Here is a 144,179-nt window from a genome sequence, read left to right as displayed (position 1 = left end):
GCAAAACGTTTTACTGTTTATTTCTCTAGTTTGTAGAGAGAATGATGGGAGTGACGTGGAAGCCAGGCTGGGAAGAACAACTCCTGGCATCACTGGAACCCTCATGGGCTTCACAGGAGGTTGTGTCAGTGACCAACTAGGAAATTGCTACCTTTATTTCTCTCTACCAGCTCAAGGACATAGGAAGATGTCCTGCGTTGGCAGGTGGATTCTTTACCACTGAGCCACCCGGGAAGCCCAAAGCACCTAGAACCCTGGGCCAATCTCTGGAGCCCTGTATGTACTGCTTACATGAGTGAAAGGTACCAGTCAACTTGTTTCTCATATTTACTGAGTTGAAGTTCAAGACTGAGTTCTGGCTTCAAGAGCACTATAAAGACCATCACACTGATGCCTCTAACCCTTCTCAGCTGATTTGGCCAGTGGTTAAAAGTCTGGACCTGAGGTGGCCTGCCTAGGTACGAATCTTAGGGCTACCAGTCATTAGGTGTGGAGTCTTGGGCAGATTGCTTAACCGCTCTGTACTTCTATTTCTTTTTAAGAAATATTTAATTGAAGTATAGTTGATTTACAATGTTTATGTAAATTTACAATGCCTTAATTTCTGCTGTACAGCAAAGTGATTCAGTTAAACATATACATATATATATGTATACTCTTTTTCATATTCTTTTCCATCATGGTTTATCAGAGGATATTGAATATAGTTTATTGGTATACAGTAGGATCTTGTTGATTACCCATTCTACATAAATAGTTTGCTTCTCATAATCCCCAACTCCCAATCCCTCCTTCCCCCACCCGTCTTCTCCTTGGCAGCCATGAATCTGTTCTTTATATCTGTGAATCTATTTCTGTTTCGTATGTGTGTTCATATGTGTCGTATTTTAGATTCCACATGTAAGTGATACCATATGGTATTTTTTTTCTTTCTGACTTACTTCGCTTAGTATGATAATCTCTACTGCAAATGATAATGTTGCTGCAAATTGTGTCTCAAATTCTAATATTAGTAAAACAGGATTGGTGATGATTGTGGCACATACTTCACAGGGCTGTTTCAAGGATTAAAGTGAGTTAACCTCTGTTAAGAATCCAGAATAAAACCTGGTGCAGCCTTGGCCTCCAGGCACGTTCCATTCAAAAACATCCTCTATAAGCAGCTGGAGTAATGGCTCCGGGGTTCTGCTGGCCAAATCCAGCCTCTGCTTAAATCTCATCATGATGACTAGAAGCCTTCGTCATCTACAAGATAAACTCCAAGTGCCTTACCAATACAGACAAGGTCCTCCTCTCCAGCTTCAAAAGGAGAGGGATTTGGGGGTAGAGGATGAATTGGAAGATTGGGATTGACATATATATACCATTGATTCTATGTGAAAAATAGATAATTAGTGAGAACCTACTGTATAGCATGGGGAACTCTGCTCAATACTCTGTGGTGACCTAAATGGGAAGGAAATCAAAAAAAGAGAGGATATATGTACATGTACAGCTGATTCACTTTGCTATACAGTAGAAACTAACACAACATTGTAAAGCAACTATACTCCAATAAAAACTTAGAAAAAAAGAAAGAGGGATTTGCTTGCACTTTGGAAAGCGATAGAAGTTCTCCTTTTCAACAAGTGTGGCTTTGTGGTTTTCTGACCAGCTTCGGCCTCCGGTTGACGCCCTGGGAACACGGAATGACTGGTAGTTTCTTGCACAATTTGTGTTCTACCTAACCTCCAAGCAATGACTAGAATGCTGTCCTCCAAACTTTCACCTTGTTAAAAACAAACAAACAAAAGCTCTGCTTTTAAAGGAGCATCATTTTAAGAACCCACAGGAATGTTACTTTAAAATATCACATCATACAGAAAACCCTCCAGATTCTTTATTGTAGCCCTCATCTGTGTGCAACTATCTCTAAGACTTGACCCAGGTTTAGTCTGCTCTGACGCCTCTGCTGTTGACAATAATGCACATTTTAACCATCCATCTAAAATCCTACATGTGCTAGTACTGCAATGGGGACACATTACAGAGGTCCCAGGGCTGCTTCATACAGTTGTGCAGGTGGTAGGTACCCTATGGTTCAATTTATCATATGGATTACATATGGTGTTTTTTTAAAAAATTAATTTAGTTATTATAGTTGGAGGCTAATTACTTTACAATATTGTGGTGGTTTTTGCCATACATTGACATGAATCGGCCATGGGTGTACATGTGTCCCCCTGTCCTGAAATCCCTCCCACCTCCCTCCCTATTCCATCCCTCTGGATTGTTCCAGTGCATCAGCTTTGAATGTCCTGTTTCATGCATCACACTGGGACTGGTCATCTATTTCACATATGGTAATATACATGTTTCAATGTTATTCTCTCAAATCATCCCACCCTCGCCTTCTCCCACAGAGTCCAAAAGTCTGTTCTTTACATCTATGTCTCTTTCACTGTCTTGCATATAGGGTAGTTGTTACCATCTTTCTAAATTCCATATATATGCATTAATATACTGTATTGGTGTTTTTATTTCTGATTTACTTCACTTTGTATAATAGGCTCCAGTTTCATCCACCTCGTTAGAACTGATTCAAATGCATTCTTTTTAATAGCTGAGTAATATTCCATTGTGTATATGTACCACAACTTTCTTATCCATTTGTCTGCCAACGGACATCTAGGTTGTTTCCATGTCCTGGCTATTGTAAACAGTGCTGTGATGAACATTGGGGTACACATGTCTCTTTCAATTCTTGTTTCCTCGGTGTTATATATGGTTTTATGAGTATTTTTACTTCTCTGTCTCCAACTTCAATGCTCTCAGTAACACAAAGACAAAAGCTTTTTAACTTAATTTTCTGTCCTCAGCACCCAGCACAGTACTTGGCCTGTAGTATGTATCAAACAAAAACCCATAGGCTAATCTGCTATCCCTTCTTAGCTCCTATTCCATGCTGAGACCTACTAAGGAATCAAAACATAATTGGGGTAGTAAGTCAGACATGTGACTAGATAACCAGAACATCAGGCAGTTAAGTATTAGCAGCAAATAACTGGGGCCAAAGCTTTGTACTGTCTATCAATTAGAGAAGGGACACATTCTAATAACTGAGACACACGGGAGAAGCTTCTGGGCAGGAATGGGACTCGAGCAAAGTCTTGCATCTTGTAGGTGTTCCCAGGGATTACACTGCACAGATGACTGCTTCTGGGAGGCAGTGTGTGTAGAGGAAGGAGTCTGGGACTTGGCATTCATGTACTCAGGTTGCATCCTGCCTTTTTTATCCTCTGTGTTTGCTGAATCCCTTTCTGAACATGGGCTTACCAGGTGGCGCTAGTGGTTAAAGAACCCACCCGCCATTGCTCAAGACATAAGAGACACAGCTTCAAATCCTGGGTCAGGAAAATCCCCTGGAGGAGGAAATGGCAACCCACTTCAGTATTCTTGCCTGGAGAATCCCATGGACAGAGGATCCTGGCAGGCTACAGTCCATAGGGTTACAAAGAGACTTAGCACGCTTTCTGAACACAGGATTCCTCATCTTTAGAGTGTAGTTTATAACCTCTACCCTACAGAATTGCTGTGAAAATTAAGATGAACCAGTGAATCTTAAAACAAAAATAAAATAGATGAGTCTGATTCTCTGCACACGGCAGGAATTCAAGAGTAACTCTCATGTTAATTAGACTCCAGCTTAGACTTTTTGGTTACTGACAAGATTCTTATCTGTCAAAGGCTTTTCTGCAGCATCTTAAGGGGTTGCATAGCTTGGAAGAAAAGCTATGACCAACCTAGACAGCATATTAAAAAGCAGAGACATTATCTTGCCAACAAAGGTCCATCTAGTCAAAGCTATGGTTTTTTCAGTAGTCGTGTATGGATGTGAGAGTTGAACCATAAAGAAAGGTGAGCACTGAAGAATTGATGTTTTTGAACTGTGGTGTTGGAAAAGACTTTGAGAGTCCATTGGACTGCAAGGAGATCCAACCAGTCCATCCTAAAGGAGATCAGTCCTGAATATTCATTGGAAGGACTGATGCTGAAGCTAAAACTCCAATACTTTGGCCACCTGATGTAAAGAACTGAGTCATTGGAAAAGACCCTGATGCTGGGAAATATTGAAGGCAGGAGCAAAAAGGGATGACAGAGGATGAGACGGTTGGATGACATGAGTTTGAGCAGGCTCCAGGAACTGGTGAAGGACAGGGAAGCCTAGCGTGCTGCAGTCCATGGGGTCGCAAAGAGTCAGATACAACTGAGAGACTGAACTGATACTGATACTGATACTGAAGGGATTACAATCCATCCGACCCTCTCTCTGCCTTGAGCAAATGGCCCACACAGACTGCCCCATGTGTATAGAGATCCAGGATGCCCCTCAAAGGTCTGGTGAAAGCACAGTTTCTCAGGAGATAGGCTTTAAAGCACCATCATCCATGCTCACTTATATGCTCTTAGGGAGCATGGGCTTCCCTGGTGGCTCAGCGGTGAAGAATCCACCTGTCATGCAGGAGAGGTGAGATCGATTCCTGGGTCAGAAAGATCCCCTGCAGAAGGAAATGGCACCCTACTCCAGTATTCTTGCCTGGAAAATCCCGTGGATAGAGGAGCCTGGTGAGCTACAGTCCATGGGTCCCAAAAGAGTCAGACATGACTTAGCGACTAAACAATTGAACATGGCAACATTGATTTTATTGTTGAAGTAGTTATTTTTGGAAATATCGTATCTCTATAGCCCTTTTATACTTTCCAAAGGCAATCTTCAGTTTTCAGTCTTCTTAACATGCTAGCAACAAGGTATGTGTGCTGTGCTGTGCTAAGTCGCTTCAGTCGTGTCCGACTCTTTGTGACCCTATGGACAATAACCTGCCAGGCTTCTCTATCTATAGGAGTCTCCAGCCCATAATACTGAAATGGGTTGCCGTGCCCTTCTACAGGGGATCTTCCCAATCCAGGATCTTCCCAACCCACATATCTTATGTTCTCCTGCTTTGGCTAGCGGAACTAGTGCCACCTGGGAAGCCCTCAAAAATGTATATAGGATGGTCTAAATCTTCACATGGTAAAGGCAAGGTCCATAAACGAATGAGTCACTCAACGTTCCACAGCAAAGACAGTCAGAACGAGGACTAGGGCTCAGGTGTCCTGGGTCACGGTTCCAAACTGCTGGGCTGTTTAAAGTTCTCTTTGGCAGTGGTGGCACCAGGGATGGGGTGGTGGTGGAAGTGGGCCACACCAGCAAGGAGTAGTCATTTTATTATTGTCATTGTTTGCAACCACCACTATATAGCAATAGTAAAGCACAGATCAACTGTTTCTAAGTTATCTCATCTCTGTTTCTAAATTATCTGTAGGTAATGCATTCCCGGAGAAGGCAATGGCACCCCACTCCAGTACTGTTGCCCGGAAAATCCCATGGATGGAGGAGTCTGGTAGGCTGCAGTCCATGGGGTCGCTAAGAGTCGGACACGACTGAGCGACTTCACTTTCACTTTCCACTTTCATGCATTGGAGAAGGAAATGGCAACCCACTCCAGTGTTCTTGCCTGGAGAATCCCAGGGATGGAGAAGCCTGGTAGGCTGCAGTCTATGGGGTCGCACAGAGTCAGACACGACTGAAGCAACTTGGCAGGCAGGCAGTGAATGCATTCCTTTATTGTCTGCACTGGAGGCAGATAACTCCAACTACTCCCCTTGGGTAACCACTGTTCTTTGGTAAAGCGTGTGCATGCTCAGTTGTTAAGTCGTGTCTCTGCAACCCCATGGACTGTAGCCCGATAGGCTCCTCTGTCCATGGGATTTTCCCAGCAAGAGTACTAGAGTGGTTTGCTATTTCCTCCTCCAGGTGATCTTCCCAACCCAGGGATGGGACCCATGTCTCCTGTATTGCAGGAGGATTCTTTACCCACTGAGACACCCTGGGAAGCCCTCTTTGATAAAGAACTCTGTCTAAATTGGTTTCACTGAAAATATCTATCTGGTTGCGTTTGAAAGGAGGGAATTTTGATTTCTAAGCAGAGGTGACTTGAGGTCAAAGAAAATGGAAGAGATGCATTTGGGACTACATGTATTGTGGCTCCAACTTCTTTTGACTCAGGGAATCAAGAAGTGATTGAGCACAGTTTGTCAGTAAACTTACACCATACCATGTGTAGACCTGATGAAAAAGTAGACCTCCCTCTATGAGGTCAGTATTAGTATTTCAGTTGTACAGACAAAAGCTGAAGCTAAGACAGATGCATTAACATGTCCAAGGTCATAATGACTCAGGAGCCAGTGTAAGATTTGTCCAATTCTGAATGGCTGCATTATTATACTACTACCACATTCCATCTGTCCACCAGTGTCTGAACAGCAAACAATTTAGTACTGAGAAGGCTAATATAGCAAAAGAGACACATCACAAGAACCACCATTTGCAGGGGCTATACAGAGGTTACTGGAAGAGGTCAGGAGTGCAGCTTGGACATAGGTCCAAGCTCAGCAATTTTCTAACTTGCAGAGAGGTGCCTTATGGGCTAGCGGTGACAAGGGACCACTGGTGGATTCAGACTCAAGCACTGAAGCAGCCTGTTTCCTCTTGTTTCCAGTGGATTCTCTGAGAACTGTTTGTCAATTTCCTGGAAGTGGCTCTACCTGGCTCTTAGATGCAGAGTTTATAATCACCTCTGGCTAGTGCGAAATGCCCAGCTGTCCATGCGTCTGTCCTGACTGTTATTGGGGTCATGACTGTCATTCCCTCAACTGTTTGTCGTTCTGAAAACTGGACACCAGACCACTCTTTAATCTGTATAACAAAATCCTGGGTTCTTTTCTACAGTGAAAAGTTATTGTAATGACCTGGGACTTGAAAGCTGAGACAATCTGTATCTTTATGCTATTCTTTGGAAACTAGGACCAGGAAGTTTTACAAGTCATCTTAGTAGTATGCCTTGGAGTTGCAGACTTTAAAAAAAAATATCAGAGTGTATTTGCTTTACAATGTTGTATTTGATTCTGCTATACAGCAAAGTGAATCAGCCATACATATACATATATCCCCTCTTTGTTTGAATTTCCTTCCCATCTAGGTCACCACAGAGCACTGAGTAGAGTTCCCTGTGCCATACAGTCAGTTCTCATTAGTTATTTATTTAATATATATCAATAACCTCAGATATGCAGATGATACTACCCTTATAGCAGAAAGTGAAGAGGAACTAAAAAGCCTCTTGATGAAAGTGAAAGAGGAGAGTGAAAAAGTTGGCTTAAAGCTCAACACTCAGAAAACTAAGATCATGGCATCTGGTCCCATCACTTGATGGGAAATAGATGGGGAAACAGTGGAAACAGTGTCAGACTTTATTTTTTTGGGCTCCGAAATCACTGCAGATGGTGATTGCAGCCATGAAATTAAAAGACGCTTACTCTTTGGAAGGAAAGTTATGACCAACTTAGATAGCATATTAAAAAGCAGAGATACTACTTTGCCAACAAAGGTCCATCTAGTCAAGGCTATGGTTTTTCCAGTGGTCATGTATGGATGTGAGAGTTGGATGGTGAAGAAAGCTGAGTGCTGAAGAATTGATGCTTTTGAACTGTGTGGTGCTGGAGAAGACTCTTGTGATTTTCTTGGACTGCAAGGAGATCTAACCAGTCCATTCTAAAGGAGACCAGTCCTGGCTGTTCATTGGAAGGACTGATGCTGAGGCTGAAACTCCAATACTTTGGCCACTTCATGCGAAGAGTTGACTCATTGGAAAAGACCCTGATGCTGGGAGGGATTGAGGGCAGGAGGAGAAGGGGACGACAGAGGATGAGATGGCTGGATGGCATCACTGACTCAATGGACATGAGTTTGGGTGAACTCCAGGAGTTGGTGATGGACAGGGAGGCCTGGCGTGCTGCGATTCACGGGTTCACAAAGAGTCAGACACAACTGAATGACTGAACTGAACTGAACTGAATGTATCTATGCCAACCTCAATCTCCCAATCCATATACCCCTTGCCCCTTGGTATCCATACATTTGTTCTCTACTTCTGTGTGGAGACTTCTTTTTAGTTTGTTACAATCATAATCATGAATATTTTGAGTGAATGACATTTCAATTCATATTAAAATATTTATCCCAATAACAGTATTGTGGGAACTATATATCTTGACTGATATGAAAGCTTGCTACTGCTAAGCTGCTAAGTCACTTCAGTCGTGTCCAACTCTGTGCGACCCCATAGACGGCAGACCACCAGGCTCCCCCATCCCTGGGATTCTCCAGGCAAGAACACTGGAGTGGGTTGCCATTTCCTTCTCCAATGCATGAAAGTGAAAAGTGAAAGTGAAGTCGCTCAGTCGTGTCCGACTCTTAGCCACCCCATGGACTGCAGCCCACCAGGTTCCTCCGTCCATGGGATTTTCCAGGCAAGAGTACTGGAGTGGGGTGCCATTGCCTTCTCCGATATGAAAGCTTACTTATCACTTAATCTATGTTAATTTCAAGGGAACAAAAATGACAGATCTGAGAGTCAGGCAACTTCGGCTTTTTGGTTCACATCTCTGCCACAGCCTTTTAGTGTGATACTGAGCAAGTCATTGTCATCTCCAGAATGCAGATAAAATGGTGGGCTCAATAGTCTGTAAGTCCTTACATGGGTCTGACAGCTAGTCTTTTGATCAAGTGGCATGTTCACACAGTAACATGTTTCGTTGCATTTTAGAGCTGGAAGGAGGTTTAATGATCTGGTCTACATGCTTCATTTTACAGATGCTCTTCACAAAGAAGGCAGAACAGATATTATTATCCTTCTTTTACAAATTAAAATACTAAGGTCCTGAGGGGATGAGTCATTTGCTCTAAAGGAGGTGAACTCTGGCTCTTCTTCTTGCTATTTCACACTGTCAACTAGGCTTTATTGGGTCCTGTTTAGTCTTGTCCAGTTTCTGTGGTCTGGTCTTCAAGGCAGATTAAAAAAAACCCAAAACACCAACTAGTATGGACCCAACCCCAGGCCTTCATCTCCATTAGCCTGTCCTGCATCTCCAGTTTCCTCTGACTGAGCACAGAATGCCTCATGGAGACCAGAAGTGTAGGTGCAAGTCTAGTTCTGGTTTGTTTCTCACAAGAGTGAAAGAGTCTACATCGACAAATATGGAAACCAGGCAATTTTCTTTGTTTTAAGAGCAAGTTTTCCAGGACCAGCAATGCTGGGTGACCAGGGTCAGGGGAGAGGAGTCAGAATCCAGTAGGACGTTCTGATACTGATGAGTTTGACCATGAATAGACAGTAACAGCAAGAACAAATCCTACATTTATTAAGGGTCTTACAGGACACCAAGGATTTGACAGATACTGTCTCACTTAGGAAATGAAACTTCTGAAAATAGAAGTTTAAGAAATCAGCAATTTTAGAAAGAAGCTTTGTGTGTTAGTCACTCAGTCGTGTCTGACTTTGTGTTCCCATGGACTATATAGCCCACCAGGCTCCTCTGGCCATGGAATTCTCCATGTAAGAATACTGGAATGGGTTGCCATGCCCTTCTGCAGGGGATCTTCCCAACTCAGGGATCAAACCTGGATTGCCCACATTGCAGGCAGATTCGTTACCATCTGAGCCACAAGGGAAACCCCAGACAGAAGCTTTAGAGAGGGAAAAACATTTATGGAGTCTGGAAACAGAAATAGTTTTACATGGAAAATTATAAAGTCTAAAACATGAGGCCTGAAAGCCAACTGTGGCAGGGGCCAGCACAGCCACCTCAGGTCTGTGGAGAATCCCCTTCTCTCTGAATGGCATTTAGGTCACCTCCCTCTACCGAAATCAAATGAAATTGTGGACAGAGGAGCCTAGCAGGTTTTAGGATTAACACTTTCACTTTTTGGACTTTTCTGGTGGCTCCAATGGTAAAGAATGTGCCTGCAATGTGGGAGACCCAGGTTTGATCCTTGAACCAGGAAGATTCCCCCGGAGAAGGGAATGGCTACCCATTCTAGTATTCTTGCCTGGAGAATTCCGTGGACAGAGGAGCCTGGCAGGCTACAGTCCATGGGTTCACAAACAGTCTGAAACAAGTGAGTGATGAACACTTTCACTTGTTTCTTTCATACCAATAGGTAAAGTTTCTTGGGTAGAATCAACAGATTCTAGACTTTCCAATAAAAATTGAAGGAAGAGAAAAAGGAGAAGGGAAAAAGAGCCATGTATTGCACTTATTAGTTTCATTAATATTATTCTTCTTTAAGACATGGCTTAGGGTCCTTTAGCAAATGGCATAATTAAGAGCATTCTTCCACAGATTACCTGCTAGAGCTTTTATTCTCCCCCTGAGCCAAGCTAATTAAAAAATACCATAAATGTTCTAATTATACCATTGACATTTCTTTTCAATAATTGCAAAGGGGCTTAAATAACCATATTAAAGGACACATTAATATGAAATGTAACTCACTGTGAGGCTGATGTTCATACTAATTTGTAGAACTAGTTGCATGGAGAATAAATTTCGTTCCTGGGACAAATGGGGAATCTGAGACTCCTTTTCCAAAACACCAGGTCTCTCTCTCAGAGCATTAGGAAGTGAAGCAACCTAGCAGGACCATCCAACTTAACACATTTGGCGGCATTTGGAGCTGTGGTGGGGAAAACGGGCTCCCTAGTTAATTTCACACTTCCTCTATACATTTCAAAAAACAAGGTGTGACTCTGCGACTGGATTTTAAAGAGTCTCAGAAGGCTACATGCCAGGTATTCTGCAGCCGTCCTGTCTTAAAGGAGCATTCTACTTCCTGGTATCTGTTTGCTGTGGGGAATCCCAAACTGCTCAGTTACAGCAAGGGCTTTAAGCTTCTTGGAGGATATTTCCTGCTCGCTGAGGCTCTGGATTTACTGGAGCTGCTGGCTTTTGTCATCCTGAGTGTAAGCATTCTGGGGGCTTGTCTGCACTCTGCAAAACCCAAGGAAACATGGGAAAGGATGGAGAGAAGACTGGCATTCCCTGTGTGCCTGTGTGCCTTCCCCCAGCAGCCACACAAAGTAAGAACTACTGTCTGCATTTGACAAGCAATAGGGTCCAAGCTCAGAGGGGTTACCTTGTCCCAAAACCACCTTGATTCTCCCACAGAGCACCCCGTCTGCTCTGAAATAGCTAGGTGGTCGTGGCCCCTCGGGGGGTGGGGCTCTGTTCCTCTCCAGCAGGCCCCTCGCCAGCACCTCCTTGCTGCAGATTGCCCAGGTTTGTTTTTCTTGGCTCCCTCATTAATGAGTTCCACAGGACAATGCTAAGTCTAGTTATGCAGTCTTAATTGGTTTAGTTACAACTAGATAATTCCTTTTTTCTTCTCTCAGAGGCCTTTCTGTTTAAAGACATTTTAGCTGGAAGATGCTAATTATCAATGAGGAGAAAGTGACACCTGAAGAGTTCATTCTCCATCTTGGTCCTTGGTTTCTCCTTTGAACTCCCTCTACCCGACCCTCTTTCCCACTTCATCACTTCTCCCCGGCCATCATAAAAGAGAGCCCTGCCCTGGCCAGGCGGCACAACTTGCCTTCTCACTTGCCAGGGCCTCATCCTCTCTGCAGCTGTGTTGCAGGCATGGACAACCTGCGAGAGACCTTCCTCAGCCTGGAAGACGGCTTGGGCTCCTCCGACAGCCCTGGCCTGCTGTCCTCCTGGGACTGGAAAGACAGGGCGGGGTCCTTTGAGCTGACTCAGGCCTCTCCCTCCCAGAGCCTCTCCCCAGCTCCATCCCTGGAGTCCTATTCTTCCTCTCCCTGTCAGGCTGTGGCCGGGCTCGCCTGTGGGCATGGAGGTGCCAACGGTCGGGGCGGCGATGACTGCAGCGGCCTTGGGACCAGCGGCCTGATAGAGGTGGATTACGACATGCTGGCTTTCCCGCCTGCCTACCTGCAGGGCTCGAGTGGCACCAAGGCCCAGAAGGGCACCAAGGTCAGGATGTCCGTCCAGCGGAGACGGAAGGCCAGCGAGAGGGAGAAGCTTCGGATGAGGACCTTGGCTGATGCCCTGCACACCCTCAGGAATTATCTGCCCCCTGTCTACAGTCAGAGGGGCCAGCCGCTCACCAAGATCCAGACGCTGAAGTACACCATCAAGTATATCGGAGAGCTCACGGACCTTCTCAACAGCGGCCGAGAGCCCCGGCCCCAAAGCGCTTGAGCTCAGCCTGGGGACTCGGGAGACTCACCACCTAGCCCCCCGGGCAGGGGGCAGAGGAGCTTTAAACACCTGGACCAGCTCTTGGAACAACAGCACCTGGTTATTTTCATAGAGTGAGCGTGACCTTGTTGTCTGGAAAAGTCTAAGGGAATTCCCATTGGACTTTTCAGAAACATCCAGAACACTTAACTGCCAGACAAGCAGGTACTTTTGGCTTCCGGTTTTGCCACCATTTCTGAAGAGACTTGCCCTTTGCAAAGACACAGATGGCTTTGCCCTTTTCTGTCTGTTCCAGGTATTTTAAAGGGTCAGTGATTTCAAATGCATTGTTGTTTTTTTTTTTTCAAGCATGTAAAATTGTTACCGTTAATCTTCTCCCTCTCCTGGCATTTTGGTGTGGGGAGCTTTCTTCCTGTTGCTAGCTAAACCTGCATTTTGTACTGGATCCCAGGTGACACCTGGATTCTTATTTAGAAAGATGAGCATCAAGTAAAGGGCTATAGTGCTCCTGTCTCATTTTGTTTGTGTGCTTGTGTGTGTGTGTGTGTGTGTGTGACTAAAATCGGGCTTTGCTTTTGCAGGGAACAAAACCACTTAAATGCAGAAGAAATAAGTGTCATGGTAAATAGAAATTCACAAGCAGACAGGTTATATTAAGACAGAGTGGAGTGTTTAAAGGCTGGCTCCTTTCTTAAGGGAAGTTTAAAGGTTTCCCTTCTCTCTTAAAGGAAGAAAAAGGAGGCTGGGGGCCAGAGAATGAAGGGCTTAGAGGGGAGAGGAAGAGAAGGAAAACTCAGCCTCATAGCCAGGTATCTTAACAGAGCTGGGGACGACATGGAATGAGGGGTGGGTTCTCTTGGTGCCAGGCCTGGTTGAATATGACCTTAATGAATCCCATCACTTACTCATTTGTCAAACAAAGTCTGGTGTTCAGTCTTATCTGACTCTTCTTGGCCCCAAGGACTGTAGGCCGCTAAGCTCCTCTGTCCATGGAATTTTCTGGACAAAAATACTGGAGTGGGTTGCCACTTCTTACTCTAGGGAATCTTCCCAATCCAGGGATCGAACCCACATCTCTTGAGTCTCTTGCATTGGAAAGTGGATTCTTTGCCGTGAGCGCCACCTGGGAAGCCCCTCAAATGAAGAAATTAGCTCAAAAAGGAGATTTGTCTGACTTTAGAGATAAGTGCAAGGGTGAGGATTAGAATGCAATTCTATATCTCGCCCCTCCAAAGAGATTTATTTCTTTATCCACATCTACTCCTCCTACCCAATCCCCAAATCACCTCACATGCCCCCCCCTACCACAAACACACACTCTCTTCATAGTGTCTCATCCTAGGGTGGGTGGCTGTAACACCCTCAGCTTGGCTAATTTGCTGGCACATGGCACGGAAATGGGGGCTTTGAATTAAGGAGTTTCTTGAAAACTAGTGGGCCTTTTTAGGGCTGAATTTTTCTCTTCCAATCAGTATTAACTAGCTGCATGTTTTTGTTGTTGTTGTTTTAAATAACAAATTACATAGACAGTAGATGTGTTCACAATTGAATGTATAACTTCTCCACTTTTTTTCCTTTGCTAATACGAACATATACCAATAAATATAGGTGTATAGTTTTTAACGAATACCTTGAATTCTGCGAATTGCTTTTTTTTTCTTAGCAATATATAGTACAAACCATTCCAGTTTAACACAAATAAATCCATGTTGCAAGTACCCTTTTTACCTTGACTTTATAGATGAGGAAATTGAAGCAGATTAAGTCACAAATGTGAAAAATATAGTGGAAAGAAGAGGTTCCCACAGTGTCCCATAGCCAGGTATGCTATTGCTAAATATGGTTTGTCCAGTGAACCACCTTTCAAATGAAGTTTAGGTTGTTTTCAGTTTTTATTACCAAAAATGCTATAACAAACATCACAGACAAATATTCACTGTTTTTGTGAAAATTTTCCAGAAATGGGATTCCTGAATCTGAGTTGTGTGCATGCACATTTTAATTTTAAATAAATACCATTAGGTGACTTTTACAAAGGTTTGTAGTTATTTACATTCCACCAGCTTGAGGTGACAGAAGCATCTGGTCCATGTTGCCACTGGATATTATCAGTCTTCTGAAGTTTTCAATGCATTAAAAATGGTCATGCTGTTCTTGTGTTAATTTTAATTTTCCTATGCACTCTTTGAAATGGTTTATTTTTTAAAATTTTATGTGACTATTGTTCATTTTGGTTCCTCTTCTATAACTTGCCAGTTTATAGTCTTTGCCGTTTTTCCACTGGGTTATTTATCTTCCTGTTAATCATTTGGGAGAGCTCTTCACATGTTCTATGTGTTGAAAAGTTTCCTTCCAATCTATCACTTTGTTATCATCTTTGTTTGTGCTTTTGATTCTGTATCTTACATTCTTTGAAGCTTTGATTTTTATATGATCAAATCTCTTTCTCTTTTTTTTTTTCAACTGGCTTATGTGTTTCTTCCCTCTCAATTTCTCCCAGTTCCAAGGCTATCTAAATAGCTTTGATTTTCAAATATTTTAATATTTATATATGGGTCTTTAATATATCTACAATTTATTTTTACCCATAGTGCAAAGAAGGAATCTAACTTAATTTCTGATCAGCTTTTTGTAGCTGCAGAATAAGTATAACTTGTCATTGGAGGTGGTAGATGGTGGTAGGACACAGTTGCTAAAAGGTCATCCTATGTATACAAATCTTCATCCACTTCTCATATATTCCCTGATGACATTTTAAAGAAGCAACTAGAAAATGCTGAACAATATTAAGATTTTCTTCAAGGGACTTTACCATGTACAGGTGTTCATGTGAGAATGTATGTGTGTGCGTGTATTTGTTCGTATGTATGTGTGTATGTGTGTGTGTGTGGTGTTTCCTATGTCAGAGGAGGAGGATTAGAGAAATAATATTTTAGGAAAGGGAGTGTTCAGCCTTTGAATCAGTTGGTATTTTCCTTGCTGTTTTAAAGAGGGTAGAATCCAAATGCTCTTGGCTTTTGGTTTTTCAAACTCAAGGATTAAGTATGTTTTATAAATAGCTTGGGTAATTTTGGTTGCCCTAGGGACCAAACACTGTGGATGGGTTAGGAGGTCCTGTCCTGACTTTCAAAAAATTCTAGAAAGCCATTCAACTACTAGGTAGGCTTGTTCTCAGGACTCCTAAGGTCCTCCCTGGAAAGCCTGGAGAAGATAACTTCCTGGGAGTGGGCCTCGGACCCAGAGGTTTTGTGTTCCTAACATCACCTCCAGCTCCGGGTGGGCCCTGATCAGGACAGGCAGCTGACCATCAGCATTTGATTCCAGCAAAAATCCCCAGTGAAGTCGTCTCCTTTGTGTGAAGGATAGCTGGACTGTGTCCCTGATTCCTCTAGAGAGCATTTAAAAGCAGTTGGCTCATAGTGTAGCTCAAAATTAGGAATAAGCTATTTCTGGCACTTGGATAAGGTGTGTGTCTAGTATATTGTGGTCTAAGTTTTCACATTCAGAATTCCATGTAATCTGCCTAACAGCTCTGGGGTTGGGCATCGTTAGTCCCATTTTGAGGATGAGGAAACAAAGCTACATGGTGCAAAGCCACCCGATCAGCTGGTGGCACGTGGTTGACTAGTCAGCGAGTGAGTTCAGCTCTAACTCCAAGGCTTAGACCCTACCCCGCTGGCTCTGTGAGCCCTGGGCGGGGCAGGCAGAGAGCTTTCTTGGCAAATGCTCACTCCCAGGCTTCTTAGCCTAGTTTCTACCTCCCCATCTCTGGGGCCCTCATTTGTTTTACTGTCTGCAACATTTCTGAAGGGGCTATTCATCTTGTCCTCTAAATTATTTCCCTTTGAACTTCTCCCTCCGCCCCAAACATTTCCTCTGAAATTCCTTTCACCTCCTTGCTGGCGCCTCGAGTCCTTAATCCACAGAGAAACCTGACTTCTGCTGTTCATCTGTGTTCAATAAAACGTTCCACAATTCACACCGGGCTGAGGTTTCTTTGTTCTTGTAGTTTCTGCCACATTAGCTAATTGGGAGAGAGGTCAGAGCTGGGGTGGGTGAGAGCCTCTGCAGAATGACAGGTCGACAGAATTACTTTTACTTTCAGACGTCTTAAAACACACACACACACACACAGAGCAAAAGAAGATGCATATGCAAATAAGTTTTGGTACTTCTGCCTTGGGGCTTCCTGGGTGGTAAAGAACCCATGGTAAAGAACCCGTCTGCCAATGCAGAAGACACAAGAGATGCGGGTTCTATCACTGGGTCAGGATGCTCCCCTGGAGAAGGAAATGGCTACCCACTCCAGTATTCTTGCCTGGAGAATCCCATGGACAGAGAAGCCTGGTGGGCTACAGTCCATGGGGTGCAAAGAGTCGGAAGTGACTCAAAGGACTTAGCACACACACACCACTGCCCTGAGCTCCAATTACAGTAGCTTAGGATGTTATGTCAGAGAAGGCAGTGGCAGCCCACTCCAGTACTTTTGCCTAGAAAATCCCATGGATGGAGGAGCCTGGTAGGCTGCAGTCCATGGGGTCACTAGAGTCGGACACAACTGAGTGACTTCACTTTCACTTTTCACTTTCATGCATTGGAGAAGGAAATGGCAACCCACTCCAGTGTTCTTGCCTGGAGAATCCCAGGGACGGGAAGCCTGGTGGGCTGCCATCTATGGGGTCGCAGAGTCGGACACAACTAAAGCGACGCAGCAGCAGCAGCAGCAGCAGGATGTTATGTGACTTCTCTGAGGCATCATCTGATCCCTGTATACTCCAAGCTGCCGGAAGGAGCCTGGACCTGTGCCTTGACCCCTGTGGGCTCAGCCCATGCTGGCTTGACAGCAACCAGAGCTTGGCAAAGCCTCCGGTCCACTTGCTGGAAACCCGAGATAACTTCTACCTTGTAATGAAATACTGAAGACTAAGCAGTGCCTCTTAGAGCATCTGGAAGGACTTGCTCTTAATATTTTGGTTCCAGAAAGTCCCTAGCCCTGAACAGGGAGAAAGCAAAAAATCTTCTGAGGAGGCTGGGGAAAAACATATGATTTGTTTGTCTCTCGGGTTTGGGACTATTCACTCTCCATTCCTTAGCAGAGTCTCCTACTAAGTTCTTTCTCATATGAATGCTATTGACATCTGTTTCTCTTCATTAAGTGGGGAGCCCTGCGAGGCTGGAGTTCAGGGCTGTGCAGGAGACAGGAGAGTTTAGCAGGCACTGCATGGGCTGTTCCCAGCCCCGCCAGTGGAAGCTGTTGATTCTTCATGTGAGGTGTCAAGTATCAGGGCCAAAGGCTCTCTATATCTTTTCTCTTTTACTCTTAACAGCTATAGAAGATCACTAATATTAGCCCATTTTGCAAACAAAGAAACAGGCTCTGGGAAGCCAAGTGATCTTGCTGAAGGTCACTTAATTGGCACAGGGCCCAGGATTCCATGGGATTCCTAGGTGGCGCCAGAGATAATCTGCTTGCCAATGTAGGATACATAAGAGACACAGGTTCGATCCCTGGGCTGGGAAAATCCCCTGGAGGAGGAGCCCGGTGGCTACAGCCCATGGGGTCTCAAAGAGTCAGACACGACTGAGCACACACGCATGCTCGCCAAGATTCCACTCAGGGCTTCTCCACTGACACGTTTGACAATACTATGCTTCAAGTGCTGGAAATGCAGCCGAGAACAAAATAAGTCACAGCAAAGTCTCTGCATTTCAGTGGCTCCCACTAGTCTACGCTCTCCTTGAAGAAGATTTACATTTTCATTTGCACTGTGCAAGCAACTTATTAGAATGTACAGAGATCAGGGCATATTTTAAATTGTGATGCCTTTTGGATGGCATCACCGACTCAATGGACATGAGTTTAAGCAAACTCTGGGAGACAGTGAAGGACAGAGAAGCCCAGCATGCTGCAGTCCATGGGGTCGGAAAGAGGTGGACACGACTGAGTGACTGAAAAACAACATTGTTCCCCACTCTCTTCTTGTGTGGTATGGAGCATGACCATTCTTTCTCTCATAAACTGGAATTTGAGAAAAGTGTGAGTTTTGTAACAACCTTGGGGCATTTGTATGCCTCTAAGGGTATCACAGTTTGGATTCTAGAAATACCTGTTTTCAGGGGCTACAGTTTATTGTTTTCCTTCAATTTCTTTTGGGTGCAAAATGACCAAATGAAAATTGGCAATCATAATGTTACCAATAGCACAACAACTAATATTTATTGTGTCCTTACTCTGGGTAAGGCATTAAGTACTTTTCATGAAATAAGTATTTTAATCCCTATGAAGCAAGAAGAAGCTACTACCTTATGACATAAGGACAAACATTTACCCATTTTATAGATGAGAAAACTGAGGCACAGAGAGGTGAACACTTATCCAAGTTCATGCAACTTGGCAGCAGCAGACCTAGGAATCAAACTCTGGCAGCTGTGCGCCACACCAAGCCGTCACTACTTACCCCAGGTGTGTCCTTATATTGGTTTGGTGATTACAATACATTTCATATACATTATCTTATTTCATTCTTACCTGTACTTAATTATACATGAAACTGAATAGGGATTGTTATGTCCAGTTTAGAGATGAGGATTTTAAAGCTCATAATGACAAAACATCATAACTATGAGTGAATGACAGAGCTGGCACCAGAATCCAAGTTTCTTTAACATTTATTTATTTATTGACTGCTCCGGGTCTTAGTTGTGACATGCGGGATCTTCAGTCGTCATTGTGGTATGTGGGATCTTTAGTTGTGGCATATGGAATCTAGTCCTCCGACCAGGCGTCAAACCCAGGCCCCCTGCATCGGGAGCTTGGAGTCTTAGCAAGTAGACCACCGGGCAAGTCGCAGAGTCCAAAGTTTTAACCTCCTGGTCTGGCACCTTCTGGCTAAACTCCTCTGTCTCCAAAGGAAAATTTAGTTGTGCCCAAAAGCTTGCCCCCAAGGGCATCCTCCTAAAGCTATGTGTACATTTCTTCAATACATCATTTCTTCAAGGCGGCTTTTGCATGGATGTTTTCTGACTTTTTGAATCTCATCAGTGTGCACACAAAATAGTTCACATCTGCGCATAGGGAAGAGTAATGAAAGCCAAAACCCTTGAACAGAATTTTATTTCCCTTCATCCCTTGAGAATTTGCATTCCCAAGAGACTCCCATTGCTGTTTTTACTGCACATCTAATTACTTCCTAGCAGAGAAAGCAGGTGACATTTAAGTAATTTAAGTTCCAGGATTCTAACACACATCAAATGGCCTGATATATTCTGGGGCAGCTGAGAGTCAGGCAGTGGGCTGAGGACCCCGGCAATGAAACAGAGGGGAGACGTGCAAGGATACCGGGAACTGTGAGACCAGAAATGAGGGTCTGGGAAGGAGACCGGAGTCAGATTTCAGGAGCAGCCCCTCCTCGGTGAAGATGCACAGGGGAGATTCACGCAGCCAGTGAGTGAGCAGGACCAGTAAAGAGATGAAAGGATCCAATGCTCCTGGAGGGACTCAGGGAAGGCGATACACAGGAGGAGGCTCTAGAAGTCCTCTAGGGAGCCAAGGGCATTCTGATCAGAGCAAACAGCATGTGCTAAAGAATGGCGGTCCGAGAAAGCCCTGGTTGGGGATTAGAAATGGGCTGCTTTGGTTGAAGTACACAGAGTGAATTTGAAGGGCAGGGAATTGAGATGGACAGGAAAGCAGGGGTGGGAGGCTGAGGGCTTGAACATCCTCCCAGCTGTGGGGAAGCTGACTCCCAACCTGAGAGAAGCTTCTCCTGCTCACAGGCTGCTACTGCTGCTGCGGCTAAGTCGCTTCAGTTGTGTCCGACTCTGTGCGACCCCATAGACAGCAGCCCACCAGGCTCCCCCGTCCCTGGGATTCTCCAGGCAAGAACACTGGAGTGGGTGCTCACAGGCTACTTCAAGTCATTACTTCTCTGGGTCCTGAGAAAGCAACCTGGCACAGAACATCACACGCTTGCAGTGAGTGACTGCCACTGTGGTCCACTGGCTCAGTTACTAAATACTCAAGTTTCTGTTTTCCTTCTTATGTTGTTTTTCTTTATATGTGCCTGTGCATGCATGCTAAGTCGCTTCAGTCACGTCCCACTCTCTGCAACCCTATGGGTTGTAGCCCGCCAGGCTCCTCTGTCAAAGGGATTCTCCAGGCAAGAATACTGGTGTGGGTTGCTATACTCTCCTCCAGAGGGTCTTCCCAACCCAGGGATTGAACCTGAGTCTCTTATGTCTCCTGCTGCATTGGCAGGTGGGTTCTTTACCACAGCGCCACCTGGGAAGCCCATTTTTCTTTATATTTTCACAAAGAAATCCAGTCCTTAGCAATATTTCTTAAAATTATCTTTTTATTTCTGCTTTTTCTGTATCTCATTCATATTTTATTTTTTGAAAAAAAATTTCCTCCCCACTTATAGCCACATGAGTCTTGTTCTTCCCCTGCCCCAATTTTCCCACCATCCCACACTTTGGTACTTGTTCTTCCTTCTGTTCCAACCACACCAGTCCTGCACTGGTGCTCTCATAGGGCAAGGAAGGGGAAAAGGAAGCAGATGAAGCCAGAACCTTCTTTCATCACTTAATACATTCAATGATCCTCCTATCCTACTTTCAAGCACAGACCTCCAAGAGGGCTCCTTTTATTTTTTTTTAATCATTTATGCAGTACAGATTATCAAGCATATGTTTACCAAGCTGAGAACTAGGTCTTGGAGCAACAAATGGGTGGAGGGTGACCAAGATACCACAATTTTTAAAAGTATATTTTATTTATTTGTCCCCACCAGGTCTTAGCTGTGGCATGCAGGATCTTTTAGTTCTCTGACTAGGGATCGAACCTGGGCCCCCTGCATTGGGAGCATAGAGTCTTAGCCACTGGACCACCAGGAAGTCCTAAGATGCCACAAATGTAACACAAGTAACTCTGTGCTTTTCTAACCTATGCTATCTCATTAACCCTCATAATAACCTTGTGAGGGCAAAATATGGTCTCTGTTCTCAAGAAGTTTAAATGGAGTTGGGGGACATACCTAAATAAGCATATACAGGCAAAAAAAAAATGGACAGACATTTTTAAAGTGTGTCTAAAATCAGTGAGAATAAGGAAAGGAAAGAGGGATTCTGTTTGAAGGGGAAGCTGACTCTGTGGGGAAGCTGACTCTGTAGGTAAGCTGGCACTGAACTTGAACCTAGATGGATAAGTGGGACCTTGGTCGAGTACAGGGGTCATTCAAGAGACAAAGAACAGAGAAAACAAAGGTCCAAAGGCAGAAATCAGTGAGAGGCACAGCATGAGGGCACTTGGCTGAAACAGAGGGCGGAACAGGGAGTCTGGATACAGAGTATAACAGGCTCGGATGCTAAGCTACGGGGCAGGACTTAGCAAGCACTTATATTTTTTATTTGACTCATTCTGTAAGAATTTGTGAAGATGATGAATTCATTCACTGAACAAGAATCGATGAGCTGGTGACATGTTTCCTAGTCTGTGTCTGGTTTCTGGAAGAGGGATAGGACCCCAGGCCTTTGGACGTTTACACTCCAGTGGTGGAGGAATAAGATTCCATAATGGTTTAAAGAGGATGTGGTTCAGACAGCGAGTCTGCTGTGAACTGTGGGTTGGAGGGGCCCTCTCCGGGGATTGGAAGCATGGAAGGAAGTGGCTGAGGGGTTACAAAATGAGAGAGCTGAGGCTTGAGGGGTGGGAAGGACGTGGAAGGCAGAGCATCCCAGTGGAGCTAGAGAGGAGGGTGAATGAGGAGCCAGGAGAAGTGGTGAGAAGGGAAAAACGGCTCCAGCTTTGGAAAGCTCTGGAAAAGCCAGTGGAAAAGACATTTCCAAACTCTGATCAATCCGTTCATTCTGCTGTTCCTGAATGTTCACTTCAGTGTGTAAGGGTCAGTAACACTGCTGAGCCCTGGTCTCCACATCCTACTACTCCCAGCAAGGCTGTGAGGTCGAGGCTGCTATTCCCATTTCACAGATGAGAAAACAAGGCTCAGAGAGGTTAGGCAAGTCTCTAGACCTATGGCAGTAAAGGACTAATGGGCTCCAGAGCTTCCCTGAAAAGCCTCGGCAGCACTGTTGTCGTTCAGCTGCTCAGTCATGTCCGACTCTTTGTGATCCCCAAGGACTGTAGTCCGCCAGGCTCCTCTGTCCATGGACTTTCCCAGGCAAGAGTACTGGAGTGGGTTGCCATTTGCTTCTCCAAAAGAATCTGGAAGTAGAAACTAAAGAATGATTGCCCAGGAAGTTTCTGAGCATAGCATTCAGTTCAGTTCAGTTCAGTTGCTCAGTCGTATCCAATTCTTTGTGACCCCATGGACTGCAGCACGTCAGGCCTCCCTAGCCATCACCAATTCCAGGAGTTTACTCAAACTCACATTGGTGATGCCATCCGACCATCTCATCATCTGTCATCCCCTTCTCCTCCTGCCTTCAATCTTTCCCAGCATCAGGGTCTTTTCAAATGAGTCAGCTCTTCACATCAGGTGGCCAAAGTACTGGAGTTTCAGCTTCAACATCAGTCCTTCCAATGAACATTCAGGACTGATCTCCTTTCAGATGGACTGGTTGGATCTCCTTGCAGTCCAATGGACTCTCAAGAATCTTCTCCAACACCACAGTTCCAAAGCATCAATTCTTCAGCACTCAGCTTTCTTTATAGCATATAAAGAAACAGAATAGAGCATATATAGAACATAGCATTATCTGTGATTAATTCTTAAATGATAAACTCCAGGAATGGGGGTGGAGAAGGAAATGGCAACCCACTCCAGTAGTCTTGTCTGGTGAATCCCGTGGACAAAGGAGCCTGACGGGCTATAGTCCATGGGGTCACAAAAAGTTGGACACGACTGAGCGACTAACACACACACACACCAGGAATGGGGGAGGGACAGATATAGTTCTCCCTTTACAGCCGATTTAAAGGAAATGAAAATGCCTCTTGATTTTGATCTTTCAGGGGGATGACCTTTTCAAAAGTCCCAGGGGTTTAAATAGGTACGTACATCCAAATAAAATGCTGCAGTCACTTCTCTGGGGTCTATGATTGTTGCAAAAGAGGTCCTTTCAGGGCATGGTGCTCTGGGGTTCCTTTGCCCCCTTCTCACCAGTAGGCTAGCCTGAGAGGTGCTCCCGGAACCAGCTTTTAACCCTGTTAACAAGGCTGGAGGTGCCAATAGTGTGTCTCCGTCATAAAGAGCTCTAGTTAAAAGGAGCAAGAGGTGCCAGAGAAGTGCTAGGGTCTTGATTTCCGTTTGTGTGGTGTGTGTATTTTAAATACCAAGAATGAACAACAATTTCCATTCTGGGACCCAGAGCACATCCAACAATGCTGAGGACTTTTACTGGAGAACAGAGCCTCCAAATATTCATTGCGGAAGCAGGAACCCAATACAGTGGCTATTCTCCCCACTTTTGGAAGCCCCCATCCATCCTGTGAACAGAGGGTTGCTGTTGTTGTTGTTTTTCCTGAAAAGCAGATGTCAATTTCCCTAGCTAGCAGGCACCCCATTGCTGCTTCCAGACCCAGGTGCCCTCGGGTGTCTGAATTGGGCGCAAGGGGACAGCGAGCCATGTCCCCGATGGTCCGAGCTCAGCGGGTCTGTGCTCAGAGGTCTGAGCCTGGTCTGAACCCACCAGGCTCAGAGGCAAAGGGTATGGGCAGACTGTTCTGCTGCCAGGGAGGCCCCATGGGTGGAAAACAAGGAATCCATTCAGAAAACTGTATTTCCTGGCAAGCAGGCAGTCATGCAGACCTGGTCCTGGACTGCAGAAACGGAAGAGCAAAGAGGATGCCAGGCTCAGTGATGCTCAACCCTGTGCCCCAGGGGTCTAAGAGGCACAGTGTGTGGTGGGCATGAAGGTCACTGGGCATGAAGGTCACTTTCCTTCCTCCCAGGTAGGCTCTGAACAGGCTTGGTGCTGAGGCAGAAAATAGCTTGGCTTCTTGTTCCAGGTAATTGAGAAGCCCAGAGGTTTAGTGAAAAGCATTCTGTTTTCGAGTTACTTAACCATGTCTCCAAAGCCATAAGGTTCACAAACTTCAAGTAAGTGTTTAATCTGCAAAATGAGGGAGCACAGCTTACTTCACTGGTCAGGGGTGGAGATAAAATGGGACTGCTGCTGCTGCTGCTAAGTCGCTTCAGTTGTGTCCGACTCTGTGCGACTCCATAGACGGCAGCTCACCAGGCTCCCCCGTCCCTGGGGTTCTCCAGGCAAGAACACTGGAGTGGGTTGCTATTTCCTTCTCCAACGCATGAAAGTGAAAAGTGAAAGGCCAGTGGCATTGAATTGCCGGAACAGTGCTTGATGGAGCAAATGCTCGTTTCCTTCCCCTTAAGTTCAGGGGCACTGGTAAATTGTCTATTTTTCCCTCAAAAAGTTAAAACAGCAAGCTCAACAGAAGAGTTAGAAGTAGGTGAATTTCTTGCCTCCAGGGTGTGGACAGGGGGATTGGTGGCCTCAGGATGGCTAGAAATGATCCAGCCTGGAGGTAGAGATCCAAACTCAACTATAGAAAGAAGCTGTTGCCTTTAATTCAGTCTTGAGGTCGTAGTATTATTAAACTCGGTTTCAATTACACAGCAAAAAAAAAAAAATGTTCAGCTAGTATGGATGAACTGAAAATGCAAATTACAATCAACTTCCCTCCTTGTCTAAACTACATTTTTTAAAATTCCAGAATTAGCCTTATGATTTTGTGATATATAAAACAAAGAAATTGGAATGCATCCTTTTTCAGATACTGCATCTCCTAATTATTCCTTTTACTTTATGTTGGTGGTGGTGGTTGTTTTCAGTCGCTAAGTTGTGTCCAACTCTTTGCGACCCCATGGATTGCAGCACGCCAGGCCTCTCTGTCCCTCACTATCTTCTAAAGTTTGCCCAAGTTCACATTCACTGAGTCAGTGATGCCATACAACCATCTCATCCTCTGTCATCCCCTTCTTCTCCCACCTTCAATCTTTCCCAGCATCAGGGTCTTTCCCAATGAGTCACCTGTTCGCATCAGGTGGCCAAAGTATTGAAGCTTCAGCCTCAGTATCAGTTCTTCCAATGAGTTTTCAGGGTTGATTTTCTTTAGGATTGACTGGTTGCATCTCCTTGCTGTCCAAAGGACTCTCAAAAGTCTTCTCCAACACTACAGTTTAAAAGCATCAATTCTTTGGTGCTCTGCCTTTCTTATGGTCCAACTCTCACATTCGTACATGACTACTAGAAAGACCATAGCTTTGACTCTATGGACCTCTGTTGGCAAAGTGATGTCTTTGCTTTTTAATATGCTCTCTAGGTTTGTCATAGCTTTTCTTCCAAGGAGCAAGCGTCTTTTAATTTCATGGCTGCAGTCACTATCCACAGTGATTTTAGAACCCAAGAAGAGAAAAATCTGTCACTGCTTCCACTTTCCCCCACCCTTCTATTGGTAAGATTTGTAACAATAAATTTTGCCCTCTAATTACAGTGTGTTTTTGGTAACTTGTATGTATCATTTCCCCAGCTTTCTACTTGATATCAGTAAGTCGTTCACTCTTAAGATCTGTTCAGTTTAAGAATATTTCTCTTCTGTAATTTGTTGTAGTATTCAGTTTTACTTTTGATAAACCTTACTTTCCAAACAGGTAAAACTGGAGAGATTCTTGCTTGCCTCTCATGGTAACTGAAGGACAAATGAGAAAACAGACATAGATAAGAGTGATAGGAAGTATCACAGAGGGCACAGTTGAATTCTTTCATGTCACTGTTGTCATCAGATGGATTATCTTCCCACACAACCGAGAAGAACTCACCTTTGGACAGCTCCATGGTCAGGGCAACATAACCAAGCCCTGGCTCAACCAGCGTGTGGGTTCATCTTCTTTGTATCATGGAGAAGATATTAACAGATCCATCTCAGTCTAAGAAAAATACAACAGGATCCCTTTAGAAAGGGCACAATACACTGAATCATCAGGCATCATTAGCGGCAAAGCTTAGGGTGGCGTTTCCCCACCTCCATCTCCTGTTCTGCTGCTTTTAAAAAAACTCCAGATGGGGAGAAAAAGGAGGTGGAATATCAAAATCCTTCACTTCCATAGAAGCAGAACCCCAAGAAAGAAAGCTTTCAGAAGCAATGTCTTTCTGGCTTTAGTTACCACTTCCCTGCACACTGTCTTACTCATACCAGGATAAGCTGCTTCAGGTCTGAAGTGAAGGACATGGTTCTCATAAGTCAGGATGTGATTTTCAAATTACGTAGGGAAGAGAACTGTGAGCATAACATCATCCTCACTGAAAATGTGCAAAACACAAGGATGTGGTAAAAAAAAAATTCTTATCTTTCTGCTGGTTTTTCAAGTGTTCACACTGAACATAAATGTTGTGCTTGTTTTGATAACAGCTACAAGTTGGCCACATTTGTGTCCTAAAGTGAATTCTGATGGATCCATGCCTGGAACTCCTTCCAGCTTCATTGCAATAACTACCATGGTGTCATTGGACATGGAGTCTTGCTGACACTGACATAAGTGAGGAAGCGCCTTTCCAGAAACATTGTGAACCAGAGAAATGTGAAAATCCCACAACAGAATGACAGCTAGAAATGTTGAGAGGGTATACTTAATCCATCTAGGAGTATGGTTAAGCTTGCAGAGACCATCAATGAAATCCTTGAGACCATAAAAGAAGAGGTAGCCACAACTTGGACAAATGAATAATGATTGGACTCTGTGGCTGCTGTACAGGTGTAGGGGCTGGAGATGATGGTGTTAGTTTTGCTCAGTTGTGTCTGACTTTTTGCAGCTTCATGGACTGTAACCCGCTAAGTTCCACTGTCCATGGAATTCTCCACGCAAGAATACTGGAGTAGGTTGCCATTCCCTTCTCCAGGGGATCTTCCCGACCCAGAGATTGAATCCAGGGTTCCCTCATTGCAGGCAGATTCCTGATCATCTGAGCCACCAGGGAAACCCAGTAAACCATGATGTATATTTTAATACCTGTGTGGTGACAGGAGACTCTCAGGCCTGTAGAAGGCTTGGATTTAAAATGTGACCCTTGGGACGTCCCTGGTGATCCAATGGATAAGACTCCACACTCCCAATGCAGGGGCCCTGGGTTCAGTCCCTGGTTGAGTAATGAAGATCCCAAATGCACCAACTAAGCCCGAACACTGCAACTACTGAGCCCATGCACAGCATCGAAGACCCAGCACAGCCAAAATGAATAATTAAAATGTGGCACTTGTGTGAAGTCTCAACCACTTCCTCGCCCTGGAAAGGATTATACTCTCACTGAAAAGGTAAGCTAGAAGAGCTTTGTTTCCACACAGCGGTAAGAAAAGGTAACAAAAAGCTTTCTCCGTCAGTGAGTTCTTAGGGGTGAAAGTCAGGTAGAGAAGTCTCCCCTGAGAGTTTATAATACCAAGCCTGCCCTCACAACGTGATTTTGGGTTTGAGGTTTTCTAATCCATTTGATGTAGAAAACCAAACTGGGAACTGTATAAAAAAGAATGTTCTCCAGCAGACAATAACCCTGAGGTATCTTGTAGAAGCAACAAAGTCTCTTATGAGAAATGCATTTTCAAACGAGCTCACATAGATTCCTACAACCAAAATCCTACTCAAGGTGGATTCATAATATAATGTAAAACAACACACAAAGAAACTATAGGATTAGAATTTCAGACAACAGAATTTAAGATATAATTGGCTGTTGTTGTTTAGTTGCTAAGTTGTGTCCGACTCTTTTGTGACCCCATGGACTGCAGCCAGCCAGGCTCCTCTGACCATGGGATTTTCCAGGGAAGAGTACTGGAGTGGGTTGCCGTTTCCTTCTCCAGGGGATCTTTCTGATGCAGGGATCCCACCTGTGATTCCTGCATTAACAGATATATTCTCTACCACTGAGACACCAGGGAAGCCCAAGATATAATTTACAAAGCCAATTTTAGAAGCTATATAAATGTTATTAAACATAAGGCTATGACATTATCAAGTAAGAGGTACATATGAAAAAGACTGAGGTAGTTCTAGAAATGAAAACTCATTATTAAAATCAAAGTCAACAGAAAATAGAAAAGATTAAATAAAGCTGTAGAGAATCTGAGAAGTGTAAGTGCATCTAAAGGATTTATTCAGAATGTAACAGAGGCACATTAAAAACGTGAACAAAGTGAGACATGGAAAAATAAAAGTCTAACACATGTCTGATAGATGTTCTGAAAGAAGAGCATGTGTAAAGTAATATCTGAAGATAGAGTGGCTGAGAATATCCTAGAACTGATAAAAGACAGGTATCTTCAGATTCAAAAAGTATTAATAATCCTGAGCATAACTCTACTGGGATACAACATGTTAAGTCAAAAACATTCTTACATTTTAGTAATTATTCCTGCTTATGAATCTGGTTAAACTAGTTTTTACTGTTCCAAATTGACAACCCAAAGTAAAGTAAGGAGATAAATTAGGCAAAGAATGAGACAGATGAAAATGTGTGCTGTGTGCAATGCAAAGTCGCTTCAGTTTTGTCTGATTCTTTGCAACCCTATGGACCATAGCCCGCTGGACTCCTCTGTCCATGGGATTCTTCAAGTAAGAATACTGGGCTGGGTTGCCTTGCTCTTCTTCAGGGGATCTTCCGACCCAGGGATGGAGCCCGCGTCTCTTACATATCCTGCCTTGGCAGGAGAATTTTTTTTTTTTACCATTGACACCACCTGGAAAGCCCCAGATGGAACATTTGACATACTTAATAATCAGCTTTAATCCATAGATTTTTTTTCAATTGTTCCTTGTTTAGGAGTTTTTTTTCCTCATTCATAGAGTGATATATCTAGTATATTGAGCATGGAGCTTTAAGTTACAAAGATTAAAAAAAAATCTTACCTATTAATTCTTCAGAAGAGAAGAGCTAAGTCTTAGAAAAATCTTCATATCAGCAAGGGTTGACTGTCTTTCAAATGTAACTATAGTGAAGCAGCGACTCTGGAAGAACTTATGTCCTAGGAAAGGACAGATTACATTCCTATGAGTAATGAAAGAGAGGGGTTAAATATCACTTTCTATATTATGGTTATTCTGTCCCCAGTCCTACCCACTTTTACAGTTCTAAAGTCTTAACAGTTGCTGTCTAATTGGTTTCAAGGGCAAGTGAGCAAATAAGAGTTAGTAGGCTGTGGGGTCAGTTCTGCCTCCAAACAAAAATATACATTCAAGAGGACTCCCTTAGTATTCAGTGGATAGGAATTTGCCTGCCAGGGCATAGAACGTGGGTTTGATCCCTGGTCGAGGAAGATTCCACGTGCCACACACACACAAGAGAAGCCACAACAGTAAGTCTGTGCACCACAGTGCAGAGTAGCCCTGCTGACCTCAGCTAGAGAAAGCCGGTGCAGAGCAGTGAAGACCCAGCACAGCCTAACATAAAAATAAATAATTTTTAAAAGTATTACAAATATATACATACAATAGGATTCAGAGTCTAGACTATATGTGTATATCAAGAAAACTGACTATTTAGCTTCGGTGCTAGAGCTGACCTGAGCCTAGGCGGTATTTCCATATTATGTATCTAACTCTGTAGTTTTCTTTCTAGTGGTTCAATGAAAACCTCTGGTAAACGGTTTTGACCATAAATTCTTTCAAATATAGATAATGTCGACAATCTGACAGGGAAGAAAGAAGCTTCTGTTACTGACTAAATTGTCTTAGGATGACTAAAAAGTTAAAATGGAACCACCAAATCTCAACCTTTATCCCAAAGACCCTTTGGGTAGGGATCCAACTCCAGCGCTGAGTGGTCTAACTCAGCTAATGTCCTTTCCCCTAAGAAAAGGTATGGGAAAGCCAAGGGTAAGACTCAATTTATCAGTAACCTGGGGAGGATCCCAAACTCCAAGCCTAGAGCCACTCCCAAGGCTAACTGTGCTCCAGTGAAAGAAGTCACCCCCAGAGGGCCCGCGACACACCTGTACACAGGAGAGATGCCCACAGCTGCACATTCCCCAAGTGGCCTGAGAGGATGGTGTAGCTACATTGGGCAGCCAGGATCTCATCTATTTTTCTTTCTGAGCCAAACTGGTTTGAACAGAGCCTTACCAAGCCCCCTTCTCCCCATTCAGCTCCAGGTGCCAATCTACCAGCCCCCACTCTATAGAAAACAAATTTGCCTGAATTACAGAGCTGAGGAGAGCTGGAGCCAGGATTGAAACTCAGGCCCTTGACTCAAACCTGCACTTTTTTTTTTTTTTTTTAAATAAAATCAGAAATTTTTGTGGTTTGTCTCACTGACCCCATCTCCCCCAGCCTCCAGGAAGTGCCTGGTATACTGTAAATGTCCAATAATGGCTGTTGAGGAATAAGTTACTGCAATGTGGCAGGGGCTGTGCTGGACACTTGATGAGTATTTCACCCAGGCAACTGAGGGTCGCAGGGTTAAGACCCCTTCAAGGTCACACAGCTCGTGAAGAACAGAGGTGAAGTTAAACTCAGTTCTTAGCTCTCTCCATGATCTTTTGTGGCTTCTGTAGGACACACAGCTCATTTGCAAAATGCTGGCCACTCTCAAACAGCTGTTTCTTATTGGTAATGTTGTTTGTTGTATAGTCACTAAGTTGTGTCCAGTTCTTTTGCAACTTCATGGTGTAGCCTGCAAGGCTCTTCTGCCCATGGGATTTCCCAGGCAACAGTGTTGGAGTAGGTTGCCATATCCTTCTCCAGGAGAGCTTCCTGACCTAGGGATTGAACCCCCATCTCCTGCATTACAGGCTGATTCTTTACTGCTGAGCCACCAGGGAAACCCATAGGCAAGTGCTGATAAGTATAAATCCATTTACATGTGAAGTCCACCAATTATGCCATGGCCAAGGTCTAGGTCTTAGTGACTAATACTCTAAGGTGGCAAATTGGGGACAAAATAATCATAAAATAGAAAGTAATATTTTAATCCCCCTCTTTCATTACTCTGATCGAAACAATTTTGGAAATCTCTTCCACATATAACTTTGGGGTCAAGAACGCCCCGAGGTGCAGGGGTTTGTGGAAACAGGTCTTTCTGAGCTCTACTTGCAAGACAGGCAATCCTTCAGTTCAGTTCAGTTCATTTCCATTCAGTCGCTCAGTTGTGTCCGACTCTTTGCGACCCCATGAATCGCAGCACGCCAGGCCTCCCTGTCCATCACCAACTCCCGGAGTTCACTCAAACTCATGTCCATTGAGTCGGTGATGCCATCCAGCCATGTCATCCTCCGTTGTTCCCTTTTCCTCCTGCCCCCAATCCCTCCCAGCATCAGAGTCTTTTCCAATGAGTCAACTCTTCGCATGAGGTGGCCAAAGTACTGGAGTTTCAGCTTTAGCATCATTCCTTCCAAAGAACACCCAGGGCTGATCTCCTTTAGGATGGACTGGTTGGATCTCCTTGCAGTCCAAGGGACTCTCAAGAGTCTTCTCCAACACCACAGTTCAAAAGCATCAATTCTTCAGCGCTCAGCTTTCTTCACAGTCAAACTCTCACATCCATACATGACCACTGGAAAAACCATAGCCTTGACTAGACGGACCTTTGCTGGCAAAGTAATGTCTTTGCTTTTGAATATGCTATCTAGGTTGGTAATAACTTTCCTTCCAAGGAGTAAGCATCTTTTAATTTTATGGCTGCAATCACCATCTGCAGTGATTTTGGAGCCCAGAAAAATAAAGTCTGACACTGTTTCCCCTTCTATTTCCCATGAAGTGATGGGACCAGATGCCATGATCTTAGTTTTCTGAATGTTGAGCTTTAAGCCAACTTTTTCACTCTCCTCTTTCACTTTCATCAAGAGGTTTTTTAGTTCCTCTTCACTTTCTGCCATAAGGGTGGTGTCATCTGCATATCTGAGGTTATTGATATTTCTCCTGGCAATCTTGATTCCAGCTTGTGCTTCTTCCAGCCCAGCGTTTCTCATGATGTACTCTGCATAGCAGTTAAATAAGCAGGGTGACAGTATACAGCCTTGACGTACTCCTTTTCCTATTTGGAACCAGTCTGTTGTTCCATGTCCAGTTCTAACTGTTGCTTTCTGACCTGCATATAGGTTTCTCAAGAGGCAGGTCAGATGGTCTGGTATTCCCATCTCCTTCAGAATTTTCCACAGTTTATTGTGATCCACACAGTCAAAGGCTTTGGCATAGTCAATAAAGCAGAAATAGATGTTTTTCTGGAACTCTCTTGCTTTTTCGATGATCCAGCGCATGTTGGCAATTTGATCTCTGGTTCCTCTGCCTTTTCTAAAACCAGCTTGGACATCTGGAAGTTCATGGTTCACGTATTGCTGAAGCCTGGCTTGGAAAAATTTGAGCATTACTTTACTAGCATGTGAGATGAGTGCAATTGTGTGGTAGTTTGAGCATTCTTTGGCATTGCCTTTCTTTGGGATTGGAATGAAAACTGACCTTTTCCAGTCCTGTGGCCACTGCTGAGTTTTCCAAATTTGCTAGCATATTGAGTGCAGCCCTTTCACAGCATCATCTTTCAGGATTTGAAATAGCTCAACTGGAATTCCATCACCTCCACTAGCTTTGTTCGTAGTGATGCTTTCTAAGGCCCACTTGACGTCATATTCCAGGATGTCTGGCTCTAGGTCAGTGATCACACCATCGTGATTGTCTGGGTCATGAAGATCTTTTTTGTACAGTTCTTCTGTGTATTCTTGCCACCTCTTCTTAATATCTTCTGCTTCTTTAGGTCCATACCATTTCTGTCCTTTATCGAGCCCATCTTTGCATGAAATGTTCCCTTGGTATCTCTAATTTTCTTGAAGAGATCTCTGGTCTTTCCCATTCTGTTGTTTTCCTCTATTTCTTTGCATTGATCACTAAGGAAGGCTTTCTTGTCTCTTCTTGCTATTCTTTGGAACTCTGCATTCAGATGCTTATATCTTTCCTTTTCTCCTTTGCTTTTCACTTCTCTTCTTTTCACAGCTATTTGTAAGGCCTCCTAAGACAGCCATTTTGCTTTTTTGCATTTCTTTTCCATGGGGATGGTCTTGATCCCTGTCTCCTGTACAGTGTCACGAACCTCATTCCATAGTTCATCAGGCACTCTATCTATCAGATCTAGGCCCTTAAATCTATTTCTCACTTCCACTGTATAATCCTTAGACGTGATTAAATCCAAGCGAGATACGACGACCTGCCCCTCGCCCCGTCCCATGAAAATGAGGCGTAGCCAGGCTGTGTCTCCTGATGACGAGGCTCACTGACTACTCAGAAGTCCATGTACTGCCCCTGCTGTGTGAGCCTTCAGAGTTGTTCCTGAGATGCTCCCTATACATTTCAGGGTCAGGAACCACATGGAGCAAAGACAAGGTGGTCAGTGAGCCTCCCAATGTCACTTTTAGCCCTACAGTGCCCAGGTAGACAAGAAAAACCTCCTCATCTGCCTGTAGTAGGGCTCCAAATCTGCAAACCAAAGCTCCTAGAAGAATTCATCTGTGGTCAAAGACAGTGCAGACTCTCCTGCCATGTCTGCACTTGAATGCCTTACCCCCACGACCCCCAGCTCTGCTTCTAGAGGCATTGAGAGAAATTTACCAAACAGTGTGAACAAGAGGGGCTGGGCAGGTGGGAGAGAGACAGAGAAAGAGACAGACAGGTGTATACAGGCAGACACACAGACAGACAGATACACAGATGGAGAAAGACAGGGAGAGAGGGATACTGGGAGTGATAATATTTAGTCAGAGACTAATCCTGTTGGTGTCACTGATTCCGTGAACGTGAACTGGACAAACTGTGGAAGATGGTGAGGGATAGGAGAGCCTTTGTGCTGCAGTCCCTGGGGTCGCAAAGAGTCAGACACAGCTTAGCGACTGAACAACAACAGCAACGATCGTCTGACCCCTATCGTCAGAGAGCCCAGAACCTGAGGCCCCATGGCTTCTCTCAGCTGCAGACCTGCAGAAGAGCCAGGGAGAATCGCTCACCTCACAGCAAGACGCAGAGGCGGGGCACAAGTAGAGGCCCCGCTCAGCCAACCAGTTGTTTATCTCTGTAGACAAGCCTGTCCTGCTGCTGCTCGGCCTGTCAGCATGGACCTGTCCTCAGCTGGGCTTGCAATTACCAGGAGAATCCACTACAGCAGCCCTTCCTCCCTTTCCCAGCAACAAGATAGGATTCAGAACAGCTGCCCTGCAAGGAGGCCCCCACCATCTCCTGACTCCTTCCCAAAGCTTCCCTTTCCAGCTCGGCCCAGAATGTTCCACAAACATGCCAGAAGAGGTTCCCCAAGTAGGGCTGCCAATAAAACACAGGATGCCCTGTTAAATTAGAATTTCCAGTGATCTGGGGAATATTGCCATTATTTTTAATACTTAAGACTTACTTATGGTAAAAAGTTATCCATTGTTTATCTGAAATTCAAATTCAACAAGGTATTCTGTATGTTTATGTGCTAAACTTGGCGCCCTGATTGCAAGGTCTTGGTTTTGCTGAGTAGGAAAAGAAAACCAGGCTGAGAAAAACTGTCTATTTTTCCAGAAAATCTTTTATTTTTCCGTGCCATTTTTGGCACAATGTATAAATTAAATTTACATTAAATAAATTAAATTGACCAGGGAAAGGCCTTTGAGATGTTTGGCCAAAACTAAGTGAAATCAGCCAGGAAATGAATGAACTTGACTATATGTGAACATGTCGAGAACACCTCTCTCCTTATGGGAATAAGAACTTTCCATGGAAGGAATATGTTATGGGGTAAGACCCTTTTAATGAGGATTTACTATTTATCAGAGACAGTGCTAGAGAACGGGGATGTGGGGGTGAATTGATCTCCCCTGGTAACCAGCCCCCAGGCTGTTGTGTGAGAGCTGAAATGGAAAGTACGCAGAGGGCAAGGAGAGAAGAAAAAAGCACACCCCTGCAGACCACAGGCAGAGAAGGCACTGGAGACTCACTCCAGTACTCTTGCCTGGAGACTCCCATGGATGGAGGAGCCTGGTGGGCTGCAGTCTGTGGGGTCGCTGAGAGTCGGACACGATTGAGCGACTTCACTTTCACTTTTCACTTTCATGCATTGGAGGAGGAAATGGCAACCCATTCCAGTATTCTTGCCTGGAGAATCCCAGGGATGGGGGAGCCTGGTGGGCTGCCGTCTATGGGGTCACACAGAGTCGGACCCGACTGACGTAACTTAGCAGCAGCAGCAGCAGCAGACCACAGGTGGCAGGTTTAACATGAAGGAAACTTACATACCAGGCTTGTCTTGGGCAGCTATCACCTCACCTGTCCTCAAGAATCTTAAAAGTTTATATAGAGGCCTTACTGGGGTCAGTCATGTACATCATCCAGATGGTTCTCAACAACTCAAGGCTCTGTCAAGGCCGCATCCCTGGAAAGGATTCTCACTGTGGGTGTGGTGGGCAGAGTGTACATTCCAGGGGCAGGGAGGGGGCGAGGATGTTCTGCCCTGAGGGCAAGGTGAGTGCCCACCAGGGAACCTGTGAGAGAGCTGGAGCCATTCTGGATGAATGTGCAAAACGGATCTAAAACACCCTGAACACTGTCCTAACTGATCCTCAATGATAGGATTTCCTGTGGAAGGGAATCCAGCAGGTCTAGTATCTTAAAGGTAACTGGACTTTTTGGTCATGAAAACACTTCATTTCTGGTCTTGATACTCACCAGCTGTGTGACCCCGGGAAAGTTACTTAACTCTTCTGAACTGATTTCTTTTTAATCTGTGAAATAGAGATTTACCGTGTCACAGTGTTCTCACTAAAAGTGCCTGGGAATGTATGGACACACAGTCGGGAAAGCAGGTAAGAAACTCCCTCCTCTCCTTCTGCCCCAGCTTCTACTTGGAAAAATGAAGATTCCCTAAGAGAGACAGAGATAAAACTACTGAGTGTAAAACATGTGATCATCTCTTGGTATTTTAGCAATTCTTTAACTATTTTTCACAATGAATTTTTTACATTAAAAAATGCCTAAAAGTAGCAATATTATTGTTTGGGCAGTTAAGTGGAAAAAAAAAAAACAAGACGCATATCTTCATATTCTTGGTGGCTCAGACAGTAAAGAATCTGTCTGCTAATGCAAGAGACCTGGTTCTATCCCTGAGCTGGGCAGATCCCCTAGAGAAGGGAATGGCTACCCATCCACTCCAGTATTCTTGCTTGGAGAATTACATGGTGGGCTACAGTCCATGGGATGGCAAAGAGTCCGACACGACTGAGCCACTAACACTTTCACTTCTTTATCTTCATACTTTCTGTGCACATGGGAAGATTACTGGAAGTAAATACAAGAGAATGGTAGTATGAGAATTTTTGCGTGTAGGATTGAGTGAATTTTCCGAGGCTGTGACCCTGTGCAGATGCAATGTTAAGATCCGGCCACAGGGGGGAGCCTGTGCCCCTCCGATGACTTTTCGGAGGCCCAGAGCAGAGGTTAGTGAACAACTTGAACGCAGAGTGCAGAATGAGCAGAGTGAGACCTGGCCAGTCGTAGTTCCTGGAAAGTCACCCCCCACCCCCGACCAACCCGACATAAAACCTGTCCTAAGCCCTCCTCTGTAACATTTGCTGACCCCATTTCGTGAGGGCGAAGTGCAAAAGGAGGCTGGTACTCACAAAAGCATTCTTGAGTCTGAAGGGTGTGACAGGGGCAAGAAAACAGCCACCCGCCTCCCACAGTTCAGTTCAGTTCAGTTCAGTCAGTCGTGTCCGACTCTTTGAGACTCCATGGACTGCAGCACGCCAGGCTTCCCTGTCCATCACCAAGTCCTGGAGCTTACTCAAACTCATGTCCATCGAGTCGGTGAAGCCATCCAACCACCTCATCCTCTGTCGTCCCCTTCTCCTCCAGCCTTCAATCTTTCCCAGCATCAGGGTGTTTCCCAATGACTCAGTTCTTTGCATCAGGTGGCCAAAGTTTTAGAGCTTCAGCTTCAGCATCAGTCCTTCCAATGAATATTCAGAACTATTGGGGGTAATTAGGGCTTTTCCTCTGGCCCCCACGGATCTCTAGGAACCAAAGTGAAAGGCAAAGTTCTCACAGCAGAGGCACGTGTGCCCCACCTCTCCCTGGACACGGGTCAAAAGCAGGAGACTCCCCGGAGATTCAGGGAGGAGACTAGTGAAGGTGAGACTGCGCACCTGGCTGAGCGGAGATGCTGCAGACCCGCCCTGAGCCACCTGAGCCGGAAGAGCCCGGGGAGAGGTGTCGGGGCAAGAAGTCTCTCTCCACCGTGTTGGCTACGTGAGAACCAGAGACTGCTGGGGCCTACTGGACACTATGGAGGCCCTGAGGCATCCATGTTCGCCCCGACAGACAGCGTCTACCGGGGAGGGACTCTTAATTACAAACGGAAGGGGACGGACGGGGAGCGGGAAGGAAGAGGCTGCCTCGGGACCAGAAGCTCCCGCCTTAGTGGGATGTGCGGAAGGGCCTGTTGGTGCCCTGAGGTGTGCATACCCCTCACCCCCCACCCCCCACCAGAGGAACCCGCCCCGGACCCACCTGTCACACAGGAGCGCCCACGGTGGGAACGAGGGGAGCCAGGACCAATGGGAGATGACCGCAGTCAGAGCCAGTTCAGTAAAACAAAGAGAAAACCCCAAATGACACACACACCCCACAAATGCTGACTTTCCCCCCCTTTCTCTCCTCACTGCCCCAATATAGGGAGGTCTTGCTCCCAGAGAAGAAAGGGGGTGTTGTGAGAGGGCAGTCACTTCCCTCCACTCCAAGGGGTCTCTCTGACTTGGGTCCCTTCAGCCTCAAGACCTGCCGGGACCTGGGGGAGTGAAGGTTGTGCACTGGCTATCTGCAATTTTATTTCAAAGTATCCTGGACTTTTAACAAACAAACTACCTGACAGGTGTGGCATCTGCCCAGGTGTCAGTAAGGGCAAAAAGAGCCACTCGACAGGACAACGTTGAAATTGGTGATTGGAAAAGAAATCCTTTTCAGGTTTTTAAAAAAATTTTATTCTTGGAAGTTTATTTTGAGGCAATAATTATAAATGAAAGATATTTTACAAGATATTTATGCCAATGTTGTTTGGGATAGCTCCACACCGGAATACCGGAAACAAATCCACTAACATGGAAATGGCAAAGATAACTGATAGATTCTTTGAAAAACTACTCGGTACAATGACAAATATATTAAAGGGTTTCTTAAATTTTTTTTTAACTGTGGTAAAAGTCACATAATATAAAACATACTACTTTAACCACAACTGTATGGCTCAGTGGCACTACGTTTTCAGTTAAGGCTGGGCAACAAAGCCTCCTGGCCTCAGTTCTCCCTTCTTTAGCTCCTGCTGGGCAGTGCTCTTCCCTCTACTGCCCAGAGCCGAGGAGAAGAGAGCGGTGAGGGGCAGCTCAGGGGTACACTGCAGTGACAGCACACAGTCCACCCTTCTCTTAAGGCCCCTGACCTAGATCGTCCACTGTCAGATGCTGTTGATCAGTAAATATAGCTCTGGGTATTCGCTGCAGACAGTTGCTCTTAAAAAACCACATAAGTTGGAATAAAATGCAGAGGACATTATAGCTCTCTGTCCCAACCCCCAACCACCCGTCCCCAGCCCCCCAGCAGGCTCCCAGCACCCGGAAGATGCTGCCCAACCCCCTCCCTCAGGCATCTTGGCTCAGCTTCAGGCTTCCTGTCCTCTCTGTTGGTTGTATAATCCCCAGAGGAGACTGGATTGTCAGCCTCAGTGATGACTAACTTGGGTACTACAGAGTGTGTGTGTTTGTGTGTGTGTGTGTGTTTCATAGAGGGCATCATATGTTAGAGAGAGGAGAAAACATCTCCAGTCACCTCTGTAAGAACCTGGAGCCCCAAGAGGGAAGCAACTAACCCCAAGTTCATCAGCAGCCCTGCAACCAGGTGAGGACAAGGTCATTGTTACCTGAATGTGCTTTGGAGAGCCACCATGGTTCAGTGCCCTACTAGGGGTGATGGGCACATAGATGGAACCATCTGGAGGGTCTGAGGACCCTCTACCCAATGGCACACATACAGACTGTTTTGCACCCTTGAGTGTTTCTTACAATCGCTTCCCCAAAGGGAATATGACCCATTCTGCCTTCCCACCTCTTGGGCAGATATCATAGGCTCTGGTTATTTCCTTTTATTCAAACTAGTCCAGTCCAGTTCATGATGCCAACCTCATATGTGATTCAAAACTGTTCTCCTTGCCTGTTTTAGGCCATTGCCATGTTCAAAGGGTGTGGAGTGGGGAGTAGCCCACAGTCCCGCCTCCTCTTTCTCTTCCTTTGCTTCTCCTGCCTGCTCCAGTCTTGAATCCAACAGAGTGTTTGGGCAAGGAGGCAGAAATGGGGCAGTGGGGTGCTGGTGAGTGTTTAACAACCAGCTCCCTGGAAAAGATTCCCTGATTTGTAGTGTTTGCACATTTCCATGGGGTAAATGCCCTCTGCCACCTCCCCCTGCCCTGGCTGATTTCAAGTTAGTGATGTCGAGTCACACTACGTGTGGAGTTGGGAAGAAATTTGAGCTGGAGTGAGCACACCCCAGCTCAAAGGGGTGAAGGATAGAGGGCTGGTCTCCACTTGAGTGAGCGCAGGTACAGGCTGCTCTTTGCTGACTCCCACTGCCATTCTGGCTGACACAAGTGGCTCTGATGTCCTTGGTGGGCTGGGTTTTTAGTGGGTCCCTGGGCTCCCCACTGCTCAGCTGCTCACGGGAGATCAAACTTTTCCTCCACCTTGGCTCCTGCCACCAGTGCCCAGTCCAGAGCTTCTTGCTGGTGGAGTCCCTCCTGGTGGCAGGGGGTACTTGCAAGTTTGCCCAGGCTGAGCTGTATTCTATCTTGTCTGCTTGACCTCCTGGGAGACCCCATATCCCTGACACAACAAACCCCAGAAGGCAGGGGGTTAGTCCCTTGTCTCTCCTGCCCTGCTCTTTCTATGAACTATTTTTCATTGTCATAACACTTCTGACACCAAATGTGTGGGTTTTCCACTCTGAGTCGTTCTCCAGTTCTCTGCAGACACCAAATGGGTCAATTCAATCCTGGTACCAAATGCCTTTCTTTTTTTTTTTTTTTTTCCAAATGCCTTTCTTGATGGCTCAGATGGTAAAGAATCTGCCTGCAATCAGGAGACCCGGGTTTGATCCCTGGGTCAAGAAGATTCCCTGGAGATGGGAATGGCAACCCACTCTGGTATTCTTGCCTGGAGAATTCCATGGATAGAGGAGCCTGGTGGACTACAATCCATGGGGTCGCAAAGAGTCAGACACAACTGAGCATCTGACACACACACCAACTGCCTGGCTTCCTTCCATCACACGAGGACATAGCGAGAAGATAGCCATCTATGAACTATCAAGCCAGCTCTCTCCAGATATCAAGTCTGCCAGCACCTTGATCTTAGACTTTCCAGTCTCCAGAACTGGGAGAAATAAATTACTGACCTGTGCAGAGAATTTTATAACTGTATACCATTCAGCAAGCTTTCCAGGTAGTACTAGCGCTAAAGAAACTGCCTGCCAATGCAGGAGACATGAGACCTAGGTTTAATCCTTGGGTCAGGAAGATCCCCTGGAGGAGGGCATGACAACCCACTCCAGTATTCTTGCCTGGTGAATCCCATAGACAGAGGAGCCTGAAGGGCTATGGTCCTAGGGTTGCAAAGAGCTGGATGACTGAAACGACTGAGCGTGTGCGCACCCTGACAGCAGGTCTTACAGACATTTTGGATGAGTGAGTTAGTGTGTTCATTAGGGTGAACCTGAGATTCCCTCATTCTGTAGGAGGCAACCAGAATGGGAGGGCAAGGGTGTCTGCGGGCCTCCATGGAGTCTTGTCCTGGTCCCACAAATGGTAGGGGTAGAGCTGAATCTATGGGTTACTTTACCAACCAGCTTTGCTCATCATAGCCAATCTTTGGAGTTCATTTTGGATCTGGTCAATTGGCCTAACTTGCAATGGCACCCCACTCCAGCAGTCTTGCCTGGAAAATCCCATGGACGGAGGAGCCTGGTGGGCTGCAGTCCATGGGGTCGCTCAGAGTCGGACACGACTGAGCGACTTCACTTTCACTTTCATGCATTGGAGAAGGAAATGGCAACCCACTCCAGTGTTCTTGCCTGGAGAATCCCAGGGATGGGGGAGCCTGGTGGGCTACCGTCTATGGGGTTGCACAGAGTTGGACACGACTGAAGCGACTGAGCAGCAGCAGTAGCAGCCATTTGGTGAAAGTTTTCCGTTGACTGTGAGATTTTCAATGGCAAGGACAATATATGGTTATGCATATGTAGTGAGATAATATTTTAAAATATTAGAGTGCTTCTCCCTTCTATATTTTGTGTACACAATCTTCCCCTTATTTAATCAGAGGCTAGGGTTAGCATTGTTGTTAAAGGAATGCAAAGAGAAAGAAATGTCAGAGTTTCACTTTTGACTTGCAAAATAGGCTCTCGAAGCCCATAACAATGATTTCCAGGGAAAGGAATTAACTGTAGAAGCTCAGGAGTCAAGGTTTTGGCATAAACAGTAGATGACAAAGAGAGTTGATAAACTATGATTTTCCTGCTCAAAGTTGATAGTGTCAGCTGTGAGATGGTGGAAAGACCTTTGGGACTTATATCTAAGAGGGCTGGTAAAGACCCTCAGAAGGGAAGGAAGATGGACGTTCCAGGTTAGTCTGGAAGGATCTGCGATCAGAAGATACCAATATTCATTTTTGCAAACCACATGGCAATATCTGCTCCCAGTATGACTTTCGAGTCAAGGAGTAGTGGCATCTCAGTCAGTTGTCTGAGAATGTGGGCCAACGGTACCTTGCAGGATGCCTCACTTACTCCATGTAGTTCAGGAAAAGGGGCTGAGAGTTTCTGAACCCCACAGAGGTGTCACAGAAGTGTTATAAATGGGGTGATGGCCCCAAACCACTCGGGTCAGGTCCATGGGGAAACAGAGTACATTCAACAAGAAACAGAGGGTCCAGTGAACACGTGGAAATCAATGATGAATGGTGATAAAAGAGGAATACTAAACAGTGGGAAGCCCTTCCCAGTGGAAGCTCATTGTGGAGTCTTTATTCCACTTATCCTCACTGCGAGGAGATATACAGCCTCCAGAGATCACAGGTGCCTCAGAGGACAAGGGAAGGAAGGTGGGAGAGAAGCCTGAATTTACAGAATTTAACTCTGGGAATCACCAGGTTGTCCCAGAACTACCAAGGTTGTTTTTGTTGTCAGGCAGAAGCGGATTCTCAAGAGTTAAATCAATGATAGAGAAATAGAGAAAATAAAAAAAATTTGCAGCTCTGAATCTGAGTTCTTGAAATTCACATTCTATAATCCTAGTTCTTTGCCCTGAACCCGGTACAACCTAAGTGTTCAGAAAACACTTTTTGATTCAGGAAATGAGGGAATAAAAATTCAGCTGTTCTGACTGTCAGGGACAGCACCCTTGGAAGACATGCTGCCAGCCTTCTTGCCTAAAGGGTCCTGCCTGTTGTGATTTGGCAGGACTCGCAAACTCTGCCCTGAGATGGATCGCATATAATGAGAATGCAGCAACCTACAGTTGCTACAGAATGCAGTTACATACAACCTAGTACTTCATTGTGAGGATGGAATGGTGTGCTTTGAAGTTTATGTGGGATTTATATTGATTCTTCTCCTTATCCAACTAAGAATTTATTTTGTTTATGAGAAATTCCTCTTCTATACAGAATAGGAGCATGAGTACTAAGGACCAGGAGGGAAAGTGGAAGATAATTCACATTTATTACTCCCTCTTGTACTTGGAGGGCTCTAAAGCCTTGCCATACACTATGAAGTTGGCACTATTATTACCCTATTTTATAATAGTTAAATTGTAGCTGTGGTGAGTACCCTTGGCACTCAATAGACCTTCAAATGTTGCTTGAAGGAATTCATAAATCAAAGTCGAGTCACATGCTTAAGGCAGCACAGGTGGTTAAGTGGAAACACCTTTGAAACCAATGTTTCCATGACGCTATGATGTGCATCCTAGGCTTGTAAATTAACTTCTTGGTGATGATTAAAACCCTCTTTCTCTGTAATCATGGATCTCTTGGTCATCATTCTTTTGTCTCTAAAGTATTTGGGTCTAAGCATCCTTCCTGAAAGCAAGAGAGAAAGGGAAGATGCATGAAGCCTTAGAGAGACTTCCAGGTAGACCAGATGGAAGTTGAGGGACCACAACTTCATGGCCTCTATCTTCTCAGTAATTAAAGTGGCCAGGTCATATGCTAAGGATAACACCTAGAGATTGAGTTGGGATCGAGAAATTCCAGGACTTAGACTGGAGAAGATTTGGAGGGGGTTCTATGAGATTTGTTTGAAATTAGAGTTAAATTTGCAATAGTCAAGACATGGAAGCAGCTTAAATGCCTATCGACAGATGATTGGATAAAGAAGACACGGTATATATGTACAATGGAATGTTGCTCAACCATAAAAATGAATGAAATCATGCAACATGGATGTACCTAGAGATTACCATACTAAGTGAAGTAAGTCAGACAAAGACAAATATTTTATGATATTGCTTATATATAGAATCTTAAAAAAACGATACAAACGAACTTATTTACAAAACAGAAATAGACTTACAGATATTGAAAATAAACTTGTAGTTATCAAAGGGGAAAGAAAGAAAGTGAAGTCACTCAGTTGTGTCTGACTCTTTGTGACCCCATGGACTGTGGCCTACCAGGCTCCTCCGTCTATGGGGCTCTCCAGGCAAGAATACTGGAGTGGGTTGCCATTTCCTTCTCCCTGGGATCTTCCTGACCCAGGGATCGAAACCAGGTCTCCCGCATTGCAGCCAAATGCTTTACCCTCTGAACCACCAGGGAAGCCCCCATCAAAGGGGAAAGAAGAGGATAAATAGGAGTTTGGGATTAATAGCACAGGGAACTATATTCAATATCTTGTAGTAACCTATATAATGGAAAAGAATCTGAAAAAGAATATATATAATTAACTGAACCACTTTGCTGTTACACTTGAAGCTGACACAGTATTGTAAATCAACTATATTTCAATTAAGATAAAATTAGAGTTGAATAAAAGATTTGCTGAGTACCAGTGGGGAATCCCAAAATAATTAAATTATTCCTAACTTGTGGATGAGAAAACTTAAGAATTTCTCAAGATTCTAAAGGGGAAAAAAGTGAAAAGTGTTAGTCACTCAGTCGTGTCCAGTTCTTTGCAACCCTGTGGACTGTAGCTTGCCACGCTTCTCTGTCCATGGAGTTCTCCAGGCAAGGATGCTGGAGCAGACTGCCATTTCCTTCCAGGGGATCTCCCCAATGCACGCATCAAAACCGGCTCTCCTGCATTGCAGACAGATTCTGAGCCTGTCTGAGCTCACCAGGGAAGCCCCATTTCTAAAGGCAGTAAGTGGCATTTTAGATTCACGTCAACTTCTGTAATTACCTGTATATTTTTATGGAGTCTGCTCTCCATATTCATTTCCCAGTTGACTATTGGATAGAATGCCCGCCTCTTGAGAGCAAGGACTACGTTTCTTCATCTTGTGTTTTCCGAAGACCTTCGCACAATGTGCAGTGCTGAGCAGGCTCTCAGAGGACTGGGATCAGAGCCAGAGGGTGGGCTTTAGATATACAAGCTGGGCTTAACTCAATCGATATGCTCATTTAGAGGAAAAGCCCTGGAGAGAGATGGATGGAGACTCAGGTAGGAGCTTAACTCGCAGGCTCAAGGAAGTATCCTCCATGAAGGTAAGGCTTCATGGAGTCCAGACTGCCCCTGGCTCATCAGGATTTTCCTTCTGACCTTGATCTGGAGTGAGGGAGGGGACCCTCTTCTTGCTGCTTCACCATGAGTGCACCTCCATGGTCAAGGGCTGACTTCTCGAGCTTTCTTCCTCTTTATGACTCAGCATCCCACTTCCAACCCAGGATACAGGTTACTGAAAATACTAACTCATATAATAGTTTAGTGCTCTGGAGAAATCTGGGGCTTTCACAATCGCAGGGAATCACCAGAGCCGTCACTGGGTGTGGATATGAGGATGTTACCTGTGTGTGGCTGTTGATTGTGTGTGATGCATGTAAGCAATTTCCTGAGCATATGCGTGTGCCCATGCAGGCGTGTTCCTGTGAGTGTATAGGCATGTGGATAACAGTGCCTGTGGCCCCAAGTCCTGGACAGCAGATGTACAGCCCCAGAAATCTACTCCTAATTCAGTAGGAGAATTTTCCAGATTTTTCAGTCTTAAAATGACCGGAACCCAAACCTTGATCTGGCTCTCCTGGTTGTGAAAATACTTGCAGTACAATGCTATGCCACCATGAAACTTGACATTTCAGAAGCTAAAATAAATTCTTGAATCTTTGAAGAGTCTTATGTTTTAAAAAAATCTCATAAGTTCTTTAGGAACTGAATAAAATAGTAACTATGTATATTATTTATTAGTACTAAATATTTGTGTCTCAATTGAGATTAGAATTGGTTGCATTAATACAGACACACACATAGACATACAAATAAATTATTTATTTTTCTCTCAAGTAAAAGAAGTGCAGCTGTTGATATTGATATAATAGCTCTGTGAAGTGGTGAGGGCCCCAGGTTTCATTTAGGCAAAGGGGTTTTTATTTGTTTTGGTTGCTGTATGGAAGACTAATGGCTGGGGACCATTAATTAACTATATGTATATCCAGGGGTGATATGCAAAATATTTATCAATTGCTAGAGAGACTGTCAGTTTTCACTGGCCCAGGCATTAACCCTTTAGTTGGCAGATGGTGGAAATTTCTAAGGACTCCTGGGATAACAAGAAAGACATTCAGGGATCCTGGGGGCAGAGCTACTTACCAACTGGTATAGAAGTATTTCAGTATTTCTATATCTGTCCTCTCTGTACTCTACAACCAGAAACCCTGGTAATATATTACCATGCTTAATTTTTCCCGGGTCCATAAGGTTGACATGAGAGAGGTTGTTCATCCCAGTGATGTTTATGGTGATGGGGAATTTCTGCTATTCAGGGTGCCCATCACTGGAGAGTGGATAATGTACACAGTAATAAAATGGAGATACACACAGACCAATAGGGATGGAGGTAAAAACCACAGCACCATATGGAATGAAACACATGAGAAGATTGAGATAAAGGCCAAATGACTATTTGCATAAATTTTAAATGTATGCATTCAAAACAGCCATACATATTTTGCAAGGACACATGGAAACGAAGGCGATCAATAAGCTCATTAGAACGGCAGCCTGCGGAGATCAGGTGTCAGTGTCAGTGTGGAAGCGGGGATAAAGGCAAAATAAACAATTAGAACAGGAGAGAGGCCTTGCGTGCTAATGATGATAATATGATGTAACTGAGGAGTATGAGTAATTTAGCTTTCTGTAACCATGGCATCCGGTCCCATCACTTCATGGGAAATAGATGGGGAAACAGTGGAAACAGTGTCAGACTTTATTTTTCTGGGCTCCAAAATCACTGCAGATGGTGACTGCAGCCATGAAATTAAAAGACGCTTACTCCTTGGAAGGAAAGTTATGACCAACCTAGATAGCATATTCAAAAGCAGAGACATTACTTTGCCAACAAAGGTCTGTCTAGTCAAGGCTATGGTTTTTCCTGCGGTCATGTATGGATGTGAGAGTTGGACTGTGAAGAAGGCTGAGCACTGAAGAATTGATGCTTTTGAACTGTGGTGTTGGAGAAGACTCTTGAGAGTCCCTTGGACTGCAAGGAGATCCAACTAGTCCATTCTGAAGGAGATCAGCCCTGGGATTTCTTTGGAAGGAATGATGCTAAAGCTGAAACTCCAGTACTTTGGCCACCTCATGCGAAGAGTTGACTCATTGGAAAAGACTCTGATGCTGGGAGGGATTGGGGGCAGGAGAGAAGGGGACGACAGAGGATGAGATGGCTGGATGGCATCACTGACTCGATGGACATGAGTCTCAGTGAACTCCGGGAGTTGGTGTTGGACAGGGAGACCTGGCGTGCTGCAATTCATGGGGTCGCAAAGAGTCAAACACGACTGAGCGACTGATCTGATCTGATCTGAACCAAGGGAAGACAAGAAAGAGGAAAAAAAGATGACTAGTAAGTTGTGCTGATGAACACTTATACGTGAATGCAGTTGAATTTAAAGAGGAAGCATGGGTGTATTTGAAAGATCCAGAAAGATCTTTTGGTTCCTGTGCACCACCATATCTTGTTAGGGTAGGACTGCCTTATTATTATGGTAAAAGCTGTGATTTTTTTTTTTCAAAATAAATTTTAATAGAAAATTTCTCCTGTCTCAGTGGCTGAATGTGGCTTCCCAAATGGCTCAGTGGGTAAAGAATCTGCCTGCAATGCAGGAGACATAAGAGACATGGGTTCGATCCCTGGGCCAGGAAGATCCCCTGGAGAAGGAAATGACAATCCACTCCAGTATTCTTGCCTGGGAAATTTCATGGGCAGAAGAGCTTGGTTGGCTCCAGTCCATGGGGTTGCAAAGAGTCGGACATGACTGAGCAACTGAGCACAGTGACTGAATGGGTCACTTCCACTGACATCCCACTGGAAAGACCTCAGTTGTATGCTCTCCCTTAGTGGCACGAGAGTTTTGGACATGTAGACTTTATCCCTGGCCAGCAGTGTAACTTGTAAGATGATCAACTGTCCTGGTTTGTTTGGACCAGGGAGGTTCTTGGGACACTGGACTTTTAAAACTGGGACAATCCCAGGAAAACCAGGAAGGGTTGGTTACCTTATGACCCAGGTAACCATTGGGGATATTACTACTGAGGAAGCATAAGAGAGAAGATCACGAGGTTGTTTCTAGCAGTCTCCATCACAGAGAAAATCTTCCTTCTTCTGGTTGGAAATGAAGGCTAGACCCCTATGTTCTATCATACAAATGAAGGATTTAATAAACAAAACAGGTGCAGGATTCCCCCAAAGGAAAACCCACCAGGTTCACACATCAGAGGTGGTCTTTGGTGCCTCTGAATTTGCTTTCCTGACTCCTCCCTGAAGCCTGAAGGCCTGTATTCCATCCTTGTATCCATCATCCATCCATCTATCCATCCATCCATCCATCCATCCATCCATCCATCCATCCATCCATCTCATTCTTTTATTCTTAAAGCAGTCACAGAGCACCTGTAATGGGCCAGGCTTTGTGGTACTGAGCTGAATAATACCACATAATGTTAGCCTTCAAGGAGCTCACAGTTTAACAGAGGAGACTCAATCCAAGGAGGCAACAGTAGTACAGGAGTATAACTGTACAAAGTAAAATGGGACCCAGTGGAAGGAACAACTAAATTGGATTTGCAGGTTAAAGGAAAGCCTCAGAGAATGGGTGATAATTATACTGGAGGTTGCATTGGCATTTGCCAGATAAAGAAGGGGGCAAAGGCTCAGAGAGCACACGAAGAGCCCAGGGGAAGGATGGAGCTCACATGTTAGGCTGGATTGCAAGAGTGAGAAGTATGTTGGAGTGGGGGAAGATGTATAGGAATGAATAAGGCAGAGAAAAGAGTGTGACACTGACACTGGCTGAAAAGGTAGGCCTCGGCCAGATTACGAGCAATCTAGAAGTCCATCCCTTGCAGTATTCTTATGACCTAAACTTCTTAGACAGAGCCTTTACTGTACTAAACTGTATTGTGTGTATTGACAAGTGGGATGCAGTATGCATTCGCCAAAGCCTTTGACCAAGGCACAGATGTTCCATGGAACTCACCTTGGGGGTTCTCAGAGGAAATCTCCAAGTACCTAGGAAAGCATTCCTTTGTGCCTAGAGATTTAAGTCACATTCTGTCACAGGGTTTTTTTTCCTTTAATAAAGTATAAACCATGTCCCTTTGTCTGTAGAATTGTAAGCTTTTAGAACTCACAAGGACTTTGCTGCTGCTGCTAAGTTGCTTCAGTTGTATCCAACTCTGTGTGACCCCATAGACAGTAGCCCACCAGGCTCCCCTGTCCCTGGGATTCTCCAGGCAAGAACACTGGAGTGCGTTGCCATTTCCTTCTCCAATGCATGAAAGTGAAAAGTGAAAGTAAGTCACTCAGTCATGTCTGACTCTTAGCGACCTCATGGACTGCAGCCCTCCAGGCTCCTCCACCCATGGGATTTTCCAGGCAAGAGTACTGGAGTGGGGGTGCCATTGCCTTCTCCGCACAAGGACTTTGGACATTATCTAATCCAAGTCCAAAGAGAACTGAAAAGGAGATATCACTGTCCTGTTCAAAGGCAGAAGTGGATTAGAATTCAAGTCTTTGAACTTTAAGGCTATAAATATTTAAGGCATTTTCAAAATTAATGTAACAGAGGGCATTTAAAGTAAGCATACAAGTGATGTTGTGAAAGAAAAGCGATAATTGTAGTAATAATCTGGCATAAAAGCATTCTAGTCAGTTAACAAGATTTAGTCTTGAGCTGCCTGGCATCCAAGCAAAGACATCAATGTGAAAGTTTATATGTTTATTTTAACCTGATAAAAGGTAACAGAGGAAAAAAAGAATGTCAGTTCCCACGAGGAGCAGATTGAGTTGAGCAATCCTATGACAGAGCCACTGTAACTCATTTCACAAATATGCATACCCTAGAGAAGATTGTGGAAATTCAGTCTTCAAGGCCCTCATTGCCTGGTTGAACTTAAACAATTAAAACTTATCTTTGACAAAGGAGGCAAGAATATACAATGGAGACAAGCCAATCTCTTTAACAAGTGGTGCTGGGAAAACTGGTCAACCACTTGTAAAAGAATGAAACTAGAACATTTTCTAACACCATAGTGAAAGTGAAGTCGCTCAGTCGTGTCCAACTCTTTGCGACCCCATGGACTGTAGCCTATCAGGCTCCTCTGTCCATGGGATTTTCCAGGCAAGAGTGCTGGAGTGGATTGCCATTTCCTTCTCCAGGGGATCTTCCTGACCCATACACAAAAATAAACTCAAAATGGACTAAAGATCTAAATGTAAGACCAGAAACTATAAAACTCTTAGAGGAAAACATAGGCAAAACACTCTCTGACATAAATCACAGCAGGATCCTTTATGACCCACCTCCCAAAGTAGTAGAAATAAAAGCAAAAATAAACAAATGGGACCTAATGAAACTTAAAACTTTTGCACAACAAAGGAAACTATAAGCAAGGTGAAAGGACAGCCTTCAGAATGGCAGAAAATAATAGCAAATGAAGCAACTGACAAAGAATTAATCTCAAAAATATACAAGTAGTTCCTGCAGTTCAATCCCAGAAAAATAAACGACCCAATCAAAAAGTGTGGAGATTCCTTAAAAAACTGGCAATAGAACTGCCTTATGACCCAGCAATCCCACTGCTGGGCATACACACTGAGGAAACCAGAAGGGAAAGAGACATGTGTACCCCAATGTTCATCGCAGCACTGTTTATAATAGCCAGGACATGGAAGCAACCTAGATGCCCATCAGCAGATGAATGGATAAGAAAGCTGTGGTACATATACACAATGGAGTATTACTCAGCCATTAAAAAGAATACATTTGAATCAGTTCTAATGAGATGGATGAAACTGGAACCTATTATACAGAGTGAAGTAAGCCAGAAAGAAAAACACCAATACAGTATACTAATGCATATATATGGAATTTAGAAAGATGGTAACAATAACCCTGTGTACGAGACAGCAAAAGAGACACCGAAGTATAGATCAGTCTTACGGACTCTGTGGGAGAGGGAGAGGGTGGGGAGATTTGGGAGAATGGCATTGAAACATGTATAATATCATGTATGAAACGAGTCGCCAGTCCAGGTTCGATGCACGATACTGGATGCTTGGGGCTGGTGCACTGGGACGACCCAGAGGGAGGGTATGGGGAGGGAGGAGGGAGGAGGGTTCAGGATGGGGAATGCGGGTATACCTGTGGCGGATTCATTTCGATATTTGGCAAAACTAATACAATATTGTAAAGTTTAAAAATAAAATAAAATTAAAAAAAAAAATTGGCCAGAGAACTAAACAGACATTTCTCCAAAGAAGACATACAGATGGCTAACAAACACATGAAAAATGCTCAACATCACTCATCAGAGAAATGCAAATCAAAACCACAATGAGGTACCATCTCACACTGGTCAGAATGGCTGCTATCCAAAAGTCTACAAGCAATAAATGCTGGAGAGGGTGTGGAGAAAAGGGAACCCTCTTACACTGTTGGTGGGAATGCAAACTAGTACAGCCACTATGGAGAACAGTGTGGAGATTCCTTAAAAAACTGGAAATAGAACTGCCATATGACCCAGCAATCCCACTGCTGGGCATACACACTGAGGAAACCAGAATTGAAAGAGACACGTGTACCCCAATGTTCATTGCAGCACTGTTTACAATAGCTAGGACGTGGAAGCAACCTCGATGTCCATTGACAGATGAATGGATAAGAAAGCTGTGGTACATATACACAATGGAGTATTACTCAGCCATTAAAAAGAATACATTTGAATCAGTCCTAAGGAGATGGATGAAACTGGAGCCTATCATACAGAGTGAAGTAAGTCAGAAAGAAAAACACCAATACAGTATATTAATGCATATACATGGAATTTAGAAAGATGGTAAGGATGACCCTATATGGAAGACAGCAAAAGAGACACAGATATAAAGAACAGTCTTTTGGACTCTGGGAGAAGGCGAGGGTGGGATGATTTGAGAGAATAGCATTGAAACATGTATATTATCATATGTGAAACAGATTGCCAGTCCAGGTTCAATGCATGAGACAGGGTGCTCAGGGCTGGTGCACTGGGATGACCCTGAGGGATGGGATGGGGAGGGAGGTGAGAGGGGGGTTCAATGTGGGGAACACATGTACATCCATGACTGATTCATGTCACTGTATGGCAAAAACCACGACAATATTGTAATTAGCCTCCAACTAAAAGAAATTAATTAAAAAATAATACAATAAATAAATAAAAAGTATTCACACACACACACACACACACACACACAAACCTCAATATGGAGGAACTTCCCTTGTCTAGTGGTTAAGACTTAGCCTTCCAACGCAGGGGGTGTGGGTTCAATTCCTGGTGGGGGAGCTAAGGTTCCATATTTCTTGTGGTCAAAAAACTAAAACATACTTGAAAGAATAGCATTGAAACATATACATTATCATATGTAAAACAGATAGCCAGTGGGAATTTGACGTATGATGCAGGGAACCCAAAGCCAGTGGTGCTCTGTGACAACCTGGGGTGGGGTGGGGAGGGAGGTGGGGAGGGATTCAGGAGGGAGGAAACATACATATGCCTATGGCCAATGCATGTTGTTGCATGGTAAAAACCAATAAATAAATAAATAAATTGCCAACATCCACTGGATCAAGAAAAAGCAAGGGAACTCCAGAAAAATGTCTACTTCTGCTTTATTGACTATGCCAAAGCCTTTGAATGTGTGGATCTCAACAAACTGTGGAAAATTCTTAAAGAGATGGGAATTCCAGACCACCTGACCTAACTCCTGAGAAATCTGTATGCAGGTCAAGAAGCAACCGTTAGAATCAGACATGGAACAATGGACTGGTTCCAAACTGGGAAAGGCATTCACCAAGGCTGTATATTTTCACCCTGCTTATTTAACTTCTATGCAGAGTACATCATGTGAAATGCTGGGTTCGATGGAGCACAAGCTGGAATCAAGATTGCTGAGAGAAATATCAATAACCTCAGATATGCAGATGATACCACCCTTATGGCAGAAAGTGAAGAGAAACTGAAGAGCCTCTTGATGAAAATGAAAGAGGAGAGTGAAAAAGTTGGCTTAAAACTCAACATTCAGAAAACTAAGATCATGACATCTGATCCCATCACTTCATGGCAAATAGATGAGGAAACAATGGAAACAGTGAGAGACTATTTTCTTGGGCTCCAAAATCACTGCTGGTGGTGACTGCAGCCATCAGTCACCAGACTTCAATTCAGTTGCTCAGTCGTGTCTGACTCTTTGCCACCCCATGGACTGCAGCACGCCAGGCTTCCCTGTCCGTCACCAACACCTAGAGCTTGCTCAAACTCATGTCCATCGAGTCGGTGATGCCATCCAACCATCTCATCCTCTGTTGTCCCCTTCTCCTCCTGCCTTCCATTTTTCCCCAAATCAGGGTCTTTTCCAATGAATAAGTTCTTTGCATCAGGTGGCCAAAGTATTGGAGCTTCAGCTTCAACATCAGTCCCTTCAAATGAGTATTCAGGACTTATTTCCTTTAGGAGTGACTGGTTTGATCTCCTTGCAGTCCAAGGGACTCTCAAGAGTCTTCTCCAACACCACAATTCAAACGCACCAGTTCTTCGGCGCTCAGCTTTCTTTATGGTCCAACTCTCACACCCATACATGACTACTGGAAAAACCATAGCCTGGACTAGATGGACCTTTGTTGGCAAAGTAATGTCTCTTTTTAATATGCTGTCTAGGTTGGTCATAGCTTTTCTTCCAAGGAGCAAGCATCTTTTAATTTCATGGCTGCAGTCACCATCTGCAGTGATTTTGGAGCCCAAGAAAACAAAGTCTGTCACTGTTTCCAAAGGGAGAGGAGATGTATCATTCAGGACAGGAAAGGGGTGGTTTTCCTGAGGGTAGTGTAATCAGCTGAATGGTGTGCTAACAGAAGGGGAGTTTGTTGAGCAAAGAAGGATTTGGTAGAGGGTTTAAGGAGAGGAAGCACCACTGTGAAGGTGGGACAACATGAAAATGGCTGGTGAGTTTAAGGAATTTTAGTGTTTAATGTGCTCAGATTGGCTGGACTGACATTCAAACTGCGGGATAAAGACTAGCAAATAAGAGCCACCAAATGAGTAAATGTTGCCCATCATTACTGATACCCTCTCACTCTCCCCCTTGCTACCAGAGATGAGAGCCTTTTCCTTTTCACCTGTAGACCTGTCCCCACTTAAAAACAAGTGAGTACTGCTCTTGCCTCCAGGGATGCCGCCCAGTTGTTTTCTTTCTTGAGAATGGAAGGTCAAAGACAGCTTTGGGCAGGGAGAGGGAAGAGATCACATAGACTTGTGGGTAAGTGGGTGAGAGGACACCCTGAAAATGGGAGGTATCAAGAGCAAGGAGAATATGGAGCCCTGAAGACAGGCTGCATGAGGCCCACTTGCTTGAGATACCTCCACTAACTCCTGGAATCTTCTCTCCACTAACTCCTGGAATCTTCTCTGAAACCACGGAGGGGTGAGTACTAGTGTCAGCTGGTGATTAACCCCTTCCAGGCTGATGCATGGCTTGCCCAGGTGCTTCCCTGTGGGCAGGGTTAGTGAAAAGAAAATGGGGTGTCATATCATGGGGCAAAAAGACATTTTGGTGGGGTGGGAGGTGGGCGTGTGGGAGGAAAGAAGCTGTCAGACAGATCAGAGCATGGACTTTAGTGATGGAGACTGTGGTCAGAGGAAGGGGCTCTAGATTTGGGGAGGGGGGTGAAAGTGTGGCTGTGTGTGTGTGGCTGAATGTGTGTGCGTTCACCACTTGGCCTGGCTCAACCTTGGAATAGGAAATAGACACACTTTTTATGGTCCATGCAAAGCTTTTCTGTTATTTCATTGGCTTCACATGATCACACTTTGAGGGAGAAACTTTTCTTATAGATGAATAAACTAGGGCTGAAAAGCCAAGTGACTTATTCTCAGGGCTCCCCACAGGGTACAGCAGGATGAAAACTCAGTCTGGCTCTCAAATCTGTGCTCCTTTTAAACTAACTTCTCCCCTAAATATGACCAGAGTGGAGGAGGCCTGTCCTTTCTGTCCCCAGGTCTCACAGATGCCAAGTGTGTGTATGCCTTCCCTCCAGTTCACATGTGCCAGCCAGACCCCACTGGAAGGACCTCACTCAGACTCTTCTGCACTGCAGATACTTTCTGCAGTGCTTAGAGATACGGAACATACTTCATTCTCAAGTAAACAATGCTAGACTTTTGGGATAAACTTGGTGATTTAAAAATGATTAAACTGCTAACTGCTGGAGAGACCTGGAAGCATTTTTCTCAGGTGCTGATACAAAGCAAATATATTTTTAGAATAATCTTAGCTTTGATGATAAGATGATGGATGGTGCATGAAAATTTACCTTTCCAGTCCACTTGCTAAGGCAGTGTAGATAAATGCTTTGAATCCTCTTCCACAAGAGATGGGGCAGCCTAGAGGGTTCAAAGAGTGATGGGATCAGGGTCAGAGAGCTCCCCCCAAAAACATCTGTTCTCCAGTCATCTGCATGCCCATCTCGCCTTCCTTGAATCCAGCATCCTTTCCTTGCCAAATGAAAACGCTGGAGGCTGAGGGCAGACGACTTTCTCTTCTCCTCCGCCATTCCTGCTGGCCATCATCCTCTCCTCTAGCCAAACCGCCCTGTAAGGTTCAGGTTTGACCTCCTTCTAGAAGCCTACCAGACTTTGTAAGTACTGGTCCCTTATCTGACTCCCACTCTGGGCTTTGATCAAAAATGACGAGAAAAACCCCAAAGACACCATGGGGGTACTTCGGTGAGGTCAGAGAAAGTGTCATTCACTCTTTCTTCACACCCATTTGCCCTCACCCCTCCCGAGGGCTTGGCTCAGGGCTTGGAACTTAACTATGTGTGTGTGGTCTTGCTAGGCGCTCGTCTGGGACAAGTGATGGGAGAGAGGGTGCTGGGTTGCGGGTGGTTGGCAGACTGCGAGATATGGGGCGGGAATCCGAGGAACACTGGGCGCCTACAGCTCGGAGCAGCTGGCTCCGAAGAATTATTGCAAGTCTGCACAACTTAAAAATCTGCAGTTTGGGGGCGGGAGGGGGAGCGCGGGGGTGGGTCCCCGAGCGTCCCATTTCGCCTCCGGGCGGTTCGCTGAGCGTCCTAGATCAGTGCGGAGGGGCAGGCGGGGCCTTCTGGACCACACGCCGCCCTCGCCGGGGTTCTGGGTTTGTTCCGAGGCATCTCCTTCCGAGCCCCTCGTCCATCCTTCGAGAAGGGGGCTGACTCGTCTTCCTTCCGCTCAGTGCACACGTCCGCCAGCTCTTCTGACTTGGTAAGTGGAGAAACGGAGCGTGTAAAACAATCTTGAAGACACTGTGCACGAGTCTTAAGGCAGCGGGGCTGGTAGTAAATAGGCAGGACCTGGGGCTGCTTCCTTCGCACTTGTTTTAAAACAAGTTGGGGGCCGCAGTCTTTGGGAAGAAAATTCTGGCAAATTCGCAGAGCTTTGCTTGCGGGCGGAGAGGCGTTGTGGGGGCCGCCGGGGCCGCAGAGGAGGTCACCGGTCTCCAGTAGGGTCAAGGTGCACTCATCCCCGGAGGGCGCGCAGGTGGGAGGCGCGGGGCGCGCTCCTGCTGCTCCCGCCTGGACCCGGCGCGCCGCCCCGGGGGTGACTCTGCACTTGGGTCCGGGCGGGGGCGCGCGCCCCGCGGGGCCGCCTCTCGGTCCATCCAACAGTCCGCTCGTCGCGCGGCCTGAGTCCCGCAGCCGGCGATCGCCCGCGGTACCGCGCCGCGCCCTGGGCCCCCAGCGCCGACTGTGAGCCTGAAGCCAGGCGGCGAGCGGAGCTGCGACCAATGGGGTGGCGGCCGAGCGGGGGGCCCCGCCCCGCCCCGCCCCGCCGGCGGCTCCCGGGCGCCGGGCTCCTGCCGGACTGGACGGACAGACCGACCGACGCGGGCCACCGGGCTCTCCTCGCCGCCGGCGCGGCGGGCGCGGGGCCGCGCGGGGACGCCTGATCTCTGCAGCGCGGGCGAGTGGCCGCGCGGAGCGGAACCAGCCAAAGGCGCCCGGACGCCTGCAGGTACATGCTTGTGTCCCCTCCTCCCCGCGCGCTCCGGAGACTTCTCCTTGCGACCCTGCAACTTTCCCCATCATCTGCTGCCCAGCCCCGCGGTGGCCCAGGTCACGAGTGCACGACCCCCGCAAACCTACACCTGCCGGGCGCGCCTGTCTCCGGCGCGCTCCATCCTCTGGTCCCCAGAGCCCGTCGTCGCTGGAGCCCTAAAGATCCGCCTGTTGCGCGAGCCGCCGGCAGCCGAGACAGTGTCTGGGTCCCTTGGAAAGCCGCAGGGAGGGTGTCTAGAATCCATTCTTGGGCGCCGGGGTGGGGGACGGATAGAGACGGGAGAATCGAGGAGCGGCTGAAAGGCGGCACTTGGCGGAGGGGCAGCCCTGGGGCGTTTCCTTAGCCTGGAAGCCGTTCCTTCTCTTCCTAGAGAAGAGGAGGAGGCGCTTTCCGGACGGCCGTAAGTGCTTCCCTGGCCGCCTGCTCCGCCTTCTTCCCTGTCACTCTTCCCTCCCCTTTGCCCCGCAGCAGTGCAGGGCGCCCCGCGACAGTTGCTGGGATGAGCGCACCCCGGGCGCAGGGTGCTGGCTTCGGTGCCGCGCTGCGCCCGGGGACCGCCGGCGCGCTCTGGCTAGGAGCCGCTTGGGGCTGGCAGGGCCCGGCCCGTGTCAGGTCGCCCGCCGAACGTGCGTCTGGATCAGTGGTCGTGATGGGAGTGGGTACTTCGGGGTCGCAAACTTCCATTTCCCGCGCTCGGCTGGTTGGCTGCCCGACTTCTCGAGGTGAATCGGCTGGCGAGCGAGCCAGACCTGCTGGCAGGGGCCGCGGCGAGCCGGGCTGGGCGCCTTTCGCATTGCAGGGATCATTTTGAACAACCTCTCCCCCCAACCCCCACGCACCCCCGCCCCCCCCCCCCCCCCCCAACCCCGCGCGCTTCTCCTGCTCTGCCTCTTGTGGTCTCTTTTGGGAAAGGAGCACCCTTTGCGCCATTGGTGTCTGAGCGTCTCGGCTAGGGACCCTGAGACGGTAGCCTAGCTCTGGGAACCCAGGACAGGGGTGGAGGGCAACAGAGAAGCACCTCTACACGCCTAGAAGTCCTGGTTTGAGGCTGGGGCGTGGAGGGGGTGTTTCTCATCGCCCTCTGACTTGATTTTTGTCTTTCATCTCACACGCCCCCAGAAAGAGAAAAACCAGGTGAGAAAAACCAGATCAGAAACCTTCCCATCCCTTTTCATGTATTTGCTTAAGGGATTTGCATAAGCATTCGCTTAGAACTGGGTAAGTTACCTCTTTTTGCTCCCCTTTCTGACTACTTGCAAATACCTGCCCAGGTAAACAGAATGCAAGCATTTTCCTGAGCACCTGCCCTCTTGCTAAAGGCAGATGCACTAATCCTTCTCTCTGCACATGTCTCAGGCTGAGAGAGGGTGGCATTGATTCTGTGGTTGAACTTGCTGTACTAGGTATGTCTCACTCTTTACCCGGGTGGTAAACTGCTTAAGGACATTGATTCACTCAGTATGTGTTTACAACCAGACCACGGGGGTTGGGCCAGGCCTTGGTCATATGCAGTAAGGTGAAGTTTCTGCTCCCAGTTTTTTTTTTTTTCATTTCTCACCAGATTCCTTTCTTCTCCTGTTCTAATATTAAATTAGTCATTTCAAAACTAGGAATGATCAGTATTGGGGTAGGGAGAAGATGGTCATGAAGTACTCAGAAACTCGGAATCCAGAGCTTGCTGTGAATATTTTAAGGAGACTTGCAGAATCTGTTTTGCCTCTCTTGTGTCTGAGCCATCATTACCTGGAAAATCAGCCTGAACAAGAAAAGCCCTTAATGAATGCAGCAAAGCTAAGGTTTTCCTGGTCAAGTATGTGAGAGCAAATGGGGAGGTTGGAAGCAATCTTCGTTCTGTTCAGAAATATTAAAATATTAAAAAGCCAACGCTCTGACACTTGAGCTTGTCAGAAAAGCACCAGCTAAGTTTTTTCTTCTTACTTATTACTTTAAAGAAAGAGAGGGAAGAGTGGGCACTTCAGCCACCTCTTCTGTGTTCAGTGAATTTTGCCTGTCACTGTCATCCTTCAGAGACTGCCTCCATGTTCTACCAGAGTTCTCCATCTGCCCTGTGTCTGGCGTTTGGGGCTGGGATGTGTGTCAGCTCCAAGAAAGCAGGCATCACAAGGGTTTTCCTCCTCCTCTTTTTTTTTGGCCATGCCTCGAGGCATGCGGGATCTTCATTCTCCAGTTCCCCAGATAAGGGATGGAACCCAGGCCCGCTGCAGTGGAAGTGTGGAGTCTTAACCACTGGACTGCCAGAGAAGTCCTCTTCTTTATCCTCCTGCAATGTGGGAGACCTGGGTTTGATCCCTGGGTTGGGAAGATCCCCTGGAAAAGGGGATCCACTCCAGTATTCTGGCCTGGAGAATTCCCTGGACTGTATAGTCCATGGGGTTGCAAAGAATCGGACATGACTGAGCGACATTCACTTTTTATCACAATATCTATCTATATAAACAATAGCATTATTGGCTGGATACCATACGCCAGCTACTCTGCTTGGCACTTTTCCAGGCATTATCTCATTTAATCCTCAAAACACTCCCATTGGGAAGTGAGGCTTCCTTTCTTGGTCATAGTGTCTCTGTGGGAGCCAGCAATACATGGAGCCCATGCAGGGCGCTCTGGGCTGATGGGAGACCGCAGGATGGGGCTGGACCCAAAGTCTCACTAGCAGGCAAGGACAGCTACCCAGGGGGGTTGGAGGCAGAGGGAAAGGTGGCGTGCTTACAGTCCCTGCTGATCAGGTGTCAAGAAGGTAGATCTGCCCAAGTACCACTTGTGTGAAAAACCTACTAAGACTGGGGACCTGGGTTCCAGCCTGATTTCTACCTGCTCATGGCTCCTAGACTTACTTTGCTTCTCATTTAGCTGTGAGGATCTTGCTGCTGGACATTGTTGTTACCCTGAACGAGGCACTATGTTGAAAGCTCTTGATGCATTAACTCATTTCATCCTGATGACAACCTTAGGAGATAGGCTGTTTTAACACCCCATTTTTAATGTTATTGGCTTAAAACAACAGAAAAAAATATTCTTCTACAGTTCTGGAGGCTAGCAGACCCAAATCAAGTTTGCCCACAGGCAAGGGGAATCTGTTCTTGTCCTAGTCCAGTTTTGGGTGGCCCCAGGCATCCCTTGGCTTATTGCTACATAACTCTGATCTCTGCCCCCATGAATCACCCTATTGTAGATGAGAAAAAAGAGAGTTGAGTATCATGTGCAAAGTCACATAATGAGGATGATGGGAAGCTAGAATTCTGTCCCTTGCAGTCTGGCTGTGGAGCTGGAGCCACTGCCCGACTCCTTTTTGTGTATCCCTGTAGCCCTGACCCTGTGCCCTGCGCTTAGTAGGACTCAGGCTGGGCTTGTTTGATGGTGACCTTGAGAGGTGGCTTGCTGTTACGAAGCAACTTTTTGGTTGCTTCTCCCCTTGAAACTCCCCATCTCCCCACCCCCATTCTCCCCATCTCCCCATGAAAAGAAACTTGAAAACTATGCTAGAAAAATATTCTTTTTTCTTTGGCCAATATTATCCTCTGTCCAGTAGAACTCTGCCCAGCTGGTTGGGAAAAAGGGAAACAGACCATAAAGGTCATGGGGTAGGTAAACATTATGGCTATTTCCAGAAAGGATGTTTATTATCAGTGAGAAATCCAGGAAAATCACAGGGCAGTGCACTTTCTGCCAAATCCATTAAAAAAGCTAGCCAGTAACCAACTCACAAAAAATTATTGTGTGATTACCTGATGCTGGAAAAGATTGAAGGCAAAAGGAGAAGCGAACAGCAGAGGGTGAGATGGTGAGATAGCATTAGTGACTCAATGAATGTGAATTTGATCTAACTATCTCTGTGAGATAGTGGAGGACGGAGGAGCATGGCAAGCTACAGTCCATTGGTTCACAAAGAATCACTAAGTACATGACTTAGTGACTAAACAACAACCACCACCACCTTGTGTCCAGTACTACAGGCACTAAGGACAGGCAGAATCTAAGATACATTCTGCAAGCTTGAACTTACAGCGGACTTGGAGACTCAAGACTAGCACGCCTAAGACAGAACCGCACAAGATGCTAAATATGAGTCCTGATAAAAATCACACTGACTTTGTCATCTTTGTCTAGCCTATTGCAGTTTGCAGAAACCTCACAAGGTTATCTCATTTCAGTTCTCACAGTAATCGAGTACAATAAGTGACAGGCTGAGGGAAGGTTAGGAAGTCCAAGTTGCAGATGAAAAAAATAAGGCAAAGTGAGTGAGACTTGGATTTGGCCATTTCTAGGAAATGGCATCCCAGTCCAGTATTCTTGCCTGGGAAATCTCATGGACAGAGAAGCCTGGAAGGCTACAGCCCATGGGGCTGCAAAGAATTGGACATTCCTGAGCTAGCAACACACACAGGAGTCTTCTGACTCCAGGTCCATCATTTTTATGTCTCACAAGGAGAGCAGTGGATGGGGAGGGTCCTTGGAGGTGGTGGAGTTTGAATTTCATCCTGAAGCTGGATTTTGGCTGTTACTCTTGGGTAGCTAGAATGCTTAGTTGGGGCAGGGGAGAAGAAGAAAGTACCTTTTACTGTTTTATTTTTGCATTCAGTGACCTGGTAGGTGAAACTTGGAGAGAAATCACAATTGTGATGAACACAACAAAAATATTTGGAGTGTGCAGTCAAATGTAGAAGCTGATTTAGAAAAAGTCCATCCTTGTCTTTATCATTTTTTAAGATCAGCCTTTGCAACTTTGTAACATACATCTATGGGCTATAAAAGTTAACTCCTCTTGCTAAGCTCTAAGTAGTTCCTAGATTAGTTTGTAGTATTTTTTTGTTTGCAGACAAGGGGGTCTTGCTCTCTTTGGGATCCTGCAGAGCCTTGCATGATGTTTGTTATTTTTTTCAAAAGTTTTCCCAGCACATTTCTGCTTACATCCTTTTGTCTAGAATTGTGTAAGAGGCAGAGAAAGAAAGCAGCTTTTTATTTAAAAATTAAATATAATTACTAAGCTTTTTAATTGTTGTATAGTTGATTAACAATATTGTGTTAGTTTCAGGTATACAGCAAAGTGATTCAGTTATACATATATATGTATCTATTCTTTTTTAAAAAATTCTTTTCCCGTTTAGGTTGTTACATAATATTGAGCAAAGTTCCTTCCTGCACCATGGTTTGTTTGGAGTAGATACCTTATAAAATTGTCTTTAATTGTACACGTGTTGGATGATAATGACCCAAGACCTCCTTTTAGCCAGTAACACTATAGATAAGCAATTCGCTCAAGTGTTCTTGCCTGGAGAATCTCATGGACAGAGCAGCCTGGCGGGCTACAGTCCGTGGGATCCCAAAGAGTTGGAAACGACTGAAGTGACTTAGCATTATAAATAAGCAATTAGTCCTGATAGCAGCTGGCTTCAGTGTGCTTGCTGAAGTCCCCAACAAATGAAGCATCCTGCTGATGTCCTGAGCAGATCACCTGAGCCAGCTGAGCACCCAGCAGATGCTCACCCACTTTGACTTAATGATTAGCTTCTGTGGTCGTGTATATATCCTCTTTACATATACAAATTGGCACAAGCATTTATTCAACAAGTATTTGAGTACCTACCCTGAGTTTTGTTCTAGGCTGGGGCTGGTGAGGAGACAGATGTTAAACAAATGAATGCAAACACTTAAGTAGTGGCAAGAGTTCTAAAGAATTGCATCTGGGAGAGTAGCAGGGATGGGGGTGCGGGCGCTCGTTTAGGTGGGGGAGCTGGGAAGACCTTACTGAGGAAGAGACTTTTCTTTCTGAGAGGTGAAGAGGAGTTTATTACATTGAAAAGGCAGAGAGAGAGAGATTTCCAGGCTGCGGAGGGTGTGAAGATTCTAAGACAGGAATAAACCTGGACAGTTGGAGGAACTCTAGGAGAATTGGCCAAGGTGCTGGGAGGAGTTCAGAGAGGGAGGCAGGGGCCAGGTCACGCTGTGCACTTAGGGCCAAGTTCAGGATCTTAAGAGCTTATCACTAGGGCTCTGGGGAGGAGTTCATGGATTTGTGGCAGGGGAGTGTCAGGAGCCAGTTTATGTTTCTAGAAGATCAGCCGTGAAGGCTGTGAAAATGAGAGTAGAGACGAAGAGATTGGAGAGGTTCTGGCGTGGCCATTGGGAGGCTAGATAGAGGCATGTTAGAGAGGTGAGACCTCAAGCCAGCTGGGACTGAGTGAGAAAGAGTAAGGAGTGAGGAAGTGGAGATCCTACAGGTGTAGGCCAGTTATCTAAGGGAACAAACACAGGTGAGGGCAGGGGAGGCTTGGCGTCTACGTCTGTCTGTGTGGAAGGCGACTGTGGCCGAGGTTAGGGAGCTGAGGCCAGCTCCTCGGTAAACCAACACACACCCATCTCTGAATGGGGAGTCATACAATACTAACACTTCTAGAAGATTAGACATTCCTCTGGCTTTGTCTCCAGTCGCTGAGTAAGTTTGAATGTGTTACTTGTCCTTCCCTGCTTTTTCTCCCCACAACCTGGCAATTTTATGATTAAAAAAATAGATGATCTTTCTACAAATATTCTTCTTCCATAGAGTCATTTAGATGTGTTAATTTGGATCATTTTTATAAATTGAATTAGGAGAACTATGAGTGGGTATGTGGGAACATTTGTGGTGAGATTCTAAGCATTTGGTCTTTGATGATCACCAGCAAGCTGCTTTCAAACTGACTTAAATGGAAAGACATCCGTGATCAGTGTGCTGCCGGGGAGATGCAGAGCCTCTCCCAAGATTTATGGGGGCGAGGCCTGATGGGGAGCGTCAGGCATGGCTAGAAGCCAGCTTTCTGCATCTTAGTGGAATCCTTCTTTACCGGGTCTTCCTCATCACATGGGACTGTTCCTCTGTACCCACGGGGATCCCGTAAAAAGATACAAGAGAGTGACATATGGTCTATCATCTGGGAACGCACGTGTAGCAGAATATGCTGGCCTGAAGATCAACAAGGAACATCACAGGGAGCCTGATGGAGTCTTGAAGAAATGATGGACTACCCAGTGACCAATCAATCGTTGAAGGGAAATGACAGCATAAACAGGACCATGGAATTGAAAATTACTCCAAAGATCAGTGAAGAGGCATCTGCCTCTTGAATGCTGCTTTCAGTAGTGCTGACTTATATCCTGACAAATCATTAGTGTGTTCAGATAAAAGAATGCCAGCAGACTAACATTTTGGGCTTGAACATGTTTGCATTTTTTTTTTTTTTTGCTTTCATTCTTCTGTCATCTTGTTTGGCTTTCCTAAGTCCTGATTGGCCTGCCAAGGTGAACCTAAAATCATGTACTTGGGCTTCCCTAGTGGCTCAGATGGTAAAGAATCTGCCTGCAATGCAGGAGACCCCAGTTCCATTCCTGGGTTGGGAAGATCCTCTGGAGAAAGGAGGGGCTACCCACTCCAGTATTCTCTCATGGACAGAGGAGCCTGGTGGACTACAGTCCACGGGTTCGCAAAGAGTCGGACACAACTGAGTGGCTAACAGTTAACACTTACAGTTTACTTAAGGTAACAAATTTATTGGCTAAAGAGATGGGAGAACTCCAGGGCTAAAGACTGTAGTTTGCATATTTGGATTGCGAAGAGATGCCTGGATTCTGGCAAGGGTATTTCAGCATTTTGGTCTTTGAGGTCAATAAATCATACCTTCTGGATAGTGTTTTTCTTGTGGGTTCTTAAGATCCCAGTTTTCTAAGTGTGGTACCTTCATGAGGGGGTGTCATGAGAATCCACCTGCCAATGCAGGAGATGCGGGGTCGATCCCTGGGTTGGGAAGATTCCCTGGAGAAGGAAATGGCAATCCATTCCAGTATTCTAGCCTGGAGAATTCCATGGACACAGGAGCCTGGTGGGCAACAGTTCACGGGGTCGCAGAGAGTAAGACACAACTGAGCGACTGAACAGCATCACCTCATGAGACCCTGCCCACGCTCCTCCTCTTGGTGGTTAGCTCTTGCCTGGCTAAGATTTAGCCCCTTGGCTCTTTTAGGGTTGAACCTTCTTGGTGAAGCTTGTCTCCTCATCCCTAAATGTGTAAATACAAAGTGTCATCATATAACAGTGTTTATCTATCTTTCTATCTTTGAGGAAGTATATAAGGTATCAGTATCCTCATACCTTCTCATCACCTCCTGAAATCACACATCCTATGGTGTTGGCGCTCCGGATATGCAAAAATAGGAATCTCATGAAAGTTCATATGGTGCCTGAGAGCTTTACCTTTAAGCTGTTTCCCCAAGCTTCTGGATCTAATTAGAAATCAAATGTCAGCATGGTGCCTCTTTTTGGTGATGAGCCCTGAATTCCCTTCTTCCAGCTCCTCCAGACTTAAAATGTGGAAGCTGCAGCACACTTTGCCTTCTCATCTCATGTCTTTTATTCGGGGTTTTGAAGTAGAGAGTATCCAATAGGATGTACAGTTATGTAAGGGGACCCTCACAGCTCCTGAGTTAGCTTTTAGTTGCTTTTTTACCAGTTGCTTCTCTAAGAGCACACCAGCAAACCCTTCATTTGTAAGTTAGTATCAGCAACTTGGAAATAATCCCCACTTAAATGCTATTTCTGTTGCAGGGCAGGGCTGTGTTCCCTCCCTGTTATTTGACCTGAGGTCAAACTATGGTGGAGGTAAGGAATATAATGGCGACCTCCTTCAAAAGTTCCCACGCACACACTGCTGCACTCAGGGCCCCCGACCCTGCACCAGGCCACCACCCACCCATGCCTCTGCCTGAGACTCCTGGACACTCATGGGGAAGTCTGGGCCAGTCTCTCATGGGGTCACTGCTCCTTTCTCTGGGTCCTGGTGTCCCAAAGGTTCTATTTGTACCCTCCAAGAGTCTGTTTCCCCAGTCCTGTGTAAGTTCTGGTGGCTCTGTGGTGGGTTAATGGCAACCTCCTCCAAGAGGGCTTATGCCATACCCAGGTCTACTGCACCCAAAGCCCCTATCCCCACAGCAGTCCACTGCTGACCTGTACCTCTTCAGGAGACACCCAAACAAACAAAATAACAGTTCTGTCTCAGTCTCTGTGGAAGCTGGAATCAAGATTGCCAGGAGAAATATCAGTAGCCTCACATATGCAGATAACACTACCCTTATGGCAAGAAAGTGAAGAAGAACTAAAGAGTGTCTTGTGCTCAGTCGCTTCAGTCATGTCTGACTCTTGTGATCCCATGGACTGTAGCCCACTAGGCTCCTCTGTCCATGGAATTCTCCAGGCAAGAATACTGGAGTGTGTTGCCATGCCCAGCTCCAGGGGATCTTCCTGACTCAGGGATCGAACCCAGATCTCTTAAGGCTCCTGCATTGCAGGCAGATTTTTTACTGCTGAGCCACCTGGGAAGCCCGTAGAGCCTCTTGATGAAAGTGAAAGAGGAGGAGAGTGAAAAAGTTGGCTTAAAACTCAACATTCAAAAAACAAAGATTATGGCATCTGGTCCCATCACTTCATGGCACATAGATGGGGAAACAGTGGAAACAGTGACAAACTTAATTTTTTTTTTTTTGGTCTCCAAAATTTCTGCAGATGGTGACTGCAGCCATGAAATTAAAAGATGCTTGCTCCTTGGAAGAAAAGCTATGACCAACCTAGACAGCTTATTAAAAAGCAGAGACATTACTTTGTCAACAAAGGTCCGTCTAGTCAAAGCTATTGTTTTTCCAGTAATCACGTATGGATGTGAGAGTTGGACTATAAAGAAAGCTGAGTGCCGAAGAATTGATGCTTTTGAACTGTGGTGTTGGAGAAGACTCTTGAGAGTCCCTTGAACTGCAAAGAAATCCAACCAGTCCATCCTAAAGGAAATCATTCCTGAATATTCATTGGAAGGACTGATGCTGAAGCTGAAGGAAGCTCCAATACTTTGGCCGCCTGATGCAAAGAACTGATCATTTGAAAAGACCCTGGTGCTGGAAAAGATTGAAGGTGGGAGGAGAAGGGGACGACAGAGGATGAGATGGTTGGATGGCATCACCAACTCAATGGACATGAGTTTGAGTAAACTCTGGGAGTTGGTGATGGACAGGGAGGCCTGGAGTGCTGCAGTCCACGGGGTCGCAAAGAGTTGGACACGACTGAGTGACTGAACTGAACTGAACTGAAATGCTGTTAGATGTTGGGGTAAAGTTTCAGAATGCCCCATGAAGGCAGAGTTAAATTATAAGGAGTGGAACTGGAGGTGGTTTTGAGCAGTGGACATCTGGGACTGTGTGGTGTAGATAGGAGGGGATGGAGTTGTCTCTCCTGCATACAGGGTCCTGCCCCACACACCCATCTATACAGAAACACACCCTACACACCCTAGAGGAGGAAGGGTCCCATTAGTGTGGGCTGATTAGCTGATTGGACGAAGTAGACAGATCCACAAGAAGTACCGTATCGGGTAGAGAGTTCCAGTTTTAAGCATGAAAAGAGTTCTAGAGTTTCAGATGGTGTTTGCATGTTGTTATGAATGCTTTTAATACCATTGAGCTGTATACTTCAGAATGGTTGAGAGGGTAAATTTTAGGTCATGTATATTTTACTACAGTAAAAAAATCAGAAAAAAAAAAAAAAAGAAATTGAGATTGCATTGCTGTGAAATTGCATTTTCAGATGTTTTGGTCTCAGGACCTGTATATGCTTAAAAGGTTTTGTTTTAAGCTTTTGTTAATGTGAAAGTCACTTAGTCATGTCAAACTCTTTGCAACCCCATGGACTATATAGTCAGGCTAGACTATATTCTTCAGGATAGAATACTGGGGAGGGTAGCTGTTCCCTTCTCCAGGGCAGCTTCCCAACCCAGGGATCAAATCCAGGTCTCCCTCATTGCAGGCAGATTCTTTTCAAGCTGAGCCACCAGGGAAGCCTAAGAATACTGGAGTGGGTAGCCTATCCCTTTTCTAGGGGATTTTCCCAACCCGGGAGTTGAACCGGGGTCTCTTGCATTGCAGGTGGGTTCTTTACGAACTGAGTTACCAGGTAATGTTTATATTAGAAATGAAAATAGATACATTTCAAATTAATCATTAATTCATTTAAACTAATGATAATCTCATACCATGTTAACACAAATGGCATATTTTTATGAAAAATAACTATCTTTTTTTAAACAAAATAATTATAAGTGACATTGTTTTACACTTTTACAAATTTATTTGTCTAGGTTAATAGAATACAATGGAATGCTTAGATTTGCTTCTCTACTAAGTCTGTTATGTTCTGAAACTATATCCTATGGAAAAGTCCATAGGACACTGGTGAGAGAATGAGAAGGAAACAGGAAAATAACATCTTAGTTTATTATGAAAATAGTTTTGACCTCATGAACCCTTTAAAGAACCTTGGGAACCCCAGAGGTCCCTGATGACACTTTGAGAACTACTTGGCTGGCTTGCGTGCATGCTCAATCATGTCTGACTCTTTGCAACCGCATGGACTGTATAGCCTGTCAGGCTCCTCTGTCCATGGGATTTCCCAGGCAATAAGAATGGAGCGTGTTGCCATTTCCTCCTCCAAAGATCTTCCTGACCTAGGGATTGAACTCACATCTCCTGCATTGGCAGGTGGATTCTTTACCACTGAGCCATCGGGAGTCACTTGAGAACTACTGCTATAGAATAAATCCACAACCAAATTAACTTTTGGTTATGTTATGTTTTTATCTCTTTTCATGTCATACTGTCTGATTTTGGACCTTCACAATTCCCTGTATTGTTTATCTATGATTCCAAGTGAAAAAACTAGGTGGCTCCTGAGAAAGAGAAGTATCATATCATTCGTTGTTTTCAGGTGTGCATTCCTATTTACTGTGGGGTGAGGACTTCTGCTTAGAAGGTCAGGAAGAAAGTCTGCACTGGTCCAGAGATGGTGCCAAAAGCCATCTCTGGGGCTCTGCCCATGTCACTGCTGTGCTTGCCAGAGGGCTTGGGGTCTCTCATTTTCTTCCTTCCTGTTCTACCCCACCTTGTTCTTCCGTGTATGGAGAACTCTGAAACTCAGAGAGAAGTGAGGATGTAGATGGAGAAAGGAGAGATGTGCAAATTAATTTTAATAAGTCAAATTGAAAACTCTTTTTAAACTCACTTTTTAATAAGTAACAATAACAATTGATGAAAGCAACCACAGGATTGGAGACAATATTTGTTCTAGCCATATCTGACAAAAGAAATTCTAGGGCTTTTAGGAATTTTTAATTTCTATGCTAGTCTACAGTTTGAGTTTGCGAGAGGTATCTATGATCATAGGGCTTCCCTGGTGACTCAGATAGTAAAGAATGTGCTTGAAATGCGGTAGACCCAGTTTCAATCCCTGGGTTGGGAAGATCCCTTGGAGAAGGGAATGGCAACCCACTCCAGATTCTTGCCTGGAGAATTCCAAACTGGGGCTTCCCGGGTGGTGCTAGTGGTAAAGAACTCACGTGCCAATGCAGGAGATGTAAGATGCAGATTTGATCAGTGCATCGGGACAATCCCCTGGAGTAGGAGTGGCAACCCACTATAGTATTCTTGCCTGGCGAATCCCCTAGACAGATGAGTCTGGCAGGCTATAGTCCATAGGGTCACACAGAGTTGGACATTACTGAAGCGATTTAGCATGCACACATATGATCAAAGGGAAGAGTTTATAATCAGATATGGGGATCTCTATGTTATTGGCATTTTTGTTATTTGAGTGTTAAGTATTTGCTCAAGGGTTTGCAAATTTTTTCTATGAAGCACAAGATAGTAGTATTTTAGAATTTGAGGACCATGCATTTTTGGTTATATCTACAAATGGTCCTGACATGATATTTTGACTTACTGTTTTTCAACTTTAAGATGGTGTGAAAGCGATACACACTCAATAGAAACTATACTTTGAATTTTGAATTTTGTCTTTTTTCTGGGCTTGGGATATCCCATTAGATTCTTTCTCATGATGTTGGGCAGTGGGAGCCAGCTGCAGCTCCCACTCAGTCACGTGATTCTGACTCACATCCCCTGGGGATCTCATTATTTTATAATTTCTTTATATTGATAAAGTTTGGAGTGAGTCATAGTGGATAGTTCTGGGCAAAACATTAAAAAAAAAAGTCCTCCCAGCTTGGTTTCCAGGAGCTGGATGTGGATATTTGTGAAGCATAAAAACATTTTTTCTCCCTTCCAAATAATGGATTAGATGTTATATAAACCATCATATTTAAAATGTTAAGTGAAACTTCTTTTTTCACTCCATGAAATAAATAGTCTCTGTGACAGCTTACTACAGCAACAGACATTTGGCTGTCTCAGAGTTTTGTTGTAAATATGTTGAGGATTTATGATTTAGCAAAATCTGTGACTTCTAGCAGCAATAGATGCTTTTCTACAATCCTTTGGAAAGACCTTGATGTATCAGGGGCACAGACTAGGTAGAAATGATAGCTTGGTCAAACATTCTCATCCCACATCCTGGAGCCTCCAGGGAAGACTGTATGGTGTGAAGGCACCCTCTGAGCAGGCTTCTCACTCTTGAGCAGATGAATCCTTGCTTTTTTTACCGTTAGGTGGAACATTCATTTAGTCAGGATCCCACCAGACATGTCCCACTTGCCTGCTGATATCCCTGTGTGTCGGTGATATTGCTGAGAAGTACAGATCTGTAAGCACCGAGTATCATGCCTGTGTAGCTAGAGATGTGTGCGTGGATGTGTGGGCACATCAACATGTGTGCAGTGCCTCAAAAGAGAGTGTCTTGGAAGAGATGACACTGGAGCTCGTTCCTTGAAGACCAAACAGGAATTAACTGAAAAAGGAGGGAATCAAGGGGACCACTTCAGTGAGATTTGGGAAAGAGAGTGTGCCCTATGGCTGGGGATGGGAAGGAATATGTTGCAGCCCAGGAAGAGGGGTTGGAAGTAGATGGGTGGAGACAGTGGTCAGAGATACAGGTGGGGATGTTCTGGCTTTGACATCTGTGGAAAGAAGTTTGAACTCTGTCCTGAACACACTGGGGAGCTACTGTAGGTTTATGGAAAGTGTAGACGCATTGTGACATGTAGTTTAGGAAAGTCTATGGCTGCTTGTGGAGAGGGAAGGGGTGTTCATGAGAGGTAGGGGTGAGATGATGTCACTGACTTGACTATGAGTAGGATTTGGGGCATTAGGAGACCTCAGTCACCCACAGCGGTAATTGGACCTGATCCTTGAGACCTGAAATTCCTTAGACTTCTATAGTATTCATGTTGTTGTTTTTAGTCGCTCAGTCCAGTCCCACTCTTTGTGACCCCATGGACTGTGGCCCACCAGGCTCCTCTGTCTATGGGATTTCCCAGGCAAGAATACTGGAGTGGCTTGTCATTTCCTCCTCCAGGGGATCTTCCTGCCCCAGGGATTGAACCCGAGTCTCTTGCATTGGCAGGTGGCTTCTTTACCACTGAGACACCAGGGAAGCCCATACATTATTCATACTCATATTTATATTTATAGTTCTAAGGTCGAGAGTGGAGAACTCTGTGGGAAAGTTGAATGGACTTTTCAGCCACACATCAGTTTCCTCTTCCTGCAACCCTCTCATTTCCTTTGGGTAATTATTCCTCCCTGTCTGGTTGTTGTCTTGGTGGGATGGTGGTTGTTAAGGATGCCCCTGAGATTCCTTCTGCCCCGGTCCAGCCATGGGACAGACAGACGGTTCGCCCAGCCTGTCAGGCGTCTGTCAGTGGAGGGACGGCCGGATGGAGGAGCCTCCTGGCGTGTTCCTTGCTCTCCCTGGCCAGACCGCTTCTTCTGTCGGTTGTTTCTGTCTCCATGTCCTTCAGAAGTGCCCCGGCTCCTGTCTGTGGCCACGTGTGGATCTTCAGGCTTCTCTTTGGCTCACAGAGCTTCAAAGAGCCTTCTGTTTGACACAGATTGGATTTGTCAGTGAGCCAGCCCAGTTGCTGTTGTTTGTATCCAAAGAGCCCTTGGTGTTATGAGAAGTGTCCAGAGGCCTCACTTCATACCTGAGCATGAAGACTAACCTCACAGCATTTCCTACTGGTTTTGAAAGGGGAACAGGGCAAATGCAAGAAGGGTGTTGGCTGGAAGTGAGTGAGGGCTGTACTAAAAGAGACACAGGAGACTAAAGCTCTGCCAGTGAATTTTGCTGGCCTCTCATTGTTGCTGTGGGTGAACCTGATGCAGGTGTGTCTACCTGGGGGGCTGGGGTGGGGGTCAAAGTAGCATCAAAGAGATGGGTCAGTCTCTGTGTACTTATTCCAAGTCTTACTCAGCTGACACTCAGGGCTCTGGCAATGGTTAATGATAAAATAGAATAAGTATTTATATAGTGCTGTTCTTAGGTGGTGCAGTGGTAAAGAATACACCTGTCAATGCAGGAGATGAGGGTTCGATCCCTGGGTGGGGAAGATCCCCTGGAGGAGGAAATGGCAGCCCACTCCAGTATTCTGGCCTGAAAAATCCCATGGACAGAGGTGCCTGGTGGGCTGCAGCCCATGGGGTCACGAAAGAGTCAGACATGACTGAGCATGCATGGCCTTGGTCTTAGTTAAGTTTTGGGCAGATTCAGACTCAAGCAGTGTGGATCCAGAGTTTATCCTGAAGGCCAAGGGTTGTGCATTTTATTTATTTATCTTTTTTCCTTTAAAAAAAATTAAATTGGAGGATAATTGCTTCACAATCTTGTGTTGGTTTCTGCTATATGACAACGTGAATCAGCCTTAAGTGTACATGTGTCCCCTCCCTCTTGAACCCACTCCCTCCCATATCCCACCCCCTCTAGGTTGTCACAGAGCACCAGTTTGAGTTCCCTGTGTTATACAAGGCTGTGCCTTTTAGAAAGTAGCTTTAGCTTGGATGGAAGAATGAATTTGAGAGTAGAGAATGTGGACAGGCCTGGGTGGGGAGGACAGTCAGAAGTCTATTGAGTAAATCATGGAAAACACTGTGTGTCTGAATTGAAGCAGAGGCAGGAGAGAGGGGAAGGAAAGGGACTTGAGACATGTTTGGGAACAGAGGATGAAGGGAAAGTGTACACGTGTTTTATTTCAAGGTCCCATTGGGACATTCGAATGGATACATCCAGTAGGCAGTTCCGTGAATCCACAAGGTAGGAGGGGCTCTGGGCTGGAGATTCACACCTGGGCTCTTGAGTCGAGTGAAATTTTCAGGGAGAAGAACAGCGAGATGAGAAACCCACGGGATGGGGGAAATGACACAAATTCGAGGTCCATGGGCTGTATCCAGGCTACAGATCTGTTGATTTGGCTTACAGTATTAAAACATTAACCACGAAATTGATGACATTGGAAAAGTTGGGAAAGTTCCTGTAAAAATAAGATTAATGGATATCCTTGACTGTCTGGGGTCATCTGGCCACCTGATGCTCACAGATGAGGGGCAGTGATCCTTTTCTGGCAGGACTGGTGCTCTCCAGGTTGTCACAGTGGCCAGGTGACCTCCTCTCTCATCTTACCTAGTCCCTGCGGGTATTTTATTTTGTGAACTCAGATTTAAGCTTTGGGAAGAAGAAGCAGAGTCTCATAGGAAACCAAGAATAAGTAGCCAGAGAAGTGGCATCAGTGAACTGCAAGGGCTGGGAGGTGGGCAGAGACAAGTGCCTCAAACAAGTCACTCAGAGATGTGACGTGAACCTCGGCTTTGGCTGTCTGGAGGTGCCTTTAGCAAAACATTGAGTGCAGCATTAGGGCAAGTATTGTAGGAGAAGAAGGAAGGATGAGTGTAAAAACTGTTTTTGAAAAGCTGTGTTGCAAGGAGGAATTTGGAAGATTTTTTGTATTTTATTTATTTATTTATTTGACTGTTCCTGGTCTTAGTTACAACACAGGAGATCTAGTTCCCTGACCAGTGATTGAAGCTGGGCTCCCTGCTTTGGGAGTGTGGAGTCTTACCCACTGGACCACCAGGGAAGTCCCTATTTTGTGTTATTTTTTAATATGTGTGATTTGAGCATGTCCGTATAAGGATGTATGTGATATAAAATAGTACTTCCTTTATTTGTCCTTGACTTACCTTTTATAACTACAAAGTCCAGTCTTCTATTGCCTGGTTGGCAGATTATCCTACAAGAAGCAAGTTGTTCTTATTAAAACCACATGCTCCTGGGGTGTAGCATGGAGTGAGGTGCTTTATATGTCTATGAAGATAGTGCTGTGAGCTTCAGATTTTATCAATATTAAAGGCAGCTTTGCTGTTTTAATAGGTAAGCAGCAAAGCCTTCAAACGGGTAATTCTGCATTTTAAAAGCAGCAGTACCCATGTAGTGATTTCTTATGTGTTTTTACTCATTCCATTGTAAGCTGTCCATTTCCTTGTTTAAATCATTTGCCAGGTGAAATCTGTGTGATGATCATATCAACCAGCATCACTTCTTCTACATTCTGAGTTAGTGTGCTTTTATTGGTTGTATGCCATATGTCAATTTTTCTATTTACTTTTTTGTATTTGTTATGCTATAACTTGATTCATAACTTGTGTGTGTTAGAACTTATCTATTTTGTCTTTGATGTAAAACTATTAAGGAAAAAAATGTATCTCCCATCTGCACTGGCTGATAAGTAAGCTTCTTTTCATCTGTGGTGACCACAGCTTCAAAAGCATATTTTGTGTGATTTTTCTTTTCTCCCAGTGGGCAATAGAGACTTTCAAATTCGACATGGTGTGGAAGCAGCCAGTAGCCAAGAAATGTGATAAATGTCAACCAACTAATTGATTCATCAATCAATTCAGTATGCAATTTTTGAGAATCTCATACGTGTCATGTGAGGTTCAAGGTGCTGGGGATACAGTGAAGCATAAGATAAAAATTTCTGCCTTTATGGGGCTAATATCCAAGTGGGATATGAGCTTAAACAAACTATAATATAGTTTAAACAAACTGTAAATAAGATAAAGAAACAAAGCGTATGTCTCTATGTATTTTACAGATTAACAAATGCTAAGGAGAAAAAATAGAGTAAGGAAGGGGGCTAGGAGTTTCATCGAGGGATATTTTAGATAGGGTAAACAAGGAAAGTGTCATTCTGAAGCTGTTATCTGAGTAAAGACCTGAAGGATGTGAGGAAGAAGGATGTGGGGTTCAATCAACTGGATGCAGAGCATTCGAGGCACAAAGATCAACCAATGCAAAGGCCCTGAGGCAGGAATGTGCCTCACTTGGCAGGATTAAGGACTGTTACAGAGACTAGTCCCTGCATTGGGAAGACCCCTTGGAGAAGGAGATGTCAACCCACTTCAGTATCCTTGCCTGGGAAATTCCACTCACAGAGGAGCCTGGCGGGCTATAGTCCATGGGTCGGAGTCGGATACAGCTGAACAACTGAGCACACGAAGAAAGAGACCAGTGTGCCAGATGGCAGTGAAAGAGAGTGAGAGGAGTAGGAGATGAAATCAGATGAGTCAGGCCAGGGAAGGGAAACTTTACTCTGAGTAAGATGGAAGTTATTACCAGAGTAACATGAAGTGATTTACAATTTTACATTCTTAACTTTTTTTGTGCCATGGAATCCTTTGGCAGTCCTGGGACGTCTATGGACCACTTTTTAAAGTAGTATTTTTAAATGCCAAAAAAAAAAAAAAAAAAGCCACAGAATATAAAAGAATCCAACTGTATGGAAATACAGTTACCAGAATAACCAATTTATAACTTAGCAATATATGTTCTTCTCTTTAATTCATTAAAGACGATCTAGCCATTTTGGATCACTGCAGTTCCTGGTTCTACCCAGTGGTAGCTTCTAATTTTTCAGATATTCTATAACAGTGATAATGCCAAAGGGTTTTTTGTTTTGTTTTAATTTCTCTGACCACAGCTTTGACTAGACGGACCTTTCTTGGCAAAGTAATGTCTCTGCTTTTTAATAAGCTGTCTAGGTTGGTCTTTGGAGAAGGCAACGGCAACCCACTCCAGTACTCTTGCCTGGAAAATCCCATGGATGGAGGAACCTGGTAGGCTGCAGTCCATGAAGTCGCCAAGAGTTGGACACGACTGAGCAACTTTACTTTCACTTTTCACTTTCATGCATTGGAGAAGGAAATGGCAACCCACTCCAGTGTTCCTGCCTGGAGAATCCTAGGGATGGGGGAGCCTGGTGGGCTGCCGTCTATGGGGTCGCACAGAGTCGGACACGACTGAAGTGACTTAACAGCAGCAGCAGCAGGTTGGTCTTAATTTTATTTCCAAGGAGCAAGCGTCTTTTAATTTCATGGCTACAGTCACCATCTGCAGTGATTTTGGAGCCCCCCCCACAATAAAGTCTGTCACTGTTTCTACTGTTTCCCTGTCTATAGATGCCATGATCTTCATTTTCTGAATGTTGAGCTTTAAGCCAACTTTTTCACTCTTCTCTTTCACTTTCATCAAGAGGCTCTTTAGTTCTTCACTTTCTGCCATAAGGGTGGTGTCATCTGCATATCTGCAGTTATTGATATTTCTCCTGGCAATCTTGATTCCAGGTTGTGCTTCATCCAGCCCAGCATTTCTCATGATGCACTCTGCATATAAGTTAAATAAGCAGGGTGACAATATACAGCCTTGACGTACTCCTTTCCCGATTTGGAACCAGTCTGTTGTTCCATGTCTGGTTCTAACTGTTGCTTCTTGACCTGCACACAGATTTCTTAAGAGGCAGGTAAGGTGGTCTGGTATTCCTATCTCTTTAACGATTTTTCACAGCTTGTTGTGATCCACACAGTCAAAGACTTTGGCGTAGTCAAAGCTACGGTTTTTCCAGTAGTCACGTATGGATGTGAGAGTTGGACTATAAAGAAAGCTGAGCACTGAAAAATTGATGCTTTTGAAGTGTGGTGTTGGAGAAGACTCTTGAGAGTAACTTGGACTGCAAGGAGATCCTACCAGCCCATCCTAAAGGAAATCAGTCCTTAATATTCATTGGAAGGACTGACGCTAAAGCTGAAACTCCAATACTTTGGCCACCTGATTAGAAGAATTGACTCATTTGAAAAGACTCTGATGCTGGGAAAGATTGAAGGTGGGAGCTGAAGGGGATGACAGAGGATGGGATGGTTGGATGGCATCAGCAGCTCAATGAACATGAGTTTGAGCAAGCTCCAGGAGTTGGTGATGGACAGGGAAGCCTGGCGTGCTGCAGTCCATAGAATCACAAAGAGTTGGACATGACTAAGTGACTGAACTGAAAGCTGAATTTCTCTGACTGTTCCTTGTGGCTAAATGGTTCAGGACACCTGGGGTGTGGTCTCATGTTTCAGCAGATTCTCTGTATGGCCACATGCAATCCATTTTGCTTCCATAGGGACATCTCTCTCCTGGGTAACTCCCAGCTCACCAAGGTGTGGACACTACAAATTCTTCATATTCTGAGAAGAAAGAATCTATTTAAATATGTCCAGGGACTTCCTCAGAGAAGGTGATGGCAGCCCACTCTAGTGTTCTTGCCTGGAGAGCCTGTTGGGCTGCCGTCCATGGGGTCGCACAGAGTCGGACACAACTGAAGAGACTTAGCAGCAGCAGCAGCAGCAGCAGCAGGGACTTCCCTGGCAGTCCAGTGGTTAGGACTCTGAGCTTCCACTATTGGGGAATCCCTAGTTGGGGAACTAAGATCCCACAAGTCACAAGGCATAGCCAAAAAAAAAAGTAAAATCAATAAGTCTAGGTCATATGGCTACATCTTGGGCAAGTCCAGCCATTTTCTGCTCTCTACCTGCTATAGGCGTTTTAGGCCCCACATATTACACGAGTTCTTTCCTCTACTTGGAGAGCAGCCTTACTCTCAACTGTTCTTCTTTACTTGTTCGTATCTGACCCAACTCTTAGGGCTCAGCTCTGATATACCTGGTCAGGCAGTGTCCCTGCTTCCCCATCCCAGGGGACCCTTTACCTCCTCTGAACTGCAGCACCTTCTCAGTATCTCCTCTTGTGTTGATATTCTGCCTTGGGTTGCAGTTGTTTATTTACCTATTTACTTTCCTCCAACATTTTCTAAGCTCCTTAAGCACAGAGGGCAAGAGCCGTGTTGTGTTTTGTCTTCCGTTATTTCCAGGACAGGCCTGTCTTAAAGCAGATGGAATGAAAAGCAGAAGCTTACAGTCCTACGCGTGATGGCAGAGCACATCGGCGGAGGGCTCTGTCTCACCCAGACCTGTAAGTTGACTTAATGTCTGCTCTTCTGCCTCTCCTCCCTTCCCAAATACTGACCAAGGCTGCTTATGACCTTTTATTTTCCCAAGTAGAAATAACTGTTTTCTTCAGTGTTTTTGTAATACTTTAAAGAAATTCACAGAATGCTGAGAGGTACAGAATAGAAGGCAAAAATCACCCCAAATTCCATCATTCAGAGAGAATGTGTTTAACATTTTGGGGCATATTTGTATAGTTTTTTTTTTCCATTTCATAAAGGCAGACATAGTTTATAAAGATCAGATCATGACACTATTGTATTATAATTATTTTCTTCTCTTACTTACCATTTTGTGACTTACTTTTCTTGAATCTCTGGACAACGGAGTCCAGTGGATGAACAGGGCTTTAGAGCATTATTGGTTGAATTTAAACTGTCAAACCATCACTTAGGAGCTACTGACTCTGGAGAGTTAGTTAACTTCTCTCTTTGCCAGTTGCTCCTCTGTAAAATGAACCCAGTGGAAATACTACTAGTCCAAGTGTTGTGAGGATTAAATGGATTCAGGTGTGAACACTTAGAGAGGAGCCTGACTTGGTATGCAGAGCTGTTATGATCATGTCAGCATTTTCAGCGGCCACAGAGTATTCTTTGGCATGGCCTGCTCCTAATCTTATTTCACCATTCCCCTATTGATGGACTTTTAGGTTGCCTTTATACTCTTATGAATAATTAATGATGCAGGGAAATCGTATCTACACCCTTGGACATGTGTCTGATTTATTTCCTCAGGATACATTCCAAAAGGTGAAACTTGGGGATTTTATGATATACATTACTAGTGTCCTCCAGATTTCCTTTAATCGGTTGACACTGCTACTATCATTGCATGATAGATTCCCCCCCCGCCCCCCCCCACTGTACCCACAGAACTGTTTTCTTGCAGTTGATCATTTTATCACTGTGTTAGTGTAGATGTTGGATGCATCAGTCATGTCATTGCAAACGTGGGGACAGATAAGACTGAACTCAAAGTCTAAAGTCCCCAGGTGGGATGATTTTCCTGTTTCCTGGCTGCAGGCTGAGCCCCTGCTTGTCAGCCGTGAAGCTGGGGGACTCCTGCCGAGTGGAGGGAGGCAGGGCATTCCTCCCTGGGGCCAGTGGAATGGTGGCAGTCGAGGAGGAGGACCACGCTAGGGGCAGTGGCAGTGTGGTTTTGCTTTTCCTTACGAGGTGCACGGCCTTCCACAGGACCCTCCTTACCTTCCTGTTTGTGGGTTGTGTTCCAAGATGACTCAGCAGCGGCTTGCTGCCTTTTACTGCTCCCCAGGGGAGGTCGTCTAGGAACAGAACCCTGGGGGAAGACAGTGGTGTTCAGTTACCATGCTTGTAGCCCTTGGGATGTCTGGGGATGGTGTTGCATTCACTCATTCTGGATGGCCAAGAGAAGTGTAATTTGTATTAACCCTTCAAATATCATTTAGAGGCCTTGCTTTAGCAAGCACTTACTGGTTTTCTCTCTGAATACCATAATCCCTATCAATTTATTTTTAATTCCTGAATATTTTAGACCCTGGGAAGCTTTCATTTTCCTCTTGAGACAGAGAAAAAGGAAGGAAAAAAAAATCTTGGTTAACTTAAGGATTTTTCCTATTGACTTAAGGTATTTCTTTTTTAATGGCCTCTATATTTTATATTTTGGGCTTCCCTTGTGGCTCAGGTGGTAAAGAATCCACCTGCAATGTGGGAGACCTGGGTTTGATCCCTGGGTTGGAAAGATCCCCTGGTGATGGGAAAGGCTACCCACTCCAGTATTCTGGCCTGGAGAATTCCATGGACTGTATAGTCCATGGGGTCACAAAGAGTCAGACATGACCGAGCGACTTTCACGACCACTTTCATATTTTATTCGTTTATTATTTTATTATTGGAGTATAGTTGCTTTATAACGTTGTATTAGTTTCTGCTGTATGACAAAGTGAATCATCTGTATATATATACATATATCCCTTCCCTCTTGAGCCTCCCTCTCACTTCCCCCATCCCCGCTCCTCCAGGTCGTTAGAGCACCAGCTGAGCTTCCTGTGCTATTCAGCAGCTTCCCCCTGGCTGTTTTACACGTGGTAGGTATATATGTCAGTGCTAGCCTCCCAGTTTGTTCCACCCTCCCCTTCCCACTCTGTGTCCACATGTTCATTCTCCACTGAAATTTGGTAATTTGGAAAAAATAAGTCATTTGGAGATAGATATTCTTAGTAAACTACTTTCTGAATTAACTAGACAGGGTTGTATTATTCTGATTGCTTTGGATTATAGGATTTAAATATGATTTTACTGGCACATTAAATTCTACTATGGTGGCCTGATTGCATTAGTTTAACTTTATTTAAGCAAAACCCTTGACCACAGTTCTTACTAATGAAGCAAGCTAGAGGTAGGGTCAGCGTTTACCTTTTCTTTGTCCTTGTATCGCGTCATTACTCTTAGATTTTATGGGAAATTAGTCTGTAAATGATGAATAGGGGCAAGACTACCAAACCGATATTTTGTGGCAGATCAGAGTTTCCACAAGATTGGCAGCTTTGATTAGTAGTGGGTGTGGCCAGCAGGAGCCCCGGGCCCACAGGAAGTAGGCCACATCTTTGAAACTGTATGAATGTGTGGCCCTGGGTATTATTCTAGTACTGAAAATGTTAGCAAACAGAAGACCGACTCACTGAGAAAATCACTAATCTTTACACTAGACTCAAGATGCAAGTTGTGTGACGCATGCTTTGACTTTCAACAAAAGGTTAACCTTGCTTTTATCTTTCCTCATTTGAAAAATTTTGCTTGTCTGACACCAGAAATGCCAGCACTGAATTCTAAAAGAATATGTGTTTTGGGGAAATTTCCCCAGCCCCTGACAGCAGATGAAGTATTAGTACAATCTGTCTTTCTGATCTTTCTGAACTTCCAGCTCCCATATAGGTGTCTGAGGTGTTTTTCACTCTGCTTGCTGATTTTGCTCTTGAGGGGACATTTGGCAGTATCTGGAGTTATTTTGATTGTCACACCCTGGGGGGCAGGAAGGAGGTATACTGCTGGCATCTAGGTAGAGTCCAGTGCATGTATGCATACTCAGTCGCTCAGTCATGCCTGACTCCTATGACCCCATGGTCTGTACCCGACCAGGCTCCTTTGTCCATGGAATTTCCCAGGCAAGAATACTGGAGTGGATTGCCATTCCCTCCTCCAGGAAGGATCTTGCTCCTCTAGGGCATCTTCCCGACCAGGGATCACACCTGTGTCTCCTGCATTGACTGAGCCACCTGGGAAGCCTTTGGGTAGAGGCCAGAGATGCTGCTAAGTGTCCTGTAGTGCATAGGATATCCCCCAGGAAAAAAGAATTATCCGGCCTCAAAATGTCAGTGGTGCTGAGGCTAAGAGTCCCTGCTATAGAAGTTTGCAAGGTCAGCATGTCTCCAGGGAAGTCGGCGGGTTGCTAGGAGGGTGCTCCAAGGTGTCATTTACCTGGTAACCTTATCACGGATGGGAGTCAGCTCTGTCTCAGACTTGCGACTTCAGAAACTCAGGTGTCCCAGAGCTGAGTAAATAAACTTCTGTTTGCTTTACTAAGTTCCACTCTTTAAATAGAAATGGTGGACAGAGTGGACACTTGTGTCAGCTGCATAGCTTATTTGCTCTGTGTTGGCAAGGAACCTGGGAACTGAAATCACCAGCAGGTGCCTCAAGGAGCTGAGAGTCAGAACAAGGGGAGATTTGGGAGTATGTAATGCTATCTGAGACTCTGAGTTCTGGAGACTTAAAACCCCACTCAAGATGTATCATATCAGTGTTGGAGATGCTGTGTCTTCAGGATAAAACTCTTCTTCTTTAGAAAGTGCTGGAATGGGTCTTGGCAACCAATTTTGATCTTTGACTTTCTTCCTCTGCTTCCATTGCTGATCCTCTGCCTTTCAATTATCCATATTGATTCTTTTAATTAATTTACTGTTTAGTCTTGTTGGCTTGGGGGAGAGGAATTGGCTAAAAACAAAAACAAAAACCTGTCAGGTGTCATTGTAAAACAGAGACAATTAATTTGAAGATTGATATTAGGACACTGTCCCTAACTGCAGGCTTCTCAGTATTGTGGGTGGCACTGAAGTGACAACATTTCAGAAGAATGTGAGCAGGGCAGTGACAGGTGCTCTCAGCATTCTCTACAAACTCAGAGGACACAGACCTAGGCTGCAGTGTCACTTGGAGTGCTGCTTTAAGTTCTCAGGCTCTGGTTTTAAAGTTTAATTTTGGGAGAGCAACATTATTCCTGTGATTCTCTGGGAGAATGATGCAGGGAATCATTATCAGTCTTGTGTACTGTCTGCTCGTCTGTTTGATTCTCCTCGTTCTGTTCCAAGATTGGATGTCAGGCCTCCGGGTGATGAAAGAGTCCTATCTGCCACTTAATCTTCGCCTTTCCCCTCTCAATATTGGAGGTGGTCATCGTGTTCATTTTTGAAAGCTGTAGTCAACCCAGCAGGAAATATAGCCAGGCTGGACGGGAGCCCAAGAATGCCACCGAGGGTCTCCCTTTGTCCTGTAAAGAGAGGAATTCTGCGGAGGCTGGAGATACTGAATGAGCTTGATGTGTTTTGTCCGGATCCTGCTGAATCACTCAACAAAGTCAGAAACCAGCATAAGTGCAAAATCACGAATGCTCCAGTCTTTTTTTTTTTTGAACAGTTGCACACAGATAGGGATGATGGGAACACAGAAACAGAACCAGTTGGTGGGATTGTTCAGCAGGAAGAGGGGAATGTGTCAGATGTACACATTTTTCTTCCCCTCAAACCTGCTGGTTTGGGCCATGTCTGCCATCTCTCCTAGTTCAGTTCAGTTCAGTCGCTCAGCTGTGTCCGACTCTTTGCGACCCCATGAATTGCAGCACGCCAGGCCTCCCTGTCCATCACCAACTCCAGGAGTTCACTCAAACTCGTGTCCATCGAGTCCGTGATGCCATCCAGCCATCTCATCCCAACCTTTCCTTATTTTCCCCCAAGGGCTAGAAGAGGATCTTGATTTTCTATACTCATTGAAATCAGGCAGACCTACCTGAGTTTGAATCTTATCTGTGGTACTCACAGGTGTGGAGGTTTGGGCAAACAGTGTCTTTGAGCCTCAGTGTCCCACCAGTAAAATGGGAAGGTTCCTGGTGTGTTGTAGGGACCCGGAAAATGCTAGTTATTGTTTTACATGGAGAGGTCACACCTAGTGTATGAATGCCGTAAGCAGGGGATGGACTGACATAAATTCACATCAGTTCAGTTCAGTCATTCAGTCGTGTATGACTCTTTGTGACCCCATGGACTGCAGCATACCAGGCCTCCCTGTCCATCACCAACCCCCAGAGTTTACTCAAACTCATGTCCATTGAGTTGGTGATGCCATCCAACCATCTCTATCCTCTATCATCCCCTTCTCCTCCTGCCTTCAATATTTCCCAGCATCAGGGTCTTTTCCAGTGAATCAGTTCTTCACATCAGGTGGCCAAAGTATTGGAGCTTCAGCTTCAACATCAGTCCTTCCAATGAACATTCAGGACTGATTTCCTTGAGGATTGACTGGTTGGATCTCCTTGCAGTCCAAGGGATTCTCAAGAGTCTTCTCCAACACCACAGTTCAAAAGCATCAATTCTTTGGTGCTCAGCTTTCTTTATAGTCCAATTCTCACATCCATACATGACCACTGGAAAAACCATAGCCTTGACTTGACAGACCTTTGTTGGCAAAGTAATGTCTCTGCTTTTTAACATGCTGTCTAGGTTGGTCATAACTTTTCTTCCAAGGAGTAAGCGCCTTTTAATTTCATGGCTGCAGTCACCATCTGAAGTGATTTTGGAGCCCCCCCAAAATAAAGTCTGCCACCATTTCCACTGTTTCTCCATCTATTTTCCATGAAGATATTGGACTGGATGCCATGATCTTAGTTTTCTGAATGTTGAGCTTTAAGCCAACTTTTTCACTCTCCTCTTTCACTTTCATCAAGAGGCTGTTTAGTTCTTCTTTACTTTCTGCCATAAGGGTGGTGTCATCTGCATATCTGAGGTTATTGATATTTCTCCCAGCAATCTTGATTCCAGCTTGTGCTTCATCCAGCCCAGTGTTTCTCATGATGTACTCTGCATAGAAGTTAAATAAGCAGGGTGACAATATACAGCCTTGACATACTCCTTTTCCTATTTGGAACCAGTCTGTTGTTCCATGTCCAGTTCTAACTGTTGCTTCCTGACCTGCATACATATTTCTCAAGAGACAGATCAGGTGGTCTGGTATTCCCATCTCTTGAAGAATTTTTCACAATTTATTGTGATCCACACAGTCAAAGGCTTTGGCATAGTCAATAAAGCAGAAATAGATGTTTTTCTGGAACTCTCTTGCTTTTTCCATGATCCAGCAGATGTTGGCAATTTGGTCTCTGGTTCCTCTGCCTTTTCTAAAACCAGCTTGAACATCAGGAAGTTCACGGTTCACATATTGCTGAAGCCTGGATTGGAGAATTTTGAGCATTACTTTGCTAGTGTGTGAGATGAGTGCAATTGTGTGGTAGTTTGAGCATTCTTTGGCATTACCTTTCTTTGGGACTGGAATGAAAACTGACTTTTCCAGTCCTGTGGCCACTGCTGAGTTGTCCAAATTTGCTGGCATATTGAGTGCAGCCCTTTCACAGCATCATCTTTCAGGATTTGAAAATCGGAATAGCTCAACTGGAGTTCCATCACCTCCACTAGCTTTGTTTATAGTGATGCTTCCTAAGGCCCACTTGACTTCACATTCCAGGATGTCTGGCTTTAGGTGAGTAATCACACCATCATGATTATCTTGATCTTGAAGATCTTTTTTGTACAGTTCTTCTGTGTATTCTTGCCACCTCTTCTTAATATCTTCTGCTTCTGTTAGGTCCATACCATTTCTGTCCTTTATTGAGCCCATCTTTGCATGAAAATTTCCCTTGGTATCTCTAATTTTCTTGAAGAGATCTCTGGTCTTTCCCATTCTGTTGTTTTCCTCTATTTCTTTGCACTGATCACTGAGGAAGGCTTTCTTATCTCTCCTTGCTATTCTTTGGGACTGTATTCAAATGAGACTGAGACAGAACTGTGTTTGAGCGTCTCCTGTGGAGGCACAGGTCGGCAGTGGTCTGCTGCAGGGACGGGGCTCTGGGTGTAGGTATGGCATAAGTCCTCTTGGAAGAGGTCGCCATTAACCCCACTATAGAGCTGCCAGAACTTACATAAATTCATATAAAGAAATATTGACTGATTTTATGTGTTTTCCAAAAACCCAGTCTTTTGGACAGAAATCATGGTGAGGGGAAATGAAGCAAGGCACAAGAATTCTGACTTTCAGGGGAAGAAGAGAAAAAAGACAGCCTAGGATGTTGTTCATGCATCAAACATTGATGCCCACTGGGCACCAGCTTCTGTAAAAATGATACATTTGGTCTGTCTGTCCCTGGACCAGCCCCATCCTGCGAAGGTGATGAGCCAGCGTCCAGCAGTGCTGAGGTTTCTCAGAAGTGCTGAATAGCCTAAGGACTTTGTTGAGTTTTTTTTCCTTCAGTAATTAATGTAGTCATATCAAAGCTGTTTGTAGTTAGTTAATTATCTCCTAGCCAGATTAATCTTACCTTCCTTTAAAATGTGCTACTTTTGGAAAGGTGTCTGGTAGGGAAAGGAAGCCTATATTTGTGTGCTGTACCCTTTAAAAACGGCACGACATTTCTACATATCCAGTGGAACACAAATATCTGAGGCTAACCCTTTGAGGTGCCCCTGGGAGGCCGTGGAGGAGGAGGAGGAGGACGTTAAGGGGGAGGAGGGAGAGAATAAAAAAGAGGAGGAGGTGGAGATGGAGTGGGGGAGAGGAGGAGAAGGGGGAGCGGAAGGAAGAGGAGGAAGAGGAGGATGAGAAGGAGGAGGAGGAGGATGGTAAGGGGGAGGAGGGGGAGAATAAGGAAGAGGAGGTGGGGGAGCGGGAAGGGGGAGGACCATGAGGGGGAGGAGGGGGAGAATAAGGACGAGGTGGAGGGGGAGATGAGGCGGGGAGGAGGGGAAGGGTGGAAGGAATGGAGGAGGAGGCTAGCTCCTGAATTTTATTTGTCCATGTTGAAATGTCTCTACCTCTTTGCCAAGGGTCCCAATCACAGAAGTTCAGTGTGGGTAGAGCTGCACTTTTTCTGTATCCTTCCTCATTGTCATCTCTATTAGAGGTGGAAATTCGCCGCAGGGTTGCTCTGGCCCTTGTTGGGACCGGCTTGTGGTTCCTGCTTTGCTTCCCACCCCGTTGCCCCCTGGATGTTGGTAGGACACCTCCGCGTGTTTGTTCTTTGGCTTCGGTCCTATGGGCTCCGAGATTGGGGAGAGGGCAGGTGCTGGATCTTGTTTGTAATCGCAATGCCTGGATAATATCAGGCAGAGCTTCAGATATAATGAAGGTTTGCAGTGACTGACACAGCTGGAAGCATGTCTTTCACTTTTTTCTGAAGCTCAGGATCAATCCTTTCTTCTTTATCTTCCCTATTTCCCCTTTGAACTTAGCATTGATTGAAAAACATGAAAATCGATAGGTAGATGCTTAGATACTACCATGGGAAAGCACCACCATGAAGCAAAGCTTACCCTGTTGGCAAGTAAAGTTTTTTTTTTTTTGCTTTCTTTAATTTATTCAGAGAGAAAAAATGAAATTTATCCTCTTATTTTCATATTAACTCTCCCTCATACATGACACACACACACACACACACGTGCGCGCACACATAACTAGAGGACTTTGATCTAGCATGTGTAGTCATTTCTGATGTGTGAAAGATGACAGTGACCAATGAAGCAACATCGAATTTGGCCAGCCTTTGAAACCTATCGATTTCAAATTAGAGCAGCAGTATTCATTCTATTAGTGCAGTCACACTCAAAACTTGGTCTCTAATATGGATTAAAGGTGTTCAATTAGAAGTTTATAAATTTGTTGTTCAGTCGCTAAGTCATGTCTGACTCTTTGGGACACCATGAACTGCAACAAGCCAGGCTTCCTTGTCCTTCACTATCTCTCAGAGTTTGCTCAAACTCATATCCACTGAGTTGGTGATGCCATCCAACCATATCATCCCCTGTCGCCCCCTTCTCCTGCCCTCAATCTTTCCCAACATCAGGGTCTTTTTATAAGTATACCCTTGAAAAATGTACTAGGAAAATGATGCTCCTGGAAGAAACAGTGTGGGAGGTGAGTGACTAACGTCCTAATTCTAGGACCTCATGTTATGGATATTTTATTGGCCTTGGGGTCAGTGGAGATGCCCCAGGTGTCCACTCCAGTCAAGATCTGAGTCCTGGAGCCTGAAAGTGGTTGCGAATCACTTCCTGATGTCTCTGTAGCCATGTGACCAAGGGGAGTGATGGGTCCTGGGAGTTTGATTGGTCTCTATGATATGAGTCTAATTAGTAAAATGCCCAGAGCATTGAGTCTGAGATAAAACTTTTTGGATGTGTTTTCTCCTTGGAGTTACAACATGACTGATACTTTCTTCTGCAGGTGAGAGTGATTTCCCAGCGATTGCTTCGGCCGGTACAACCAGAGAACAGGATTCTTTTCTTTTTGGCTGCTAAATGCCTCTGTATTCCACACTTTCCAGTGAGGGGAGAAGGCTGGAGCTTCTTGGATGATGATGGATATTCCGCTGGGCAGGATGAGGGCAGAGTGTGTGACATCAACACCACAAGGGTAAGAGCTGCCTGTCTGGTGTTTTCTCTGATGCCAGCATTTACCAAAGGAAGGGGAGAAAAACCTAGTGACAGAAATGAGGGTTAAGCATCTGGGAGACTCTTCTGTTTGTAAACATCCATGGGGCAGTTGGGGTAGATGACTGAGGAAGGAAGGGAGAGGGCTGGCCTGGAAGGACTGGGTTGCTGTGTGCTGGGAGACACAGCAGGTCAACTTTGGAAGATCCTGTTGTCCACATGGCCCACCCTCTTTTGTGGTTATAGTTCACACTTGAGGAAGTGACACTCCTTACTGTGACAAGGTTCCATTTGTGTCCATTTGAGTTAGCCTGGCCTGTAATGAGTGCTATGGTGCCGAACCTGAGAAGAATCTCGCTCTGGTCCCAGATTGAGGACTTATTGGCAGTACTGGGCCCGGAGACACACTTTTGCTTGAGCTATATAGGTGGCTGAGATGGTAAAGAATCTGCCTCCAATTCAGGAGACCCAAGTTCGATCCCTGGGTTGAGAGGATCCACTAGAAAAAGAAATGGCAACCCCCTTCAGTATTCTTGATTGGAAAATCCCATGGACAAAGGATCTTGGTGGGCTACAGTTTACAGGGTCCCAAAGAATTGGACACAACTGCACAATTGACACTTCCTATAGTGTTAAAAACTTTTTGGATCAATTCTGATTAATGTTGAGATATCTTACGTAAAAATGAGGATTTCTGGGTTTTCCAGGAACACTGTAAGATACACCCAAACTGGCCTTCTGTTCTCAAAAAGGACTCATGCCGAGTAGTCTTTGCCTCTGAGATAAGCCTGGGTGGTTCACTGCAGTCCCAACTAGCCCACTTCATTTGTGTAACTTACTTGTTGGTTGTGTGGTCACTGGAGGCATGTCATTTCACCATGCCTGATCTACAGCCTTCTGCTAGCTGTTTCACAAAAACAGTGTTTTTTTTTTTTTTTAAGAACAGTTTACAGAAAAATTGTGCAGAAATTGCTGAGTTCCCATGTACACCCTCCCCTTATCCACACAGTTCATCCTACTTTTCACATCTTGCCTTGGTGCAGTGTTTATTACAATTGTTAGCCAATACTGACATATTATTATTGACTTAAGTCCATAATGCATATTAGGATTCACTCTTGGTGTGGAACTTTCTATGGGTTTTGACAAACACATAGCGGCATGTATGGACCGTCACAGCATCATATAGGATAGTTTCCTGCTCCCAAATGCTCTGTGCTCCATCTGTTCACAGTCATAGTTTTTATTGATTCTTCTAGATAAAAATGAATATCTTTCACTGGACCACGGGCAGCACTTAGCATAAGGGGCTGGGGCTGTGGTGATGACAAGACATAGTCCCCTCCATGGGAAAAGCTTGGAGTCTGGTGACAGTAATGGTCAGAGTTGTGGAGGATAAAGAGAACTGTAAAGGCAATAAAGAGAAGGATAAAGATAACTATAAGGATATGTAGATAACTAAGGATAAAGAGAACTATAAAGACACTGTAATCCCTTGCCCGGGGTAGGGGTGGGGTGGGGGGCAGTGCAGATAAAAATGCACCTGAACGGCTATGGGAGAAGGTGAACAGAGCTGGGAAGTAAGGGCAGGGGGAATGATTCATGTGGAGCAGATCATTCTGCTCCAGCACTCCACCTCTGGACCTCCTTGCGTCACCCCGACAGCTGTCTTTAGGGTCTTCTCCAGTGAGTTGGCAGTTTCCATCAGGTGGCCAACTGTCTGCATGAGGGTTCCTCTATGTAATGTGACTCAGTTCCTCTATGTAATGTGATGAGGTAGCTACTGGAGAGTTAAGTCTCCCCTCTTGTGGCAAAGTCCACATTTTTCCAATTTCTGGTGAATATCTTTCACCTCTGCTTCTTTGCTTTTTACAAATAGGACAGATTTCTGGCTTTTGGGTTCACTGAATTAGCCTTCTAAAGCAGCTCTCCTGCTTGGAGATAAGCTGGGTGAGTTACAGGGATCCCTGAAGTTTGCAGGGGGAGTCAGCCATTCTAAATGGAATCCCGAGGAAATGAGCACCTCTCTAGTACGACTGTCCAGATGGAGGTGGCAAGAGAGGGAAAGGAGTAAGTAGGGGCAGGAACAAGGAGGTAGGGGGACTCATCTGTTTTTTTTTTTTTTTTTAGTTCTACCTATTTATTGCTACCAACCCATCTCCCTCCACCCCCCTCATGCGTGTTCGCTCCGTCTTGTGACCCCATGGACTACAGCCCTACCAGGCTCTTCTCTGTCCATGGAATTTTCCAGGCAAGGATACTGGATTGGGTTGCCATTTCCTTCTCCAGGGGACTCTTGTCTTAATCTCTTATTTTTGAAATAAGGCTTTACATGTATCTTATGCTTTGTGTTTTCAGAAGACTTTTGTGTTTGTTATTGTATCATCAAAGTGTGTACATCATCTTTTATTGATCAAGAACCTCCCATCCAAGGTCACAGAGCTGGGAAGTGGCGCTTCAGGCACAAGTTTTCAGAGTCTTAACCTGTCTTCTTTTCTTTAGGTGCTTCTGATAGTTCAGCATGGATAAGTGGACCTGGTGGGTTCATTTCTTTCAGTGCAACATTTAAAAGTTGGGTTTGGGTTATGAATCTTCTGAATGAGGGTGACTGGGGACCTGTGCCACTGGTGTGTTGTCAGCTGCACACAATGCTGTTGGAATACGGATGTGGAAGAGACCAGGAGGGAGTTTCCTTGCTCTGCTTGGCCAGTGGGATTCACTTTGCATCCAGGCTTCCTCATGGGCTGGGAAGAGCTGTTTGGAAGATTACTGGGGGGATTAGATCCACTTAGAAGCCTCAGGATACCCAGGAAATGCTGATCCCTGCAAACAAAGACTTATATCTAGAAGGCTCTCTGAGGCTTTGTATGGCCTGCACACTGGCTCTGGGCATGTCCTCCTCGATGTCTCATAAAGAGCTATTTCTTTTTCAGGATTGTGCTGTAAAAAGACATCTGATCCACAAAGATCTGAATCAAGGACCACTAGCATCTCCATTTCCAAATCCACAGTCAAGGTGGACCATGCAGTGCCACTGACATTTCATTATACTCTCTGCTCCTCTGTGACCCAACGCTGACTTCTGATTTTCTTTTCCTTACATGCTACCCACCCCAGTGCATGGGGAGCTTGCTCTGGGAGAAGGTCATCACCGGGGAAGGTTCCTGGTGAGAGGATGCTCAATACTTGGGTGTGGATGGAATTTAGATTTTCACTTCTGTTTACATTTGTTTCGTTTTATTTGGAATAGTCTCACACAGCATGGCTGGAAATAGAATTTAGCATGATGGTGAAGAATCCGCCCGCAGTGCAGGAGACCAGGGTTCGATCCCTGGGTTGGGAAGATCCCTTGGAGGAGAGTATGGCAACCCACTCCAGTATTCTTGCCTGGAGAATTCCCTTGGAGCCTGGTGGGCTAAAGTCCATGAGGTCACACAGAGTCGAACACGACTGATGGACTAAGCACAGCACATCACCCTTTTAAAAAACATATATGATTTTTATTTGAAAGTTAATAGAATGAAATACAGCTTTTCCAGATGATTATTCCATAAAGACTTCAATATTAATGCAGAAAAATGCTCCCCTCTTCCTCGATGATAGGACTAATGTAGATTTTGGACAAGTGGGAAGGACAAAAGAGTCTAGGTTTTTTTGTTTGCTTGTCTGTTTACTTTTATGGAATTGATTTAAAAGAGTGGTTCTGCCCAATAAAGCAAGTAGAAGTGGCTTGTATTTGTTATGCCTTTCTTACTTTTTTGAGCAAATCAAGTGCATTATCAAAGCCACCCATGCACATGTGTGCATGGATATGTGTCAACCTTTAAAAGACACAGTTTTGAGAGCATTTATAAAGTGAGTTTGAGAGCATGAAGCAAAGAGAGTGGTAAGAGGTTAATGGCTTTGGAAAGGCTTTATGGATGCCACTTGGAGAGAAATAGATCAGCGTGGTGTTTAGTTTAAACTGCCATAGAATATCTTGGATCTTTGACATCTTTTTTCTTTCTTTTCAATCTTACAAACACCAGGAGACACAAGGTGGCCAAATACAGTATATGGTGTCCTCACCATGAGTGATTTGTGTTGATAGTAGGCAGGAGGATTGATGCAATGAAGTGAAGCTCTTGAGGAAGAGAACGAAAATAGCACTTAAGTTTTCTACCTGTGGCCAGATGCCTTTGGTACACATAGATGTGCCTGATCGGAGACCGCATGTATCCTTGACATGCTAGTACCAAATCCCCTACCAGAGTATATAGCATTATTTATTGAGGCTGACTAAAAATATATATAAAATTGAAGGCCAGCTGGTTAAAGACCTTCCTCCTTCCAGTTAAAAAAGTTAAATGTTTGAAGCATAGTGGAAAAAGTTTGCCCTATAAATCTGTATAATGTTGGCTAAATCCTGAGCCTCAGGTTTTTCTATTTGCGACATGGGGTATAAGATCTACTGCTAGGACTGCAGGAGAATTAAATGAAGTCATTCATTCAATGATAATTACTCATTGCTTATACTGAGGTACTACGTGAGTTGCTGGGAATTACAGGATGCACAATAATGTATATGAAAATATGTATCACAGTGCATAGCCACACAAGGTGCTTACTAGATTTTTCTTAAACCATTTTTTGATGGAGAATTTTTATATGTACAAAAAAAGAGAATAATTCATTAAATTCCTCTGTACCTGTCACTCAGCTAAAATAATTGTCGTAGTTATTAATTCATAGCCATCTTGTATGACCAGTGACTCCTCCCTGTCCTCCCAACCCCACACCAATGAATTATTTTGAAGTAAATTCTTAATGCAGTAAAATTTTATCCATAAATCTTAGCATATATTTGTGAAAGGTAAAGGTTTTTTTAGCGCATAATTACAATACCATTAGCACATTGAAAAATTGAACAATTATAATTTTACATTATCAAGTGTCTAGTTCAGTGTTCAGATACTCCTGATTTTCATATATATATTTTTGAAAGCATTTGGCTAGCTCGAATCAGTATCCACACCAAGCCACACACTGAATCTATTTGATGTGTCATTTATCTGATCCATCATTTGTCCTGTATAATTTCCCACAGTCTGTTTTTTGCTGATTGCATCCCTATAGTGTCTTTGAACATGTTCCTCTGAAATATCCTATTTGATTTTAACTGTTAGAGCTAGATCAAATTTATGTCTTATTTTATTTTTTAGCTAGGATAGTTCAGAATTGTGTACTTGTTTCCATCCGGAGGCACATTCTGTCTTGTCTCTTTTTGTTACACTGGCTTGAACAGTGAGTTCAGGTATTGTTTCTCTGAACTAACCATTGTGGAGTTCCCTATTCATTTTTTAACTGGGTTTTAGCAGCCGTTTATGAGCACACTCAGATCTGTTATTTTATTATGAATTGCACAATGGTGAGATTTTAATTCTATCATTCCTTCACTGTTTTCCAAATTGGTCACACCATTTTCCACTACTACTCATTATGCTTAAAGGTTCTGATTTCTCTGCATCATCACAAACACTTACTGTGTTATAACGTAAGACTTGTATTATTATTACTTTTTGATTATATCCATCCTAGTTGTGTGAAATGGTGTCTCATTGTGACTCTGACTTGTGTTTCCTAGTGACCAATGATGTTGAGCATCTTTTCATGTGTTTTTTTGGCCATTTGTATATCTTTGAAGAAATGCCTATAAAATCCTTTGCCCATTTGTCTTTTTACTGTTGTAAGAGTTTTTTATTTTTTAAATCTATTCTGGATTCTAGACTCCTATTAGATCTATCAAGTCAAGTCAAGTGTTAGTCACTCAGTTGTGTCTGACTCTTTGCAACCTCGTGGACCACCAGGCTCCTCTGTCCATGGAATTCTCCAGGCTAAGAATTCTGGAGTGGGTTGCCATTCCCTTTTCCAGGGGGGTCTTCCTGACCCAGGGATTGAACTCGTGTCTCCTGCATTGGAGGCAGATTCTTTACCATCTGAGTGAACCCCAGGGAAGCCTAATAACTTGCAAATATTTTCTCCTAATTTGTGGGCAGTTTTGCTCAGTATTTCCCAATTCCCCTTCATAAGAATTTCCCTTCATTTTGTTTCCCCAATTGCAGCGTGCAAAAGTACCTGCTTCCCCACATACTTAGTAATAGAGTATGTAGCTCAGTTTTTGTATTTTTTCCCATTTTGGTATTAGATATGATTTGTTGTTGTTTAGTCACTAAGTCATGTCTGACTCTTTGTGACCCCATCGTCTGAAGCCCTCTAGGCTCCTCTGTCCATGGGATTTCCCAGGCAAGAATACTGGAGTGGGTTGCCATTTCATTCTTCAGGGGATCTTCCTGACCCAGGGATCGAACTCACGTCTCCTACTTGGCAGGTGAATTCTTTACCATTGAACCACCTGGGAAGCCCATTAGATATGATACTGCTCCATAATTTTAATGTTCATTTATCTTACTATGAGCAAGGTAGAACATTGTTTTCCTGTTTTAAGACCCATTGACATTTTTTTTTGTAAACTGTCTATTCATATCTGGCCCATTTTTCTATATTGTTTTTCTCTTTTTCTTCTCAGTCTAAAGCCTTTTATATGCTAGGTATATTAACCACTTGTCTGTGATATAAGTGGCAAATATTTTTTTAACATTGCTTATGGCATGGTTTTCCATACCAAAATTTTACTTTTATATAATCAAAACTTTTTTTTTGTATTTTTAGTCAAAATTAAAGAGATTTTTCTCACTTACAGAGAAATTGACCCAAATCTTTATTTAGTATTTGTATAATTCTCTCTCTAAATATGGTTTACACTATATGTATATTATATACATTCCTTTATATGTTCACTTATGTATCAGTTCAGTTCAGTCGCTCAGTTGTGTCTGACTCTTTGCGACCCCATGAATTGCAGCATGCCAGGCCTCCCTGTCCATCGCCAACTCCCGGAGTTCACTCAAACTCACGTCCATTGAGTCGGTGATGCCATCCAGCCATCTCGTCCTCTGTCATCCCCTTTTCCTCCTGTCCCCAATCCCTCCCAGCATCAGAGTCTTTTTCAACGAGTCAACTCTTCACATGAGGTGGCCAAAGTACTGGAGTTTCAGCCTTAGCATCATTCCTTCCAAAGAACACCCAGGGATGATCTCCTTTAAAATGGACTGGTTGGATCTCCTTGCAGTCCAAAGGACTCTCAAGAGTCTTCTCCAACACCACAGTTCAAAAGCATCAATTCTTCGGCGCTCAGCTTTCTTCACAGTCCAACTCTCGCATCCATACATGACCACAGGAAAAACCATAGCCTTGACTAGACGGACCTTTGTTGGCAAAGTAATGTCTCTGCTTTTCAATATGCTATCTAGGTATAGCTTCATGTATAAAATATATGTAAGATAATTATTATATGTAAGGTATACTATAAGTATATATTAAATATATATATATAAATATACCTTTGACACATAGTATTTTCTGAATGGGAATGAATGATGCTGTTAAATGCTGGCCTGAATATAGAGTCTTGTAAATAACCATGTTCGTTATCGGTTCTTCTTACTTACTCCTTCGAGTGGGTGAACCAGCACACTGCAGAGCAGAGGGGCTGACATAGGGAGCCCTGGCTTGAGTTTTGCTCTAACCCTTAATAGCTGTGTGATGCCCATCTCTTCTAATCCTGCTTCCTCAACTGCAAAATCTCAAGGTAATAGTGAGGAGCAGATGATATAAGGACCGATTGTAATTGGCCAGGGACTAGCTTCATGTAAGGGAACCTTGCTACAGTTTATAAAGGTGAGGTCTTCTTCCCTGCTCTCCATAGGCTGCTTTGGGCTGGATGCAGCCAAGGAAACCAACAGTGTACTCTGGCAGCCATGATGTGGAGAATCTCATCTTGTCCTCTGAGCTGAAGCATCTGATCTGATATAGAGATGCTTTCTTTTTTCTCTCCTCTAAAAGTCCCATAATGAGAGATCTCTGGTTTTATGATGTATGTTGCTATTGTGATTAGGCTTTGTGGAATGAGGGCTTCCCTGGTGGCTCAGGTGGTAAAGAATCTGCTTGCCAAGCAGGAGACCCAGGTTTGATCCCTGGGTTGGGAAGATTCCCCTGGAGGAGGGAATGTCAACCCACTCCAGTATTCTTGCCTGGAGAATTCCATGGACAGAGGAGCCTGGTGGGCTATAGTCTATAGGGTCAAAAAGAGTTGGACATGACTGAGCGACTAACACTTTTTGTGGAATGCATGGACCTCAGAACAGGCTCCTTTTTACTGGCATAGAGTGAATACAAAGCAAGGAGGACAGAACAGGAAGATGGCAATTATGGTTGATAACAATGTTCTTTGGAAAAGTGATTTTGGAACAGTTGGGAAATGGATGGCACACTTTCTGATTATGAGACTGACTTCAGCAGGTTGTATCATGAAGGGAGACAGTGGCTTTCAACCATTGTGGGTTTCCGGGAAAGCTAAGGAGATAAAAAATAATCCACCAGAAGAAAATGTCCATGAAAGCCTTAATGCTAGCTTCACTAAAACTCGTTCCTTGGAACATTTTACTCTTGTACTTGCCATGAACATAAGCCTGCTTTCAGAGATCTGAGGTTCCATAAATATTTGGACCACGCCATGAGCTCTGATTTAGGCCCTTCGAAGAAGATCTCTAACTAAAAATAGAAAGCTGAGGCAGGAAAAAAATCATGTCTTTTGGAGAGGTCAGCACATCTTGTGAAGTGTTTTGCTATGCCAGGCCGTGGTCTCTGGTTTCACGGGAACATTGTCAGTGCTGGGGTGTCCAGAGCAAATGGTGCAAATAGCCTTGTATTTTCTCTCACATTGAGCTTCCTCCTAGGGTGGATGGCAGAGGGCTGTGTTTTCAGGCTGTGTTCTCTGGAGTGTCCTTTTCAGAGGTGGAATCTCTTGTCTCGCTGACAGCTTCGTCTCTTTGTAAACATAAGGACAAGAAATTCCTACCTGGCCTTACGTTTCCTCTAATGATGTCATCCGGTTGTGCAGAGTAGAAAACACATCTTCCTTTTGACTTTCTTCTTCCTTATCTTTTCCTTCCAATCACTGACCAAGTCCTCTTGATTCTACTTTATTTGTTGTTCAGTCACTAAGTCATGTTCAACTCTTTGCAACCCCATAAACTTCAGCATGCCAGCCTTCCCTGTCCTTTGCTATCTCCCAGAGCTTGCTCAGACTCATATCCAATGAGTCAGTGATGCCATCCAACCATGTCATTCTCTGTTACCCTCTTCTCTTCCTGCCTTCAATCTTTCCCATCATCAAGGTCTTTTCCAATGAGTCAGCCCTTCATTCACATCAGATGGTCAAAGTATTGGAGCTCCAGCTTCAGCATCAGTCCTTCCAATGAATAATGTGAAGTCAAGTGGGCCTTAGGAAGCATCACTACAAACAAAGCTAGTGGAGGTGATGGAATCCCGGTTGAGCTATTCCAAATCCTGAAAGATGATGCTGTGAAAGGGCTGCACTCAATATGCCAGCAAATTTGGAAAACTCAGCAGTGGCCACAGGACTGGAAAAGGTCATTCCAGGAAACTGGAAAAGTTTTCATTCCAATCCCAAAGAAAGGCAATGCCAAAGAATGCTCAAACTACCGCACAATTGCACTCATCTCACACGCTAGTAAAGTAATGCTCAAAATTCTCCAAGCCAGGCTTCAGCAATATGTGAACCGTGAACTTCCTGATGTTCAAGCTGGTTTTAGAAAAGGCAGAGGAACCAGAGATCAAACTGCCAACATGTGCTGGATCATGGGAAGAGCAAGAGAGTTCCAGAAAAACACCTATTTCTGCTTTATTGACTATGCCAAAGCCTTTGACTGTGTGGATCACAATAAACTGTGCAAAATTCTTCAAGAGACGGGAATGCCAGACCACCTGATCTGCCTCTTGAGAAATTTGTATGCAGGTCAGGAAGCAACAGTTAGAACTGGACGTGGAACAACAGACTGGTTCCAAATAGGAAAAGGAGTTCGTCAAGGCTGTATATTGTCACCCTGTTTATTTAACTTCTATGCAGAGTACATCATGAGAAACGCTGGACTGGAAGAAACACAAGCTGGAATCAAGATTGCCGGGAGAAATATCAATAACCTCAGATATGCAGATGATACCATCCTTATGGCAGAAAGTGAAGAGGAACTAAAAAGCCTCTTGATGAAAGTGAAAGTGGAGAGTGAAAAAGTTGGCTTAAAGCTCAACATTCAGAAAACAAAGATCATGGCATCTGGTCCCACCACTTCATGGGAAATAGATGGGGAAACAGGGGAAACAGTGTCAGACTTTATTTTTCTGGGCTCCAAAATCACTGCAGATGGTGACTGCAGCCATGAAATTAAAAGGCGCTTACTCCTTGGAAGGAAAGTTATGACCAACCTAGATAGCATATTGAAAAGCAGAGATATTACTTTGCCAACAAAGGTCCGTCTAGTCAAGGCTATGGTTTTTCCTATGGTTATGTATGGATGTGAGAGTTGGACTGTGAAAAAGGCTGAGCGCCGAAGAATTGCTGCTTTTGAACTGTGGTGTTGGAGAAGACTCTTGAGAGTCCCTTGGACTGCAAGGAAATCCAACCAGTCCATTCTGAAGGAGATCAGCCCTGGGATTTCTTTGGAAGGAATGATGCTAAAGCTGAAACTCCAGTACTTTGGCCACCTCATGCGAAGAGTTGACTCATTGGAAAAGACTCTGATGCTGGGAGGGATTAGGGGCAAGAGGAGAAGGGGATGACAGAGCTTGAGATGGCTGGATGGCCTCACTGACTCGATGGACGTGAGTCTCAATGAACTCCGGGAGTTGGTGATGGACAGGGAGGCGTGGCGTGCTGCGATTCATGGGGTCGCAAAGAGTCGGACACGACTGAGCGACTGATCTGATCTGATCTGATCTTAGGATTGACTGGTTTGATCTCCTTGCTGTCCAAGGGACTCTCAAATCTTCTCCAGCACCACAGTTCAAGAGCATCAATTCTTTGGCGATCAACTTTTTTTATGGTCCAACTCTCACATCCATACATGACTACTGGAAAAACCATAGCTATGACTATATGGCCCTTTGTTGGCAAAGTGATATCTCTGCTTCTTAATACCCTGTCTAGGTTTATCATAGCTTTTCCTGAAAGAAGCAAGTGTCTTTTAATTTTGTGGCTATGGTAACCATCTGCAGTGATTTTGGAGCCCAGGAAAATAAAATCTGTCACTGTTTTTACTTTTTACCCTTCTATTTGGCATGAAGTGATGGGACTGAATGCTATGATCTTAGTTTTTTGAATGTTGAGTTTTAAGCCAGCTTTTTCACTCTCCTCTTTCACCTTCATCAAGAGGCTCTTTAGTTCTTCACTTTCTGCCATTAAAGTGGTATCATCTGCATGTCCGAGGTTATTGATATTTCTGGGCAGTCTTGATTCCAGTTTGTGAGTCATCCAGCCTAGCATTTCATATGATGTACTCTGCATATAAGTTAAATAAGCAGAGTGACAATATACAGCATTGATGTGCTCCTTTCCCAATTTTGAACTAGTCCATTGTTCCTTGTCCAGTTCTAACTGTTCCTTCTTGTCCTGCATACATACAGGTTTCACAGGAGGGCAGGTAAGGTGATCTGGTATTCCTATCTGTTTAAGAATTCCCCACAGTTTGTTGTGATCCACACAGTCAAGGCTTTAGCATAGTAAATGAAGCAGAAGTAGATGTTTTTTGGGATTCCCTTGCTTTTTCTATGATCCAGTGGATGTTGGCAATTTGATCTCTGATTCCTCTTGCCTTTTCTACATCCAGCTTGAACATCTGGAAGTTCTGTGTTCACATACTGCTGAAGCCTAGGTTGGAGAATTCTGAACATTACCTTGCTAGCATGTGAAATGAGTGCAGTTTTATGGTGATTTGAACATTCTTTGGCATTGCCTTTCTTTGGGATTGGAATGAAAACTGACCTTTTTCTAGTTCTGTGGCCACTGCTGAGTTTTGTCACCTCCTCTTTATACACACCACTGATGTATGAGTTTGTATTCTCTCACCCGTTCTGTTGTAACCCTACCTCTTTGGCCCCAGTCATTCCTGCCAACAGTCTTCTATCCTGCTGTCAGTGGGGTCTTTCTAAGTTATAGTCACAAATACAGCCATGTCTACTTATTGATTAAGGTGATTTAGCAGTCTCATCTACAGGATCAAGTCCATACTCTCTATTTTTTTTTTAATATTTTTTTTGATGTGGACCATTTTTAAAAAGTCTTAAGTGAATTTTGTTACAGTATTGCTTCTCTTTTATGTTTTGTTTTTTCTTGCCACAAGGCATGTGGGATCTTAGCTCCTCAACCAGGGATCCAGCCTGCACAACCTGCAGACGAAGTCTTAGCCACGGGACCACCAGGGAAGTCCCATGTCTAAACTCTTTAGATTGATTCACGATTCTCTTTGCAGTCTGACTTGTCCCCACCTTTTGATGCCCAATGTTGGGAATGTCCTTTGTCCCTATTGCTCAGCTCTGCTTAAACCTTTAACATTTACCTAAATAGAACCTCTGCTAGGAAGCTTCTCCAGACAGAGGATTGGTGGTTCCCCAGTAACCCCAAGGATGCTTGACTCACTTTGGTAATAATACTACTACCTATATTGGATTATTGGATTATAGTAAGGAAAAAAACCAGAAAGGGGGTGGGAGGGATATGTGTGTAGTGGATATAGCATGGGCTTTGGAGTTTATCAACCTGGGTTTAAACCATGGCTTTACCATTTGCTTATCTTGTGATCTTGGACTTAACTTCTCTGAGTGTTTACTTTCCTATACATCTACTGTGTAGTATTGAAAGGATGAAATCACATAATATACACAAAAATTTATTAGTGCTTAGTTGGAACTCAGTACGTGACAATCTCCTGCCTTTCTTTTATTTGCATCATCAGCTCTGAGGAATCAGCATTGTATTGGATGATGGTCAAAACCTATTATTTTCTCTCTGAGAAATAGTTTTGGTACATCTTGGTTAGAGTCAAGACTAAAATAGCCTGTATATGCTGGGCCAGTATAGACTTGAGTATCAAAGATTGGGAGTGTGTAGGAGACTGTTTGTGAAGGGAGGAAGGAGATGGCAGAGGAGCATAGTTGTGTCAGGAAACTGATACTGCAATTAACATAAAAAGGTTTCCCTAAGTCACTTTCTTCCCTTGTGGATGTACCTGAAACCCCATCCCATGAAGTGTAACTGTATCTTTAAGATACTAATGGGACCAGGGGGTAATTATATCCTCTTGATTGTCCACATCCAAATGTGGGGAATAGAGCTTTCTCTAAAAGGAGTGAAACATGGGAGCGTAAGAAGAAACCTACATCTTTTATAAGAGCTGATCTGAGCCCCAGTGATGTGTGGCTTATGTACGAGGTGCAGAGCAGAGAGCTGTTCCTGAATGTGCTTGACCAAGCCATAGGGAACAGGAGAGATGAGCTGCAAGCCAGGCAGCAAATAGCATGCCACGTTTGAACTGAGCATTTCCAAATGAAGAAGCCTTGTGTTTGAGGCTGGAGATGCTTGTATTGAGTAAGTGATCTCAAATGCATTGCTTTTGGGGTATGGCATGCTATTATGAATGCTTCAAAAATAGAGAAATAGGAATTGGAAATTCATAAAAATTATATGGCAGTCTTTTCCAAAAAATGTATATATAAACCCATTTTTAAAAAACTAAAAACCTATTTTATGTTGAATTTCTTATTGTCAAAGGGGGATAGTATATTTTTTTTTATTTTGTTTTCTATTTTGCTTTCTTTTTTTTTTTTAATGGTATGTAATCTTTCTTTTTTAATAAGATGACTTTTGTTTCATTTATTTATTTTTTCTGGTTGAGTCATGTGGCACGTGAGATCTCAGTTCCCCAACCAGGGATAGAATCCACACCCCCTGTGTTGGAGGTGTGGCATCCCAACCTCTGGACCGCCAGACAAGTCCTTCTGTTTTTGCTTTTAATGTAGCCCATCATCCTGGAAAGGGCAGATTAAAAATAAGCTTGGCACGGCTGCTCGGAACAGGGCTCACGCGTCTTGTGTTCCTTCCAGGGCCAGCGTGAACTCCCTCGTCTCCCTTCCCAGCCAGCTCTCCACCGCCTGGATCCACCATGGTGTTTGGTGAGTTTTTCCATCGCCCTGGACCAGACGAGGAACTTGTCAACTTGAACGTGGGGGGCTTTAAGCAGACGGTCGACCAGAGCACCCTCCTGCGCTTCCCTCACACCAGACTCGGGAAACTGCTTAGCTGCCACTCGGAAGAGGCCATCCTGGAACTGTGCGATGACTACAGCGTGGCCGATAAAGAGTACTACTTTGATCGCAACCCCTCGCTGTTCAGATACGTCTTGAACTTCTATTACACGGGGAAGCTGCACGTCATGGAGGAGCTGTGCGTGTTCTCGTTCTGCCAGGAGATTGAGTACTGGGGCATCAACGAGCTCTTCCTGGATTCCTGCTGCAGTAATCGCTACCAGGAGCGCAAGGAGGAGAACCACGAGAAGGACTGGGACCAGAAGAGCAACGACGTGAGTACCGACTCCTCCTTCGAAGAGTCGTCTCTGTTCGAGAAAGAGCTGGAGAAGTTTGACAAGCTGCGATTTGGCCAGCTCCGGAAGAAGATCTGGATCCGGATGGAGAACCCAGCCTACTGCCTGTCGGCCAAGCTCATCGCCATCTCTTCCCTGAGCGTGGTGCTGGCCTCCATCGTGGCCATGTGCATCCACAGCATGTCGGAGTTCCAGAACGAGGACGGGGAGGTGGACGACCCCGTGCTGGAAGGTGTGGAGATCGCATGCATCGCCTGGTTCACGGGCGAGCTGGTCATCCGGCTGGTTACTGCTCCCTGTCAAAAGAAATTCTGGAAGAACCCTCTGAACATAATTGACTTCGTGTCCATCGTTCCCTTTTATGCCACGTTGGCTGTAGACACCAAGGAGGAAGAGAGTGAGGACATCGAGAACATGGGGAAAGTGGTCCAGATCCTCAGGCTCATGAGGATTTTCCGAATTCTCAAGCTTGCCCGGCACTCAGTGGGACTTCGGTCTCTTGGTGCCACACTGAGGCATAGCTACCACGAGGTCGGCCTGCTGTTTCTCTTCCTGTCGGTGGGCATCTCCATCTTTTCTGTGCTTATCTACTCCGTGGAGAAGGACGACCACACCTCCAGCCTCACCAGCATCCCCGTCTGCTGGTGGTGGGCCACCATCAGCATGACGACCGTGGGCTATGGAGACACCCACCCGGTCACCTTGGTGGGAAAGCTGATCGCCAGCACGTGCATCATCTGTGGCATCTTGGTGGTGGCCCTTCCCATCACCATTATCTTCAACAAGTTCTCCAAGTACTACCAGAAGCAAAAGGACATCGATGTGGACCAGTGTAGTGAGGACCCGCCAGAGAAGTGTCAGGAGCTCCCTTACTTTAACATTAGAGACATTTATGCCCAGCGGATGCACGCCTTCATCACCAGTCTCTCTTCGGTGGGAATCATGGTGAGCGACCCTGACTCCACAGACGCTTCAAGCATTGAAGACAATGAGGATGTTTATAACACAGCATCCTTGGAGAATTGCCCCCCAACGTGAGCAGGGACCTTTGTGCCTGGACCGCGTGTCCCTTCCCGATGTTAGGTTAACACAGCTTTATCAACCTCAATGGGTTCGTTAAAATCATTTACTTCTCAGGGTGTACTCTTCAGCCATAGTTGGACATTTCATTGCTCTGAAATTATAGAAATGTCTTTATTTTTCTCAGTGAGGCGAATGAAATGCCTTGCTCTGAAATTTATTTTTTACAAGAGAGTTGTGATATGATTTTGATTTTGCAAAAAAAAAAAAAAAATTATGGTATATGGTATTGGGTGGGATTTCTTGCTCCAGCTTCTGTATCATTCTGTGTTTATCATTTACTCACATTGAGCTAACTGACAAGTAGAATCAAAGGCCCAGCTGGAGGCTACATGCATGTAAGATCCACAAAATGAGACAATGCATGTCCATCCATGTTCACATTCTAGACATGGACAATAGGAGCCTAATAAATTGCCTAATTCAGTACAGAGAATGTCTTGGTGGTGTGTTTTTATGTAAAGTAACTATATTTCAATACGTTCACAATCGACTTAGTAGAGAAAATGCTCTTTTTAGCACATCAAGAGCCCTTTCTGTATGTTTTTGAACTTTGGATATACATCATCAGTGGGCTAGTTCTTCTGTTCAGTAGCGTTGGTGGAGGTTTGGCAGGTGGAAGGGTCATGTTCATGATTAAACCACACTTTCCAGTGTAACCTGATTATGCATGTACACATTTAGGGCGTACTCAAATTGGTATATGTGCATGAAACATGTGCCCCTACAGATCTGTTTCCAGTATTTATTTTCTAATTTCAACTGCTAGAATAAAACCTCATCACCTGAAAATTGTGGAGCAGAGTAAACCTACACATTCACAGACAGAGATAACATTCAGTGGCTGGAAGGAAAGAGAAATGCTGTACAAACCCACAGATGTGACTCACTGTGGCCAGGGGAGTGAGACTTAAATCACCAGCAGCTGTGAAATGAACCAATATTTAAAAATAGCCTGAGAGGCAGTCATGTCCACCTCTTATGTTTCTACTCTTCATAACGGGAGAAGACGTATTAATACGTACTCATTTCCCGAGCAGTGACAGCAGTTCTATCCAGTGTGAAGAGAAAGTAACTATAATCTTAATTTTGGAGATGCATGGCTTCCCTGGTGGCTCAGACAGTAAAGAATCTGCCTGCAATGAGGGAGACCTGGGTTCGATCCCTGGGTTGGGAAGATCCCCTGGAGGAGGGCATGGCAGTCCACTCCAGTATCCTTTCCTAGAGAATCCCCATGGACAGAGGGGCCTGGCGGGCTACAGTCCATGCAGTTGCAGAGTCAGACATGACTGAGTGAGTAAGTACCACCAATGGTGACTCTAACTCATGCTGTCACATTGGGTTCTTCCTGTGAGACCTTCTAAATGGAGGAGCTGCGTGGATTTATGATCCAACTTTTTAGGTTTGCAGATGTGTTTTGTTGAAAGAAGGTTGTTCTCTCTAGGTTATCTGATGAAAGTAATTTTTGGACTCACCACTCCTGCTGTTTCCTTGACTTCTGAGATGGTTACAACTAACAGGATTTATAGTCACTTTTAAATCTGGAGGTTTATTACATGTATATGTGTCATCTCCTGGGACTTCCCTGGTGGCTCAGTTGGTAAAGAATCCACCTGCAGTGCAGAAGACCCTGGTTTGATCCCTGGGTCAGGAAGATCCCCTGGAGAAGGGAAAGGCTGCTCACTCCAGTATTCTTGCCTGGAGAATTCCATGGACAGAGGAGCCTGGTGGGCTACTGCCCACTTGAAGAAATGTTTCCTTTTTCCCAAATGCCTTTGATGTTGGCATAATTATGTTTGACTTTGAAGCATGGCAATAGGATTTGGAACCCAATATTATTTAAGACTTCCCAAATAGTAATGAAGTAATTGAAGACTGCTTAGATAGTAATAGTGATAGCAGTAGTCATAGTAATAGCAATAGTAGTGGTAATAAACAGCAACAGCAATAATAACAATAAGCTACTATGTAAAGGCTTTACCTATATAATCTCACTTATTCCTTACAACATCCCTAGCAGCAAGGTTTGATTAATGTCCGGTCTGGGGGATGGGGGAGAGCAGGGAGAGGGTAGGGAGTGAGTGTTTTAACAGGGACAGAGTTTCAGTGTAGGAAAAGTTCAGGAGATGGGTGATGGTGAGAATTACACAACCACATGAATGTATTAAGTGCTACTGTACAGTTAAACATGGTTAAAATAGTACATTTTCTGTTTTGTGACTTTTACCACAATTAAAAAATGAGGACACAGGTCATAGGAAAATGGCTCGAGTTCTCATGGCAAGTAACAGACTTGGGCTCAGATCCTGGGAGCCAGATTCCAGAGCCTGTCCCTGGAACCCTGCACTGCACTGCCTCCTGCTGTGCTGGGTTCAGGAGTGGATTTAAGGATGCATCAGGGCCATGTGCATCTGAAGAGGCAAAAAGCAACAAACTCTGTCAGATGTTGATTTTTCCAGTACGTGAGTAGAAAGGGAAAATACTGGCATATGTACCTTCCTCCTCCTGACTCACAAAGCTGACACAGTTGTTGGCAGGGCAGGGTTTTCTAGAAGCTGGAGCAGCCTCTAAGGGTCCTTCCCTGATCCTGAGTGGCAGATGCAGTGGGAAACTTATGGTTCTATAAGAATCCAGAGCATCTCCCAATTAGTAGGTCCTTAAGAAGAGCTTTCTGGATCCTTTTACTCTTGAGTTCTTACAAGCTGTAAAGGACTTGTGTTTCTGCCTGTTGTTCAGTCGCTTGATCGTGTCTGACTCTGTGACCCCATGGACTGCAGCTTGCCAGGCCTCCCTGTCCCCTACCAGCTCCTGGAGTTTGCCCAAGTTCATGTCCATTGAATCGGTGACACTATCCAGCCATTTCCACCGGTATCATGCGTTAATTCCTAGGAGTGGCTGACCAGAGCACGTGATGGTGTGTGGAGTGAGTGGTGGGCTTTGCCAGCTGGAACTCTCTCTCCCAGAGCCTCACTTCAGTCCTTGCCATGCTCTTCAGTTGAAATTTGTGCCGCATCGTTAAGGCTCTAGCAACAGAGCTGCAGACTCTTCTTGTGTTTATGCCTCTCTCGGCTTTCCTGCGATGCATGCAGGTCACCTGTTGGTCATCCCCATGTGGTGAGATGGGGGTTCCTTCCTGAGGGAGGAGCTGAGTCAGTGGCTGAATGCCCACTGCATAGGGATTCTGGAGGTGGAGTGGGTGCTGAGGGCAGAGGAGGAAGCCAGGCAACCTGCCCTAACCGGCATGGCTTCTCTTGGAGCTGATGAGTCCCAGCCACTGGGGTTCATTTGTTCCAGTGGGACCAGATAACCTTGCAGAATTTTGTCTTCTCGTTCTTTGAAATTCCTGTCCCTACCCTGTGGCCACTTCCTTCATTTCCTTGGATTTGTTGTATCATTCTCAACAGCAGTTCCTATGTTGCTTTGGAATGTCCTTGGAGCACCCAAGGACCTATCCCACCAGGCATGATTTTCTCCCTATCAGTCCTTCCCCTTTGGAAATAGTTTTAGTTTCTTGTGTCTCCACTCAGCATGACCTGAGTGCTTACTGGGGTGTGTGCTCAGGGCAGGCACTGAAAATATAAGAATGAGACATAGTCATTGCCCTCAGGGAATCTTTAAAAGGCTGATGAGAGATGGATAAATCCATTGACTTGCATGTGTGTGTGTATGTGTGTGAATGTGAGAGAGAGAGAGAGAGAAGGAAGGCTTCCTGGAGGAGGTGACATCCTCTGTTGGGGATCATTGGTCTCAGAATGTGGTGAGTTCAGTTCAGTCTTAGGGATAAAAACTTTGCTGATTGAGGACAGGTCCCAGTCACAGACATGGCTAATCTCTGCCTTCAGGGCTTCTTTTCTCACCCCTGCTGACCACCCCTCTTTAGTTAAAGGATCTTCTGCCTTTAGTTGTAATGATCCCCCTTTTTTTACTGTGGGGGTTTGCTGCTGTTGCTGCTAAGTCGCTTCAGTCGTGTCCGACTCTGTGCGACCCCATAGACGGCAGCCCACCAGGTTCCCCCATCCCTAGGATTCTCCAGGCAAGAACACTGGAGTGGGTTGCCATTTCCTTCTCCAATGCATGAAAGTGAGAAGTGAAATGAAGTCGCTCAGTCATGTCCGACTCCTAGCAGCCTCATGGACTGCAGGCCACCAGGCCCCTCCGTCCATGGGCTTTTCCAGGCAAGAGTACTGGAGTGGGGTGCTGTTGCCTTCTCTGACTGTGGGGGTTTAGCGATGCCCATATAGGTGGACTTTGTGTCTTTTTGCTTGCTTGTCCTCTTTTTGGTTTGTTTGCTGTTGCCAGCAATATTTGGTCACAGTTGCTTTTGTATGTGCCTGAGCTCATCCTCCTGTGTTGATCTGATATTTAACTTAGAGTTTTGGGGGCACTTGGTATTGTCCCCGTCTAGAGGATCAAGATGAGCCATTGCCTTGGGACTTCCGTGCTCTGAGACCCCTGTTCTATTTTATAGAGATTGATTGATGTTATTGAAGAAGGTTTTCTAATGTCCAGAAAGGGATTATTCATGCTATTATTTTGACCTAGAATAATAGCAGTTTCAATATGGTTCAATTTAAGGTTAAAGGTTTGCCTCGTGTTAGCAAAAAGGAATTTCTCAAGTTCTTAGGCAAACTCTGTGGCTGGTCCCATCTGTATGTCTAGTTTAAGGAAGAAGTGGGCATCAGGAGGGACTTCCCAGGCAGTGTTAGTGATAAAGAACCTGCTTGCCAATGCAGGAGACAGGGGTTCGATCCCTGGGTCAGGAAGATCCCCTGGAGGAGGGCATAAATACTTCAGTATTCTTATCTGGAGAATCCCATGGACAGAGAAGCCTGGTGGGCTACAGTTTATGGGGTTGCAAAGAGTCGGGCATGACTGAGTGCCTGCCCGGGTCACCTGGGAAGCCCACCATGTAGCTATAGTAGTAGTAGTTTAGTCGTTAAGTTGTGTCCGACTCTTGCGACCCCGTGGACAGAGGAGCCTGGCAGGCTACAGTCCATGGGGTTCTCCAGGCAAGAATGCTGGAGTGGGTTGCCATTTCCTTCTCCAGGGATCTTCCTGACCCAGGAATCAAACCCAGGTCTCCTGCATTATGAGCCTGCTATTCAGCTTCTGCTATTATCGAAACATTTTCTCTTCCCCAACTCACTTCCTCTCCTCCCCAGGTTATTTTGAAGCAACTGTCAGTCATATCACTGAATCCATAAGTATTTCAGTATATTTAAAAGAATAAATTTTTTTCAGAACACAATTGCAGTGCCATTAGAAAACTTAAAAATAATTTCTCAGTACTCTGAATGATACAGTCTTAGAAGATACTGCGGAGCCATTACTTTCCAGTTTCCTGGCATCTTTGAACACCTAGTTCAGGTAAGAATTTCTACAGATCATGGCTAAAAGAGTCACAGCAAAGCAAGGAGCCTCAAGAAGTAATTGAAGTGATTTCTGCTTAGACCTGCAAATTATCTGAGACACAACTATTTCCTCCAGATTTAAAAATCTCCAGAGGCTCAGCAAATACACCTTACAGCTTACATTTAATGTTACAGCTTATAGTTAAATGTTGCCTACATGGCAGCTCAGATGGTAAAGAATCTGCCTGTAATGGAGGAGACCTGAGCTTGATCCCTGGGTTAGGAAAATCCCCTTGAGAGGGGCGTGGCTACCCACTCTAGTACTGTTGCCTGGGAAATCCCATGGACAGAGGAGACTGGCAGGCTACAGTCCATGGCATTGCAAAAGAGTGAGCAACTAACGCTTTCAACACTTGTCAACAGCAGTTTCAAGTTCTTTCATCCTTGGTTCACTCTCCCTAAAGGTGGAACCAACTACAGCTGCCCCTGAATAAGGAATGTCTGTGTCTGAGCTATTCCGTTTCCATCCTGAGTTCTCTTCTCCTTAAAAATCTCTAAACTCATCCTGAGTTCTCTAAAGAATCCCAGTTTTGAAAACTTAACTCAGTTTTTTTTCCAGGAAGGTAAGCGAAGAAGATAAAATATTTATTAGGTGTTACTCAATTTGAACAACAGTCAAATGAAGGAAGGTATTTTAGTAGAGAGCTTAAACGACTTTCCCAAGAGTGATGGTTTCCTGAGGCTGCTGTGACTAATCATCACCAACTGGGTGACTTAGAACAATAGAAATTGATTCCGTCCCAGTTCTGGAGGCCAGAAATTTGAACTGAGTCTAAAAGAGGCTAAATTTGAGGTGCTGGCAGAGCTGCTTCTTCTGGAAGCCCTGGGCTTGGGGAAGTGGGGATCAATTCTGTGCATCTTCCAGCCTCTGATGGCCGCTTGCATCCCTCAGCTTGTGGGTGCACCACTCCAGCCTCTGCCAGTGTGATCACATTGCCTCCTCTTCTGTGTCATACTTCTCTCTGCCTCCCTTTTGTAAGGATCCTTGTGATTACAGAGCTTCCCTTGTGGCTCAGCTGGTAAAGAATCTGCCTGCAATGTGGGAGACCTGGGTTCGATCCCTGGTTTAGTCAGATCCCCTGGAGAAGGGAAAGGCTACCTTTCCACTCTGGTATTCTGGCCTGGAGAATTCCATATAGTCCATGGGGTCACAAATAGTCGGACACAGCTGAGCGACTTTAACTTTGTGATTGCTGTTAGAATCCGCTCAGATAATTCAGGGTAATCTCCCCATGTCAAGATCTCCAGTTTAACCAAAGCTGGAAGTACCTTTCCCTGTAAGGTAACAGTTCCAGCTGCCAGGAATGAGGCCCTGGATATCTTCCAGGGCCCATTTCAGCCTACTATTCCAAAAATTACACTGTTACTAAGAAGCTTTCATTTTATTTATTTATTTATGGTTGCGCTGGGTCTTTGTTTCTTTGCCCAGACATTCTCAAGTTGTGGCTGCTCTTCCTTGCAGTGCATGGGCTTCTCATTGTGGTGCTTTTCTTGTTGTGGAGCACAGACTGTAGACACAAGGACTTCAGTAGTTGCAGCTGGTGGGCTCTAGAGCACGGACTCAGTTATTATGGTACAGAGGCTTATTTGCTCGACGGCATATGTAATCTTCCCTGCGTTGGCAGGTGGACTTTGTTATCCACTGCGCCACCAGAGAAGTCCAAGAAGCCTTCATTTCAATCATATGCTAATATAAATAATCTTATTGGTTGGAAGAAAGGAACATTGGATAAGAACATGGGTTTTGGCATCTGATAAGCTTGAGCTCTAATCGCTCTTTAACCTCTCTTGAGTCTCATCTTTTCATCTATGCATGGGGTTGATACCGATCTTCTCAGAGAGATAGTATAAGGATTAAATTGGCTAGTCAATATAAACTTTCTGGTGCAGTGCCTGGCATAGGATACACCCTGTAAATGGTCTTCCATGTTATTTTAGTGCAAGGCATCTTTTGATTTATCTCAAGTGGTACCCAGGCAGGACCTGGTATTTTCTGTCTGATGTAGTACATTAATGAAATCAAACACAATTTCTACTGATACCTGTAAGACATTTACAGACAGGTGTCGGCAGAAAAATTATTTATGAAGTAGTATTGTGTGAAAAGACAGTGAAGCTAATACAAAATCAAGAAATATAAATCTAAAACAGAAGAATCCCATTTAATGTTAGGTCAACTTTTAAGTCGGAGAAGGCAATGGCACCCCACTCCAGTACTCTTGCCTGGAAAATCCCATGGATGGAGGAGCCTGATGGGCTGCAGTCTATGGGGTCGCTAAGAGTCGGACACGACTGAGCGACTTCATTTTCACTTCTCACTTTCATGCATTGGAGAAGGAAATGGCAACCCACTCCAGTGTTCTTGCCTGGAGAATCCCAGGGACGGGGGAGCCTGGTGGGCTACTGTCTATGGGGTCGCACAGAGTCAGACACAACTGAAGCGACTCAGCAGCAGCAGCAACTTTTAAGTAGATAGTAAGGGCTTTGGGAAAACAGAAAATGTCACTGAGATGTAACGAATTTGAAGATGGAAAAAAGCATTGGAACTGGAGTCAGAATACCCTTTGTTCACATCCAGATCTGCTGATTTCTTTCTGAATGGACTTGGGAAGCCACTTCACCTCTCTAAGCCTCAGTGTCTTAATGTATGAAAAGGGAACAAGACTATGGTTGTGAGCATTTACAATGCTTCACATGTGTTCCACAAACACTGCATAGTAAGAAGCTATCATGAGGCCTTTTTATAAGCAAGGCAGAGAAGCAACTGCACGTGGTGTCTCTCTATGATGGGCTTTACTGCCTCATTAAAAAAAAAATCAATGAACATGGCTCCTGAAGCTTTGCGCAGCTTTATTTGAACACAGCTTTCTTTTCAAATGAATCCTGCAAGCTACCAATGTGAGTATACATTTTATTGTGAAGTTCCATGGTGCTGTAAGGCCAGATGTATGAAGCACGCAGAGAGCTGTTTTTCCAGTAGCAATTATCTGATGAAATTGCGCCTTGTCTGCAGCAGGCAAACCGGATCTATTCCCACTGGAGTAGGGAGCACGTGCTGTGGTATTTATAAACTGTAAAAGATGTTTGTCAGCATGCACAGCACATACTTTCATCCCTGAGTACTGGCAAGAAACAGCCTAATTGTTTCTGAAGAACTAATGATGGATTCATAAATTCTGTTAGCAAAGTTATTGCTGCATGGGATTCTCTCCATGGACGGTAATGATTCTAGGACGTGCAGTTCTGATTGTGGACTGAATTAAGTGCAGGGACCCAGATCAGACTCTTGGCCCATTCTTCCCTGGATCAATCCCAGCAGATTCCAGAAGCAAGGGAGAGTCATAGTGTAGAGTCCTTGGTGACATAGAGAAGTTGGATCATGGAAGGTCAGCTCACTTACAGTCTTCATCTTCATCCCTGCCATTGCCCATCAAGAGAGCTTTCAGAACCATCTCAGATATATTTCACTGCTATGCTGGCAGGTGGGATCTGCAAAGACCAGGACATGTGAATGTTTTTCAGGTTCTAAAGGGTGTTGGCTCTGTTAAGATAGGGGCAAGAGTGGTTCACAGTTTCTATACATTTTGTCTCCTGGTCAACCCAGCTGCCTAGCTCATGAAAGTGAACTACAACTTCACAGCCATCGACCCAGACCCTCTTGTTCACAGCAATAGACTCAGGCCTTCTTCACTGATCCCTCCCAGCTTCCAGTGGATCTGGGTGTAATCTGGCTCCTGACTCTCAGGTTTGGCTTTTGTTTATCATCTTCCTATCAGCTCAGTTCAGTTCAGTCTCTCAGTCATGTCTGACTCTTTACCATGGACTGCAGCATGCCAGGCCTCCCTGTCCATCACCAACTCCTAGTTTACAGACGGTGATGCCATCCAACCATCTCATCCTCTGTCATCCCCTTCTCTTCTCGCCTTCAATCTTTCCCAGCATCAGGGTCTTTTCCAATGAGTCAGCTCGTCACATCAGGTGGCCAAAGTATTGGAGTTTCAGCTTCAACATCAGTCCTTCCAATGAATATTCAGGACTGATGTCCTTTAGGATGGACAGGTTTGATCTCCTTGCAGTCCAAGGGACTCTCAAGAGTCTTCTCCAACACCACAGTTCAAAAGCATCAATTCTTCTGTGCTTAGCTTTCTTTATAGTCCAACTGTCACATCCATACATGACTACTGGAAAAAACCATAGGTTTGACTAGACAGACCTTTGTTGGCAAAGTAATGTGGATCTTGGCAAGTGATTTCTCTGTTCCTCACATAATTTGCCCTCATACCCTCTGTATATTTGTCTCTTCATTTCAAACCATTTTTAATGTGAATCTACCCCCAGCTGGCCTCTTAGGAAAACCCCAAACCCCAACCAGCCAGGGATTAGCCCAACCCCCTGAAAGTTCTGCAGGGAGAAATGACATTTCTGGCTGTTAAAATCCATGAGCTCAGCTGATTGATGTAGGACCAATTAGACTTCACTCCAGGCTTCATATCAAGAGTTATCAGCTCACAGTGGGAGCCCAGGGTCAAACCTAAGAAAATGCATGATGGGTAGTAGGGGTTTTGAATGGACCACCCTTCCCCTTGCATATTCTTGGGACCTCCAGTATAACTAGCAGTTATAACCAGCAGTCCCAGCTGCTTTTGGGGGTTAAGGAACTTTGTGGAGTTGGGTAGTTACTTGTGATAGCTTCTTAGGTTGTTGTAAGAGGACCCTGGAGCTCTTAGGGCTTTTCAGGTAGCTCAGCGGGGAAGAATCCACCTGCCAATACAAGAGATGCAGAAACAGTTTTGATCCCTGGGTTGGGAAGTTCCCTGGAAAAGGAAATGACAACCCACTCCAGTATTCTTGTCTGGAAAATTCTGTGGACAGAGGAGTCTGGTGGGCTATATAGTCCATAAGGTCACAAAAGAGTTGGATGTGACTGAGTACTCACTCACTCGAGTGCTTATTCTGTGTGATTGCTTTCAAGGATCCAGATTACTTATTATGATTTTGCCTGATTTACAATTTCATTTGTTCAATGTAAGTTTATTAAGGGCTCTATGTTAATATATATTTATTTAATACATATGTCTATATATTCTGATATACATGTGACAAGGACACAGATCCTGCTTCCAGGAAGCTCATGGTGTAATGGAATGGGCAACTGAGCTGAGGTGCCTGAGGGAGAGCAGGAACAGAGTACAAGCCTTGGAGGGACATCCCTGGTCGTCCTGTGGTTAAGACTCCGAGCTTCCACTGCTGGGAGCACAAGTTGGATTCCTGGTTGGGGAACTAAGATCCCACATGCCATGTGACACAGCCAAAAAAAAAAAAAAAAATTTAGAGAGCACAAACCTTGGAGTATGGACCTTATTGAGGGTCTGGCTTTATCACTTACTTCTCTAACCGTGGTCAGGTTATTGAACCTCTCTGAAGATGTCTGTTTTCTCAACTAGTCAAAAGGGGCTAATCCAGCCCATTTCACAAGGTTTAGATAATGCACATTAAAGATACATGAACAGGAATTGAAAGTGAAAGTCATTCAGTCATGTCCAACTCTTTGTGACCCCAAGGACTATACAGTCCATGGAATTCTCCAGGCAAGAATACTGGAGTAGGTAGCCTTTCCCTTCTCCAGGAGATCTTCCCAATGCAGGGATCAAACCCAGGTCTCCCCCTTTTCAGGCAGATTCTTTACCAGCTGAGCCACAAGGGAAGCCCAAAGATGCATAGTGGGGGCTCAATAAACATCATTTTCTTCTTCTTTCCATTAACCAGTATTGCACTCTTGGATAAGCTTTCTAGTTAAGAATTGAAGCCTTGACATGTATTTAGTGAATCTGAATAATGTGGACAGTAAGCCAGATGATTCAGACTTCCCATCTTCTTGCTTATCACCTCATCCTTTGCCTGATAAATTTGTGTTGGCTCCTCAGAATGATATTAAATGCCCTTAGTGCTCTGAAGTCAAGAGCAACCTCTTCTACCCCTGACTGATTGCTGATACTGACCTTTTTATCTTCCCCTGATGATCATGTGCATTCTGAATCAGGAGATCCCTGAACAATGGGAACTTCCTTGAGCAGCTATGGACGTGCTGAAGTTTATGAGTTCAGTGTTGCCTTGTCAAACAATGAGGGATTCTAAAAACAACATGGGCCCAAAATAACTGCCTCATGAATGTATTTGAGTGATGACAGTCATCACCATGGCCCATAAAAATTTTGGCAAAGGTTTCCAGCCTTCACTGAGTACCAGACTTTTACAATGGAGTTGCACAGTTTTGTCCTGGGATAAGCCTCCTTCATTTATGATGGTTAAATGCTTCAGTCCATCTCAGGATATCATCTGCAATCAGCAGATCTAATAAAGCTGGAGTTTTTAAAGTAATTTTGGTGCCTTTGGGATGTGCGGTTGCATTTGAAATGGCAGCTGTACAGTAATAATATTACATATGTCCTTGGCATTGGTTTGAGTGCTTTATATAAATACACTCATTTAATCACACTCATTTAATCCTTACAACAACCCCATGAAGTAAGTTACTGCCTTTACCCTCATTTTACCATTAAGAAAACTAAAGAACAGAGGGGTTATGAAACCTGCCCCAAGTCACCCAGCTGCTAATATGGAAGCTAGAATTTGAACCAAGGCAATTGGTTTGACCTCAGAATTCATGTTCTCAACCGTTACAATATATTGAAAAGAAAGTGTTAGTCACTCAGTCATGTTCGATTCTTTTGCAACCCCATGCCCCCCAGGTTATTCTTTTCATGGGATTCTCCAGGCAAGAATACTGGAGTGGGTAGCCATTCCCTTCTCCAGGTAATCTTCCCCACCCAGGGATCAAAGCTGAGTCTCTCGCATTACAGGCAGATTCTTTACCATCTGAGTCACCAGGGAAGCCCCACAATATACTGACTCAATACTAATTTAAGTCACACAGTTAATGGTTGTTCAGAAATTTGATTGATGAGATTTTGACTATCTCAAAAGGCTGAGTTTTTAACCTTTAGCCAAAGTGTGACTTCCAAATCTGAATGTTGAAAATTGGTTGTTCCTTTTCTTGTCATGGCTGTTTTTATGGAGACCCTGTTCTGTGATGAGGATTTTCTTAATTTGATGGGGAGAAGACTGGAGGATCATTAGATACAGTCCTATAGAGGACTGTGTAGAATCTGAAATTTTACCCTGTTTGCATGGTCATGAGTCTGTCTGCCATAGATTCACAGATGCTGGTGGAGAACATAGGATTCTGGGCTCAGAGACAATGGGCAGTTCATTAATCACAGCAATAACAGTCACCAGTGTGTCAGCGTTGACTCCCGTTTCCAAGCCTGTTTCCCTAGGGTAATGCAAAGTGGGCCTGAAGAAGACACTAGAGCTGAGGGATCTCAGATGTCTTATATTGGGAAGTTAAGCATGTTCACCCTTACTGCACAGTTAGCAAACTTACCTTTTGTTTCCAGGCACTACCTGGAGACACTCTTTCCATTGTCTGAGGCTGTTTGTTCTACAAACATCCTTGAAAAGGTAGTTTAGAATGAAGGCAATTCATGGATCTCTTGTGTTTCTTCTCATCTTGTGAGCAAGAATTGTCTCCTACCAGGTCCCTAGACTCCTAAGAAGACTCTAGAATTTCATTGTGTGGGTATGAACAACAGACATGAAACAATGTCTGAGTAATATAGAGGGATTGTAGAGTTTGACAAATAGAAAGGGCCTCTTGGAGGGGAAAGTCATTGTGAGCTGCAGGGGGTATAGAAGTATGAAAAAGGAGCTATTACACTAAGCAGAAGAAATTGGAGAGTGAAAAAAGGGTGAACATTTTACGTAGAGTCACAGCTGAGGCCAGGTGTTCAATCATACAGGGTTTTGCACTCCGGGTCAGACCTGAGCTCCAATCATGGCTTGTTTGTTTGTTTGTTATGTGCCCTATGCAACCTCTATAAACCTTCTGGCTGTTGCTTATTGACTTTTTCTTTCCTTTTCTAAAGGGTATGAGTACTTATTACCTGCAGATGTAGAGGTCAGAATTTTGATCAAAATCATAGTGAAAAATGACAAGACCTTTGCCTATCTACACCCGCAATGCAGAGTTAAGAAAAAAGCTTCTTTGTATTGAGGAAAATGGTGATGTGGCCACAGTTACTCAGATTGTTTGAATAATTGCTGATCCTTCCTCCCTTAACCAGTGAGACACAAGCAAGCAATCTCCCTTCTCCAGTGAGTTTTCTTTGACTACCCTAACTCAGCCTAGCCTTCTCTTTCTGATCATGTCACTGTTGCTCCCAGTCCCTTGGTTGTGCTCTTTGTCTAAGGGTGAAATTCTGACTCCACAGCTCAGCTCACATGACCTCTGTGAACTGGCCCAGCTCTGCCACTTCTGCTCCATCTCTTCTCTGCCCCTTAGACTTCTCTAACCAGCTAGACTGAAAGTGGTATTGCTTGTACTCACACATACACATGCACAACTGGTTTTTCAGCTTTTCATGTTTTTGCTTACACTGCTGTCTCTCTGGAAAGCTTTCTTTCCTGCTCACTCCTGTTCATCCTTCATGAATCAGCTCAAGAATTCCTTCTCCTCTTCCCTTAAAAATAAAACAACTAAACTTAATGTTCCTACTTAATTTCTCACCTTTTCCCTCTGATCTCTCCATTCATCCATCCACTCATCCATCCATCATCTATCTATATCTTGCTATATTTACTCCCATGGTAATATAAATTTACTCCCATGGTAATATAAAATGTATATAAGTGTCTCTCCATTAGACTGGCTTTTTAAAGGCAGATAATAGGCCTTCAGTAGATATTTGTCTAATGAGTGAATGAAAATATTTAAATGATTCTGTGAATGAATGACTGCTTTGGGCCAACAAGCATACATCTGAGTCAAGACCCTCATGACAAGTGCCCCGTGTGTCAGAGACTCATAGCTTCTCCTGCAAAGGAGGGTGGGGGGTAGGGCTGGCTCTGGGCACAGCCTGTCTTCTCCAGCTCTTTCTTACCTTCTCACCCCTTATACTACCCATCCCTGTCACTTATCCCTTTCTCATAGCAGATTAGTCAAAACTAGAAGCTAGGATTAGAAGTTTTGTGGGGGAGGGGGAGATAAATTTCTATGTACTCTCATCTCCCTTCCTTCTAAGAGCACTTTGGTTTTTAGAGAGGCCTCATGAAGATGCAGGGCTTCCCAGGTGGCATTAGTGGTAAAGAATCTGCCTGCTAATGCAGGCAACCCACAAGAGACGTGGGTTCCATCTCTGGATCAGGAAGATTCCCTGGAGAAGGGCATGGCAACCCACTCTGGTATTCTTGCCTGGAGAATCCCATGGGCAGAGAAGCCTGGTGGGCTACAGTCCATGGCGTTGCAAAGAGTTGGACACGACTGAGCACGTGAATATGCACAAATAAAGATCCAAGAGCCTTTAGCCCTCCTACCCTGGAAGAATCCTAAGCAGTGAATTCTAGGTCAGAGGGGAACACAGGCTCTTCAGAGCTCTGCTCCAGATCCTTCTGTTCTGCCCACAGGAATGAAAGTGGACTCTGCTCTCTGTTATGCTCATCCAAGCTTTCAGGGTCATAGTGAGGTCATAGTTCATCTCTGTAAGCCTGTAGACAACTTTGAGAAAACAAGCATTATCGGGGAAGGCGGTAGATAAGTTCATTTTCTCAGGGCATCCCAGTGGCAAGCTGGCATCTAACTTCCATGAAGCTGAAGCCAGAGAAGTTTTGGGATATGACCACCACTTTTTCTGAGGCGTGAAGTTTGTGTGAGGGCTCTACAGACGTTCATCGCTTGTGCCTTTGAATTCTCAAAGAGAGACGCAATTCAGTGAATTGGTGGATCTGAGTTGGAGATGACCTTGAGATGGACCGCAAAGCCACGGAAAGCCGTTTTTGCTACGCTTGAGTTCCGGGAGGGAGACTTTGACCTTGGGGACATTGCTGGAGAAATCAGGATGATAGTTGGAATTCAGTGGCACATTCTAGCCCTTCCCACTTTTTAGGTTCTGTGGGGTGTTTGTATATACCCGTGCACACATTTTAATATATGTGTGCATTTTAGAGGAAAAAGCCAGGATTTAGGTGTCTGGTATACTTGGATTCAGATCTCTAACTAGCTGAGTAATTTGTATAGCTTCTTCCATCTTCAGTTTCCCCATCAGTAAGGTGGGGAAACCACCCAATTTCACTATCGTGAGGGTTACGTGAAATAAAATATGAAGAGTCCTTGGGCACAGTCCCCATTGAATATCAGGTACTCAGTAAATGGTATCTATTGTTACTCTAGAAACAGACTGCATTTATTTGTTTGGTTACTAATACTCTACCTTATTCCAGGGAAAAAAAAAACTGGGGTCACTTACAGAGAGTTAAAAGAGATTAGTTCCCCAAACATGTTCTAACCCCAGCTACCATTTCAATCAGGACTCTGAAATAGAGATGAGAGAAACAAGAAGATAGGGATAAATTACTTGAGGAAAATACACTGGTATTTTCTCTGAATTCTCACATTAAATACATGTACCGCATAAAATACATTGGTAAGTATGCAGAGCTATACACTTCAAAAGTAAATATTTTAAAATTATTTACACCTTGACTCATTTTAGGAGGGTTTTTTTAGATGGACCCTTTTAAAAGTTTTTGTTGACTTTGTTACCCTATTGTTTCTGTTCCATGTTTTGTTTTTTTGTCCTCAAGGCTTGTGGGATCTTAGCTTTCCAACCAGGGATCGAACCCTCACCCTCTGCACTAAGAGAATGAAGTCTTAACCACTGGACCACCAGGGAAGTCCCTTTTAGAAGGTTCTAATGTAGTTTACAAAGATATATTCCTCTAACATGACAGAGTTAAAAGATCTGCAATATATCCATTCATGCCCTGACTGCTGCCCCAAATGACTTTAACTTGTACATTCAGAACAAATGCCAGAAAATTAATATTAATAAAAAAAGAACAAAAATGAATTAAAAGAAGAAAAGTTGAATTGAGCTGAGATGCAAAGTGTGTGTTTTCTATGAGCAGTAAGTGGCCTCTGGTATCTGTCCAGACCCTTCATGATAGTGCATAAACACTAACCAGGGCAAACTTGAGACCCTGAGAGACCATGGTTTTCTGCAATCATCTGGCTTCCCCTGCTTTGCTTCCAATCATCTCTTCTTCTGACTCTTGACTTTGATTCCTCTCTGTTTCACTCCTGCTCTCCAGTTTATCCACCAAATCCTGTCCTCATTTGACTTCAGCAAATCCCTTGGGACTTTGGTTCAGGCCTCCCCCAGCACTCTGTTCCTGGCTGCCCCATCTTGGATTAATAGGATCCGAATCCCCATATGGATGCAGTTGTCTGGTAGGATGGGATGTGTTGCCCGGTTAGCAGCCCCGCATCCCCTCTGATTGACCCCCTTCTCTGGTTGTTTCATTTGCCTGACTGTCTGTTTCACCAACTTGTCTGCCTTTGCTGTGAAGCCTGGACTTGGGACCCTTCAGTTCTCTCGACTGTGTGTCAGGCATTGGACTACTTTGTGCACTGTTGGTGGTTTCCCTAAGTCCCTGGCTGGCTTGTCAATTTGCTGATGGGACACTGTGCAAGTGTAATCAAGACAGCCACTTATAAACGGTTTTCAGGTTTCTGCTAAATAAAATATTTAGACACAGGAGGGCTTGCTTCTTGGCTGCAAAACAACAACATCAACACAAACAACAACAGCATCCTCTTCAATTTTTGAGCGCTTCTGTGGCAGGTGCAGTGCTAGACACATTGTACTTGTTCTCACAACATCCCATGGCTGAAGGATAATATTTAGCACTGTTCTGCAAGTAACAAACTCAGGTACAGAGAGGTTAGATTTTCCCAAGGTCAAATGAGCAAAAGTTTTAAACAGGATTATAAACTATGTCTTCATGACTCTATCGCCAGCTTTGCCCATGTCATAGCATCTTCTGGGTTGTTTGGCCTCATGCATGGCAGCCAAGGGACCTGCCTGGAAAAATTCAGGGTGGAGGGTCCTCACTTGGGGTCCCTGTGTGACAAGTGCCTTGACCTCTCAGCACACACTCTCTCCAAATAGCTACTGAGGTAAATGTTCATTCAAAGTGAAATCTTTTACTTCTGATTGCTGGGGGGAATGATGGGAAAAAGAGATAAGTTAGGGAATTGGGGATGGACATTTACAGACGGCTACGTTTAAAATGGGTGACCAACAAGGACCTACTGTATCCCACAGGGAGCTCTGCTCAATGTTATGTGGCATTGAGATGAGCGTGTATACACTGCCATGTTTAAAATGGGTGACCAACAAGGTCCTACTGTACAGCCTGCTTAATGTTATGTGGCAGCCTGGATAGGAGGAAAGTGGGGAGAGAATGGATTTATGTGTATGTATGGCTCAGTCCCTTCGCTGTTCACCTGAAACTATCACAAGATTGTTAGCTAATCGGTTACACCCCAGTACAAAATGAAAAGTTTTTTTAAAAGTGAGATATTTTGCTGCAATGCTAGTTATAATCCATAGCAGTTTATTTATATCTGCACCCATTCTGCCTTCTTTCCAGTCCATGAAAGTCTTTCTCAAAACCCTTCTCTTCATCTCTGTCTGTCCCTTTGTTTACTTGTTCATCATTCATTAATTCAGTACTTATCAATCACCTGCTGGGTGCCTGACACTGTGCCCAGCAGTGGGAATAACATTTGCTCATCCTTCAATGCCAGCCTTTCAGGGCTTCCACCCATCTGTCACCCCCTTCCTGTCACTGATGTCCCATCTCTGTCTTGCTGGTTTGTTCCAACTCAGCTTATAAAAATGCTCCAGTCTTTTTCATCTTCTCCCTTCTTTTGTCATCTTACTTTTCGTCTTCTCTACCAAGCTTCTAAAGAATTGCCTACAGTTCCAGAAGTCCCTTCCTTTTTGCAAAATCCTCACAGTCTGGGTCCTACTCTCCTGGCACTGGCCTTGCCAAAATCACTCCACTACACACTCTGAGCCCACACCATGCTGGGTCTCTCAGCTGCACTGGACAGTTTGGTCCCTCCCGCCTTCTGGAAACCATCCTTGTGTCTTTGACCCTACTCTCTGGGTTTTGTAGACTCCTGAATGTTCTTCCTCTGTCTTCTTTAGGCCTTGCCCATGCTCTGCCTAGCACTTCAGGATGGGTCTGTGCAAGCTTTCTCTTGCCCAGTGCTCTGCTTTCCACATGTGTTCTTCCTCTTGTGGCCCCATCCATTCACAAAGCAAAGGCTGTACATGAGAAGAGGCTTAAGGGCTTAATCAGAGCAGTGACATGATCATTTTTATTTTGTCTCAAAGTGTGGAGAATGGAGAAGAGAGGAGAGGGCACAAGAGGGGAGAGGCTGGTTAAGAGGCATGAGATGATGGTGGCTTGTCAGTATCAACCCCCACCCTCCACGCCGCCCCCAAACAGTGCTGTAGGTCACTTTACACCAAGTCTGTCAATTTGGTTTGAAAGAAATCAGTTGTCTCTCTGGAGAGAGTAACCCTGATCGCTCAACTTCATGAGCCCTGTGTCTTCCTCAGATCAAGGGCTTTATGGGATGATTTAACTCAAATCCTCCTGAGGAAGCTGATTTGCTGCCCATGAGGCTGTTTTCCAGCGATTCCTTCACAGTTGCTAAGCCCTCCCCCCACCCCCGGCGCCCCCTTCCTCTCCATCAGTCAGAGACAAGCCAGGCTGAGGTCACCCTGTCAGTAGTGTCCTTAGATCTGTGTCCAGAAGGGATCAGTAGCGCCTACACCCTGGTGGCCAAGGACGGCCCCCCAGACAGTCCAGCACCTTGGGGAGTGGGGGTGGCCTCCCCCTACCCTGGCCTCAGTGGACCTCTGTGTGAGGCAGCTGCCCTCTTGAGCCAAGGCCTCGATGCCAGCAGCCTAGCTGGGGTCACGTGCAGCCTGGGTCACAGGAGGCCACTTTTAATGGCAAACTGGACTAAGGTTTTAAAATGAATTAATTTTTTTTCATCATTAAACTTTAGAGCTGGACGTATGGGCTGGAGCTGGAATCTGAATGTGAAATGCACCTTGAATATTCTCTGAGGGACCCTTCCTCCCAGTTATATGGATATTTATTGAATGAAGGTGCAATCCCTCTGCCAGAATTTTAGGAGGCTTCATCTTGCAAGAACATCAGAGCAACAAGTCAGGATTTGGAGGGGGCCCCTGGAATGGGTGGATGGTGGAGGCCATCACACAGAAGGGAAGAGGCTGGGGGCACTTGGTAGTGAAGGTGCTGTGTGGACAGAAAGAGAAGCAGTAGTCACGCTGTGCTATCACATTTGGGGAAAGAGGAATATGTTCAAAAAAGACTTAAAGAAATCGTGCTGTGTGTTTTATGGGAGGCACAGTCCTCTTCAGTTCAGTTCAGTTCAGCTCTGTTGCTCAGTCATGTCCAACTGTTTGCGACCCCATGAATCGCAGCTTGCCAGGCCTCCCTGTCCATCACCAACTCCCAGAGTTGACCCAAAGTCATGTCCATTGAGTCGGTAATGCCATCCAACCATCTCATCCTCTGTCATCCCCTTCTCCTCCTGCCCTCAATCTTTCCCAGCATCAGGGTCTTTTCCAATGAGTCAGTTCTTTGCATCAGGTGGCCAAAGTATTGGAGCTTCAGCCACATCCTCAGTCCTTCCAATGAATATTCAGGACTGATTTCCTTTAGGATGGATCTCCTTGCAGTCCGAGGGACTCTCAAGAGTCTTCTCCAACACCACAGTTCAAAAGCATCAATTCTTGGGCGCTTAGCTGTCTTTATAGTCCAACTCTCACATCCATACATGACTACTGGAAAAGAACTTGACTAGATGGACCTTTGTCGGTAAAGTAATGTCTCTGCTTTTTAATACGCTGTCTAGGTTGGTCATAGCTTTTCTTCCAAGGAGCAAGCATCTTTTAATTTCATGGCTGCAGTCACTATCTGCAGTGATTTTGGAGCCAAAAAAATAAAGTCTGAGTTCCTTCAAAAACCTCCACTAAAGTTCGATGTTATTCTTCAAGGTCTTTGCCATTTGATTTGTGTCTTATTTCACGTGTCAAGTGGCAGAGGCATGCCTCCAGGAAGCCCAGACATTCTGGTTTACAAATAAACAAAGGAGCGTGTCTGGGCTCCTTCACTGCACTATGTTTCTGGCAGGATCCTGGGGTTGGCACTAAGCTGTGCCAGTGTCTCAGGCTCCTGGTAGAATGACCAGTACAAGGGACTTTAAACCAATGTTTGTACTGGCTCATTCTGGACTCTCAAAAATTCCTAGGCTGTCCGAATTTACCACTGGAAAATTGTAAATCATTTAGCATTTTCCTGATGGGGACATTGAAGCTCACAGAATGATATCACAGGATATTATGTAACTTCTCAAGAACTGGAACATTCTTGGGAGGAGAGCTTGTTTCTTTCTTGTTTCCCAGTTCTCTCTTGTCCTTAGGCTCAGTAGCTGAAGTGGACTTAAATTAGAAACTCCCTGTGTCCATGAAGACTCTTTTGGTTACAAACAACAAAAACAGCTTCTAGATTACTTAAGCAAAAGGTGGGATTCACTTGAAAACACGAGGGAGACTCACTGGCCCATAGGAAGAACAGAATACCACGCCATGGGAGGACACGACTAGGGCAGCTGCCGGGTCGCCAAGGACGCCTCCCTGGGGACATTGTGGACTGACTCCAGATGTTGGGGTTTTGGACTCAAAATAATCACGTGGTTCTTAAAAAAATTTTTTTTTCTAGCTCTTTTACCATCTCAACTGAAAGCATTTGAAAAAATCAAAATTGCTCAACTGATTCTTGTTTGTTCAAAATAATCAGAACTTTTGTTGATGGCAAAGATAATTTTTGCCACCTTGTGTTCAAGTCTTTGAATAAATGCTTGGGCATGATAGGTGTTAGAAAGTAGGGGGGCAGTTGGAGGAACCTGACCCAGCTTGGCTGTACAGGCTGCCGTTAGGCTAAATGCATGGATGAATGATATTAGACTGGATGACTGGGCATTGATGAAGATGGGAGAGTGTTCGAGGCTGAGAAAACTTTGGTCAAAGGTGATGCTGGAGCAAAGGGAGTGTACTGGGTGGAGATGAGAATTGCAGGCAAATGCAGGGAGCAGTGCCAAGTCATGAAGAGCTTGGATCTGATCCCATGCCCGGTGGGGAATCTTTGAGGCAGCATTAAAGAGGGGAAAATGGGAAGTTTGTATTCTAGAAAGCTTTCTTCGGCAGCCATGTGGTGAATGGGCCGAATGAAAGTGAGGACAGTAAGAAAAGATGGAAAACAGGAAAGTGAGGACTTAGAAATGGGATGTGCAGCAAACATACTCCACATTTTTGCAACAGGTAAGTGAAATTTAGGAACAAAGAGAATTCGCTGACAATTTTCAGGTGTACAGCAGTCTTATTCATATCAGTTCAGTTCAGTCGCTAATTGTGTACGACTCTTTGTGACCCCATGAATCGCAGCACGCCAGGCCTCCCTGTCCATCACCAGCTCCCGGAGTTCACTTGGACTCACGTCCATCGAGTCAGTGATGCCATCCAGCCATCTCATCCTCTGTCATCCCCTTCTCCTCCTGCCCCCAATCCCTCCCAGCATCAGAGTCTTTTCCAATGAGTCAACTCTTCGAATGAGGTGGCCAAAGTACTGGAATTTCAGCTTTAGCATCAGTCCTTCCAAAGAAATCCCAGGGCTGATCTCCTTCAGAATGGACTGGTTGGATCTCCTTGCAGTCCAAGGGACTCTCAAGAGTCTTCTCCAACACCACAGTTCAAAAGCATCAATTTTTCGGCACTCAGCCTTCTTCACAGTCCAACTCTCACATCCATACATGACCACAGGAAAAACCATAGCCTTGACTAGATGGACCTTTGTTGGCAAAGCAATGTCTCTGCTTTTCAATATGCTATCTAGGTTAGTCATTACTTTCCTTCCAAGGAGTAAGCGTCTCTTAATTTCATGGCTGCAGTCACCATCTGCAGTGATTGTGGAGCCCAGAAAAATAAAGTCTGACACTGTTTCCCCTGTTTCCCCATCTATTTGCCATGAAGTGATGGGACCAGATGCCATGATCTTCGTTTTCTGAATGTTGAGCTTTAAGCCAACTTTTTCACTCTCCACTTTCACTTCCATCAAGAGGTTTTTGAGTTCCTCTTCACTTTCTGCCATAAGGGTGGCATCATCTGCATATCTGAGGTTATTGATATTTCTCCTGGCAATCTTGATTCCAGCTTGTATTTCTTCCAGTCCAGCGTTTCTCATGATGTACTCTGCATATAAGTTAAATAAGCAAGGTGACAATATACAGCCTTGACATACTCCTTTTCCTATTTGGAACCAGTCTGTTATTCCATGTCCAGTTCTAACTGTTGCTTCCTGACCTGCATACAAATTTGTCAAGAGGCAGATCAGGTGGTCTGGCATTCCCATCTCTTTCAGAATTTTCCACAGTTTATTGTGATCCACACAGTCAAAGGCTTTGGCATAGTCAATAAAGCAGAAATAGATGTTTTTCTGGAACTCTCTTGCTTTTTCCATGATCCAGCGGATGTTGGCAATTTGATCTTTGGTTCCTCTGCCTTTTCTAAAACCAGCTTGAACATCAGGAAGTTCACGGTTCACATATTGCTGAAGCCTGGCTTGGAGAATTTTGAGCATTACTTTACTAGCGTGTGAGATGAGTGCAATTGTGCGGTAGTTTGAGCATTCTTTGGCATTGCCTTTCTTTGGGATTGGAATGAAAACTGACCTTTTCCAGTCCTGTGGCCGCTGCTGAGTTTTCCAAACTTGCTGGCATATTGAGTGCAGCACTTTCACAGCATCATCTTTCAGATTTCAAATAGTTCAACTGGAATTCCATCACCTCCACTAGCTTTGTTCATAGTGATGCTTTCTAAGGCCCACTTGACTTTACATTCCAGGATGTCTGGCTCTAGGTCAGTGATCACACCATCATGATTATCTGGGTCGTGAAGATCTTTTCTGTACAGTTCTTCTGTGTATTTTTGCCATCTCTTCTTAATATCTTCTGCTTCTGTTAGGTCCATACCATTTCTGTCCTTTATCGAGCCCATCTTTGCATGAAATGTTCCCTTGGTATCTCTAATTTTCTTGAAGAGATCTCTAGTCTCTTTTCATATCAAGGTCCCGTTTATTAGACTGACTCACAGCCCAGACTTGCAGTGGCCTTAGAGTGAAGTTTCTGCATATACCTGCCCTCAGGTAAGCAGCCCTCTGTTAGGTGCAGAGGTGACATGGGGACTGGCATGGCTTATTGTTTGGAATGGTTTTCTTTTCTTTTTTTTTACTCTTTTTCTTTGGAAACAGTTTGGGCAGAAGGGTCTCTCTCTGGTTACATGATTGGTTAGAGCTCAATCCCAAGAGAATTAAGGAGCCACAGCATGTGGTCCCTTGTCTGAGACTGGGTCACAGTCACATGCTGCCTGGCTCTCCAGGCAGGGTGACAGTTCACAGGTAGGGGCTGTGTTGATGTTTTACTGTTGCTCTGGGGTTAGCAGGGCCAGTTTCAGACATACCAGCCCCTTGAGGAGCAGAGGCTTGTTCTCATGGCTGGGCAGGCATATGGGAAGGCAGCCCGGGGCTGAGCCCTCCCTCTGACACCTTAGGGACTGTTCCTTGGCTGCTACTTCCCTGCACTTTTACAACAGCCTCATCCTTTGTCTCTCTACCTCCACCTTCTGTCCAGCGACTACATATGCATCATACTGTAATCTCTTGGGTTTCCCAGGTGGCGCTAGGGGTAAAGAACCCTCCTGTCAATGCAGGAGACGTAAAAGACGCAAGTTCAATCCCTGGGTTGGGAAAATCCCCTGGAGGAGGGCATGGCAGCCGCTTCAGTATTCTTGCCTGGAGAATCCCCATGGACAGAGGAGCCTGGGGCTACAGTCCATAGGGTTGCAAAGAGTCGGACACGACTGAAGTGATTAAGCACGCAGCCTGCATATTCTTTTGATTCCCCAACTCCAATTTAATTTTAAGGAAAGTTTTAAAAGTTGAATTGTGGTAAAATACACACAACATCAAATTTACCATCTTACCATTTCTAAGTGCACATCAGGAGTGTTCAGTAGTTTACACATCGTGGTGCAACCCATCTCCAGATCTCTTTTCATCTTGCAAAATTGAAACTCTGAACCTCTTAGCCCCAGGGGTCCCCAAACTCCAGACTCTAATGCCTGATGATATGAGGTGGAGTTAGTGCAATAATAATAGAAATAAAGTGTGCAATAAGTGTAATGTGCTTGAATCATCCCCAAACCATCACCCCCAGTCCTGGTCCAGTGAAAAACTGTCTTCCATAAAACTGGTCTCGGGGGCCAAAAAGCTGGGGGACTGCTGCCTTAGACAATCTCTCTCTGTTGCCCCCTTCCCCAGCCCATGGCAACCATCATTCTACTTTCTGTTTCTATGAATGTGATCACTGTATGTACTTCATATAAGTGGAATTGTACAGAACTTTTGCTTTTGTGATTGGCTTATTTCATTTAACATATCTTCAAGGTTCATGTATATCATAGCATGTATCAGGATTTCTTTCCTTTTTAAGACTGAATAACATTTCACTATTGTCTATACCACATTTTGTGTATTCTTTCATTTGTTGACGAACACTTGGGTTGCTTCCACCTTTTGGCTATAAGAATAATGCTGCTAAGAACATGAATGAACAAACCTTGTCCTTCTTTGTATATAGTCCTGTCTCCTGAGCCCATCCTTGTCTTTCATCTGGAGAGCAATGACATGACAGCTTTTTCTACTTTCTGCCCAGCCATTCTGCACCCAGGTGGCCTAAAGGAGTGTCTGTTCTACAAGGACATTCCGTATTGTTTCAGTTGGGCTATTTAATCCTTGTGCCTCGACTATCACATATTTTTAGGAGTTTCTTTATAAATTTTTTTTGCAAGTTTTGCTTCCTGATCTCTTTTCCATCATTTGCTTTTGGAGGGGATAGAACAGGAGCATCGCTGTGTGAGGGGAAGATGCTCCCTAGGGTGTCGCCCAAGGAAAACAGTTCGAGCAAGAAGACGGTGCACTACAGGTGTCAGAGAGACAGATCCTGCCCTTTATGGGATCGTTAGTTGCAAGGATGACTTCGCAAGGACTGAAAGTCCCGGTGTCCATCTGTGCCATCATGTGGGGAGAACTTGACCAATTGTTGGGAACTGCAGGCCCAGGACAAAGCATGGACCCATGCCAGGGTGACATGCCACTTGGATGAGAAGGAAAAAGGGACAGGAGACAAGAGCCTGTAGGACCTGCATGCATGTGACGGGGGAGAGGAATCAGTGCCTGAAGGTATTTCTGGGAGGCTATTTGGGAGCTGAGATGTGTAAAAACCCCTGCTTTGGTGCCCCCTTTTTAAACCTTTATTTTTAAGTGCTCTTAGGATTCAATTTATGTTTCCTTTACATGTGACACCATCCAGAGGCTTGGTTGTAGAGGGCTCCCCAGGATTTATTAAAGTTAAATGTTGATATTAAAGCTGCCTGTCTTTGGTCTTTGGTCAATACTTCCTTAGTTTGAGTTTGGCTGAGCTTCCCCACCACTCTCTCCCCATTTTACTCTTAGATTTAGAGAGAAGGTAGTTTATAATTTCATATCTAACTTGTCATCTTCCTCCAGACCCAGGAAAAGTAAAATGGGATCTCTCGAAAAACACCAATAAGAGGAAGGCAATTGTGTTCTTTATACAGGAATTTAAGCTTTAAAATGGAAAAAATTTCCTTGACTAATTTTTTCCTGAAGTCACTGGAAATGTGATTTCACCCAATTTTTCCAATATTCAGTTCAGTTGCTCAGTCATGTCCAACTTTGTGACCCCATGGACTGCAGCACGCCAGGCTTCCCTGTCCATCACCAACTCAGAGAGCTTGCTCAAACTCACGTCTGTCGAGTCGGTGACATCATCCAACCATCTCCGATATTTCCATTTCCAATATTACACTAATATTTTTCCTATATTATGCTAATACTAATATTACACTAATATACACTTGTGTACTTAATACACATGAGGACACTAATATTTTTAAATTATAAAATATAGTATTTCTTATATTATATTTTTATAAGCAATTGGCTTGAGGAACATTTCCTTACTCTTGGCCTGGTATTTGAGAGCACATACATCAAATGCCATTAAAGGAAAATGGTTCTAATTGGCAGAGATGCGGTGGGAGATTAGGAAGGATTTACGATGCAGATTAGGGATGAACCCTAGAGTTCCTGCACTTTGCTGCATTCTTACCTGCTGTCACTTGCAACACCCTCCTCTGTCTGTGCGATGCTCCCATCAGAAGAGCCACAGGCATTTTTTTTGCTCCTTTGAAAGAGGTATCTGTGGATCACACTTTAGTATTCACTTATCTGGGTCCTACCATGAATTCCAATTGATATTTCCTTTGAGATCTAAGACAATCCTTTTACTAGCTTCCTGGCCTCTATTTCTAACCATCATTTTAAACTGTTTAATTTCAGGGCTGACTGGTCACCAGAAATATTGTTTCCACTAAAGCAAGTAATTTCAAGCTTGTGAGATTTAATAATGATTGAATTCTTCCATTCAGAAAAATCTCTCTAGGAGTCAACTATGAGATTAGGAGAAGGCAACTTTAGAAAGCTGACATTATAAGCCTATGTGTCTATGGGAGTGAGGCCATCCTATGGAGGCATTTAGTCAGGAATGTGAATGCTTTCTCACCCGGTGTTTTAAATCTGACGTCACCCCCTTTGTCTGTATGACACTAATGTGTTTTCAGCTCCTGTTAATGTCTTTGGTGGAACCCTGTGATCTCTTGTGTGCATGTGTGCTACACTGCTTCAGTCATGTCTGACTCTATGGACTGTAACCCACTAGGCTCCTCTGTTCATGAGATTCTTCAGGTAAGAATACTGGAGTGGATTGCCATGTCCTCCTCCAGGGATCTTCCCAACCCAGGGATCGAACCTGCATCTCCTGCAGCTCCAGCATTGCAGGCAGATTCTTTACTGCTGATCTATCGGGATCTATTAGTGTCTAATAATTTATGGCTCTTTTTCCCCCATGTGGATTTCATCCCTAAATTAGGTAGATTGATAAATGCTGGTAAGGTTTCATTTCATTACTCTTCCTAGCTTCATACTAGTACTAACTAGTTTCTTTAGACTATTATAAGAAACTTGTCAATCACCTGTCATACCCCTGCATTTATTCCTCCAACAGGAATCTCTTGTTATTGGAGATTTCCTGGTGAATGAGAATTGAGGTATTTCCTGCCGTATCAGTAAACGAATGAAGTCGCAGTCATCAGCATTAGCAGCCATCACTGAAGGGAAGCTGGTGAGCCCTGAGGAAACTCAGGATGTGAAAAATGCAGGATACTGGTCCCAGATAGCTGAGGTGGATATCAGAGGAATGATTTCAGTGAGCCCAGACTCTTGCATCTTTCCATAGATTGAAAAAAAAACAAAACATTAAATTCCTTAACTTGGGTATCTGGTTTTATTTAATCTACAATAGACTTTCCACATTCAGACTACCTGCCTTTGTTGCAAAACTTCTATGTAACCTGGCTTCTCTCCCTCACCTCCTCAAAGCAATTCTTTCAGGGTTGCTTGAGATGCTGCCCGAAATCCTAAAAATTCCTGCTGTATAAAACATATCTCTCAACGTTTAGGTTATGAATATTTTTTTTCCTACTCTTCCACCCCCCCCCTTTTTTAGGTTGTGAATATTTTTTTAAAGCCTACATTAACAAACTTTTATTGATTGATACAGTTTTTGCACCTTCCCTTCTCCCCAATTCCTTTGGTGGCAAAGATCATCTTTCTACTGCAGAAACCCATTCCTGTGTCCTCTGATGGTGCTAAAGTTTCCACTTTTTGGCCACAGGAGTGGGCAATGCCTCAGACCCTTCAGGTACAAATGGTCAAGAGGTGGAGTTTCTCCCTTTCATAGAATCAGTTTTTAAAGGATGATGTGAACTGAAGCTGTTGATCCCCATCATTGTCACCACATGGGGAAATTGCCTGAGAATGAAGTCAGAACAGAAATACAAAGCTAAGGGATGGAGAAAAAAGAGGTGCTTTCACAACATCCTTGAACCTCTTTCTCTTGACACCCCTCAGTCAATGCTATCCCTTACACCTACCTGGGGCTTCAGTCCATCTTTTGTGTACACCAGTTTAATCGCTGGCTTTTGTCATTTGCAATCATAGTACCCTAAGTGATACAACTGGCAGCAATTTCATCCATGGAAGTTTATTTGTATTAGGTTTCATTGCCTATTTCATTTACTTCTCTGTCATCCTTGTACACCAACTTATCTGGTGATCTGCACAGAGTGGATGACGGACAGGCACCTATTTTTCATGAAGGGCAGTAGGCAGGTGGCTTTCAGTGAGTTGGAAGATCTCTTACTAAGGTTGCCAGATAAAATACAGGATGCCCAGTTAAATCTGAATTTCAGATAATGAATATTTCTTTTAGTATGAGTATGTCCCACGTAACACTTGAATTTCAGGCCAAATAATTTTAGTATAAGCAGGTCCCATACAATGTATGGGATAGACTTATGCCAAAAAATTTCATTGTTTACCTGAAATTCAAGTTTGAGTATCCTGTATTTTACCTGGCACTGCTAGTCTCACCAAATAATCATACTTTAGGAATATGCTTAAAATAATATAATGAGGTTTCTAAATTTAGGAAAGCATGCTACATAAATATCATGCACACCTACAATGTAAAATTTAAATTTAACTGGGCATCCTGTATTTCTATTTGCTGAGTATGTTCTCTATTCACTTCAATTATCTTCTTGATTTGATGATACATTTCCTAAATTCTAGTTACTAGGAGCCAATTTGTTTTTCTGCTCCATGGTCAAAGAAGTGATGTTTAGCTTCAAGCCACTTCAACTGGCCCTCATCTCTCTCCCTTGTCTCAAGGCAAAGGGTATTATTGCTTATTTAAAATTTATTTTATTGAAATATAGTTGATTTACAATGTTGTGTTAATTTCTGCTGTATAGCAAAGTGATTCAGTTATACATATATGCATTCCTTTCCAAATTCTTTTCCATTATGATTTATCACAGGATGTTGAATATATTGAATATATTACCCTGTGTAATACAGTAGGACCCTGTTGTTCATCTGTCCGATATATAAGAATTTGCATCTGCTAATCCCAAGCTTCCAATCCATCCCTCTCCCATTTCTCCTTCCATTTAGCAACCACAAAGAGCCTAACTGTTAATGAAGCACGGTTCCATGGCCGTGTGGGAGGGGAAGAGATGTCAGGAGAATTAACATTTACCAAGGGTCGCTCCTTTGTTAAACTTTGAGGAAAATTTTATACCCTTTGATTCATTTACTTTATGGGACCACTGTGTGAAATAAACTCCATCTACCAAAATCACTGCAGATGGTGACTGCAGCCATGAAATTAAAAGACGCTTACTCCTTGGAAGGAAAGCTATGACCAACCTAGATAGCATATTGAAAAGCATTACTTTGCCAACAAAGGTTCGTCTAATCAAGGCTATGGTTTTTCCTGTGGTCATGTATGGATGTGAGAGTTGGACTGTGAAGAAGGCTGAGTGCCGAAGAATTGATGCTTTTGAACTGTGGTGTTGGAGAAGACTCTTGAGAGTCCCTTGGACTGCAAGAAGATCCAACCAGTCCATTCTGAAGGAGATCAGCCCTGGGATTTCTTTGGAAGGAATAATGCTAAAGCTGAAAGTCCAGTACTTTGGCCACCTCATGCGAAGAGTTGACTCATTGGAAAAGACTCTGATGCTGGGAGGGATTAGGGGCAAGAGGAGAAGGGGATGACAGAGGATGAGATGTCTGGATGGCATCACTGACTCGATGGATGTGAGTCTGAGTGAATTCCGGGAGTTGGTGATGGACAGGGAGGCCTGGCGTGCTGCAATTCATGGGGTCACAAAGAGTCGGACACAACTGAGTGACTGAACTGAACTGAACCCCTATTTAAAAAAATAAGGGAATTGAGACCCAGATAGGTGGAGTAATTTGCCCCAAAACTCATAGCTTGAAAGTAGTACCAGGTTCAACTGACCCCAAAACCATACTCTTTATGTTGGTTCAGTTTCTTAGAGAGAGAACAATGCCTGTGCTAAGTGGCTTCAGTCGTGTCTGACTCTTGCGACCCCCATGGACTGTAGCCTACCAGGTTCCTCTGCCCATGGGATTCTCCAGGCAAGAATACTGGATTGGGTTGCCATGTCCTTCTCCAGGGGAGAAGGACCCAGGGATCAAACCTGTGTCTCCTGCGGCTCCTGCATTGCAGGCAGATTCTTTATTGCTGAGTCACTGGGGAAGCCCGAAACAACTCCTGGTGGTATATTTTAGTAGAGTAGGACATCCCCAGGGCACTGAGATCAGAGCCAGCAGAGGGACAATGATTGCCAACGTCCAACTTCAGACCAGAAAATCTGAGACCTTTACCCTCTGTTCATACCCAGCTGGAATGGATAGTTTCATGCCTTTCCTTGATAAACAACAACAGCAAAGCAGATGGACCTCAAAAAATATGAAAAAAATGTTCAAATATACTCATAAGTAGAGAAATAAAAATTAAAATATCTCAAGATAGCATTTCTTACCTATCATGCTTGCAGAGATTAAAAAGTTAATCAACTGGTTGATGAATCTGTGGAAAGACAGTTACTATTATACATTGCTGGTGGGGATGCAAACTGGTACAACTCATCTGGAGAGGAATTTGGCTACGCTTGACAGAACTATAAATGTGCTTACCTTTTGACACAGCATTCTGGCTTCTAGAAATCTGCCTGAAGACATATCTCAACAATATGAAAACATGTGTGCACCAGTTTCTTCATGGAAGCATTGTTTGCAATTGCAAAATATTGGTTTATAGTTAATAGCATTACACCAATGTTAATTTCCTAGGTTTATCCTTCTATAATTTTTCTCTGGTTATGTAAGATGTTAACACTAGGGCAAGCTGGGTGAAGGGTACTTTTCTGTAGCATTTTTACAAGTCTAAAATTACTTGATAAAATTACTTTATCAAAATAAAAAGTTAGAACTACAACAAGGAAGCAGATTTCTCATCACCTCATGTGGGGCATGATGTCAGGACTGGACCAGCAGTGAAGTGTCTTAGCTGCTCAAGTGCCTCGTATTCAGGACCAATGCATCCTGGAGAAGTGGGTCGGGCTGACCTTGCAGGCAGGAGGTCATGAGAAAGAGAGTGAAGGGGTGGAGACGGCCATCAGCCATCTCCTTGCTGAGACTTTGAGGAGCAGCACGCTCCAGTGGGAGAAAACCAGAGGACAGCATACCTGTCCAGACTGCTCTATCTAACGTTCAGACTAAGTCTCTGAAGGATATCCTTGGAAACCATTCCATTATATGAAAGTGTCGTCTCATTTATGTGAGAGATTTACTGTCCTTTACCAGTCACTGGTTATTTGTATCATATGTTCAAATACCTTGAACTATTAAGACAATACACATCCCTCTCCTTGTGTGGCATTTTCAGTCCTACAAAGAGGAAAGCTATGAATTGCTTAAGAGGGAGAATCAGTTCTTTCTCCCAAATGACTTGCTCAAAAATGTGGTGCTCTTTCTTCTAAAAGTTCACCACTGAATCGCAGTGTCCTTAAGATGACTTGGGCGCCTCCTAAAATTTTTTATCATTTTTAATTTATGCTTCATAGTAAAATAGAGATTCAGTTCAGTCACTCAATCATGTCCAATTCTTTGCGGCCCCATAGATTGCAGCAGGCTTCTCTGTCCATCACCAACTCCCAGAGCTTGCTCAAACTCATGTCCATTATGTTGGTGATGCCATTCAACCATCTCATCCTCTGTTGTCCCCTTCTCCTCCTGCCTTCAGTATTTCCCGGCATCAGGGTCCTTTCCAATGAGTCAGTTCCTCGCATCAGGCGGCCAAGTGCTGGAGCTTCAGCATTCACCATCCTAAAATAGAGATAAGCTTATTTCTATTTCTCTTCTAAATTTTTTGGCCAGAGCTAGGCTTTGGTCTTCAGCGATACCTCACTATCAGTTCAGTTCAGTTCAGTCACTCAGTCGTGTCCGACTCTTTGTGACCCCGTGAATTGCAGCACGCCAGGCCTCCCTGTCCATCACCAACTCCCAGAGTTCACCCAAACTCATGTCCATCGAGTCAGTGATGCCATCCAGCCAAGTCATCCTCTGTCGTCCCCTTCTCCTGCCCCCAATCCCTCCCAGCATCAGAGTCTTTTCCAACTCTTCGCATGAGGTGGCCAAAGTATTGGAGTTTCAGCTTTGGCATCAGTCCTTCCAAGGAACACCCAGGATTGATCTCCTTTAGAATGCACTGGTTGGATCTCCTTGAAGTCCAAGGGACTCTCAAGAGTCTTCTCCAACACCACAGTTCAAAAGCATCAATTCTTCGGTGCTCAACTTTCTTCACAGTCCAACTCTCACATCCATACATGAGCACTGGAAAAACCACAGCCTTGACTAGATGACCTTTGTTGGCAAAGTAATGTCTCTGCTTTTCAATATGCTATCTAGGTTGCTCATAACTTTCCTTCCAAGGAGTAAGCGTCTTTTAATTTCATGGCTGCAGTCACCATCTGCAGTGATTGTGGAGCCCAAAAAGATAAAATCTGACACTGTTTCCACTGTTTCCCCATCTATTTCCCATGAAGTGATGTGACCAGATGCCATGATCTTAGTTTTCTGAATGTTGAGCTTTAAGCCAACTTTTTCACTCTCCACTTTCACTTTCATCAAGAGGCTTTTGAGTTCCTCTTCACTTTCTGCCATAAGGGTGGTGTCATCTGCATATCTGAGGTTATTTATTTCTCCCGGCAATCTTGATTCCAGCTTGGACTTCATCCAGCCCAGCATTTCTCATGATGTACTCTGCATATGAGTTAAATAAGCAGGGTGACAATATACAGCCTTGACATACTCCTTTTCCTATTTGGAACCATCATGCTGCTGCCGCTGCTGCTAAGTCGCTTCAGTCATGTCCGACTCTGTGCAACCCCATAGACGGCAGCCCACCAGGCTCCCCCATCCCTGGGATTCTCCAGGCAAGAACACTGGAGTGGGTTGCCCTTTCCTTCTCCAACGCATGTAAGTGAAAAGCGAAAGTGAAGTCGCTCAGTCGTGTCTGACTCTTTGCCACCCCATGGACTGCAGCCTACCAGGCTCCTCCATCCATGGGATCCTCCAGGCAAGAGTACTGGAGTGGGGTGCCATCGCCTTCTCCGTGGAACCATCATATGAAACCCTTAATCTTGTGGAGATGGGGTGGAATGATATGTGTATGGGGAATGTTTTAAACCATGCAGCATCCCTCAGTTCAGTTCAGTAGCTCAGTCGTGTCCGACTCCTTGCAACCCCATGAATCGCAGCACGACAGGTCTCCCTGTCCATCACCAACTCCCGGAGTTCACTCAGACTCATATCCATCGAGTCAGTGATGCCATCCAGCCATCTCATCCTCTGTCATCCCCTTCTCCTCCTGCCCCCAATCCCTCCCAGCATCAGAGTCTTTTCCAATGAGTCAACTAAATTCACACTTACTCTACTACCTGAGGTGAATGCTGAGACAAGGCAAGCCCAGCCCTGCTGGGAGTCCTTACTTTCAATGTGGGGGTTCATGTCCATGGGGCCTGAAGTACCTGCATGAACCAGGAACCGTGCTAAGGCTGATAATGCATTTAATCACCACAGTAACCCACCTTGTTAGGGCTCAGAGAGGGTAATCGCTTTCCTGAAGTTCACAAAGCTAATGAACTGTGGAGCTGAGGTTTGAATCTGTCTGATCCCAAGAGTTCTTTTTAATAATTACTCCTTCTACCCAGTGGACCTTCCCTAGTGGCTCATATGGTAAAGAGTCTGCTTTCAGTGCAGGAGACCTGGGTTTGATCCCTGGGTCAGGGAGATACTCTGGAGAAGGAAATGGCAACCCACTCCATTATCCTTGCCTGGAAAATTCCATAGACAGAGGAGCCTGGCAGGCTACAATCCACGGAGTCACAAAGAGTCAGACACGACTGAGCAACTTCACTTCACTTCACTTCACTGTACCCAGTAGAGAGTGACCAACTTAACCAATTCTGCCACCTTCCCGAGGCCTGTTTCTGCCTGTGCTTGTGGGGAAAAACAACAGGGTCCCACTGTCAGCAGAGTTCTGTTCTAAACATTAGCATCCGTCCCTTGTTCTCACTCAAGCTCCATAATATTTTCCGAGCATCAAAGTTGTTTCAAAAGAAGCCTCACTTGTCAGTTAAGATTGGCATATGCAGGAGACCTCAGAGCAAGCCCAGCCTCACCACCTTCTGATGCCAGAGCCTCAGGACTCTCACCCCAGAGTGAAGGATGCCAAGGGCCCCTCTTCTTGCTTTTCAAGGAAAGGTTCCATTTGTGTTTTGAAAAGACCATAGACTTGGAGTCTCACCAGAGTATGGATACTGTCTCACCACTGTCTTTCCTTGGATAAATAAGTTCACTTCTCCAGATATGAATTTTTTCCCATAAAGCAGGGACTGTAATACTTTTCACTGAATTACTGTCTGAATTTAAGAAATCACCTAGTCTGTGGTAGGCATTGAGTAATGTTTGTTATTTTGACAAATACTATAAATTCTTAGTATAGAAATTCTCCCATATATTCCTTCCAGAGTGCTTGGTTTGTTTCCAATGTAGAAGAATAAAGTTGCAAAGCATGCTGCCTCTCAGAATTACTTTTATTTCTAGAGGATGGAGACTCTGCCTAGGAGGAAAATGGGAGTTTTCCCGGCTTTTGTGCAGGTTTTATTTGTATGCACCAGCGAGCAAGCCTTCTTTGTTCTGAAGATGAATTTCATTCTAATGGTGCCAATGAATCTTTCAAAAATTTCATAATTGCCATTCCTAGCATGTTCCACACTGAAAGATAACAAAAGATTTAGGTGGCCAATTCAGATTGGACTTGGAGATGGATGTGCATTTGAAAACGCTTCAGCTGCTCCCTGAGTCATCTCAGTCCATGATGACGTGCAGCTGAGCTAGATGGTAGAGTCAGCAACATCAGCCCAGCCTGGGCCAGCCTGCCAGTGGGATTGAGGAAGGCTATCTTATGGGATATAGACGGGGATATAAGAAGAGATGATCCAGAGGCTACAGCGGGATAAGTTCGTGAGAGATGGAGTTTATGAACATGTGCAAACAAAGATCTAGTAATGTTTTGGCAGTTATGCAAACAGAGAAAAATGGTGGGAGAATTTAGGTACCATGTCACCAGGGAAGTCTTACCATGTCACACTGGGTAGTAAATTAATCCTTTGGCCTTCAGGGCATAAATGTTCTAGAATTACCCAAGAAATTATGATTGATGATGGAGGTGAAATGAGCAACCTAAAATTGCCTGTTTTTGTTATTGATAGAATAATCTGCTCCACTTCCTTCTGGCTAACTCCTATTCATCCTTCAAAACCCAGCTCAGGTGTCAACAACTGCAGGAAAATTTTCCTAACCATACTTTGTCTCCTGAAATGTGTAAGGTTTCCCTCCCCTATGTCCCCATTTCACTCCACAAGACTTCTATCATGGCCTGATCTCTCTATCTGATGACTAAGGATTCCTCACGTCACCTAAACTCTTGCATCACTTCTCTACTGTGTATTTGGGAGTAATTTCTGTTCCAGAGTTGATTCACACTCAGCTGCTTCTTTGTGGTCACTATCTTCTAAGCTGCTTTCTGCTTCACTTCTTGGAAGTGATCTCTTTTCTCCCTTAATACCCTGTCATCACCAGCATGTGCATCTCAAAGGTAAGATGCTGTTCTCTTTATTGCCACATCCTTTTATTTCTCATACCATCAATATGAAGTTTATAATGTAGTAGATTTTGCTGAACGTTTGAGATAATGAGAACATGACAAGAACTCTTAAAGCTTGATGTTAAATATCATTGCTTCCATCACCTAAAGAGAAAGGTAAAAGGTTAATTCCTTTGTAGAAAACCCCTCATGATATTTCCCAGGCTTTGCCTCACTTTTTCTGTTTTTTTTTTTCCCCCTCTTTGGCAGAGGGAAAGCCCTTCTTCAGTGCTTTACTGTAAAATTCTCTTCCTGCTTGAAGCAAATCACCATCCCCTGCTCGCCAAAGTTGGCTTGCTCCAAGCCTCTGTCCTATGTCCTCTTCTGGCTGAGTTCAGGCTGTTACAACAAAATGCCGTGGACTAGGTGGCTCAAACTTCAAACATCTATTTCTCATCATTCTGGAGGTTGAGAAGTCCAAGATCAAGTTGCTGGCAGATCCAGTTCTGTTTAGAGCTTTCTTCCTGGTTTGCAGGTTGCCATCTTTTTGTTGCGTCTTTACTTGGCAAAGAGCACAAGTTCTAGACTCTCTTTTTACAGGGACACTAATCCTAACATGGGGTTCCACCCTTAGGAACATACCTAATTTCATTAGCTCCCAAACCCTCACCTCCTGATACCATTGGGGTTTAGGGCTTCCCTGGTAGTTAGGGCAGTAAAGCATCTACTTGCAATGTGGGAAACCCTGCCTTAATCCCTGGGTCAGGAAGATCCTCTGAAGAAGGGAATGGCTACTCACTCCAGTACTTTTGCCGGGAGAATCCCATGAGCCTGGCGGGCTACAGTCCATGGGGTCGCAAAGGGTCGGACACGACCTTTTTTCACTTCCACACTTAAGGCTTCAACATACAATTTTTTGAAGGCTGCAAATGTGCAGTTCATAACATTCTCTTACACAGGCAACCCACAGGGCAAAATGATCGGGAGCTGTTCATTTTCCGAATTTGAAAATGTGTGTGAGAGAGGGAAGGTCTTGGCAAAATTTCTGCTTTGAGGTACTTACTTGCGTGAGATGAAGCTATGGGCTTGCTCGTCCTGTGGACCCCCAGCCACCTGAGGACAGCTCAAGGACACAAATCCATATTTGGGTGAACACTCACACCTCCCCCAAGGACACACGTAAATGCTTATGGACAGTTCAAACTAATTATAGGTTTAAGATAAGAGCTATCTTCCTGAAGGCGATATCACTGAAGTCCTTCCCCTGACCCACGATGCAGGAAGCTCTCTCCCTTTTTCTTCCCATCCTCTTGCTTTCAGGTTCATGTACAGGGAGCATTCTGTGCATGAGAAGTGGGCATCCATTGCAGGGGCTTCCTGAACAGCAGAACCATCTGTCTTTTATTCTACCTCTGGCTACAAAATAAGCTTTCTGCCTCTGTGTTACTCCCTTGTCTCTGTTAATCCATTATTGATTGATGCCTGCAGGCTGAAGCTTCCTTAGAATCAAAGTATTTATTCTTTTCCCAACTCTCCCTGCCCCTTATCTTCCCCTTTCTCCACCCCAGCATTTGCTTTTTTTGTGCAGTGAGCTACTGAAGTCCTTGTTCACTGGAGCCTAGATTTTATGCATCCTGGATATCACCAGCTGAGCGGTGGGGGGCCCACTACCAGCTGGGCGAGGCCATTGGCTACAGGGTCAGTTTTCCCTGTGAGGATGTGTTGCATTGAGATATAATAACTTTGGTTCCAAATAGGCACTGAATGTATCTGGCTCTTTAGGCAAAGAGGGTTTATTTTTGAATGATTAATGCGAAGAAAGGTCAGGTGTGCATTGTGTGACCAGTTAATGGAAAAATGACACCCTGTTCTCAGTTGGCTGCTGCTTACCCCAGACAAACGATGATGCATTTGACAAACTTCTTGTGAGTTTTGTGTCCCGGCTCAGTTCTAAATATTTAAAGCAGTCTCTATTCGGCATGCTCTGAAGTGAGCTTTTGAATGCAGCATGTTTTGTTTCCTGTTGAAATTACACAAGCTTTTTAAACTGTTGAATAAAAGAATAGGCAATAGTAGATCCGGCTGCATCTGGCTGTTGGACCCAGTAGGCTTACTTATCTGTAAATCCTCTGAGGAGTAGCCAGTAGGAACATTGCTCATTTTTCTGTTTCTTCCAGGAATTCTTTTATAAAGTTTGAGCGAGGCTTCAAAGTCTCTCTTCCTATTATTGACAATGATATTATTATTATTAATACTATTGTGACAGAGGCCAAAGCCATATTTAAAAGGATGACAGTGGATAAACACCGTAAACCGTTTCCTGATCAGGGATCCTACTGTCTTTATGGAAGAGTGTCCGCTGAAAGCCCTCTACTGTTGCTGATGTCATATAGTTGGAACTTAAGGAATGCTTTTCTAGTGTATGAATCAAGACTAGGTGAACTGACACCTAGGAAACTACACTGTAAAGGCCAAGGCCACATTGCTTACAATATGCCCTAAGAAGGCCTAGGTTGCTTTCCCAATGCTGTCACTTTTCTAGTCCAGTGACCTTAACTCAGGACCTCGATTCTTGTGATGATTCTAGTTACCATTTGTGAGTCATAAGTAAAATGATGCATGGTGAAATTTATGTAAATATATTTTGTATTTAGTCTTATAGTGAGTGAATAGTGAAGTCGCTCAGTCGTGTCCGACTCTAGCAACCCCATGGACTGCAGCCTACCAGGTTCCTCTGTCCATGGGATTTTCCAGGCAATAGTACTGGAGTGGATTTCCATTTCCTTCTCCAGGGGATCTTCCCCACCCAGGGATCGAACCCGGGTCTCCCTCATTGTAGACAGGCACTTTACCGTATTTAGTCTTAATAAATGATAAATTAAAATAATATTTTATTATATATTTTATACTATAGTGTGTGTGTGTATATATATATATATATATAAATATAAATATATTATACATCCACACATGCTTAGTCACTCAGTAGTGTCCAAGTCTTTGTGATCCCATGGGCTATAATCTGCCAGGCTCTTCTGGCCATGGGATTCTCCAGGCAAGAATACTGGAGTGGTTTGCCGTATATATATATATATAATTATATATATATATATATATATATATATATATATATATATTAGTGTTAGTCACTCAATTGTGTCTGACTCTTTGCCACCCCATGGACTGCTGCCCACCAGGTTCCTCTGTCCATGGGTTGCTCCAAGCAAGAATAGTGTAGTGAACTGCCATTCCCTTCTCCAGAGGATCTTCCCAATGGAATCAAACCTACAACTCCTGCATTGGAGGCAGTTTCTTTACTGTCTAAGCTACAAGGAAGCTACAAGGAAAATGTTTATACTATGGTCCAGCATAAGAACTAAGGAATTATTTGATATTTGAGCAACACCAGCAGAAGTAAAGTGACTATATTCTGTGTATGTAATACAAACACAAAGTGTTTTTAGCTGGCAGGAGGTGGGGAGAAGAGCTTTGATTAAAGCATAAATAAATATGTCTTAAGTAGTTTAAGTTACTCTGATACATGCATTATCTTCTCTTCAGAATTCCTACAGTACTTGTTTTTGCTGCTTAGTGAGTGCTTAGTCAAGTCAGGACATGTGATTGAAGGACAATGATTAACTTGTGAGAGTTCACATTTTTCCCCTGCCAAAGAGAATGTGTAATTGGCAGCCAAATGCACCATTTGTCTCCTCCTCTGTTCCTGAGAACTATTCTTCACATTAAAACTCTACTGTGGAAAACGGAGAGGGCAGGCAGGAAGAGGAGCAAGAGCACAGGAGGAAGGAGAGGAGGATTTTTCTAGGAGTTGTTTGCATGTGAGAAGCTCTTGAGAACGATGACTTAAAAAATGTAGCGAAGATAAAAAAGTCTGGGATTTATAACACAAATAAAGAACAGAATTACTTCAAGAGTCCTTTTTGCAGATTGACTGCCACCTGGCACTTCTTACAGACTGGCCCCTCTGGTTCACAGTTTTAATAGGGTTATAGATGAAAAGCATTCATGTGAAGTTTTTTTCCCCATCCACCCAAATAGTCTCATCTTTTTTTTTTTTTTTTTGGTCATCTCCCAATTTGGGCTTCCCTGGTGGCTCAGACGGTAAAGAATCTGTCTGCAATGCAGGAGACCTGGGTTGGATTCCTGGGTTGGGAAGATCCCCTGGAGAAGGGAATGGGTACACACTCCAGTATTCTTGCCAGGAGAATCCCCATGGACAGAGGAGCCTGGTGGATCCTTGGGGTTGGACACAGCCGAGTGACTAACACACATGATCAACTCTTGCTAATTTATCCTTCACTATCATTCATCAGAATAATTTTTGTGGGGCACAAATGTGATTATGTCAGTTCTTTGTTTCAAACCCTCCCTAATGGTATGGACAACCCATCCCTTGTAAGTCAAGTTGGACCTGCAGATACAAACACAAATCCGTGAGCCCTTTGCCCCATGCCTGCTCAGGACAGCACCCCACCCTCTCTGCGTAGGTGGTCTAACACTGATTCTCAGGAGGTTAAGATGAAGATGCCTCAGCTG

At 44.5% G+C, this 144,179-nt stretch overlaps 2 protein-coding genes across 6 annotated transcripts; both read left to right on the top strand.

Moving 5' to 3' along the window:
- Positions 1 to 11,559: 11,559 nt before the first annotated feature.
- On the top strand, positions 11,560 to 12,141 carry MSGN1 (mesogenin 1). Its single transcript, XM_019970053.2, has one exon. It carries the CDS (start codon positions 11,560 to 11,562, stop codon positions 12,139 to 12,141), a length of 582 nt encoding a protein of 193 aa, XP_019825612.1.
- Positions 12,142 to 56,018: 43,877 nt separating this feature from the next.
- KCNS3 (potassium voltage-gated channel modifier subfamily S member 3) lies at positions 56,019 to 103,869 on the top strand. 5 transcript variants are annotated; one of them, XM_070799103.1, is made up of 5 exons: positions 56,772 to 56,900; positions 77,945 to 78,045; positions 80,080 to 80,145; positions 87,596 to 87,784; positions 101,857 to 103,869. In XM_070799103.1, exon 5 carries the CDS (start codon positions 101,916 to 101,918, stop codon positions 103,389 to 103,391), a length of 1,476 nt encoding a protein of 491 aa, XP_070655204.1. In that variant the 5' UTR covers positions 56,772 to 56,900; positions 77,945 to 78,045; positions 80,080 to 80,145; positions 87,596 to 87,784; positions 101,857 to 101,915; the 3' UTR covers positions 103,392 to 103,869. The 5 variants fall into 5 exon arrangements, with proteins under 5 accessions (XP_070655205.1, XP_019826225.2, XP_070655204.1 ...); XM_070799102.1 differs by lacking the exon at positions 80,080 to 80,145; XM_070799104.1 differs by lacking the exons at positions 56,772 to 56,900; positions 77,945 to 78,045; positions 80,080 to 80,145 and adding an exon at positions 56,019 to 56,150.
- Positions 103,870 to 144,179: the final 40,310 nt, after the last annotated feature.

Source organism: Bos indicus, chromosome 11 (assembly GCF_029378745.1).
Source record: "Bos indicus isolate NIAB-ARS_2022 breed Sahiwal x Tharparkar chromosome 11, NIAB-ARS_B.indTharparkar_mat_pri_1.0, whole genome shotgun sequence".
Classification (NCBI taxonomy): domain Eukaryota; kingdom Metazoa; phylum Chordata; class Mammalia; order Artiodactyla; family Bovidae; genus Bos; species Bos indicus.
The sequence above is the reverse complement of the archived record's forward strand: the minus strand, read 5'-3'. Positions and strand labels throughout refer to the sequence as shown.

What these genes read in the sequence shown, in the direction of transcription:
- KCNS3 (XM_070799104.1), top strand. Translation starts at nt 101,916, where the DNA reads ATGGTGTTTGGTGAGTTTTTCCATCGCCCTGGACCAGACGAGGAACTT.
- MSGN1 (XM_019970053.2), top strand. Translation starts at nt 11,560, where the DNA reads ATGGACAACCTGCGAGAGACCTTCCTCAGCCTGGAAGACGGCTTGGGC.